The sequence below is a fragment of the Mesoplodon mirus genome (assembly GCF_964341445.2).
Source record: "Mesoplodon mirus genome assembly, chromosome: 15".
Lineage (NCBI taxonomy): Eukaryota > Metazoa > Chordata > Mammalia > Artiodactyla > Ziphiidae > Mesoplodon > Mesoplodon mirus.
The window spans coordinates 9,750,329-9,894,507 of record NC_138991.1 but is presented as its reverse complement, the minus strand read 5'-3'; the positions used below and the strand labels follow the sequence as shown (position 1 = coordinate 9,894,507).

General features: G+C 43.1%; 1 protein-coding gene and 1 pseudogene across 5 annotated transcripts; both read right to left on the bottom strand.

Moving 5' to 3' along the window:
- Nucleotides 1–25,008: 25,008 nt before the first annotated feature.
- On the bottom strand, nt 25,009–25,620 carry LOC309816894 (large ribosomal subunit protein uL30-like; annotated as a pseudogene). The gene has a single exon. The product of its transcript is annotated as a large ribosomal subunit protein uL30-like (transcript).
- A 28,057-nt stretch (nt 25,621–53,677) lies between these two features.
- Nucleotides 53,678–123,641, bottom strand: ZFP64 (ZFP64 zinc finger protein). Of its 4 annotated transcripts, XM_082600585.1 has the most exons (9): nt 123,443–123,641; nt 120,336–120,575; nt 106,332–106,493; nt 105,291–105,353; nt 102,034–102,285; nt 65,076–65,225; nt 64,842–64,904; nt 58,978–59,229; nt 53,678–55,668 (listed from the first exon to the last, which is right to left on the bottom strand). In XM_082600585.1, the coding sequence occupies exons 1-9, from the start codon at nt 123,486–123,488 to the stop codon at nt 54,959–54,961; spliced, it is 1,938 nt and encodes a 645-aa protein (XP_082456711.1). In that variant the 5' UTR covers nt 123,489–123,641; the 3' UTR covers nt 53,678–54,958. The 4 variants fall into 4 exon arrangements, with proteins under 4 accessions (XP_082456711.1, XP_082456710.1, XP_082456708.1 ...); XM_082600584.1 differs by lacking the exons at nt 53,678–55,668; nt 58,978–59,229; nt 64,842–64,904; nt 65,076–65,225; nt 123,443–123,641 and adding exons at nt 93,826–95,635; nt 121,827–122,097 and having other exon boundaries at nt 120,336–120,569; XM_082600582.1 differs by lacking the exons at nt 53,678–55,668; nt 58,978–59,229; nt 64,842–64,904; nt 65,076–65,225 and adding an exon at nt 93,827–95,635 and having other exon boundaries at nt 123,443–123,640.
- Nucleotides 123,642–144,179: the final 20,538 nt, after the last annotated feature.

Genomic DNA, 144,179 nt, shown 5'->3' with positions numbered 1-144,179 from the left:
CTCCATGCAATTTTATGTGGAATATTGCATAATAATTATCGGAGGCTTTCTCTCTCCACCCCCAACAATAGAAAACCAAATAAAGCTATTCCAACCCATCAAGTATGGATCACTTTTGTATGTTTGACAAAGAGAAAGGGTCGATATGTTTCAATCACTCAACAGTATTTGTTGAGTAACTTCTATGTTGTTAGTTGCTGGGATTTTACCATGAATGGGACAGACACACATAGAGTTCACAGTCTGGTGGGGAGTGTGGATCATAAACATGAGAATAAATCAATCAAGAAATAAATGACAGGGCCTCCCTGGTGGCACAGTGGTTGAGAGTCCGCCTGCTGATGCAGGGGATACGGGTTCGTGCCCCGGTCTGGGAGGATCCCATATGCCGCGGAGCGGCTGGGCCCGTGAGCCATGGCCGCTGGGCCTGCGCATCCGGAGCCTGTGCTCCGCAACGGGAGAGGCCACAACAGTGAGAGGCCCGCATACCGCAAAAAGAAAAAAAAAAAAAAAAGAAATAAATGACAGAACATTGTAAAGCAATTATACTCCAATAAAGATGGGGAAAAAAAAAAGAAATAAACGACAGGATGGTACCGACGGCAATGTCTATAATGAAGTAAAACTGGTACTTGGGTAGAAAATGATGGAGTGGGTGGATGACTAAGGAGGATCTTCAGCAATGGTAGCCCTGGAGGGCTCTCCCAGGATGGGACTTCTGAGTTGAAACCTGAATGATGAGATTATGCAAATGTGGGGGAAGGGCATTCAGGGAAGGGGGATTAGCACATACACAGCCCCTGCTGTGGGAACCTGCTTGGCGTGTTCCTGGGTAGCAAGGAGGGAGATGGGAGCAGAACCCGTGATCACGGCCACTCTATATCCTACAGAACTTAGTCTAAGTCCTTCGGGAAGCTGTGGGCAGGACATAATCCAAGGAACAAAACTCATGCTACAACACATTACTGGGTAGTGGAATCTGGTGGAAGACCCCAGAGAGTGAGGAACTTGGCATAAGAGCTGTTTGACTCCCAGGGTCTTGAAAAGAATCACTTTGCTTTCTCTCCTGCAAACCTCCTTCTGCAGGGCTCCCATGCAGGATGCCTAGACACAGCATCATAGCAGATGCTAGTGGCTTTGAACACTTGGCGCAAATTTAAATTCTGGAGCAAGGGCAGAAGCACTTGGTAATGCATTTATTACCTTATTCAGAACTCAGTTTTCAGCTTCTCTTGGCCAAAGGATACTACTTTAGGTTGAATAGGTCCTGCTAAAATTACCATCTCATATATTAGAAGAAACCCAGAAGAGGAAAACCTCAATTAGACGAATAAGAGCCTTTGGGGAGCATTTAAATATGGTATTGTACACAGGATGGTCTGCTCTTTTTTTTTTTTTTTTTTGCGGTACACGGGCCTCTCACTGTTGTGGCCTCTCCCGCTGCGGAGTGCAGGCTCCGGACGCGCAGGCTCAGCGGCCATGGCTCACGGGCCCAGCCGCTTCGCGGCATGTGGGATCTTCCCGGACCGGGACACGAACCCGTGTCCCCTGCATCGGCAGGCGGACTCTCAACCACTGCTCCACCAGGGAAACCCTGGCCTGCTCTTTGATAAAACCCCAGGCATAATATGGGCTCACCTGGAAACTGGCTCATTGGGAGGGAGAACTTTTTGCTGTAGACTCTGTTGTGTCTTTTCAATCTTGTAATATGAGACTATACCACCCCGTTAAAAAAACCCCACAAGTTATATAAATAAAATTTCTGATTATTTTTATCAAATAGGCTGAACTTTTAATTGGTACATTGTCTCCAATGTATCTTAAGCCGGTTAATTTTTTTAAGTTTTAAGAATGCTTTTCATTAATATAACACCATTGAATGCCTACTAAGTACAGATCCTTTGCTAAATTCTTTTGTAAAACAAAAGCTTTCTTAACCAAAAGCAGGATGAATGGCAAATAACACAAAAATTAAACCTTTAGCTGATTATACGCCATGTTTAATCTATTAGGTTCCTTAATGGGTGTTTTTGGTGTTATTTAGAGAGAATTATATGAAATCATCACTAAGCCTTCACTGACTTGGAGTGATTTATTTTGGGGGGGAAACCAGATGTTTGGGATGGCTGATAACGCATGAAAAGCTGCTTTCTTTGCTGTTTGTTTTCTCAGGGTAAGTTAGGCAAAGATGACAAATATTAAGGTACCACCTTACCCTATCCTACTGACAGGCCTGTGACTGATCTTTTTTATCAGTTAGCTGAAAACACACACAAAGAAAGAAAATTAAATAATAAGGCCTGGACGTATGCATAGTTCAAGAAGTTAATTTAAATTTAGATTGCTAACTTACCCTCTGTGCCTTTAAAATTTTTTAACAAAAACCCCACATGCCCACACTACACACACACACACACACACACACACACACTCACTCACTCACTCACTCACTCACTCATGCAATCTGTTGGAAATGTTTCTAAAGGGCTACCAGTGGCTCAAGGGGAAAAAAAACCCCAGCATGCTTTGGAGGTTTGGTTTGAATAAGTAGTACAATTGCTATTTGTATATTTTAAAAATTCCAAATCTTATTGAATTAGATAAGCGGGCTCCGAAGAAGGTGAGTGAAACAACTAAACCACTTGTGTGGCTAATTTCTGAAATTTAAAGAAAACACAAACTTGGGAATGTCACATTACATGGTTCTAAGGCACAAAGCAGAAGGGGGGTGGCCTTGGCCATTTGCTTGATTTCTCTCCTCTCACAGGACCATCCCACTGGATTCCATTTCAACGTGATGATTCCCCAGGACCTGAGCAAGAAGCTCCCTAAGTCCCAGAACTGGGGGGTTTCTTAGACAATGGACGAAGCCCCCCCCCAGGCCACCCCTGTGCTTGGAGATTGGGCGACCTAGCGCACAACGGAGCCACGATTCCCTTGACAGTTTCAGGTTTATTTCTGCCCCAGTGGCAGCCCCGGCCCCATGTGAGTTTTCAAAACATCTGCTCCTCACTGTCCAACGCCAGGCACCGTATCAACGAGAAGTGCAGGGGGCTCTCCGTCCCCCACTGATACCAACATCTGGGGATAACTTCTCCCATTTTACAGCGAACTAAAAATGAGACAAGCTTTCAGCATTCAGAGATAGAGGCTTCCAGGCCTTCCTGAGCTGCAGTTTATTCTTGATTCCTCGTATCAGAAATAGAACACGGAGGGCAGATCATCTGACCTGACCTAAGATCAGCTCTCTGGCTTCACATCTTCAGATGGAAGATTGTAATAAGAGAAAAAGGAGATATTTATATGCATAATGTGGCACCTCAGGTGGCATCATCAGTGAGCAAATTCTCTCTGGCAGAGCTCATCATTTTTTGGAATATGGTGAGCCTCGGCACACGCTGAGGACCATCCCCGGGGGTGGAAAGTTTTTCCTTTTTGCGTCTTTTAATGTGAACGGAGGCCACATGGCTGTGGGGTGAGGCCCCACTGAGCTCAAATGCAGGCACCAAGGCTGTGTCAACATGACTAAAAATAGTTGAAAGTTGAAAGATTCAGTTAGTCAACACGGAGGGGTTTGTGGAGGGAGGGGGATGCAATCAATGACTCCGCTTGAACAGGTTTCTCCCGCTAATTCATTTATTATTATTATTTAAACATCAACAACAAGGCAAACAGTTTCTATGTTGTGTCCAGTATGGTTCTAAATTGCTTTATAAATACTAACTGGCTTGGTTCTCATAGTAACTTTTCCTGTCCCCATTCTAATGATGAGGGAATTGTAAACTGGTGGTCTCTAGGCCACCTCTGACTCACGGATAGATTTTGTCTGACCTACAAAGAGTTTGAAAGGTTGGTAAAATTAATATAAAATTCGAGCTTCTGGCTTTACTTGAAAATTGGAAAGATTTGGTGACTTGGGGCCTGCATTTCCTCATGGAGAGCATTGGCAAGAGACAGAGACACACACAGACGGGCTGAGAGACACACATACACACAGACGCACCGCTGGATACGGACTGGCTTTCCGGGCCACTGGAGTTCCCACCTGGCCTGCTGCCCGCATTTCTGATCTGTGCCTGGGCTCTGAGGTCACTGAGTTGGTGATGCTGCTGTTTCAAGTTATCTGAGTTCACTGAAGGGGCTGGATCATTAATGGTGGTGATGGGGAGGGTTGGGGAAGTTGAGGAAGAAACAAAATATGTACTGAATGAATGAATGGGGTTTCTGGTCTTGAGCTGAGTTTTCTGGGTGGTGAGAGGGATAGAATGAGAATGTTTTCCTCAGGAGAAGGTACAAGAAACACCTTAAGGGACTTCCCTGGCAGTCCAGCGGTTAAGACCCGGCACTTTCACTGCAGGGGGCGCGGGTTAGATCCCTGGTCAGGGAACTAGGATCCCACATACCACGCTGCACCGCCGAAGAAAAAAAGAAAAAAAAAGGAAACTCCTTAATGCAGTGGTCTGCAGTGAGGGCTCTGGAGTTGGGCTGCCTGGATTCAAACTCCATCTTAATAAGCATTGCGGTCTCTGGCCTTCAGTGTCCCCATCTGTAAAATGGGGCTAATCAAACCGGCTGCCCCACCAGGGAGCTGTGTCGATGAAACAAGACAAAGTATTTGGTGCAATGCCTGGCACATAGTAAGTGTTCAACAAATGTCAGCTATGAAAAGCCCCTTTAAAATGCTCCTTTTATGAAGTTCAAATTAAAGTCTGGAGTTCAGCTAGGAGTCATGTACCAGTGTCAGTTTCTTTGCAGTTACCATGAGGTTTTTAGATAGTGGTCTCTCTCTCTCTCTCTCTCTCTCTCTCTCTCTCTATATATATATATATATATATATGATTGTTTTAAGGTGCTGATCTCTTCTTTTTTTTTTTTTTTTTTTTTGCAGTACGTGGGCCTCTCACTGTTGTGGCCTCTCCCGTTGCGGAGCACAGGCTCCGGATGCGCAGGCTCAGCGGCCATGGCTCACGGGCCCAGCCGCTCCGCGGCATGTGGGATCTTCCCGGACCGGGGCACGAACCCGTGTCCCCTGCATCGGCAGGCAGACTCTCAACCACTGCGCCACCAGGGAAGCCCTGATCTCTTAATTTCGAATGCACTTTTTTTTTTTTTTTGGCCATGCGGCATACAGGACCTTAGTTCCCTGACAAGGGATTGAACCCGTGCCCCCTGCCGTAGAAGTGCGGAGTCCTAACCAGTGGACCACCAGGTAAGTCCAGAAAGCATGATTTAAGAGAGGTTGAGATAGATGTGTTAGGCATGTGAAACCTAAGTTTCAAGTTTCCTTCAGTGGCCCTAGTAAGAGCATAGCATCTATTCACACGGTCACATGTTTCTGTAAAATTCGCACACATAAGATGTTTTTATAGTCTTTATTTATTTTTTTTAGTTTTAAAAAACTTATTTATTTTATTATTTTATTTTATTTATTTATTGTTTCTGGCTGCGTTGGGTCTCCACTGCCGCGTGCGGGGCTTTCTCTAGTTGCGGCGAGCGGGGGCTTCTCATTGCAGTGGCTTCTCCTGTTGTGGAGCACGGGCTCTAGGCGTGCGGGCTTCAGTAGTTGTGCATGCAAGCTCAGTAGTTGTAGCACATGGGCTTAGTTGCTCTGCGGCACGTGGGATCTTCCTGGACCAGGGCTTGAACCCGTGTCCCCTGCATTGGCAGGTGGATTCTTAACCACTGAGCCACCAGGGAAGCCCGCAGCTGTCTTCTTGTTCTTAATCATGGGGCTGAGATACTCATCAGGTCCTACCTCCAAGCTTGATTAGATTCCAAAAGACAATGCCCTCCTATGACAAAGCTGCTATCTCTTAAGAGGATGATCAAACAAAACTGCTTAAGAAAACAGTGGAATGTGAGCTAGGTGGGGGCAGGGAACCCCATTAGGTGCTCTAATTGGGTGAATATCCCAGGGACTGAAATAGACACTGAGTCAAGCCTGAGCCCACAAAGGTCCTGCTCTTTTGTCTCTCAGACGGAGACCACATGGCTTCCCTCATCCAGTTCTGGGTGGGAGTTGAAGGTAGAGGCAATGGATGCTATACTGTAGAGTTGACACAAGAACTGATTCAATTCCAGCTCTCTCTACCACCTGCCATCTGCATGACTCTGGGCAAATTCCTTAAAATCTCTGGGTCTCAGTTTCCTCATCTGTAAAATGAGGATACTAATCCCCACCTTTTATGAAGTTAAACATCTAAAGTCTTTAGCACAGTGCTTGGTACACAGTAAATGTTAGCTGTCAGTATCAGGCAGCAGTAAACGGCTTCTTCTTTCCTGTTTCTTGAATATTTGGTACAACTAACCCGTAAACCTGCTCTTGCCTGGTGTGTGTGCATACATGTGTATATGCATGTGTACATATGATATGCATGTGTACTGAACCGAGGAAGTCCCTTGGTTCAGTTTTGATAAGTGATGTTTCCCTAGGAAGTTAATTTTGCCAAGAGTTCACCTTTTTTTGGCATGAAATCTTTCACAGTATTCAACTGTAATTATCATTCTCTTCTGTATCTGTAGTTAAGCCCTCTTTCTATCCCTAATATTTTTATTTACATGTTTTTTATCTGCTTTAATTGGTCTAGTTAGATATTCTTCTTTTCAAAGAACCAGCTTTTGGCTTGGCTAGTTTTTTTCCTCTCAAAATCTTTGTTTTCTATTTTGTTATTTCAAAAATTATCTTTATTACCATCTTCCTTCTGCTTTCTTTGGATTATTCTATCTTTTTTCTTACTTAATAGTTTATATTTGTAAGAAGAATTAAGATGTGGCTGAACCAATGACTCTCACTTCACAGGGCTGCTATCAAAATTAAAGGAGATTATGCTTATGAAGTGCTTATCAAGATGACTGGTATAGGGCTTTCCTGGTGGTGCAGTGGTTGAGAGTCCGCCTGCCGATGCAGGGGACATGGGTTCGTGCCCCAGTCTGGGAAGATCCCACATGCCGTGGAGCAACTAAGCCTGTGTGCCACAACTACTGAGCCTGCATGCCTATAGCCCGTGCTCCGCAACAAGAGAAGCCACCTCAATGAGAAGCCTATGCACTGCAACGAAGAGTAGCCCCCACTCGCCGCAACTAGAGAAAGTCCGCGAGCAGCAACGAAGACCCAACGCAGCCAATAAATAAATAAAACAAAAACAAAAACAAAACCTTATTAAGAATTTCAAGGGCTTCCCTGGTGGCGCAGTGGTTGAGAGTCCGCCTGCCAATGCAGGGGACGCGGGTTCGTGCCCCGGTCTGGGAAGATCCCATATGCCGCGGAGCGGCTGGGCCCGTGAGCCATGGCCGCTGAGCCTCCGCGTCCAGAGCCTGTGCTCCGCAACAGGAGAGGCCGCGATAGTGAGAGGCCCGCGCACTGTGATGAGGAGTGGCCCCCACTTGCCGCAACTAGAGAAAGCCCTCGCACAGAAACGAGGAGCCAACACAGCCGTAAATAAATAAATAATTAATTAATTAAAAAAAAAAAAAAAGAAGAAGAAGAATTTCAAGATGGCAACAGCAGAGCCTTAAACCAAGCATTTAAGGGGACCTTCTGAGCATGAGAGCAGGTTGGACGTCCCTGAAGTTGGCCGGTCCTCTCCCAAGGTCGCCTGGGCAGAGAGCTGGTGTTTGGGTCTTGGAGGATGATCGCTATAAAGGCCTCTTCCCTCTGCCTTCACAAATGTGCATGTTCCAGCCTTCTAACTGATTCCAGGACCTAGGGATTCCGGCTGACCCCTAAGGCTGCTCCTAATGCAATCAGGGGGACACTAGATCCTCAGCCCCCAAATCAAAGGCCAGGACAAAATCTTGGATAAATTACAGCTGTTATAAAGAAGCCACCTTTCACCTTGTTCTCGTATCCCTTATGTTTATAGTCATAACTCAATGAAGCCCTCAACATTTGCCATTGATAAACCTGGTTGGGTAAGCAAGCCTGATGGGTTAACAATGACAACTAGAGCAACTTAAGAAAGCGACAAACGGGACGCCTAATCATTCTTTTAAACATACAAGGCTGCTTTTTATTTTATTTTTGTTTTTTTTTTGCCGTACGCGGGCTTCTCACTGTTGTGGCCTCTCCCGTTGCGGAGCACAGGCTCCAGACGCGCAGGCTCGGTGGCCTTGGCTCACGGGCCCAGCCGCTCCGCGGCATATGGGATCCTCCCAGACCGGGGCACGAACCCGTGTCCCCTGCATCGGCAGGCGGACTCTCAACCACTGCGCCACCAGGGAAGCCCAAAGGCTGCTTTTTAAAAGAATGTGTGGTGGTTGACAGAGATGCAGCTCAGAATAACATTCGTCTCTAAGAAATTGTTGAATGAATTTGCAAGATTAAGTCAGCTTGTGTGCTGCACGTGAGCAGGCAGTCCTCTCTGAAATGCTAGTACTTTCTCTGCTGCAAATACCGCTCCTGTCCTGCACGGAATAGGAACCAGGGCCTTCCTTCCGCATATCAGCGCCTTCACTGGCAGCCCGCATTCCTGGAGCACTAACCTTGGGCCAGGGCCCCTGCCAGGGAGGGGCTTTACACGGGTTATCTCCTTCAGTTCTCTCAACTACCCTACGGCTACCAAGTGACCCAAGTTCGCTTAGAAGTGTGTGAGTAGGTTTCCAACACGCCTATTTGACAAACATATGTTCTTAGCCAGCATCCACTAGAGTCATCCGGTCACATAAATGTTAGCAACAAAAAGAGAGATACAGGAATAATTAACATATATGTATATAACACCAATTGTGCCAAGGACCTTACACACGTTATTGCATTTGTATCTCATATTAGTTTTATGAGGGAGATAACGATGATTATTATCCCCAGGAGACAGGTGAGGAAACTAAGGCTCGGGGAAGTTGAGTGCTGAGGGCCACACAGCTTTATAGAAAGGCTGGATCAGCAGTTGTCTTAGCTCGAGCTGTTGTCACAAGATACCACAGGCTGGGTGGCATAAGCGACAAACATTGATTTCTCACAATTCTGGAGGCTGGGCTGTCCAAAACCAAGGTGCCACCAGATCTGGTGTCTGGTTTGCCGATGGTGGAGAACAGAGAGAGAGGAAGCAAACTCCCTGGTGTTTCCTCTTATTAGGGCACTAATTCTGTCCTGGGCGTTTCACCCTCATGACCTAATGATGTCCCAAAGGCCCTACCTCCAAATACCATCATACTGGGGCTTAGGGTTTCAGCATGCAACTTTGGGAAGGATACAGACATGGAGTCCATAACAGAAGTTATAGCTTCAGAAATCAGAGAAGAGGAATTTCTTTACTTTCTTTGCAGCAGTGGAGAATGGTGATGCCAACTCTTGAATTTCCACTTACTTATTTTTTTGCTCAATGTGGAACACGTTTGGCCTTCAATGCTCCAAACCATGAGAGGTACAGGGACATGTGAGGCCTCAAAATCCTGAAGCCAGGGCTTCCGTGGTGGCGCAGTGGTTGAGAGTCTGCCTACAGATGCAGGGGACACAGGTTTGTGCCCCGGTCCGGGAAGATCCCACATGCCGTGGAGTGGCTGGGCCCGTGAGCCATGGCTGCTGAGCCTGTGCGTCCGGAGCCTGTGCTCCGCAACAGGAGAGGCCACAACAGTGAGAGGCCCGTGTACCGCAAAAAAAAAAAAAAAAAAAAAAAATCCTGAAGCCACAGGGGGGAGAAAAAAAAATAGGTGGTTTGATGCTAGTGAAGAAAGAGTTAAAAATCCTCTTGATTGTCAGCCTCAGACACTGCAAAACCAGGCCAGCAACTTTTTTTTTTTTTCCCCCAGAAAAGGTTATAAGTAAACACAGTATGTAATAGATCCGTACTGCCTAATTCTAAGCCATGGTCAGTGCTGGAAGGTTACAGAAAATGCAGAGAGGACTGCATATGAGGACTGAAGGTGACAAAGGTTTCCTTTCTCTTCTCTTCTGATAGGTTTTTTTAAAATTTGGAGAATATTCAGATCAACTGAAAAGTACAGAGCATAGTAGAACAGACACTTATATTCCCACTGCCCCAAAATCAGCAAATAGAATCATTCTGTTGCAATCTCTGATATTTTTAAAATAAAAAATAAAACATTACTGATTAAGTCAAGCCTGCTGTACCTTTTCTGAAGGCCTCCCCCAAAAGTGACTGCTATCACGATATTGATGTTTCCTTCTAGACTATGTTACAATGATTTTAATATTCTACGTGTATACCTTTATCTATATATCTGTATCTTTAAATGTTATAAGTTAATTTCTATAAAGAGTTTCTTGTTCTTGAGATGTATCATGTTGATACATATGATCCTTTTCAACTGCAGGATCGTATTTCCTCTCAGGAACATATCACGTTCTATTTATCCTTTCTCAGATGGGTGGATATTCAGGCTGTTTGCAGTATTTTGCTTTTCCAGCAGCGCTGTGAACCTCCCTACGACCTTGTGACATTTGTTGGTGTGTGTTCCTAGGTTGTCTGGTGTGTACATATGCAGTGTTCCCAGAAGTTGATACCTTACTCTCCAAAGTATCACAATAAACTTAGTTCTACTCTATGCCCCTGCCTTCGATTTGGGGACTAACAAGTCACACTTAAGATACATCCGAGCATTCCGCACAGCCTGTGAGACCCAGCGGGACCTGGTTGGAGCCCATCCTTGCCTCTGCTCCCCACTGTGGTCACTCTCTCTGCTCCTGGAAGACAGCAAGCTCTCTCCAGCCCCCAGACCTTGCGCTGACTGGTCCTCCCCCGAGCTGCCCTTCTGAAGCTCTGATGTTCCTCCCCAAACCTGAGCTGGTCCACCTGATCGCCACGTGTCACGGGGGCCACACATGAAATGGGGCTGCTGTGTCTGAGGAACTGGATTTCTAACTTTACTTCATTTTAATTTAAAACTTCAAAACGGATACTTCATCCAATTATTAGAACACGTTTAAGTATCTTTAGTACAATTTGTGCATGTGAATCTACCTTTTCAATTGTAAACTTGGTGAAATTGAAATTCAGATCAAATCTTTCTCATGAAAATTTACTGTCCAAATTGAGATGTGTTGTCGGTAAAAAACCTGTACCAGACTGCAAAGACTTATTGTGGGGGAAAAAAAAAAAGTAAAAAAATCTCATTTGTTATTTTTTTCAAAACATTTTTGAAAAGATGTTTCGGATACACTGAGTTTAGTAAAAATAAAATATATTATTAAAATTAATCTCACTGGGCCTCCCTGGTGGCGCAGTGGTTGAGAGTCCGCCTGCCGATGCAGGGGATACGGGTTCGTGCCCCGGTCTGGGAGGATCCCATATGCCGCGGAGCGGCTGGGCCCGTGGGCCATGGCCGCTGGGCCTGCGCGTCCGGAGCCTGTGCTCCGCAACGGGAGAGGCCACAACAGTGAGAGGCCCGCATACCGCAAAAAGGAAAAAAAAAAAAAAAAATTAATCTCACTTGTTTCTTTTTTACCGTTTTTAATCTGGCTACTAGAAAATTTAACATTACATATGAGGTTAAATATAACAAAATGTATTATTAAATACATGTAAAAATAAATAAAATAATAAAAATAAATTTAAAATAGTTTAAAAAACTCAAATAAAATAAAATTGTATATAATACAAATGAAATAAAATATATCATTAAAGTAAAATATAACTTTTTAAATAAAAACATTTAAATAGTAATTAGTATAATTAATATTTTAAAAACATTAAAATAAAAATAACTTTAAATTATTTCTACCCATTTCTTTTTACCTCCTTAGAGCTGGCCACTAGAAAATTTAGCACTACATATGTGGCTTGTGTTATTATTTTTTTTTTGTGGTACACGGGCCTCTCACTGTTGTGGCCTCTCCCGTTGCGGAGCACAGGCTCCGGACACGCAGGCTCAGCAGCCATGGCTCACGGGCCCAGCCGCTCCGCGGCATGTGGGATCTTCCCGGACCGGGGCACGAACCGGTGCCCCCTGCATCGGCAGGCAGACCCTCAACCACTGTGCCACCAGGGAAACCCTTGTGTTATATTTTGAATGGAGAGCTCTGGCCTGTGTCTTCCTGAGGCTGGCTCCTTCTCACTCAGATCTTTGCTTTAACATCTTCTCAGTGAGGCTTTTCCTAACCATACAGACTTGAGAGTCATCCTTGTACGACACAATGGCCCCATTACACTGCCTTGTCTTGTTCTCATCTTAGCACTTATTACCACCTGCCATTTTGGGGTGTTTATTTCTTTGTTGCTTTTCTCAGCACACAACATAAATGAGCATCTTCTCGATAGGAGTCCTCCAGCTCTGGTTCAAGCAATCTGCTTGGTGCTAGAATGGTTGTCTGCCTCATGGGTTACGCTCATAAATATTTGTTGAGTCAACTCATTTCTGAGGAACATTTCCAAGAATTTACAAAACAAACTATTCATTTACACACACCACCCACCCAAGCTCTCAGGACTATGTAACTTGAAATCTAACGTTGAGAGGCGACATTTTTTATTTTGGATTCCAGGTGCAATTGGGTCTAATAACTTTTTCTCACCCAGCCTTCCTGAAAGGTGGAAGCATGGGATAGAGAGAGAGAAAGATAACAGTTTGGATTTATGCAGGAAGCATGTTTGCCTGCAGCTTGATAAAAGATCATGGCTGGAACCAAAAAAAAAAAAAATCAATCAATCATTCCTTTCTTGATGGCTATTTTAAATATTTAGCTGAAATTGTCCTCATCTGGGTGTCAGCTGTTTTCTCTGCAAACACCCGTAGCCCTTGTGCTCACACACAATGCGGGGAGGCTGGAGGCCCAGCTGCAGGACACCTTTTGTGTTTTCAATTTAAAGCTTCTGGGTTGATAGTTCACATTAACATGGAAAGAAATATACAACTTGTGAGTCGAGAAAGCAGTTTTTACTCATAAAATCCTTTGATAGTTTAGCCATCTGGTCAGAGTGAAGCCCCACATAAAAGAGGCCCAAATAAGGTTAAAGGGCACACTCTCTCAGGGTCAAGGGGGCCCACCAGAGTTTGCTCTAGCGGACTTCACTAAAAGGACGCCTGACAAATTATTGCGCATTCCATAGCTTTTTGCGTAAGTATTTGATTACAGTGGACAGGAATGTTGTTGATATTTTCAAACGTGAGGCAAGGCGGAGGAGAGGACGCAGTTCTGTTGGGGAACGCTTTTCACATCCCCCGATTCCCTGCTCCGGGGCAGAGGTGCTCTAAGCATTTTATTGAATGGCCCTGGGCAGCATCAGTGCATTCAGAAGCCTTTTTTTGGCTTTGGCAACGGTGTGAAAAGATACGCTCCTCCCCTTGGGGAGAAAAAAACAAGTACACTGTCTTACCCTGAATTGCCAAGAAAGCCCCTCTGCTATTTTTTTCTTGCTGTTTGGTAATAAAATAGGAAAGGAACCGCACTACTTGGAACTCTCTGCTCTTTCTGGTGTGAATGTCAACAAAACTAAACATATTTATGGCTTTATTTCTCGGAGGGGATCACAGACAGAAGGGAATTTGAGGTGATTGAGTGTCATTTTCTCCGGAGTCCTGGACAAAAGCAGAGGAAATCGCTTGATTTTATGGGGTCTTTGATAACACAAGTACAGTAAGTAAACGGCAGGTCTTTGAACAGTTGGAGTACACATCTTGGATTTCCAAAAAGTGCCAAGAAGCCATCCCCTCCCCTTGAAATGGGGAAGGATGAAGACATTGCCTGTGAACACACGTCCTGGTGCAGCTTCGGAAGGTGATCCTCGTTAGGCATTAGCAACAACAGCTCCATTCTGGTCAGAGACACAGCTTTGCAGATCATTCTACATAAGACATTTGTGGGGGTGTATTTGTAATGTTTCCAGCTTCCAGGACAGGAGGAGATGAAGAGGTGGGACAGGCAGATGGACCAGTCGGTCCAAGAGGAAGCGAGTCTGTGAGTAGGGCCCCAAGCCTCCATCAGAGGGAGGATTCACTGTGGTGGAAGGTCTGAGTTTGGGGAACCCTACCCCCTCTCCAAGTCTCCCTAAAATGGACCAGAAAGCCTCTTGGACTGCTTTATGTATTTTTTGGTGGTATAATACACATAACATAAAATTTACCACTTGATTTTAAAGTGTAAAATTCGGTGGCATTTAGTCCATTCACAATGTTGTGCAACCAGTAACATGATTTAGTTCCAGAACATTTTCATTAAATGAAAAGGAAACTCCCGTGCCCATTAAGCAGCCCCTCAGGCCTTTTTTTAAATAACAATTTTACTCCTGGTGGGGACAATGCAATAAGCCCATCAAAGATGGTGGGAAATTGCTGGATCTATTTATGGTTCTATTTCTCATGACAGGATATAAAGTCAGGCATGAAATAAATAAATACAGATGCATACGTATATATTTAGGTAGCTGTGTGTGTATGAGAGAGAGAGAGAGAGACAGAGAGAGAGAGAGAGAGAATAGATCAGGAGCTGGAGAAGGGAAGAACCATTTCACCACTGCCTGGTCACATGCAATTTTATGTTCCGCTGACAGTGAGGGCCACACATGTCATTCTGGCTATTTCACCACATGTCATATTAAAACATCACCTTGTAGGCCGCAGTTTCTCAAGGAACCAAAAGTTTATGAGAATGATTGTGACTTAGAACATGAATAAAAGTTAAAAAATAAAAATAAAAAAAGGAGAGAATTAATGGCAACTACTAACTATGTGTCAGGAATGGTACTAGGTGCTCTTGTACTTTATCTCTTTAACCCACCAGAAGAGTGAATTTGCAAAAATGATAAGAGTGGTCCATTATCCCATTTTACAGATTAGGATATTGAGGCTCCTAGAGGTGAAGGCACTGTTGAAGGTTATATAACTAATTAGTGCTGGAACCATTGGGTCTAAACTCTTAAATATGAAATTAAATATAAATTTAATATAAACCATATATTCAAATAACAAAAAAAATAGATACAAGTACTTAACAATACACATATAATTGTAATGTGAACTCAGATATATGTAACTGAACTCAGATATATAATCTGAGTTCTTGGAAAGTGTGGCAGACATTCTTGCTTGTCTCTTGGACAACCATTTTCCTCTCATTCCTTATAACAAGACCTTGATTTTGTGCAGACCAAATGGTGTCTATCTCTTGGATTCATCTAAATTAACAATTCTCAAATTGATTTATCTCAAGATACCAACTTAGAAATGAAAACTGAGAAAATTTAAAATATTTGTTTATTACAATCGGCCCTCTGCATGGGTGAGTCCTGCATCTGTGGATATTGAGGGCTGACCCTACTACACCATTTTACAATATATAAGGGACTTGAGCATCCATAGATTTTGGTGTCTGTGGGGGCCCTGGAACCAATCCCCAGAGGATACCGAGGTACAACTGTAATTCATTTAAAACAATAATAATCCCATTACATGGTAATAAAAAATTTATGAAATATATTTTTCAAAATTAAAAAAATTTACTGAGAAGAGTGGCCCTCAGTCTTTTACATTTTATGCAAATCTCTTCAATGACTGGCTTTAATAGAAGACAGCAGGATTCTCATATCTGCTTTTGTGCCATTTGTGCAAATGTCCACACAATGAAAACAGGCAAGTATCTTTTTAGTGTTATTATGAAAATCATTCTGACTTCACAGCTCCCCTGACTCAGAGGGTCTCAGAGACCGCAGGATTCTGTGGACTACACTCTGAAGACCAGCTGGTCTGTATCAATCAGAGCAATTCTGTCGCCTTTCCAGTGATTACTGTGGAGGAGGTCATGTGACCCAGTCTGGCCAAAGAGATAGACACCAGTTGGGGGGCCTCTGGAAAAGATTTCCCTCCCTGACAAAAAGAGGAAGGCACAGGAGGAACAAGCACTGTTGTGCCCACTCCCATTTCCCTTTGTTGTGTGAGAATATGATATTGGTTGTGGTGGCAGCCATCTTGGGACCATGAGGTAAGACGTCAGTAAAATGCTGAGAAAGGGGAAACAGACTGTAGGAAAAGCCTGTGTCCTGGATGACATCATTGAATCATTATGTCAAATGGAGATGCAAGACTTTTGTTTTCTGAGATAATTAAATGTCTTTGTCTAAACCAAACTGAGTGATCTTTGTATACAGAATCATCCTACATGATACATCACATTATAGAAATACCAGAGACTAGCAGTAGATTTTGGAAGGTACAAGGTTGGAAACTTAATTTAGCACTTTTACCAAATTAAACAAAGCTTGAGAAAATGCTTTGCTAAATGCAAACCCAGGAACGTAGGTACAAACTTTCCATTCATTTAGTCAAGAAATATTTATTGAGCCCTGAATGAGTTAGGATTAGGTCTGGCTGTGCAGGATAGAAAACCTAAAGTAACAGTAGTTTAAACAAAGAGACACGTTTACTTCTCTCAAGTACATACAGGCAGTAGAGTGCCAGTATGGTGATTTCATGATTGTCAGGAATTGAAGCTCATTCCATCTAGCTGTCCTACTATTCTCAAATTGTGATTCCCATTGTCCAATAAGGAAGCAAGAGCTCCAGGAACCATATCAACATTTACCTAATAGAAAAGAGGAAGGAGAGAGACCATGTTCCTTCTCTAAGGCCATTTCTGGGAAGTTCTCACATATCATTGGCCAGAGCATAGTCACATGACCACATCTAGCTGCAAGGGAGGCCGGGAAATGAGTCTTTATTCTGGACACCAATGTGTCCTACCATCAATCAGGGTTTCTGCTTTTATAGAAGAGAAGAATGACTACTTGAGGACAAGGGCAGTCTCTGCCACAGGTACCTACCATGTGCCATTTCTGAAACACAAATGTGCAGTTTACTAATGTGTCAGCTTGTATTAGGAAAAGTATATTTTTCATTCACTTAAATATTCATTTATTCAACAACAATTGCTTGAGGGCTATTTGTGCAACTTATGAGATATAAGACACTGGTGATAGAAAAACAATCAAAAGGAACTGTTATCCAGCAAGAAATAGCCTGGTTGGGGAGAGGAGTTATGTGGAAAAAGAAAGCTATCACGAATATTTTTTCTTAAAGAAATAATTAGGAGCATGTGCAAAGTTCTAGCTATAAGGAGGCTCACTGTACTTTTCTGTAAGCCCATGAAAAATGGAAAGCAACTAAATATCCAGCTATTGTTAAAATCAATCATGGTACATAATTAACAGCAATGCTATAAAACAATACTGTGGTTAGCATTTGCTTACCATTTACTTTATGCCAGACTGCACCAGCTCTTTACATGCATTAACTAAGGTAATCTTTAGCTAAGGTAACTAAATCCTGTGAGATAGATAACTAATGTTCCCCTATTTTACAAATGAGGAAACTGAGGCACAGAAAAGTAACTTGCTCCAGGTCACGCAGCTAAGTGGCAGAGCTGGGATTCAAACACAGAATCCAAGCTCTTAATCACTATTAATTTGTACGTCAGTGAATATTTCACTGAACTCTTATTAGGTATATAGCTGTTCATACAATAAATAGATATAACAATCAATTATATGCCTGAGGAAAAGCATATAGGCAGAGGGAACAGCCAGTGCAAAGGCCCTGGGGCAGGAGCACATCTGAGATGTTGGACAAAGCAAAGAGGCCAGCATGGCTGATGCACAGTGAGTCAGGGGGAAGAGTGGTAAAAGTGACCAGACTTTAAGAGGGTTGGGGGTGGGAGACTGGTGCCATCATCATGGCCTCCTAGTTCACTGTGAAGACTCTGAGTGAGGTGAGATCCCCTTGGGAATTTTGAGTAAAGGAGGGCTGCCATCCCCCTTAGATTTTAACTGAATCCCTCTGGCTGCAGCGTGAAAACTAGACCGCAGAGGCCAAGCGTGGCACCTGGGAGAACAGAGAGTAACACACAGAAAGATGTTCACATCAGAGTAGTAATTTTCTTAAAAAGCTACACAATAGTATGTACAGACATTGTACTATGGTCATGTGCGCCATGACCACTGGGGGAAGCTGGGTGAAAGGAACATGGGGCCTCTCTATGCTCTTTGCAATGTCCTAGGAGTTTACAATTATTTCCAAAAAAAAAAAAAAAAGTATATACAGAAAAATCCCATTTTGTTTAAAAAGTATCTGTGCAAAGAAATGACACTGAAATCTTTATCTTAAAAACTGAACACAATTTTTTCTTGTGTGTGTATTTTATAAGTTTTTTTCAATGTTCCCTTACTACTTTTGTAATTTCAAGAAAAAGCTTTTATAAAACCATCTAGACTCATCCAAACTTAAGGGATCACAGACAGTAAGGAAATGAAGTATGAGGGCAGTTCAGGAAAACAATTCTTTCTACAAAGGCTGACCCGGGGCCAAGAGTAAGTGGTTTGACAGATTTGGAGACTGACCTGACCCAATGATGGCACATTTGAACATCTTCCGATTTATGGCCACGGCTTTAACACACTGCATCCAACTCCCAGTCATCACATGCCATGCTTGCTTTGGAGGAGGCTGTCACCCCCCTGGTGGTTCCATTTGTCACCGGAAACTGACATGTTTGGATAACACACCAGCCCTCACCATGTTGTCTAGCGCTCCTGGGCACTCTGCCCCCCATGCCCCCCTCCCCCGCCCCGACAGCTCTGTAACGACCTGTCTCTGAGTCTGAGTTGCCCTCCAGCATGTGAGCTGCTTGAGGGCAGGACCAGGGACTTGCTGGGCCCAGAGTAGGAACTGTGATGCCACCTGTCAGAAGAATGACTCCAAACTTTGCTCGTACAGAAAGTGGCCACTCACTTTTGTCGATTCTGCTTGGTCTCTTAAAGCAGGAACCGCTTTCCAAAAATTCCCCTCAAGGGAATAAATAATAAATATATAAGCTAGCAAAATAGGAGACATAGCGCTTTACAGTGAACCTACCAGGTGTCCCTCCAAACCCCAAAAGGAGACTCAATGCATTATTTAGTATCTTTTCAAAAAACAAAGCTCTGGATATAAGTTTTTCCTCTCTCCCTCCCTCCCTTCCTCTGTCCGTTCTCTTTTATCTAACAAATATATACAGGTCATCTCCTGCGTTCTAGAACACATGCCAAGCAATGCAGTACAGTGAAGAATAAGAAAGACAGGGTTCTTGCTCTCAGGAAGCTTGCAGGGTAGGGGGCAGTCAGATGTTAAACAAAGATACAGATAAAACAATTTAACTACCGTGGCAATGAGCTCCAGGAAAGACACATTCTCAGCACAGAGACAGGGTTGAGGAGGATGGGGGGTGGGGGGCAGTGAAGGCTTCCCAGTGAGGTAACTTTTTGTCTTCTAGACAGAAATGTTAATATTTATTTCCATTTGGAAGTGCTTGGGATACTAGGCTAGGAGACATTTGAAATAAGTCTGACAATTATTCCAACCAATAATGGCCAAGTTTGGATTTAGGAGCCAATCAGAATAGGAAAAGAAAGAGCAAAGGGCATGCATGGGCATCATTACAACAAGAATGCATAGGTCAGGCTTATTTGTATCAGATAAGAGAAAATGGAAGTTGACCTTAATTAACACCATGATAACAGGCCAAGGCCAATTACAGATAAGCACAGAGGACAAAAGAGCAAGAGTGATGTTCTTACAGGTGAATATCTTACAGATGTTCCTACAGGTCCTACATGAATGCTCCACAACAGAAAGCTGGAGAGGGTAGTATCTCTTTGTGGTGTGGGGCCATCCCACATACTGAGGACATCTGTCATCCCTGGCCCCGTCCACTAAATGCCAGGGGAGAGTCCCTAGTTAGTGTAACAGCCACAAACACCCCACCAATGTCCAGTGCACCCTTGCTTCCTGCCTAATGTCCTTGGGTTAGCTTAAATGTCACTGCCTTGCCTCCTTAGGGGGCTCCTTCTGTAGACCAGGGCTGGGTAGTGGCCCAAGGATGGGGTCGGGCGGAGGAGCTTAGGGAGGAGAACGGATGAAATGGGGGTGCAAAGACTTGCTAAGGTGTGGGGCATTCTGAGGAGACAGCAAGCACATTTCACAGTGGGGAGGGGGTTCACAATGATCCCACAGGACAGCCTCCTCTTAGAATATGTGTGCCACACCCATCCTCCCTGGGACCCTGGGCTGTGAACCCCAAGCAGTGGACACTGGGTCTGCAGAGGGAGAACCTGAAGGGGGGGCCCACGATGGGTGAAGGGCACATGGTCGAAAAGACTGTAGTCAGGAGGTCAGTACAAGAAGGGAGGAGGTCCCCATCCAAAAGGGGCCACCGTTTCCTAGGGCAGGGTCCCTCAATCTTGGCACTATTGACATTTGGGGCTGGACTGTTCTCTGTGGTAGGAGCTGTCCTGAGCACTGTAGGATGTTGAGCAGTATCCCTGACTTCTACCCACTAGATGCTGTTAGCACGTCCCAGGTGTGACAATCAAAAATGTCTCCAGACATTGCCAAAGGCCCCTTGTGGGGCAAAACTGCCCCCAGTTGAGAACTGCAGTGAAGGCTTCCCAGTAGAGGTAACTTTTTGTTTTCTAGACAAAAATGTTAATATTTGGACCAAATAATGTTTTGGCTGAAAGATGAGTTTGTCTTCCCAGAGGCCAGTAGACTTGCTTATGGGCAACGGACTCCACAAAGTGATGTAATCACGCCCTCATCCTTCAGCTAGCGGATGTAGGACCCAAGCTGCTCCAGTGCCCCTTTCAGAGATCTCCAGGATTAAAAGGACACTGGGGTGAAGGCTGGGCTGGGGGAGGGTGTCAGAAAATGGATTTGTGGAGGTGAGCTGGGCCCAGGTCATTGGACTTTATTCAAGGGACGTGGTTAGGTTTTTTATTTTAAATAAATAAATTTATTTATTTATGGCTGCTTTGGGTCTTTGTTGCTGCGCGTGGGCTTTCTCTAGTTGCGGTGAGGGGGGTCTACTCTTTGTTGCTGTGCGAGGGCTTCTCTCGTTGCGGAGCACAGGCTCTAGGCATGCAGGCTTCAGTAGTTGTGGCTCACGGGCTCTAAAGCACAGGTTCGGTAGTTGTGGCGCATGGGCTTAGTTGCTCCGCAGCATGTGGGATCTTCCCGGACCGGGGATCAAACCCGTGTGCCCTGCACTGGCAGGCGGATTCTCAACCACTGCGCCACCAGGGGAGTCCCATGGTTAGGGTTTTATTTGTTTGTTTGTTTGTAATTCTGCTGTGATGGAAATCCTCTGATTTCATTTTAAAAGCTTGCTCTGGCTGTTGGGTAGAGAACACAATGTTTGAGTCAGAAATAGAAGCAGAGACCAGTGAGGATCGCCTGCTGGTTGCCAGGTGGGAGATGACGGGGACCGGGGCTTGGATTCAGCTGTGGTGGTAGAGGTGGAGAGAGGCAGATGGGTTTAGAGTCCAGGATGATGGCTGTGATGTTGGACCAGGTGGACTGGGTGAGGAGAAGAGAAGAATCACTTCTAGCAGCTTGGTTTTAGCCTCGATTGGTGATACCCTAACATGAGATGGGGAAGACTGAGAGGAACAGGGCTGGAGTGAGGGAGGCAATGTGGAAAGCAACAGGACCATTTTCTTTCATTTATTTTTTAAAATTTTGTTCTCAGCCAGAACCCTAATCTCTCTGAGCATCAGTTTCGTCAACTGTGAAATGAAAAGAAGAAAGCCTATCTCACAGGGATGCTGTGCCCATTAGGATCTTTTCAGCTACAAGTAACCATGGCTTAAATACTAAGGATATTTAATGATCTCACATAACAAGATGTCTTGGAGGTAGGTGGTTCCGGGTGAGTTTGGTGGCTCATCAAAGCCACCAGGATTCAGGGTCTCTCCATCCTTTTGCTGTCTCTCCTCTTGCACTGGTTTTCCATCTTCGGACTTGTTGCCACATGGTTGCCAGAAGCTGCCATAGCCATCACATTCTCACTCAGTCCCACACAAAGATAGGAACAAGTAAACAGGGAGGCTCTCTTCCAGTATTGAATGTCCCTGGCCACACTGACTGTATCAAAGGTGGGCCCATGACCCATCCCAGGCCATTCAGAAAAAGCAAAATGGAATTCTTATTTAGAACTCCTGATCTAACCCTGAGGATATACCCTCTTGGTGTTGGACTGGAAGCTGGGAGGATGTAAGCCTGGAGCTCCTTAGGATCCCGCACATAGAGCCTGCCTAAGAGGAAGGCAGGGCCTGTGGGACAGTATCTGAGCACCTGGATGCAGCCATGCCTGAAGCGAGCCCAGACAGCAACTGCCTTTTCAGTTACGTAATCCAGTATATTTCCTATTTTGTTTAAGCCAATGTGAGCTAGGTTTCTCTCACAGTTGAAGGAGACTTGACTGATGTAGCTTGCAATAAGAGTTTTTTCCTTCAATTCTAGGGTCTCTAGAGATAAACAAGTGTATGAAAGTCTTAGTCAATGCAGGCTACTACAACAAAAATACCATACACTGAGTGGCTTAAAAAATAAACATTTCTCACAGTTCTAGAGGCTGGAAATCTGAGATCCAGGTGCTGGCTGATGTGGTGTCTGGTGAGGGCCCACTTCCTGGTTTGCAGATGGCTGTCTGTCTTCTCACTGTATCCGCACATGCTCTCTTTGGACCACAGCGAGAGGAAGCAAGCTCTCTGGTGTCTCTTCTTACCAGGGATTGAACCCGCACCCTTGGCGGTGAAAGATCCTAACCACTGGACGGCCAGGGAATTCCCTGCCCTACCTCCTAATACCATCACATCGGGGGTGAGGATTTCAACATACAAATTTTGCAGGGGACACAAACATTCAGTCTGTAACAATGACTTATCTTAGTAAATACAAAGCTTTCCACAAAAGTTAGTTTAAAATAATAATAATAATAAATTCTAGAGCAGCTTTTTAATCTGGGGTGCAGTGTAGAGGAGTCTTTCTTAATTCAGATGGTGCGGGTGGTATTCAGGTAGTCGCTACATTATGCTTTTGTATTTACAAATAACTATTGTGGTATTGTTGTTATAGAAAAGAGTAGAACCATGTAAATGGCAGTAAGTAGGTCAATGGTTAAAAACATTAAGTACAGCTGCATACTGAAATACTAGGCAGCTATTTTTAAAAATGTGGTAGGTAGCTTTCTCTAATACTGATGATAGGGGTCGATGTCCAAGGTGCATATATAAGTGGAAAAAGCAGATAAAAATCAGTGTGTCTAATATGCTTCATTTGTAGCAACCAATAAAAAAGACAATGTGAAAACCTTTGCTTGTGAATGTATACAAATCTCCAGGAAGATAAACCAGAAACTCACGGTGGTGCCTGAGATGGGATGGGAATCGGTGCTTGCAGAAAAAGAGAAGCAGATGTTTTTATTGCACAGCCCTTTGTACCTTTTGAATATTCAATCCCGTGAATGGACTACCTCTTTTAAATAAATAAATCACATACATGCAAATGACAAAAACCGACAAGCAGAAATCGCAGACACCAAAACAACACAGGATTATCTAAGGTATTCTGACCCAACAAAATTGAAACATTGGCTTGGAATTTGGCTCAGACTTTAAGTCATGTTAGGGAATTAGGCCTTCCTAACAGAATCCACTTAAGGAATATAATGCCTTCCACGGATTTGGTGTTGGCCCCGATGTTCCAGAATCAATTCTGAGCTCTGCTCCGAGTTTCACCATCATAAAGGTGTGCAAAAGACACACATATCCCAATGTCTCTGTGGCTTTCCCTGTGTGTTGGTAGTCACAACGATTTGTTTTGTTCCTTTGAGCCTTTTAAAAAAAAATAACATTTTTGTGCTGCCTATTTGGTTATGAAGAGTGGGAAAAATGAACGTTGTTTAGAATTAATGTAATGACGAATAAATCCCCATAAGAAAACCCAGAAAAGGTCTGTAAACTCAACGAAAAAATAAAAAATAAAAAGAGACTTCCACCTGGCTCTTGAGACTGTAAGACGTCTTTTCTTTCTTAGAAATATTAAGCTCCCAAGAAGTAGATTAAAAACTTTACCCTCCATTAAATCCGAAAACAGTGAAAGTGAATGATCCATCTCCCCAGTGTCATATTTCCAGAAGGGACAATGGTTATGAATGTCTCTTGGACCTGTACGCTCCATTAAGTCCTGTTAGGAAGAATACTTTCCAGCTCCCAGACACAATTAATATCGTACTGGCAATGGCATTCTTGAATAGATGACTGGGATTTTAATTACACTCAAGCAGAAAGTAATACTTTCTAGGGCTGGGTAAAAACGCTCTTCGGAAGTAAAGTTGGGGGCCATAAAGACTGGGGATTACTTTAGCTAGTCATTTGTAACAGGTAAATGGTTGTATTTTAACTTCCTGGAGCTAGGGCTGGAGAAGCAGAAGAGGATATTTTAGGAGGAGGAAGGAGAGTCCAGCTGAGGGAGGTGAAGGTCTTTAAGAATTTTTCCATGGTTGAGAATTCATAAAAAACAATAGTATTGATTATAAAAAGGACAGGGCTTCCCTGGTGGCGCAGTGGTTGAGAGTCCGCCTGCCGATGCAGGGGACACGGGTTCGTGCCCCGGTCTGGGAAGATCCCACATGCCACGGAGTGGCTGGGCCCGTGAGCCATGGCCGCTGAGCCTGCGCGTCCAGAGCCTGTGCTCCGCAACGGGAGAGACCACAGCAGTGAGGGGCCCGCGTACCGCAAAAAAAAAAAAAAAAAAAAGAGCTTCAGGATTAACATTTCTACAAATCTGTAAGTTATCCATTCATGTTGCTTACCCAGTGCATTAATCATTACTATAGGAAATGCAAGCATCTCCCCAAAAGTTGGTGAGATGAAAAACTGGAAAACAGTCACCAAATCTTCAGATGACTTGCACAGTCTAGCACAGTGGTTCTTTTTTTTCTGGCCTCACCATGCAGCTTGCAAGATCTCAGTTCCCCGACCAGGGATTGAACCCACGCCCTCGGCAGTAAAAGCGTGGAGTCCTAACCACTGGACTGCCAGGGAATTCCCTAGCCCAGTGGTTCTTAAGCAGGGATGATCTTAAGCAGGGGATATCTCACACTGTCTGGAAATATTTTTGGTTATCACAGCTGGCGGGGTACCGCTGGCATTTAGTGGTCCAGGGATGCTGCTAAACCTATATGCTTTTTGTAATACTATGTACACCATTTTATTTTATTTACTTATTTCATTTTAATTTGAAAGCAGTCACTGTTTATTAACTGACCAGATTACAAAAATAATCATGGTAGATACCTTAGTTCATCCTTCTAATAAGCCTGTTGATCTGGTCTTCCCTGTTGGGAGCATCTCTACCTTCTACAAAATGGGTGGTCTTTTTCTTAATTCCACCTCATGGAGAAGACAATTTGAAGGGCCACAGGAAGTTGTTTGCTTCTTTGAAACGTTTTCCAACAGTACAGATCTCATGAATCAGATCCTCCACGCAGATAATACCGTATTTGCCAAGAGGTGGAGCAATCAACGCGTTATCTATTAGAGCAATTCGCTTCTGGCTGATTTTGCCATAATCACGCTTGTAGATCAGTTCATTTACTGACTTCAGGTTTGGGTGCTCCCACACAACGTACGGTTCCACAATTCTCAGCATGTTAACTGAAGCCTTGTTGAGCTTCACAAAGGTGCCACTGAAGATCTGATGGAGGCGAAGAAGCTGTAACACCTTTCGAACCTTTGGGCTCACACCACTGATACCTCTGATCCTGATGACAAATGCCAATTTGGGTTCAGTGGGTACGTAGAAGTTGCTGTCTTTTCTTGCCATCCTAGCCATTCAAATTTCAGTTCTTATGTACACCATTTTATACCTGGATTGGACTTATTTACTATATCTTCAAGTTTGTTCCATATCAGAATGGACCACACTATATTATTTAAGTATGTTATAAATACATACTTTGTATGTTACAATTATGCAAGAAAACCCACTTATTGTCTTCTCTTTTAATGTATCGATCTCACTAATTGCCTTATATAATTAAACTTCTTTCCGTAAAGCACCACCTTTTCCTTGAAAATCCATTTCTCAAACACCGGAAGCTACATTTGTTTTCCAGGTCACATGATACAAAAAGAAATCTTGGAAGAACTATACTTAATTAGTTCTCTGTTTTAAAAACGTGCACGCCTCCTTTCCTACCTCACTGGGGTTGGTAACGTATCTAGAAATGGCTGGATGGACCTGGCGAGACCCCCAGGTAAACTGAGTGTCCTAGAGGGCACATTGGCCTCCTCAAGTTACTGGTCACTGCTAATTAGTTTAGAGAGTATAAACCCTTCATATTCTCAAATTCCTTTTTCAAAGAAACAGGAGGCTTAAGTCGCCACAGATGTGAATGATGTCACGGAGAGGGACTTCAGGAGGTGCAGTCGAACCGTCTGAAGCTCGCAAGGCAACGCAAAGCCACCGGCGTGGCCCACCGCTAATAGAATTTAGCCAGGACAAGAGCCATCCAGCTTGTTCCACCAGGAGCTCAGTGCCTCTAATAGATTCTGAAAAAAAACATGCCTTTTGTTGTTTCAGTTCGGGCTTAAGAAAAAAGAAAGTGAAAAATAAAGTTGGAAATACATCTTTTGTTGGAAATTTGACCAGTATATTATCATAGGGTATTTTCCTTACTGTGTTAAAAGCGGTGATTTCGTAAAACTTATTTTGTGTAATTCCCTTCCTTGCTTTCCTGGTTACATATTTGCTATATACATTCATTCCACAAAAAATGTATGGAGGGTCTACTTTGTGCCTGGCATGCTTCCAGGACTGGTGATATAGGATGAAGAAGGCAAACAAACAAAAAATCAAGCGTTACAAAATACATTCCATGGAAAGGAAAGACCATGAGCCCACCCACTCCAGAGACCATGGGTTTCTCCAGCGTTTTTCCTTCCATGCCTATGCTAACGTATAATATTTTACAGTGATGGGGATTTCTTGTATGGATACGTATATACTTATACAGACATACAGATATTCACAGTAACATCTGTGAGGGGAATAAAAATCTCCCAAATAAGTGATTTTAAAAATATTCCTGTTTATCTTTAATCTGTACACAGATTAAAAGTGCTGATGACCTGAACCATATTCTACATTGAAAAGAATTCTCTGCCTTTGATTGTGGGTCAATGTTGTCACATTTATAGGCATAAAAATGACAGCGATTATAACCATCATCATAGAAGTGAAAATGCTCCATTACTGAGGTCTGGCTGCATGACAGATACACTATAAAGCATGTTTATAATGTACTGCATTTGGGCTGGCTCTGGAAATCACACAGCAGCCCTGGGAGGCTGGGTGAGATCCAGCCCCAGGTGGAGATGAGCACGGGAGGGGGGTGCCGGTGGGGAGGAGGAGGGGCTCAGAGCAAGTACTTAGCAGCTCCCAGCACAGATCTGCTTGGCTTCTAAGCGCCACATTTCCCACTCTCATACCATCTAAGCAAGCAAACAAGCATCCACAAAACCTGTAAATCGACACGTAGAAAACTAGGCTGTTGTTTGTCATTCTGATGGAGCAAGCGCAGTAGAGAAAAGCAGGATTTCTAAGTCTCTCGTTCTGTGCTGTCACTAGAGGGTGACTCTAGGTGAGTCGAGTCCCCTCACCTGGATACGAAATGAGATGAATATTCAAAACATGGATCCCAAAGGGGTCCTATCCTATGAGGATTAAGCCAGACAGTGCATGTTAAAAAATAGAAGAAAAAAAATCTGTAAATTGTAAAGTGCTTTCCAAATCTTAATTATCCTGTTGTTTTTTTTTGGTGAGATTGTCTCATTTTATTTTTTATTGACATGCAATTCACCTAACATGAAATTAACTGTTTTAAAGTGTATAATTAAGAGGCATAGCTCACTTGTGATGTTGTGCAACCATCAAACTATACTATCTTCATGAACATAAATATATACATATGTCGCACGTGACAATGTTGGGCATCATTCTTTAATCATTTAGTAATTTAGTGTCCCTCAACGACACTAGGCTCCTGAAAGAGTCTCCCAACCCCTAGGCCTCTAGCTCACACAGGGTTTCCTGCCTCTTCTCAATCCTGTCATTGAATTTCAAAGCCTTACAATTGCACCCAACAAATTGCTATGGGTATTTATTCATGGTCTTTGTGATATTTGCTGTTTTACAAAGCCAAGTGAATGTCTGGGTCTCTGATTGTCTACAAAGCCAAAAATAGATCCAGGTAACACGATAAAATTTTAATTATAACCATCCTTGGTTTTCAAGACACCCAAATACTGGGTAATTGTACACAAACGGAAAACAACACCCCTCCACTCCCAACCCTGTCTGGTTGCTGGAAAATTCTAGAAATAAAGGTAGGGCTCAACAACATTTAAGACCTTTGTACAGAAATACAGAAGCCAGTTCAAAGCCTTTTCCATATCTGATAACTGGAGCTATCATTTCTTTTTAAATGCAAATAAGTTACTTCGGGTATTATTAGAAAAAAATTAAACTAGATTATTTGCAGCATAGTGCAAGATTACTTTTAGCAGTGATGCATGTTTCCACAGGGATCAGTCCTGTTTTAATTTCTAGACTGGCAGTTCTATAGATTCACAAATAAAGAGAGGCCCTGGCAATTTCTATAAAGCCACAAACAAGCTCTATGTTTCTGTTTCTTCTGATGAAATGCTCTGGGTCAGGCAGTGTGTTTGTGATCACACCAAAGTAGCAGCATCCAGTTCAAAGTGGAGGAAAAACAATCTTAACAATGTAAGAATTTCCAAAAGTCCAAACATCCCTGGCCTCACCACTCCCACAAATGGAAATGGTGTCAGATCTGCATCATAATTGATCCTCCAGATTTCCATCCACAAAAGAAGGATGTGGTCAAATAGAACAAACAACACCAGGGACAACAGAGGAGCCTTCTTGCTAACGTTCCCCTCCCCTCCGCCCACTAAAGTTTAGCAACCGACATCAATTTCAGCCTAATGCTCAAGACACAATCACGGTAGAGGTTTATGGCACGTTAGGAAGAGCAGGGGACAAGCACATCTGCGCTATTTTCCTCCTTGAGATGTGAGCTGCTGATAAATATTCACTGTAGAGGTTTTTCCATAATTCTTTGATTCTTCAAAAGCAAAGCCATTTTGGGAGTCTAAGCTTTTTGCTCCTGACCCCACAAACACGAGGGGGAGGGGAAAAAGAGTGAAAATGAGGGAGAGTAAGAGAAAAAAGAACAAAAATTTTTGATACAGATAAAAGAAATTAAGCGAGCCATAAAGTCTGGGCTTTGTTTTAACTGGGTTGTAAGGTCCTGCTGTGCTGCCCATAATCCAGCTGGGAGAGGGGCCCCTGCTGGGTGGCTAATTAAAACAATTATAAATACAAAGAAGGTATCAATGGCATTCCGAGACTCAAACAAAGAGATAAAGCATTGAAGATTTAAATTGTCAATGGTCAATCTCTCTTCAGGGGATTCTGAAGAGGAGTCAGTGTCCCCAAGACCCCCCAACTCCTTTTTTATACTGACTTACGTCTGGTTACTGGGGACCCTTCCTTCTGTTGGGTTTACAGACATCAAAATATGTCAATGATGGAATTAAGGGAAAGTATAGGCACGAAAAGACTCCGCGATGTCTTAGCATGTCCGAACAGTGGATCTGAGTTTAAAAAATAAAATCCTATATGGGGAAAAAGGCCCCTGCCCCTCCTTTGGAATCGCTATTTTCAAAAACAAGAAAACAGAAAAGATCTTGAGACTTTTTGCCCCAATTCAAAGTGACAAAATGAAAGTCAACGTGAAATGTGATTAGAGGGTTTTTTTTTTTTTAAAGTACTGTGGGCAATTTTAGGAATGTTGAAAATGTAGCAAATGTGCTAGAATACTACTTCAATGTATTTTTTGAAAGTGAGTTACAGAATTAAACGTACTCCCCAGCAAAAGTGAAAATCTTTCTTAATTTCTTAGACCAAACATTTTTTTTTTCCTTTCTGGCTTTTATAGGTTGAACCCTAAAAGGAACACTCAGAAGTATAATAACCCAGAGTTGCATAAATTAGTTCTCTGATTATGGTAAAGATCCTTAAAAGGTGTGAAACTGAAAGCCACAGGCAAGAACTAATTTATGCAACTGTAGGAAAATGTCTGAGTAGTTACAACGCAGGACAAAATAAGCGTCAGATGTAGATTCAAATGTGGGATGAGCAACGTTCCTGATTCCTTTAAGGAATAGGATCCAGATACGGCTCTGCACGGGTCTGTAGTGCTGAGACAGTCTCTCACTGCACTTTCAGAACCTCTTGGGACTCAATCCCAGAGCAGAACAGGTCGCAAACATTTTCAGGGGCGTCCCTCGGGGAGGGTGGTCTGTTTGCTCTCATGAGTGGGGTCTGACCACTGACAGACCTTGGGGGTCAGTCAGCGGGGCTTCAGGAGAAAGACCCCAAAGCTCCGATTCGCTAAGGCTCACCCTTAAAAGGAGCAATACCTCTTTCCACCCTGAAAGAAAGTAACCGGTGTAGCTGGTGAAAGCGTTAAGGAGGAAGCAGTTAAGGTAGAGGCAGCTGATAAGGACCCAGTGGGGGTCGGAGCCCAGAGGCATCCTCTCTCACTCTCCCTTCCCAGCTCCTCCCCTACCATCCCTCTCCGTGTCCCCCTTCTCCGTCTGTCTTATTTTGCCTCCAGTGGCGAGGGGATTGAGTCTTTCTTTGGGGTTATCAATGCCCTCCCATCCTTTGACTTAGTGTTATTTCTTCCATCACTTAACTGGAAGATGTGTCTCTTTCCCGGTGTCAAAATAATATCAATAAAAAGGTCTGAGAGACTGAATGGAAACATTGGCCCAAAGCATTTGCAGCACATGATGATGATTAGTAAAAAGAAAGATAGGATTTGACCAAAATGACTTTTTTTCTGGGATAAGAATGTTGCCTCAAAAAAAAAATGTTGCCTCATAAAGCACTTTTGCTGCTTCAAGTATTTTGAAGTTATTATGTAACCAGGATATTAATACAAAGCACAGAAACTCCTCTAGTTATGTGTTCAACTCCGAGCTTTTCTGGATTTGAACACAACTCCACGCGGAAGCAAAAGTGTGACAACTCTGCTCAACGCCAACAGAGGGCGATAGGTACTGAGATCTGTCATGAGTTCTGGTCAAAATTTTTAGGCTAAGGCAATACTGAAACTCACATGCACTCAGGGGGCAGAGGAAAACAGACAGGCAGATCTGCCAACAACATTTGTGGGTCATGGCCCGCACACCGTATGCCAGGAGGCGTGCAAGTCATTAAACAAATCTCAAAACATTTAATCTTCCTGCTTTGACACGTATACATTCATAATGACAAAAGCAAAACATATGTGTCAAGTTATTGTTTATATATGATTCAAAGTCTGCAAACAACCACAGAGCAGAGAATTTACTTATTACTGCACATGTCTGGGTGTTCTGTTGATGGGCCTGTGATATTCATATGAGTAACAAACATAATTCATAAGTTATTATTTATCCCATTTCTTTTTGTTGTTTCCATTTCAGTAGACTCATAAAATGTATAGTTACAGTCAGGGTTTTACATAATTTATATTCTATTGACCAAAGACTAAAATATTTTTGTAAAGATTCAGATAATAAATGTTTTAGGTTTTGTGGTCTGCATATGGTCTCTCTCCTATATTCTTCCTGGTTTGTTGTACAAACCTTTAAAAATATCAAAACCATTCTTAGTTCATGGGGTAAATATAGCCCTTAGGCTGTTCGAAATAAAATCCTGTCATTTTTTGACCCCTGATTTTGTCAAAAATCATCTTAAAAAATGGAAAAAAAATCAAATACAATTATCAAAGTATAAAAAATGTGAATACTCATTTAAAAATTAGATGTTATAAATACTTCACAAATGTTTTAAAATATTTTTCTACCAAAACATTCAAAATTATTTAAGATAGGTAAAATACAAATGATAATTGAGATCAAGCTTTACATAAAAATTATTTAAACATAGCTGAAATATATATATATAGTTAAAAGAATTTGTTAAATCCCATTAAATATTTATTATAAAAATAAAACTACTTTCAATTTTAGCATTCAGTGTTCGTCTAGCTGCCAATGTTGAGAATCTAAGCCTGTTACATCAGGACCAAGATATAAGCAAATTGAAGAGTTATATGAATTAATATTACAAAATGTCCTCTGCTGCCATGTGTAACTGGTACAAATACTGTGCTCTTTGTAAGCACCTCTAGAATAATGAATTGGGACAATGAGAAACAAGAAAGGGGTTGCTCTGGTATTGCTATGGAGATGGGCTATACAAGTATCTGATGCATTTATGGCATGGGAGAAGGCTTCGACAGTTAATTCAGTCGTCTTTTCTCTTTCCTAAGTGCTTCCCGTGCTCAAATCCTCCATGCACCGTGAAGCAGTGTTGTCTGATGTTGGCGGCAGTATGACAACAAACCTTCAAGGCATTCAGAGGCAAGTGCCTTTTGCTTTGCAGAATAGGACCAGAGATGTGAAGTGTTTCCCGGGGTCTGAACGGTGTCAGTCACAAGCGTGCCTGTTTAATGCCATGGGTTGCACAATGCCATCGCTGAGTACCAGATGTGGAGGGGCAGACTTGCCCATGACTTTTAGCAAATATTTTTTGTGTGTGTTTTATATTCAGAGCCACAAAAGTGAGGAGTCCAGGGCAGAGGTTCCTCTTGCCCAAGTCTAAAGGGAGACTGCAGGCTAGATTAAACAAACAACGCCAAGTGGGAAGATGAAGGGCCGCTGACACTAAGGGGCAGAATCAGAGAGATGACAGGACATGGTGGAGACGCAGTGATCTGGGGAGCCCATGCCCTGTCTAAAGAGAACTGTCAACATTTGCCTTTACCAATTACTGACGTGTAGGAAAGTGGACCTGCTGTTGCTGGACGGTCTGATTTCTCAAGAGAATGCTAAATTCTGGGTTGTTTTTGTTTTTGTTTGTTTTTTTTTCAGTACGCGGGCCTCTCACTGCTGTGTTCTCTCCCGTTGCGGAGCACAGGCTCCGGACACGCAGGCTCAGCGGTCATGGCTCACGGGCCCAGCCGCTCCGCAGCATGTGGGATCCTCCCAGACCAGGGCACGAACCCGTGTCCCCTGCATCGGCAGGCGGACTCTCAACCACTGCGCCACCAGGGAAGCCCAATTCTGGGTTTTTATATGAAAAAAAAATCGATATTACAAATAATCCAAGTTAAAAAACTAAAAGGCACATTTGGAAGGATTAAATCTTTAGGCTAGATTGATTACTAAAGCCAGCATGATCAGCCTTCTGGTCTACCGCATTTTCCTATTTGTGCTTACTTTTGAAGGGTTTATGATCATTCATTCTTCATTTTTGATAAATACTAAAGCAATGACAGAGTTACATGTGGGGAAGAAGAGGTATGTGATTAGGTTAGAAAAGAAAGTGAAGGTTATAGTTACACCTTCACTTCACACCTTAACAAGGGTTACCTGTGTTCCATCACTTAGACTGCATAATATGGACTCAGCAACGTCCTGTTTACAAGTAGAGAAGCCTCCATACCTAGACATGTTACTTTGTTTCTGGTTCTGTCACTAAGTTCAGATAATTTTTGAGAGATCTTCACTGTACTTCATTTTTAGTAATAGGAGAGTGAGTGGCAAAAAAAATGCGAGATAAGAGAGTAAAAGGATGAAGTTAGAGATCTGCAGGGAATATTTCCAGATGTGAAGACTCAGGACATGGGGTTACATCCTGTGGTTCTGGAAGGGCAAACAGAAGATATCTGGCCTAGGAGTTGGGGAGGGAGAATGCAAAGGGAAGGTACCAAGTTCTGTGTCAGGCATTTTGGAACACAGGTGAGGTATCCACAGAGAGGTTAAGAGGTCAAACTGTCCCAAGTTCAAAACCCAGTTTTAATTGCTACAAGCTGGAAAAAGTTGCTTCTCCCTCTGAGCTTCTGTTTTATCATTTGTAAGAGGGTGATAATGATGACCTATCTCAAAGGGCTACTCTGGGCAATATATGAGCTAATCAAAGTCAAGGTCTAGTGCACATTCCTCAGTAAGTACTCAGTAAAGCTGGCCACTGTTAGGAGAATCATTGGGATTAGTGATGGGAACTTGGGAATCATCAGCAGAAAGGCAGGCAACCGAAATCTGAAGAGAACGGGGCAGGAGGCAGATGTATTGGGGAGCATAGGGATTTGGGGGAATATAGGAAGGAAGTGAAACCCTCAAAGGGATCAGAGGAGGAACAGTCAGGTAGCAGAAAGGCCAAGACAGGGTTTAGGGAAGGCCCCAGTGTGGAAATAAAATAGAGACTTTATTTTCTGAACAGTGTGAAGAGTGAAAGTGAGTTAGAATGGCATTTTATAAACTTTAGGGTACCGGGGAGAGGGGAGATGTTTAAAGCACAGATTCCCAGAAAGCCTGACTCAGTGGTTCTGAGCTGGGGCCCAGGAATCTACAGGGATTCCAACTGCAGGTAGAAAAACCACTCTTGGAAGAACACTGTGTTAAGACAGAATATGCAGCCAGGGAGGAGAGACAGAGAGTGGCCACCATTCCTTCAAGGTAGTTGGTTAGAGTACACATGTGTTTCACCCTCCACTATCCATGCATTGAAGAAAGCAAAAAGTTTTCAAGAGAAAACAGGTTGCTTTCAACAGGTTGCTTGATAAGTAAAGGAAGGGATGGTGGCTAGTGGTGTTTATTTCTATATATATACAATGGCCAAGGAGACTTAAACATCTGTGACCCTAGGCTTGGATGGGGGAATTAAATTGGTTGATTTTCAAGTGTTAAACCAACCTTGCATTCCTGAAATAATCCAACTCAGTCATGATGGATAGTGGGAAAGAGACACATTGATCAGACCTCAATCTCAGGTTCCAGGTTCCCTTTGCTGTCTCAGGGTTCAGGCAGGCATGAACTTCTATCCCATCAACACAACAGCTCCCTGAGACTTGGAAATAAACATCAGGTCTTCTAGAGCTGTGATCTTCAAACTGTTTTTCTCTCATACTCTATAAAATAATTTTTTAAAAGTATGTACTCCCTTACATGTTTTAAAGTTTATATCTAAATCTTCCTATGTTTAAACAGCTTAAAAGGATTCTGGCACTATAATTATTTGTTACAGAATTTCTTTAAATGTATTGAAAATAATCTAAATATCATGTATCCTTGACCTCCACTGTCACCCACTTAAATCATACATGAATAAGCTGTTCTTTAATAGCTGAAATTTTATGTCATTATTTAAGGAGTTTTCTCCTTAAATTTGCACTTCAATTCCACATCCTCATGGAATTTTATATTAATGTAATAAATATTTTTTGCTTAGAAGTCTTTTATTGATCACCTTATCAAAATTCTCAGCAAGGAAATTTATACATAAGTTTAAAAAATTTAACTTCCTTTGGTCAGAACTGAGTCACTATTACAATTATTAATTTTTGTGTAACTGATGAAAACAAGGTGACTATACTACAAAATCAGAGCAACAGAAGTTATATCATTGTTGAAGCTGGGTCATGGGTGCAGGGAGGATCATTATGATTCTCACTCTTCTGTATATGTTTGAAATTTTTCACAATAAAAAGTTAAAAAATATATTGAAGAAGTAAGTATGTTATAAATTCTGGTTAAACATTCCTAAACAAAAAATGTAAAATTTTATTGGCAGCAACATTTTAACAAGATGAATGTGACTTTGAACAAGATAGATGGTCCCTTTCTTTGGTGCAGATCAAGTAGCAACCACTATTACCAGGTTCTTGCATATCTTTCCAGAGATACTGGATGCATGTATGAAATAAATACATATACTCTTTTTTTTTTTTTTTTTTTTTGTGGTACGTGGGCCTCTCACTGCTGTGGCCTCTCCCGTTGCGGAGCACAGGCTCCAGACACGCAGGCTCAGCGGCCATGGCTCACGGGCCCAGCAGCTCCGCAGCATGTGGGATCTTCCCAGACCGGGGCACGAACCTGTGTCCCCTGCATCGGCAGGCAGACTCTCAACCACTGCGCCACCAGGGAAGCCCCATATACTCTTTTTGATATATAAATGATAGCATATTGTGTGCACATTCTGCACCCTATTCTTTTTTGTCAATGTATCTTTGTGTATGACTATGTCATTTAAATATATATGTATATATACAGACACTTGCTTTTTATTTTTAAAAATGTCTTCAGAGAATTCCATGAAATGGATGAACCATAAGTTATTTAGCCAGACTCTTCCCTACTTGGTGGCATTTACGTGGTTTCCAATCTTTTGCATTTATAATCGGTGCTGCAGTGAATAACCTTCACAAGTACTGCTTTGCTCATCTCTAATTTTATCTTTGAAAAAAATCACAAGTTTTAAAGACCAGTTTTAATAGAAAAATGCCTTTCAACAGCTTAAGAAATACTTTTCATAGATTTAGAAACTGACTAAATGTGATTCTTTTGGCTCAATTTCAGGTGGGGCACTCATCCCCTTCCTGCTTTTCTAATACAAAAGAGCCAACCTTGGTGACCGAATACAAATCTCACCTCTTGTTATTTATTTTCCAAATATTTAAGCACAGCTGATTGCTCTTTTTTTTTTTTTTTTTCTGAAGTGCCAGAGAAAGGAGAGCTAGCATTTATTGAGAATTTATGATGTGCATGTACCATACTAGGAGATATTATCTCATGGAGCCCTCACAACAACCCAATGACATGGACATTGTTTAAAAATAAGAAAACTAAAACTCTGAGAGGTTAAGTCACTTGCTTAAGGTCACACAGCTGGTAAGTGGTAGAGGTAAAGATTCATCCCAGGTCTGTTCGATTTCAGGAATTCACTCACTGCCTCAGGAGCCTACAAAATATATCCCTGCTATCCAAGCCAACACTGCCTTGTACACTTCTAAAACTACTTTTAGGTTTATGGAAGTATTTCAAAGATAGTACAGATATGCTTTATCTAGCTTCCCCTAGTTAACAAACTAAGAAATTAACAATGGTACAAAACTATTAACTAAACTAGACATTCTGTTTGTATTTAACCAATTTTCCCCACTCATGTTCTTTTTCGCTGCTTTGGGATCCAATCCAGAATACCACTTTGCTTTTAGGATTTTTCTGTTACTTTTAGTTCTTTCTTTCCTGTATTTATCAGCTCCCCCACCACTTCCTGAAAGCAGAAATATTACTGAACATGTGAGTCCATCCTAGTGGCCTAGGAACAGGTCTGGACCCACGACCATGGAGTCAGTGGTGACATGACATGATTTATCTGGCTTGGCCTGATTTATTAAAGTTCTGGCTGTAGAAGAAAACAGGTTTCCAGGGCTCTGGAATATCAGGTGTGCTAATGAATGCCCCGTAAAGCAGGAGGGACACATCAGCACATCGTCACCTTGTCTGCCAGGCTCCGGAGGAAGTGGGAGATTTGCTCATGACACCAGGTCATTTCCTCCCTCCCTGGCCTGACCTCCCAGCTCTTCCAGCAACAGCCAGTGGAAGCCACGGCCAAGTCACTTAGTGACATCTTAAGGTGAGGCAAAGAACTGACAGGGCACGCTGGTCCCACGCTTGGAGGGGACCTTCCAAATCCAGAGTTCCCCTCCTTGGATGGGTTGCCACATGAAAACATGAGAAGTCTAGACACTGAATGGACATCAGAACATACTTAATAAAAAGAAAATTTTGCTATGTAATTTTACCTGATCTCCATGATTATCTAGTATTTACTATCCACAGTAAGGTTTTTAAAATGTGTGAGATTCATCCAACAAATATTTACTTAATACCAACTATGTTCCAGGCACTTTTTAGGGGCTAGGTATAAGCAATAAATGCTAGAGTCCTAACCTCTGCCCTAAAAGAGCTTATATGGATATAGAAAACAGATCAACAATCAATCAACATAGTATATAATAAGGCAAGTGAAATGTTAGCCGTTCATGCTAAGTGTTACATTCATTTAGTATGTATCTGAGCACCTGTGTGTGCCAGGCACTGTTCTAAATCTTGGAGAGGTGACAAAGAACAAAACTAAGGTGCTAAGGTCCCTTAGCTTTGAGATAAGACAGATTCTACTAAAAGGGGAGGTGATTTTAAATAGAAGGGTCAGGCAGAAAAGAGTGGACATATTCCACTTATTTGCATAAGTGGCACACATTTCTCTCTCTCTTTCGTCAGATAGCTTATAGGAATTATTGGATGCAATATTTTTACCTGCTTAATAGCTATTATTAAGGTTCTGGGGCTTCACAGAGAACTCTATTCAATATTTATAATAAACTGTAATGGAAAAGAATCTGAAAAAGAATATATATATCTGAATCACTTTGCTGTACACCATAAACTAATACAAAATTGTAAATCAACTATACGTCAATTAAAAAATTAAGATTCTGGGGCTTTGAAAAAAATAAAAAATAAATAAATAGAAGGGTCAGGGAAGGCCTCTCCAAGAGAGTACCCTTTCATCTGAGATCTAACAGATAAAAAAGATCAAAAAGCTGGTGGAAAGAGCATTCCAAGCAAATGGGACAGCATGTGCAAAGGTCCTGAGGTGGAAAAGAGACTGGCAGTTTTGAAGAACTGAGAGAGAACATAGTGGAGTGTGTGCAGTGAGCAAGGGGAGAAAGCAGCCACGGTATGGAGGGAATTTCAGTCCATGGGAACATGAAAGCCACTGGGCTAATCTGTCTGTTGCCATTTTGACATTTCCCAGAATCCCCTTCCCCATGGGTTCCAGGTTCTGCCAGTCTTCATTGCTGTGCGTGGGCTTTCTCTAGTTGCAGCGAGCAGGGGCTATTCTTTGTTGCAGTGCGTGGGCTTCTCATTGCAGTGGCTTCTCTTGTTGCAGAGCACGGGCTCCAGGTGTGTGGGCTTCAGTAGTTGTGGCAGGCGGGCTCAGTAGTTGTGGCTCGTGGGCTCTAGAGCGCAGGCTCAGTAGTTGTGGCGCATGGGCTTAGTTGCTCCGTGGCATGGGGGATGCCCCTGGACCAGGGTTCGAATCCATGTCCCCTACACTGGCAGGTGGATTCTTAACCACTGTGCCACTAGGGAAGCCCTCTATGCCTGCTTTTGTGGTACAACAGCAGAGCTGAGTGGACTGCAAAACCTAAAACATTTTCTTTCTGGTCCTTTACAAAAGAAGTTTGCCAACCCTGTGCTAAGACATGGCGGGCCTTGAGCAAGGCTTCAATTCCCCCTGTGTCTGAAGACAGAGTGATTTCAGTTATTCTGACCTAATCTTGACACCCAGCAAAGGTTTTATGCAAGGAAATGATGGTGTCCAGCTAATGTTTGAAGATTCTATTTTTGCTACTGTTTGGAGGATGGCTTGGAGGAAGGCAAGACTGGAAGTAGGGGGATCCATAAAGAGGCAGTTATCCAGGTGAAATACGATGATGACTTGTACCAGGGGGATGGTGGTGGGGATGGAGAGAGGAGGGAAGATGCAAGCTAGATACAGTCTAGAGACACCCAGTGGCAATGGATACACTAGTATGCAGATCACGATTAAATACTATTCTCCAATAAAAAGAACCAGAGCTCCTTTGAGAAACAGTTAATCTCAGAGCTGGGGCAGGTAATACACAAGATGCACCTGGAACATCTTGTGATAGCAGAAAGGAAGGAAGTGCTTTAAAAACTATGGGGCCATGTTGAAAGGACCCAGGAGCCAACTTGAAGGACCTTCAAATGGCCAAATCTAGAGTGATTTGAACAAACTAAATAAGCAATGAGAATAATAAATGATATAAGTCAATAAACAAATGGGGGGAAAGGACAGAGCCTTCTTACAGAAATTCCAGGTAACAAATGTGAAAGGAATGATAGAATTTGAAAATCACCATTTAGCAAACACCACAGGGATAATTGTTACAGCCAAGAACGGTGGATGGATGCTAAAGTCAGTGAGCAAAAGAATGATGAGAAATGGAATATTTGCAGAGTCTCAAAGAATCTCCCCACCAGGGCTCTTATGAAGGACAAAGGGAAGAAGAGTCACTTCAGAATGAAGAAACCCTATGGACACCAACTTCACCAAGTGACCACGGTTACCATCATCAGTAATGAGACATATTGACTTCAGGTAAGTCCTGATATGACGCACTGAAAAAAGCCACGGGTGGCATTCCTGAAAAAAAAAAGTTGCATAACTGCAACCTAATCGTGGGAAACATCAAAGAATTTCCAATTCAGGAACATTCTACACAACACTGGTCAGTACTCTTTAAACGTGTCAAGGTCATGAAAGACAAAGGAAGACTGAGGATCTGTTAGAGGACAACTAAAGGAACGTGGGATGCAGAACGGGATCCTGGACCAGAAAAGGAACCTGAGTGGGACAACTGGCAGATGTTGAATAAGGTCCGGAGATCAGGCTGCCGCAGTATCGTAGCAAGGTTATTCTCCTCATTTCCATAGTTGTACTGGGCTCATGTAAGATGCTAACATTTGGGGAAGTTCAGTGAAGGGTATTTCTGGGAACTACTATTTCTGCAACTCTTGTCTAAATCTAAAATTATTTCAAAATAAAAACGTTTAAAGCTCCGGGGAAAAAAAGATCTGGTTTGGAGAAATGATGAACAGGATTGTTGATCAACAGGTATGTTGGGAGGAAGAAAAGGGAAAAAAATGTTACATTCTGCTTTGCATTGTTATCAAGTAAGATATAGATACAAGTAAAAATGCCTAATACTTAAGATGAACTGTATAATCATCCCTGAGCAATCTGTCTATACACCCATTTATTTGTACACAGTAAAAATCTATTTTATATGTCCAGTAGGAGTTGTATTATTGGGCATCACTTCACTCCTGAATTTCCAGAAGGGAGCAGGGGAAATTCCAGCAGGGGAGGCCATGTTTATGAATGTATACCAATGTATACATCTTGAATTGCATACAAGATATATAAATGTATATCTTGATTTCATTATTATATAAAATGAGAATCTCTAGTGAATATTTGAGGCAAAACACTAGAATTAGCTAGTATTTATTTTGTGCCTGTCCCAGAGTCTATTGTCACAGGTATTATACAATGTATGGGGGATCGAATACAAAGTTCCAATTATAGCTGTCATTAAGCGAGTACCTACCCTGTGTCAGGATCTGGGCCAGGGGCCAAATGCTTTATCTCACTTTATCCTCCCACTAACCCTGCGCCCATCATTTAGATGAGGATGTTGAGTTTCTGGGAAATTAATGAACCTGCTCAAGATCTTACAGTGTGAGGATGAAGTGAAGGTATTTGGGGGTCACTGCCCCCAGCCTCTCAGCCAGTAAGTGGCAGAGCTGGCCTGAGATGTGAGTCTAGGCTTCTAACCGCAGTTGCAGGGCCTCTGCTTTATACTCTGCTCTTTCCACAATTAGCAGAGGGCAGGACCAGGCATGGAGGGCTTACAGTTTTGTCCAAGTCAGTGTGTTTGCTTAAGGCAGCAACATACAAGTCGTATATTACAAGGACTGGCCCCTCAAGTCCCATATTTTATATTTTAGCCACTCTTACCAACACTTGGTATCACCAACTGTAAAGGTCTGCCGGTCTTACAGTTGGAGACTAGCTCACCTGTCCAAGTCCATTTTCTTGAGTCAGCCCCTTGCAAATGGTCTGACCACATGTCTGTGCTCTCCCACCATCTTTCTGTCCTTAGCCCTTGCCATATTCTCCTCTGTTGGATTGTCTTTTTCTTAGTGATTTGAAAGAGAGCTTTGTGCATGCTGGATGTTAGTAATTTGTCTAAAATAGGTGGCAAGCATCCTGCTTGCCTTTAAATTTGCTATTTGGTGCCTTATTGCTATTACTATTATCGGTGTTTTAAATTTGGAGCTGTCGAATCTCTTTTCTTTCAGGGTATTTGTGTCTTTTGAATAAACTAAAAATGTATTCCTCCGTATTTTCTTCCACAACTTTTTTGTTCAGGTTTTGTTAATCAAGGGGATTTATTTTTGTAACTACAGCAGGGAATCTAACTTTATTTCTTCTAGCTTGATAGTAAATTTCCCCAGCCACATTTATTGAATTGCCCTCCGTCTTTCTTTTTAAATTACATGTAAGATTTAAATCTATTTCAGATGATCATGTATTACTTTTATAATAGCAATAGTTGAAATACAATTACTTGAAAGGAATAAAGTCATATATTGATGTCCTTCTCTCGTGTCTCTCCATGGCTCACACAATGCCAGGAACATAGTATGTGTTCAGTAAATATTTCTGAACTGAAGGTGTCAACTTTTCTGTTTTCTCCTGACAGTATTATGGTATATAATCTGTGATATAATCTTCACGTTAGATATGGCATCATTACAGGCATTTGGCGGTAAGATCATATTATTAAAGATTTTGTTCTTTTAGTGCCAGTTTTTCAGTTAGATTTTACAGAATCCCATTCTACAGGTATAAAAACAGGAATGTGGGGTACCAGGATTTTCTGCTTTAAAAATGAAATCAACATAGCGAGTGGGAAGCAGCCACATAGCACAGGGAGATCAGCTCCGTGCTTTGTGACCACCTAGAGGGGTGGGAGGGAGACGCAAGAGGGAGGAGATATGTGGATATATGTATATGTATAGCTGATTCACTTTGTTATACAGCAGAAACTAACACACCATTGTAAAGCAATTATACTCCAATAAAGATGTTAAAAAAAATGAAATCAACAAATGGTATATAATCTTCATGCCCTCTTAAACCCTTAATCACTGAAGGATTATTCATATCACCCATTTTTGGCTATTCTTAAACTAAGCTACCTTGCAGCAATCCTGAATCTTTTCCCAAATAACTAAGTGATATAGCAGTGAGGGCACAAGGAGTAGCCCTTAAGAGACACTAGATAAGCATTTCTTTTTCCCTCCTTTTAAATATGTCCAATTTTAAGGAGTTGCTCCCCTCCACCTCCCCACCCCATCCCAAGGCTCCCATTCATTTTCTGACGTGGGCTTTTCAACTGCAGCATTTCCAGTTTTTAGGTTGTCCTCAGTTACTGAAAATCCGGCAAAGCTCTGCATTTATTTTTTTGTGGTGCCCGCCCCATCTCCTTCCTTGATCATGGCTATGTTCAGCTTTCAAGAGTTACATTTAAGTACAGGAACAGAAACAGTCTGTGAGGCTATTAGCAGTGAAAGATAATCCATTGGAAATGGTTCCCTGCCCGGCAGTTTTCAAGCAGACTCATCACCAAAAACTAATTATGCTGGGAGCTTTGGTCATCACAAACGTCATCGTCCAATTAGAAGTAACAGCATTTGCTGAGTCCTACGATTTATATACAACTGGTATTTCATATTGATTACACTAATCAAGGCACATGGTATAAATTCCTAACATCCCTGGGCAAACAGTCCAGATTTTTAATAATTCTCCTTTTTGCTGGTTACTGCACTAATTATGTGCTAAATAATGACATTATTATTATATATATTATTATTAGCGGTGAAATTTCAAGTGATTTTATGTCTATACAGGGCCTACTCTGATGTTGGATTAAGGGGTTGGTGGATTTTATACTTGCAAATTGATACCTGGTCATCAGGACACTTGTGATATTTTTTGCCATTTTAAAATTTAATACACATCACTTAACTAATGCAAAAATACGATCATGGATGGATTTTTAAAAAGTCCTCCACTAATGCGATAATGATAATCAGCTTATCTAAATTAGCATTGTACTTAACAAAATAACACACAGTTTTGGAGAAGGAGAAAGTCAACTTGGACTTTCAGCATTGCTGATGAGGGTAAACTGGTACAACCTTTGTGGAAAGCAATTTGGTAACATTTAGCAAGAGCCTTTATACTGTTCATGACTTCTGACCATGTAATTCAATTTCTGGGAATCTAGCTGAATAATGCTATATATGGAAAGAGCTTTATGCATTATGATAAAAGTAGCATTATTTTTAAGAATAAAAAAATGAAAAGAAACCCAAATGGCCACCAAGAGAGTAATGGTAAGTAACATTTATACGTAGTTTTGACAACGTGGAGAAATGCCATGTTAGGTTACAAAGAGGGGAAAATAAAAATTTCAAATTGTGCAGACATTAGCATGTATTACACAATGATGTAAAAACATACTAAGCAGAGCAAAAGACTAAGAAAATAGAGTACAATGTTAGCAACTGTTGCCTATGGATTTGGGACTAGATTATAGGTAATTTTCTGTATTAGTTTGTATTTTCCAAATTTTCTATAAGCATGAATTTAATATGATAAAAATGATTGACTGTATTGCAATAGTTTTAAATTAAAACATTAAGGTCAATATATTCTTTTGGAGTGAAATATCAATAGTGCATTGTATTGCCCCCAGCACAATATTCCCTGTTCTTCAGAGGTGTGGTCACATTCTCTGAGAATATTTTGTTAAAGGAAAGCACAGGAGTGCAAGGTGAGTTACAGATGAAATCAGGGAATAGATCTACTCTGTGATTGAATTTTTTGGGCAGAAACAAGGTCAGCTGCTGAAATGACTACTGCTCTAACTGGGTAAATTCCTATTTTATCCTGAAGTTAGAATGCCAGAAAATAACAAAGAAACCCATGAAGGTGATCAATTCTTCCATGCTCACATTTTGAAAGACGTTCTGTGCAATTCACAAACTGCATTTAAAGAACTCTTTTCAGTTGGTTACCCAAGTATTTTCCAGAAAATGAGGTTAAAAAGTGTCCAAAGGTGGGTAGGAAGCTAGAGGTGCAGAGGAAGAGTGTAGAAGAAGCAAAACACAAGAGATGAGATGTTCATAGAATGTTTAAATTCCAAAGGACTTTACACATTTAATGTATCTTTTTTTTTTTTTTTTTTTTGTGGTACGCGGGCCTCTCACTGTCGTGGCCTCTCCCATTGCGGAGCACAGGCTCCGGACGCGCAGGCTCAGCGGCCATGGCTCACGGGCCCAGACGCTCCCCGGCATGTGGGATCTTCCCAGACCGGGGCACGAACCCGTGTCCCCTGCATCGGCAGGCGGACTCTCAACCACTGCGTCACCAGGGAAGCCCTCACATTTAATGTATCATTTATATTTAGAACTGGGCATCAAAGTGAATAAACTGGCAAAGTGGATGAGAACCTCTAAGATAAATTTAAAAGTTATTTTTATTTGTAATACTTGCTTGTTGTAAAAAGCCTAACAGAATAGATTTTATTAAAGTAATAAAAGCTCTCCTCTCTTTCCCACGCCTGCTTCACTTACCAGAGACGCCACCATTAAAGTTATTTCATATCCTTTAAGAAATATTCATGTATATAACTTTTTTTAAAAAACACCAATGGAGATTAAACTGTACAGAGTACTCTGCAACTTAATTTTACTTAATAATTAAACTTCAACCACTTGTATCTCAACACACATGGGTCAACCACATTTTTTTTTTTTTTTTTTTTTTTTAGTGATGCGTGGTCAGGACTGCATGGCTGTATCATCATTTGACCAGCCCTATTCTCATGGACATTTGGTTGTATCTCGCTAACTGTTCTTGTGGACAATGCTGCTCTGAACATCCTTGAACATACTCATTTGCATACTTGAATTAATTCCACAGGAGAAATTCCTGTAAGAATAATTGCTGGGTCAAAGGGAACTCACATTTTAATATTTTGGTAGATATCACCAAATTGGTCCCCCTCAAAATCTCCCCCTAGCAAGGCATAAGAATACTGTTTCCCACTATCTGGCTGTAGAATTAAATTTTGTTTACAACGAATAGGTGATTTCTATTCCATTATGTTCACTTATTATGTCCATTTATTTTCAAAGTACAGGCATTTTTTTACTTGACCAAAGAGAAGAGGATAAACGGCAAGGTCTGTGTAGGTTTGTCCTGATTCAAGTAGGTGCATCAGAAATTACTATTAAGAAAGTAAATCCAATTCATAAAATATGTAATTAATTCCAAAGTCACACATACCAATTTGAGGATTAAGGAAACTCCTGGGTAATTGAGAATTGTTGGCAGTATTAACTACTCATTAAAAAATATAAATTATGATTAGCTAGTCCAATCTGGCGTTTAGCATGTTCCAGGCACTGTTCTAGCTCTTTACATAGATTAACTTATTTAACCTTCATGACAACTCTATGAAGTAGGTACTACGATTATTTTATAGATTTAAAAAAATGAGGCACAGACGGTCTTAATATGACGAAGGTCATGCAACTAATGAAATGACAGAGCCAGAATTCCAACCAGGTACTCCGAGTGCAGCCTCTGGGCTCTTAACTACCATGCTACATTAAAAGCTCATCTTCAGGAAATAAGGAGGCATTCAACAGTTCTCCACAAAGCTTTTCATCATAGCACTGACGACGGAAAACTTCCTTACCTGCCTTGGGTTGGAGGTGTCCCCAACGGCAAGATGCTGTGATGGCTAAAGTACAGGTTAATTTATTTTTTAAAATAAATTATTTATTTATTTATTTATTTATGGCTGTGTTGGGTCTTCATTGCTGTGTGCAGGCTTTCTCTAGTTGCGGCGAGCAGGGGCTACTCTTTGTTTTCAGTGCGCTGGCTTCTCACTGCAGTGGCTTCTCTTGTTGCGGAGCACGGGCTCTAGGTGCATGGGCTTCAGTAGTTGTGGCACGCGGGCTCAGTAGTTGTGGCTCGCGGGCTCTAGAGCACAGGCTCAGTAGTTGTGGTGCACTGGCTTAGTTGCTCTGTGGCGTGTGGGATCTTTCCGGACCAAGGCTTGAACCCATGTTCCCTGCATTGGCAGGCAGATTCTTAACCACTGCGCCACCAGGAAAGCCCCTACAGGTTAATTTTTAGTTTGCTTTTCTACATTTCCTCCAGTGACCACATGTTGCTTTTGTAATAAGAAGACAAAGTCACTTTACAATAGTGACAGTTCTTAAGAACTGAACGCTTTCAATACCGGAAGGTAGCTTATCTTTCTGATGTCTCATCCAACCTCCATACCAACAGCCACTCAGCATCAGAAGGGTTTTGTTTCATCAAAGCACAAAACCATGCAAACACCATGACCCACTTGTGTCCGATGACTCTTCCCTTCAAGAACTCAATCTGTAAAATGGGGCCAGCATCACCTACTCTGGAGAGTTGCTGTTTGGAGTCAAGGTGTTTGTGAGGTTCAGGCACCATTTGGCACTGGCAGCTACTATCATTATGATTTTGGGGAGCCAACCCCAAAAGACAGCCATGATGACAAATTTTAAACCAAAACGTTTATAGATATAGACACCGACTGCTAATGGTGACTGCCTGTTGAAAGGGAAAATGAGGGGCTGTGAAAGGAGAGAGACTTTTTTTTTTTTTTTATGGTACGCGGGCCTCTCACTGTTGTGGCCTCTCCTGTTGCGGAGCACAGGCTCCAGACACGCAGGCTCAGCGGCCATGGCTCACGGGCCCAGCCGCTCCGCGGCACGTGGGATCCTCCCAGACCGGGGCACGAACCCGCGTCCCCTGCATCGGCAGGCAGACTCTCAACCACTGCGCCACCAGGGAAGCCCAGGAGAGAGACTTTTCACTGCACATCCCCTGGTATTGCTTGATTTTTTTTTTAAAAAGTCAAGATTATTATTTTAAAAGAAAACATTTTAGGACTGAGGACTTCTTATAAATGACTTTCATATTTCAGAGAGAGGATATGCTGAGCTTTTTAGTTAAGTGAACATTTGACAAATGTAAATTTACTTAGTATCACTTAGATACTTAAGCCACACTAGAATCTTTAATTACAACAGCTACATGGCTAAGGCTTTTGTATTTGAACTGTAATATAAAACCAATATTTGGAGACAGCACACGTCAGAAAAAAATCCTATTCAAACATTCCATTCACGTCAAAAACGATCAAGAAATAGGAGAGCAGTTTAAAATTATGTATCATATTTTCATAAGCTGTTCTGGCTGGCAGGGGTAGTAAACTACAGCCTGGGGGCTAAATCTAGCCAACTACCTGTTGGTTTATTTTTCTAAGTGAAATTTCTATTGAGATAATTGTAGATCCACATGTAGTTATAAAAGTAACAGAGATCCCTTGTATACTTTGCCCTGTGTTTCTCATGTAACCTATCACCTGTTTTTGTATAATCCACGAGCTAAGGTTTTTTAGATTTTTAAACGGTTGAGAAAATTAAAAATATTTTGTGATGTGAAATTACATGAGATTCCAATTTCGGTGTCCGTAAAGATCTGCGGGAACACATGCACATTCTTTTACGTACCATTTCCAGCTGCTTTTGTGCTGTGAGGCCAGAGCTGAGCAGTTGCAAGTGACCGTACGACTTGCAAAGCCTAAAATATTTCCTACTAGCTTTACAGAAAAGTTTGCTGGCCTTTGGGCTGGAGACTGGGCTAGGGTCAGGAGAGAAATGAGTATCTGGAATAAAGATTTTTCTTTTAAAGACAATTTCTAAACGATGTCTGTACCATTGATTCCCTCAGATATTGATGTTAGAAATGTCTTCTTGCAATGAGGGACAAATGGACAATTAAATAAGAGGCAAATATGTCCAGTTTTTTCTCAAAATCTAGAGATGTCTATGTGTTTTGAAAGAATTACACACAGGATGTGAATTTCTCTTAAATATAAAGGGATCATTTATCAAAACTAAAAGTAATGAAGGTAGATTGTTTCAAATCCACAAGTAACCACCAATACAATTGAAATAACCATTTCCCTCCCAGGATGCTTAAAATGAACAAGAGCAGATAACCCTGCGCTGAATACTAGAATTATCTGCTGTTATTCATGTGTTACTCTCTCAGCGTTGGGTAAAAACCCTACCCTTAGCTTTAGGCTGAAGCCAGTCCGTTGTGACCTTTCCAGAAATAGGTGGTGCAGTGTGAGAGCACATGAGTATGTGTAATGCCTCGAGAATTTCAGAGTTGTTTGACAAACATACACTGTCTATTTTCTATAGACCAAAGTCCCTCAAACTAACAGGTGAGAATTGAGCCATCTTAAGAACAGTTTATCAGAGAAGGGCTGTACATAGGCATTACAAAGAGCCTTGTTCGGTGAATCCTTCCTAATGCAAGGTCTTTTGGGGGGTGGGTGAGGGGAGGCAGGGGTAAATATTTAAGTGCTGGCGCTACTAGATCTAGTTATGATGGAAAGAACTGCAAGTTCAGATTCTACCAAGAAAACCAGACCCCAGAAATTCCATTAGCATCAGAGGTCTTAACCTAGCAGCAAAGGGACCATGGATAGAATTTAGAGGGTCCAGGGATCTGGATGGGAAAGAAGAGGAATCTTATTTCGCTCGCCTCTAACTGAAATTGAGCATTTGTCAGTTTGGGATGCAGGTACCAAGCCACAGAAGCATTAACAGGACCAGTGATTCAGTCAGCAAAAGAAATCAGTTATTTTCATATAACATTCTGGTTGCTGTAGCTATCTTGAAATAACATTTATGTGCACCTCTCCTTCAGAATTAAGAGTATGGCTGACCCTTGAACAACACAGGTTTGAACTGCACTGGTCCACTTACACGCAGATTTTTTTTTTTTAAAGTAAATACTACAGTACTACATGTCATGGTTGGTTGGATCCACGAACATGGAGGAACTGCGGACATGGAAGGCCAAAGGCCGACTATAAATTAGACTAAGATTAAGCCCCGCACTGTTCAAGGGTCAACTATGGTTACTAACTAGGTCTGCTGCTACAGCCTTCATTTAACATAATGCTAATAAAAATGCCCATAATCCAAGAAATATTTTGATAACTATTTCAATATAACTGTTTTCCTTGGCAAACCTATACATTTTGTTTTGTTCTTTTAAACATCACTCAGAGAAGGGATTCAGAGATTCCACTGGACTGACAAAGGGGTCCATGACTCAAAAAGCAGTGAAGAAAATTGGCCTTAAGGCAGGTCTCCCAAGCAGGTGGCGCTGGGTATTCGAAGGACCTCCACTTGGAGGACGCAGACACTGGTTCTAATCCTGACCAACTGCTGGACCTGGGTTCTTTACCTTCACTTCCTTCTCTATTAAAACAGAAGCGTCTCAAGGTGGGGCATATACAAGATCCTATCCACGAGGCCCCTGAGAGTGGCTGAGCACAGGCTCAGGTGGCCGCTCATACTCTTGGGAGTTCAAGTGCGGTTATCACCAACGATCAGTATCGAAGCAAAATTTGCTCAACCATTTTGTAACCTGCCTGTTGGGGGAATGTAACATGGGTCATTCCAGCAATACTTGCCCCCAGCATGTGGGCAGACAGCCTAGGGACATTTTCCGATCATTCAACAACGCCCATATTCAAAATTTTTTCCAATCCAACTATCGACCTCACCATTCGTGCAAAAGACCTTGTCCTTTTCCTGCCTCGACACTTAGAACTCAAATTGCTCCGTCCCCGATTCCCCTACTTCTGCCAGTGGAAGACACCCTAGTCCAAGTGGAGAGTCAGGCTGCAAATAACACACAGGCACAGGAGTCCAGCACACATGGGTCTGACTTTCCTGTGTTAGCTGCACTGAGCAGGTTAACTTTTCTGAAGATTAGCTTTCTCTTGTAACAGCAAATATAAATGTTATTCATTGTAAGGTTTGAATGGAATCCGGCAGGGAAATGTTTGAACTTCATGGTTCACGGCGCTCCTTCCTCCCACCCAGAGCCCTCACTGGCCAGCCCCAGCCAGGAGTCTTGTTTTCAAAATTTGAGACCTTTTCTGTACCAGTGATGCACACAGGCTCCCTTCTTAGGCATGTTTTCTTTCCTCAGAGGACTGGCTGCGTAATTTGCAGGGCTTGATGCAAAATGCAAATGCAGGACCCCTTGTTCAAAAATTAAGAATTCCAAGACAGCAAAAGCAGAACATGCGCCCGAGTGTGAGGCCCTTCGTGACTGCATAGACGGCAAGCACCCATGAAGACAGCCCTGCTCCTACACTGGAGCAGCTCCTCCCACCTGGCTGCACAACAGAATCACCTTCAGAATTTTACAAAGTACTGATGCCCAGGACCTTCCCCACAGAGACAGAATCCAAATACCTGAGAGCTTTCCAGGTACTGCAGCCCAGAGCCACAGTTGAGACCCACCGGACTAGAGTGACAGAAAGCCTTGGAAGAATGCCATGGGCCAATATGCACAAAGAACAGACAGAGGGTGCCCCAACAAAGCCCTGATAAAACAGAAACGTTCATGCACAGAATACCCTGGGTGTTCAGGACCCATGCCAGGTGTTTCACAGCAAAGTCATCTCCAGCCTTCAAGAGCCTGCATTATTGCTCAGGGGCAGAGAATACTCATGACTCAGCATCTCCTTGCGGGTGTGTGTGTGGGGGTTAACTCGGCAAAGGCTACTCCAGAGTCACAATTTCCCAGCACCCTTTGCAACAGCCATGGCATATGACCAGCCATGTAGCCAGGAGAGGTGAGCATAAGTTTATGTGCAACCTTCCAGCAGTGCTAAGAAGAGGGAGGATGGCCTCCCCCTCCTATCTTGGCTGGAGCTTAAGTTGCCACCACCTTGGACCATGTGTTGAAGATGCGGGGCGGGGCTGAGAAGTAAGATAGAAACCACGATGCCCAGTGTCATAAGGTCACACAGTACTACTTCTTGGTTGTCCCCATCTGCTGGCCCCAAACAAAATAAACGAGAAAAAGACACACAGGTGAGCCAATTTCTGTTTTGGTGTTTTAAACCAGTCGACTTTATCATTAAGCCAAATGCCTGAAATGGCCCATTTTACAGACGAGCAAACTGAGAATCTGAGGTAAAATCTCTAGCTGGACGTCAGCCAGACAGTAGTGCCAGAGGCAGGGTTGTTCTTACCTCCTTCCTCCTCAACCCTGTTACCTTTTAACAAAAGAAGGCTCCTTTTGGATGGTTGTGTCATCACCTTACTCAGATCAACTTATTACTCTAACAAAATAACAGAAGTTTCTTCACCTTCGTATCTGAACAAGAGGCAGAGACCGGGGTGAGGTGGTTGAGGCAATCCCCTCTGATGCAAACAGAAAGTGGCACCAAAAATCTCACTGATCAAGGTGACTATTTTAATGCAATTTTCCTAAAAACCAAACATAACGCGGAAGAATCCACAACGAACAAAAACATCACACTCGGGCTTCCCTGGTGGCGCAGTGGTTGAGAGTCCGCCTGCCAATGCAGGGGACACAGGTTCGTGCCCCGGTCCGGGAGGATCCCACACGCCGCGGGGCGACTGGGCCCGTGAGCCATGGCCGCTGAGCCTGCGCGTCCGGAGCCTGTGCTCCGCAATGGGAGAGGCCACGGCAGTGAGAGGCCCGCGTACTGCAAAACAACAACAACAACAAAAAAAAAACAACAAAAAAATCACACTCTTAAAGATAGGCCCAAGTCTTCCCCTGCATGGTCCTGCCTTAATTCCCGGGCCAACTTCTAATAAAACTCCACTTACAAAAACAAAGCAGCTGACCTGTGGGCCACAGTTTGCCAGTTAAAAAAATATTGCTTCAAAACGACTGATTACTGAGTTTTGAGTGCCCTAGGCACGTGCCTCCCTTGTCTCACTCTAGTTCCAGCTCTGGATGGCACCTGGGAGAAGTAGGTGAGTTAACACAGGTCACGTTCTCAGCACAGTGTCTGGCTCAGAGTAAGGACTCACAACAACATAGCAACAGGAATTGAGGTGCATACTTTTTAAGAAATTAAACCCAGGAACAAACAAAAAATTCATGTTCTACAATGTTTAGAAGGCAGCAAGAAACCTTAATCAGAGGAGAGCAAGAGGGTAACATCTTGATTCCTGGACTCTTCCCTGGAGATTTTATAGCTACACTGACTAAGGATCAAAAGGACACAGCTTGTCCCCGTGCCTAAGCTGGAACTTGCCTATCTCTTGCATGAAGCTGTACCTTGCTTAAAGGGATCCCAGGAAACTTGGCATTCTCAGTATTTCTCCTGTGTTTTCACCCATCATCAATTACCCAGTTGCTTGCACTCAATAGCCCAGCTCAGGGGTCAGCAAAAGATGGCCCTCCAAATCATGGCCTGCTTTTGGTAAATAAAGTTTTATTGGCACACAGCTATATCCATTCACTTACCTGTTATCTACAGCTGCTTCGGTGACAATGGCAGAGCTGAGTGATTGTGCCACAGAGGTGAACAGAGTGGAGTAGTTTCAACAGAGACTAAGGCCAGCAAAGCCCCCCAAATTTACTATCTGATCTTTTACTGAAAAAGTTCGCCAACCCCTGGTCCAGGTGATGTCAAACTGCAAACATATTCATTAATCAGTTTCCCCTTTCAGATCCATATTGACCTTGCGAAACAGAGCTGGGTGCAGAAACCATGTCAGCGGCCTCTTACCTACTATGGCTGCTCCCCAGCTTTAGTTGGTGATTAGCTGTATATTTTAAGTCTCATCCTCATTTTATAAAGTTTTGTTGGAACACAGACATGTTCTTTTTCTTATAGTCTGGCTGCTTTTGTGCAGAGAGTTTAGTCACAAAGGCTCCATAATGCCTCAAATATTTACTATTTATATTAAATATTATCTGATCCCAAACTTCTTGCTGACCTCCGCTCTACTGGGCAACCAAATTTGCTAGGTGATACCAGCGTGGATCCAAGACCCTTGATGCCCATACAGCTATGAAAAAATGTCTTCTAAAGAGGCTGATATTTTTCCTGTGTATCTGAAGAGCTATAACACCAGAAGTACAAGCAACGTCTATACGATTTCGATCTATCGGTTCCCACTTGAAAGGTCAACAGCCCTTCTGTTACTAGAACAGAAACACAGATAAGACTCTTTGACAAACGGCAGAAAGGTGACAAAAGAATCTGTACAATGCACCAGCATTCAGTAACAAAACACTTCTGAACAACCAAAAATAGCTCTAAAGCAAAGAAATGATTAATTCTCTCTGCTATCATTTCCATCTCTTCTTCTCACAGAAAGACCAACAGTGCGTTATAACTCGCCTGAAGTCAGACTTAAACGGAATCAGATTCATTCAAACAAAATTTCTAAAATAAGTTCTGTACCTCTATTTCATAAGTGACATAGTCCCCTGCATACGATCTATAAAAAAAATGTTTTCACATCCTTGTTTCTAGTTTATCAAAAACAATGGATCTATTCAATGTTTTAAAAGCACAGATGTTTAGCTTGATGAGGGCACACAAGAATTTGTATTAAACAAAGACTGTATTTGAAGAAAAGAACAAAGCAACTTTGGATAAATTATATATCCACTGGCATTCCATGGCCTCCTAAGTTTCCGTCAAGTGAAACGTCCATTTACAAGAGGTTTGGGGTTTCTCGTTTGTTGGTTCAGCAAACACCAAGGGCTTACCGTGATGAAAGACACTAGTCTCAGGCTTTCCCACGCATCATATGTCCCAGAACCAAGCCCAGGACCCACTGGGCCCCTCATCTCTTTTTATGAACACAAGTAGGCCAAGGTTGAATTTCAGAACACACACAATTACAGGCTGAGCTAGCGTCAGCTTGATCTTTGGCGCCACCTACAGATCAAACTGCATTTCGCTTCACTACAGCACTAAGACACAGACCTCCTACGTGCATTTATAGAGAAATGACTACGGGGCCGGGGCAGCACCGCAGAACCCCACACCATAACCTGTCTATGGGAGACCATAAAAATGGAGTGGCCCTCTGACACCATTCTACAGAGGAGCTTGCCTTTTTATTATAAGACAACAGATAAAAGGAACCACACAAAAAACGCAGAAGGTGAATACTCATAAACCACCACCCAGGTTGAGAAATAGAACTTTTCCCGCCACCCCAGGCCCTCCAGGTACCCCGCCATCCCCTTCACCTTTCCCGCCCTACAGATGAGTGTAGTATTAGTTTTTCCATGTGGTCTAATTAGTTTCATAATTCCATCGGAGATGGATGGGTTTTAGAACTGGAATCCATCGCGAAGAAACTATCCCTATGGGAGGTGGCACTGCTCGATGGACGCCCACCACCTTGGAACCGAGACCACCTCTTGGACGATTCTTGGAGGGAAGACAGGGACACGGATTGGGGAGGGTCTCCACAGCGTTGCCTTGGTGCCTGCCTGCCCTCAGGCCACGGTGACTGGGGCCATGGCCTCTGCGGGCCTATTAAGCTGGAGCAGGTGTCCCCGCAGCTGGTGACTCAAGTCTGGCTCGACGGCCTGAGTGCAGAGGGCCGGGCAGGGGTGCGTGTCTGGCATTCCGGACGGCCGCCCACCCTCTCCGGTGTAACTAGAGGCACTGGCTGGGCTCCAGGGACGTCTCGAGCTGCCCCACGGAGACCAGGGTGCCCAGCTGCCCCGAGGCACTGCTCTCGGGTGGGAAAGTGACCAAGCCCGAGCTCTTGTTCTCACTGTGGTCACTGTGCTGCTTCTTGTGGCACCGCAGAGAGTCGCCCCTGACAAAGGAGGCGCCGCAGGTCTCGCAGCGGAAGGCCCGCTGGGTCACTATCTGGGCCACGTGCTGGCCACCGCTCTCTCGGGGCCCTTCCCTGCCCGGCGGGGCCCGGTTCTCGGTTTTGGCCTCGTCCCTGTGCACCTTGTCGATGTGCTTGGCCAGGCTGCTGGGCCGCTTGGTGTCAAAGCTGCAGAAGTCGCACTTGAAGGGGCGGTCCTTGCAGTGGACCCGGCTGTGCACGCGCAGGGCGGCGGCGCTGGAACAGGAGTAGCTGCACTCGGGGCACTTCTCGGGGTGGTCGGCCTGGTGGAGCCGGCTGTGCTCCAGGAGGTCGGCCCGGTCCCGGCCCTGGAAGGCGCAGTGCAGGCACTTGAAGGTGTGCTTGATGCGGATGTGCGACTTGAGGTTCGCCTTCATGGTGCAGCGGACGTCGCAGAACTCGCACTTGAAAGGCTTCTCCCCCGAGTGCACGATCATGTGCCTTTTCAAGTCCGAGCTGATTTTGAACTTGGCGCTACAGAGCCAGCACTGGAAGGGGGTGTCCCCTAGCAACGGAAGGTGTGTTTCCATTAGAGCAGGCAGGCAACACAGAATTCCCCCCAAACACACCTCAGAACACCTGGCCGCAGAGAGGTAGCTGGGTCTTTGAACTCCAATGACTTGTCACCTCGTCACACCACCACTTACCACGTATATTAACTTGCTTAATCCTCACGACAATCCTACGTGTGGGTACTACTAACCCCATTTTAATAGATGGGGTAACAGAGGCTCAGAGAGGTCAAGTTATTTGACCGTGGCCAAACAGCAGGGATTTGAATCCAGGCATCATGGCATCCAAGTCCACACTCTTCATGACACTTCTGTTTCAGATCTAAACTCACTTGACATCCCAAATTTGGACATGGAAGGAAGAGGTGTGGTTTATGTTACACACACCTGTTCCAAATCAAGCTAAGACTTATAAATGTGCTCACGTTAGTGTTTAACCTGTATTATTACATCAGTTAACTGGCTTGTATTATTAAAGTTTTGTAGTTTCACAATGGCAGAATGAACTTTATTTATAAAATTAACCCATGAATATGGCAGCAGGAGAAGACCAATCATGAAATGCCACAGCCTCCTCTGTACTCCCTGGAGGCACTGCTAAGAGTTTAGTTCTTTTGGAGGTTGTTACTTTAAATATCATTGTCAGTTGACTATCTGCAAAGATGAGATTCTTGCTTATCCTACATATCCATCCTTTCCCCAAACTTCTCCTGCATTGTTTGTTGTGATTTTGACTCTTCTAGCCTTACTTTCTAGAATGAGTAATAGCTTCAATTTTTTTTTTTTTTGCGTTACGCGGGCCTCTCACTGTTGTGGCCTCTCCCGTTGCGGAGCACAGGCTCCAGACGTGCAGGCCCAGCGGCCATGGCTCACGGGCCCAGCCGCTCCGCGGCATGAGGGATCTTCCCAGACCGGGGCACGAACCCGTGTCCCCTGCATCGACAGGCGGACTCCCAACCACTGCGCCACCAGGGAAGCCCTTTTTTTTTTTTTTTTTAATAGCTTCAATTTTTGGTCCATCAGCTTGCGAGGTTTAAGGATTCCTTTCTCTTTGTCACACTACCTTCTTCCTGCTTGAGAAAGAGCTTTATTTTTACATTTAAGTTCGGTTTGCATTCTGACTTAATTCCCATGCTTTAACTAGTTGCTTTAAACTTTAGACACAAACCACAGGTAATGTTTATTATGACTGGGTATGTGACATTCACCTGAGCCAAATTCTGCACTGGGATTACGTCCACTTCCACCTGGGCCAGTTGATCGTGTGGCTAGTTTCAAGTTCACTTCGATTCTCTTTTTACATTGAAGTATTTTGATTTACAATATTATCTTAGTTTCAAGTATACAGCATAGTGATTCAATATTTTTATAGATTATACTCCATTTAAAGTTATTACAAAATAATGGCTATATTTCCTCATGCTGGACAGTACATCCTTGTTGCTTATTTTATACATAGTAGTCTGTATCTCTTAATCCCATACCCCTATCTTGCCCTTCCCTTGATTCTCTTTTCTTACATGCTCACTTGGGGGTCACATTTTATCCTGCTTCTTGGCTTGTGCATTGAGGGAAAAAAGAATCTCACCATCATCTCAAAAGCCATCCAGTCTCTTAATTATGTAACATTTTACATGGAATTTCTTATGGATTTTGAGTTTCTGATTCGCTGAATTTCCTCTTAACCTTCTATATAAGAATCATCCTGATATTTCCCTTTATTACAACCCCGCTCAGCTTCATTCAGATCTTCACATATCAAATATCTCATGCCAAATTTTGTTTCCTCCCTTGTTTTGCTAGAGTTTATCTTCCAGTAACTTCCACTAGCCTGGTGGCTGTGAGTGAAGTCTCAAGTCCTTGCGCATTGTTGTCTAGTCTACGTTCACACTTGAGATAGTTTGACTGGGTATAGAAGTCTACATACCAAATCATTTCTCAATTTTGTGGGCACTGTTCCGCTATCTCCGAGAAGCCAATATTACTGAAAAGTCTTTCTAGGTATGGATCTCTCCAGCCATTCCCTTTGTCCTGTGTGGCATTTGTAAGCCCTTTCATCTCTCATGGCCCCTGAGAATTGAAAATTTTTTCTCATTTGATTTTCTCATTTCTCTTTTCTTCCTAGACCTAGTCAGAAACCAGACTTCTATCTTCTTATCATTAGTTCTCCAACTTTTTTCCTGGTCTCTGGAAAGTTTAACTTTATAGCCAGCAACCCTAGTTTCATTTCATACCTCTTTGTTCTGACTACCTTTGCTCATAAAACTCTTCTTGGATGCAACATTTCTGCCAGTGGGTAGATACCAAAGAAAACTGAAAAATTCTTGTAAGTTACCCAAGTACTCTGTTATCTCCAGAATTTGTTATTTGTTAGATTTGGCACATTTCATACCACTCATTTTCTGCAGATGATGAGAGTATCCATAGTTGACATTTTACAGTTAGGAAGAGTAGACTGGTTTAAGGATTAGACATAGGTGTCATGGGTTTTACCTGTTACTGGATAGTTTAGACCATTTTGCTAATAGGCTTCAGCTTCTCCTCTGAACTCTGACCTTTGCGGCCTACACACCAGTTCCAAGTCCAGAACGCTCAACGCAGACAGAAATTGGCTGGAAAGATTGGCTCCCAACACTATAGCTACCTCCCATTTGTCTGCTGGGACACAGTTTTCTTCGCTCAATTTTAGATGTCAGTATATGCCTGTCTGCTTGTCATTTTCCATGAATTCACTGGAAATTCTCATTTTATGACTCTCCTTATGAGCCTCCCAATCCCCATTTTTCTGTGCCATGTTGGGTTGGTTGGTTCTATCTTGTTATTTCAACAGGGTCTCACAAAGAAGGGAGGGAAAAGCTTTTCTGCAAAGTCTAACTTCTAGAACTAGAAGTTTGTGACTTGCAGTTACATTCAGGTGAGTTTGCTACATGTTTCTGAATTAAGCCACGCAATCAGAGTTTAAGTTAAATGACAGAAACACCTAGTTTATACATCAGACTTTTATTGAGATACATCCTTTGCTTCCTGACTGCTGAATTGGATTATCATCCCCAGTGGTATTCTAGGTAGTCAAGTTAGAGAACCCAGGCGTCAGACTTTCATGTTTTACTGAAAGCTGTTGTCCCGGTAGAAGAAACCACAAACTTCACAATCAACACAGAAGTTCCAAATTTCTTTGCTTATACCCTGAAGTCATTTAAGTTGCTTGTGCTTTTTTTTTAAGTGGCTTGTGCTTTAACTAAATGACCGCTAAGGACTTAGAGAACAGGGGAGACACCAAGGTTTCGAGGTGTGGGACGTACCTGTGTGGGACCGGAGGTGTACGGTGAGCTGGCTGGAGTTGCGGCTGGCGTAGGGGCAGAGCTGGCACTTGTACGGCCGCTCGTCGGAATGTATCCGCAGGTGCTTCTTGAGGCTGCTGCTGTCCACGGCAGCGTAGTCACACAGGTGGCACTTGTGGGGCTTCACGCTGGTGTGGCACCGCACGTGCATAGTCAGGTTGTCCTTCCGGCTGAAGCACTTGTCACAGAACTCACACCTGTGGGGTTTGTCTCCTTCAAACACATAAGGAAGAGTCAAGGTTTTAAGGGTTTTCTCTACCAAGATGACTGCAAAGGGATGTGACCAAGGTGGTAGCCTGAGCATAGCGTCTGCTTCTTCCTTCTCACCAAATGCCCAGAGATAGGAAGACACTGAGGTCTAGATTAGCACATTGGGAAACAAGTCGGTGTACTATTCATTCATGGCTCAGAACTTTTGAAGGCTCCTAAGGAACAGAGATAATATCAGACTGAAAGAAAATCATAGGCCAAACCTTGTTTGGGAAAACAAGAGTGGTCATAGAAGTATTCAAGATCAGAGGGGGCAGGTGGAAGGGTATTAGAACAGCTTTCTGGCTCACTAGTTGATAAACCACATGGAGAATGGTGAGGTTGACCCTTCCCTTACTTGTACTAAACCACAAGCAGCAATGGTATCTACTTCCCAGGCTGTTAGGAAGTGAGCGTGCTTAGGCTGGAGAAACAATGTTAAAGGCCCCAAGTACCTAGAGGTACCCTGGAGAGCAGAGAACCCCAAGCCCAGAACATTGCCACCACATAACCACTCCAGACTGATCACATCCAAATAAAAATCTACCCAATAACCAAATGCCTGGGGAAAGCCAGAACACAAAGACATGCCCAACTCAAGAACCTGAAGTTAGAGAAAATAATTATTTCAACACTAAAAACAGACATGGATTTTTTTCTTTAATTAAAAAAAATTTTTTTGGCCGTACCACCCAGCTTGCGGGATCTTAGTTCCCCAACCAGGGATCGAACCTGGGCCCCCAGCAGGGAAAGTGTCACATCCTAACCACTGTATCTCCAGGGAATTCCCCAGACATGTGTCTTAAGATGGCTTATGTAGAGCCATGGTGGTACAGTGTAGGAAGCCTAGGAATGACGAGATCTTAAAGCTTTCAGAAAAAAAAAATGCCCAGATGAGCACACAACTCCTCAGACAACACTGGATGGTAGCAATATGGGAACAGTATCTGCAAAGTTCCACAGAAATTATATCCTGTACTTGAAATAGCATTCCATGGAAGAAAAAATAAAGCCAGTTGACAGATGACGCAGGGTATCACACATGAACCGTGTACGTCAGAACAACAAAAAGGTAAGTGGATAAGATGTGGGATATAAGTAATGAAATGGAAAGTACTGCTTCCAAACCACCAAAGAGAACCAATCATAAAAAAAGGGATACAACAGAACACAAAATGAGGTAAAAATCAAACTAAACATCACTTAGTACAAGAAACAAATGGATTAAATTTCCTATTAAAAATGTCAATTACATTTTAAAAAAAAGTCAGCTTAATGCTCTTAAGATACCCAAATAAAAATGGCAGAGAAGTAGAAAACGATAGAAAAATTCTCTAGGAAAATGCTAAAAGACATCAGAAATATCAATATTAGGCAAAACAAATCATGGTGAAAGCCACTTAAAATTTTATACTGAGGAGACAGAACTCACTAAGTAGATGTGAATCAAACTTATGAATCTAACACGGTTTCACAAAAGGTTTTTCAAAGAAAAGCTTGCAAATTGTAGGACATGTTTTAAAACAACTTTTGCTCAAGAGTCAAAATCCAATTACAAACTCCCAAGAGATGAACAGGGGGAGCTCCATGTATCAAAGCCCAGAGCCAAGCCACTTTTCAGAAGAATGTCTGTGAACTTCAGTTCATTTTAAACAAAAGGCTGAAAGCAAGCGAACCATATGCAACTCAAGAAACTAGAAGAAATGAAGATGAACAGCACTTGATCAATAAAAACAAAAAATGGCTGTTAAAAAGGGAGGTTTGCTCAAAGAAAAGGTACCAATAGGCCAGGGTTTTCAATCTCGCCACTACAACCATTTGGGGCCAGGTGATTCTTTGCTGTGCCCTGTCCCGTGCACTAAGATGTTTAGCAGCATCCCTGACCCTTTCCACTAGATGCCAGTAGCACCTTCCTCCCCAGTTCTGAGAATCAAAAATGTCTTCAGACATTACCAAATGTCCTGGGGGGAGGGGGACAAAACTATATCTGGTTGAGAACCATTTTAAGACATTGGAAAGGAGAAAGGGGGCAACAAATAGACAAACTCAATCATGATTATTAAGTAGGACTTTACCCCAATCAGTTTAGAAGACTCAATAAAATGGTGATCGTCCAAGAGGATATAAAATTACAGTCTGAATCAAGAAAGAAAACGGAGCAATATCAATTTAGAAAAACTGCTATGTCAGAGATGTACCCCCAAGGTAAATTGTTCATTGTTCAAATAGTCACTGTCCTTTCCAGGAGAATTATGCTGTATGGTCCCATCACTGCAGGCTTGGACATGTGACTGGCTCTGCCCAATGGAAGAGGAGCAAAACTGATGAGTCACTGTTAGGCAAGTGATTTTAAGAGCCTTGGGAATTCCCTGGTGGTCCAATGGTTAGGACCCCTGTTTGATCCCTGGTACAGGAAGTAAGATCCTGCAGGCCACTCGGTGTGGCCAAAATAAAACAAAAACAAACAACAACAAAAAAGAGCCAGTGTCTGGTTGGCTACCCTCGCTTCTCTTGCCCAAGATGACCTGTAACATTTCAGATCGGGGTTGTTTGGTTTTTTTTTTTTTTGAAGTATAGTTGATGTACTATATATTTCAGGTGTACTACATAGTGATTCACAATTTTTTTTTTTTTTTGGCGGTACGCGGGCCTCTCACTGCCGTGGCCTCTCCCGCTGCGGAGCCTGTGCTCCGGACCGCAGGCCCAGCGACCATGGCTCACGGGCCCAGCCGCTCCGCGGCATGTGGGATCCTCCCGGACGAGGGCACGAACCCGTGTCCCCTGCATCGGCAGGCAGACTCCCAACCACTGCGCCACCAGGGAAGCCCTGATTCACAATTTTTTTTTTTTTTTTTTTTTGCTGTATGCGGGCCTCTCACTGTTGTGGCCTCTCCCGTTGCAGAGCACAGGCTCCGGACGCGCAGGCTCAACAGCCATGGCTCACGGGCCCAGCCGCTCCGCGTCATGTGGGATCTTCCTGGACCGGGGCACGAACCCGAGTCCCCTGCATCGGCAGGCGGACTCTCAACCACTGCGCCACCAGGGAAGCCCAATACTTTGGTTTTATGCAAGCTTTAGTTGCTTACTCACTATTCCATGAGTCACAAGGGATACTACTTCTGGGTCATGCCCAGAGGGAAAGATGCTGTGAGCCCCCCAGGCCCCACTCCTATCTTCCACTGGGTAAGAGATTCAGAGAAATAGAGCAATTGCCTTGGATCCAGAGAAGCAGCTCAAGTGTACACCTACCAGAGAAGCACGGGTCTGCCCTACATATGCATCCCTGACTCAGTGAACCCCACCAAGGACAGGGCCTTGCCTTATACGTTCTGTATCCCCGTCATGTTCTGTATCACCTCAATAAAACATTAATCCAGCCCCTGCCTAACTCTCTAGGTCCACCTGGTACTGTTGACATTGGGGCCTGACAGTTCTTTGTAGGGCCTGTCCTGTGCACTGCAGGATTTCGGCAGCACCTCTGGCCCCCAGCCACTAGATGGCAGTAGCAGCGCCCCAATGGAGGATGGCTCAGTTATCCTCAGGGCAGAGTCACCCACTTTGAAGTTGCCTAGCCAGGCCACCCTGCTGCGAAGGAAGCGGGGGTCATCTTTGTTCAAATGGCTCCCACAGTCTGCATGGTCTTACCGACATCATCCTGGCAGCCTTGTCTTTCAAGGCTTCACTAGGAGGCCTTTCATGATCCACCCTTCCCAGGCAAAGTTGACCCTTTGTTCTCTAGTTTCATAGCACGATGCCCATTTCCAGTAGAGACTGGTTGTCCAGAAAGCTGTCTTTTTTTTTTTTTTTGGTGGTACGCGGGCCTCTCCCCGTTGTGGCCTCTCCCGTTGCGGAGCACAGGCTCCGGACGCGCAGGCTCAGCGGCCATGGCTCACGGGCCCAGCCGCTCCGCGGCATGTGGGATCTTCCCGGACCGGGGCACGAACCCGTGTCCCCTGCATCGGCAGGCGGGCTCTCAACCACTGCGCCACCAGGGAAGCCCCAGAAAGCTGCCTTCTTAACGATGGAGCTTCAGGGCTTTATCTGGGCGTCTGGCAGCCCTTCTTCAAGCCATTTTCCAGCCCCCTTCATGCCTGATGTGGCCACGACTAAGTTCTGCTCATTATCCCCCTAAGTCACAGGGGATGCTGCTTCTGGGGCATGACCTGAGGGGAGGCATGCTGTGAGCCCTTCCTCCTGCTTCTTTCTTCCACTGGTTGAGAGACTGAGTTCTAGAGCAGCTGCCTTGGACCAGGAGACGAAGCTGTATGTTTAGGCCGCCAGCTATTCCACCAGCTGTGGACTATTTACTTCTTAAATTGTACTTGAGAAATAAATCTGATTGTGTTTCAGTCACTTAGTTTGGCTTCTGAGAGCAAAGCCATCAGTATCCCAACTCACACAGGCTACTACAGAGTCTACACTGGAGACCAGAGGTTGGCGAAGTTTTTGTAAAGAACCAGAGAGTGTAATACATCTTAGGCTTTGTGCAGTCTCCGTCTCCAGCAACTACTCAATAACCCCACTGTAGGGCCAGAAAAGTTATTTTTCATAAAATTGTTAATATGGGGCTTCCCTGGTGGCGCAGTGGTTGAAAGTCCGCCTGCCGATGCAGGGGACGCAGGTTCGTGCCCCGGTCCAGGAAGATCCCACATGCCGCAGAGCGGCTGGGCCCGTGAGCCATGGCCGCTGAGCCTGCGCATCCGGAGCCTGTGCTCCGCAACGGGAGAGCCACAACAGTGAGAGGCCCGCGTACCGCAAAAAAAAAAAAAAAAAAAAAAAATTGTTAATATGTAATGGACTTACTGTTACATTATTGGTAACAAAGCAGCCACAGATAACAGTTAGACAAGTGGGCATGACAACAGGCCGTACGCAGTGTGCAGAGCCTGGTTCGTGATCACGCGTTCCTTTGCTCCAGCACGTGTGGTTTCTCTGTATTCTTAGCAGCTGGTTGCTCCGAAGGCACCTTCGAGAAGCAACTTCACTGCTCTTATCTAGGGTTCCTATGGCCAAGGGGCCTCTGTGCCCCCCTCCCCTCCCTCTACCCGCCTCCCCAACTTCACCTCACACCCATCCTGCTTCTGCTCCCTCCAAGCCTTTGCACCGCGGTTCCCTCTGCCTGGAACCCTTGTTTCTCCTCATCTGGTTACTCAGCCATCTTTCTGTTTTTCTCTTTTTTCTTTTCGCCATGCAGCACGCAGGATCTAAGTCCTGGATCAGGGATCGAACCCATGCCCCCTGCAGTGGAAGCACAGAATCTTAACCACTGGACCGCCCGGCAAGTCCCTTAGCCACCTCTCATCATAGTTTAACCTGAGAGTCTCTTCCTCCAAAAAGCCCGTCATGACCAGCCTGGATCAAATCCCCTATGACAGTCCCGGTACTTTCCCCCTCGCCTGTTACCGTTATTGCCTTCATGAGTTTTTAGGTCCCAGACCCTCCCACTAGACTACGTTTCATGAGGCAGAGAGACTGTTTCTGTCCTGCTCGCCACTATACGCCCAGCACTTCGTTCATATCCACATCCTTGGGTTTTTTTCAACTTTCAAGTTTTGAACAAATGAATGGATACCTACCAGTGTGGATTCTTAGATGGCGGTCCAAATCTTTCATGCCATGAACGGTTTTGAAGTGGCAACCTAGAAAAGAAAAACAGGTTCCCTTCATATAGATAACCTCAAAGAGGAAAGCTACCAGGAATCTGAAATTCTGGCCAGTCATGTGCTGAGTCAGTGAGCGAACTGATGCTGAGCTCCTATGACCGAGCCCCGTACGGAGAAGGGGCTCAGCGCCTCGAGTTTACGCTTTACCTGGATAGCAGCAGTTGAAGGTCCTCTCCCCAAGGGTCGCTGTTTGCTCCTTTGACTCAGAGGGAAGAGCTGTGACAGGGGCTTTCTGGGTATCACTGCTGTCAGCGGAGGGACAGGTTGGTTTTGGCACATCATTATCTAGTTCTGAAGCTGAAATTGAGACAATAATAAGTGTTACTTAATTTCTCAAATATGAGCACCACGGTAAGTCTTAGAGCAGGTTTGGCCTTATTTCACCTACCACCCTCCCCACAAACAAACAAAAACAAAAACAAAAACCCAAACATCACAAGTTAGAAGCCACGCACACTCTGGTCTTAACAATCCTCTTCCTCTTTACCAATTTCCAGGAAGTACAGGGGACAAAGGAACATGGTATCGTGACAGGGACCCAACTGCCAAGATCCAGACTGCAAAACTTTGCAGCAGCGCTTCTCGAACAACATGGGGAAGACCTGGTACACAGAATGATTTCCGATCCGTCAGACCAGTATTTTTTATAAAATAAAGACAAATTATGAGAAAAGTGAAATAAGACAATAAAAGCCCAAACATTATTAGATATGACAGAAAGGTGGATATCAAGCTGTTTTTAAGTGCTTACTCTCCATTTCTGAATTTATGTTGATTCAACTCAGTAACAGGTCACAGACCACACTTCAGGTGCCACTGGTTTCCAGGACAAAATGCCACTGTTTCAACTTGAAAGATGGAGGAGGAGAAAGAAAAATCAGAGACTAAAAGATTTGAGATGGTCTGTAGTATCAGGACCTTTTTTTGATCCCGATTTAAACATACTGTAAAAGCCATTTAAGACCATGGGAAGTGCAAACCCTAACTGAAAGTTTGATAAGGGAATTTTTTTTTTTTAAAGGCGTGAAGATGAAATTAAAGTTTTAAAAATCATTCTAGTAGTTTACGGATGGCTATTTATCAATTGTATATGTCTGATGTGCTTCAAAATAATCCAGGGAGGGGAATGGCTGCACAGAAGAAATAAGATTGGCCACGTGTAACTAGTTGTTGAAACTGAGCATCTAGTCCACGAAGTTCATTGTATCATTCTCTCTGTTAGTAAGGCTAAGTTAGGTGAAACTGCTGTTTTTGTGGGCCAAAATGATCAGATAATTTCATAGGGTTCAATCTAATATGCAGGTTTAAAAATTTCTACAACAAAGCCTAAGTACTCCTAGAAGATTGTAAAGTGATTTCTCTCCAAATAGATTTAAGACCAAGGTAAAAAGAGGTGCTGTCAATATCTTAAGTCTTAAAAAATATATTAACTAGTTTATGAATTACAGGCCAGAGTCAGGGACCTTTGGCCCCAGTTATAGGAGGTGGATTCCATCTTTCTTGCTAGGTTTGTTAAGGTAAACCTTCTTACCATGAGAAGCTGTAGAACACGTTGACAAGGGCTTCAGTTCCAGGCATAGGGTTTGCTTAGCCACGTACTAGCTGTGTGACTATTGGCAACTTAAGTAAACTGAGGCTCAGAAAGGTTATCTGTAAAAAGGTACCACTGACCTGCCTCAGAGTTAAGAGATGAACAATGTAAATTCTTGATACAGCGCCCGGCCTCCACTGAGTCAATGCTATTACAGGGCTTCAGGTAAAGGACTGCAGTTATCACATCCAAGTAGCTGTGGTGCTTGAAGCCCCTTAACAGGGTCTGAACTGACCTAGTCCCGTAGCTTTCAACTGGGGGTCATTTTGCAATACCTGGGGATGTTTTTGATTGTCATGATCATGTGCACATGTGTGCGATAGTGGCACCTAGTGGGCAGAGGCCAGGGATGCTGCTAAACATCCTATGATGCACAGGACGGCCTCCACACCTACATCAGAATCACCTGAATTGCGGGTTAAATGTAGTTTCCAAAGCCTCATCCAGACTTAACTGGGGGTGGGCCCAGGAACCTGCATTTTTAAAGCACTCCAAGTGATATCCTCATACTACTCTTTAAGCCTTTGCTACTCAAAGGGTGGTCCTCAGAGCACTAACATCAGCATGACCTGAGAGCTTGTTAGAAATGCAGAACCTCAGGTCCCAGACCTACAGAATCTGCACTTTAACGAGATCCCCAGGTGATGCCTATGCTCATTAAAGTGGCAGAAGTATAACTCCAAGCCAGCACTACTCAAAAACCTGTGCATCACAATCACCTGGAGGGCTTGTTAAGGTACAGGTGGCTTGGGCTCCACCTCTGCAGTTCCTGACTCAGTAGGTCTGGAGTGGAGCCGGCAATTCTTCATTTCTAACAAGGTCCCAGCTGATGCTGTTGGTCTGGGGACCACATTTTGAGAATCTCTGCTCTTGGAGAAGAGATACTGGCTCGGAAGAGATGCCGCTCAAGGCCGCAGGGCTAGATGGTGTCAGCCAATTAGAACCCACACTTGCCAGATCTGAAGTCCATCACTCTGCCCCTCAGAGGAAGACACAAAACCTTGCCTTGTTTAGCAATTCACATGTTAAAGAAAGCCATTAAACTATTGAGGGTTTTTAATCCCACAGAAACCAAGGAAGACTGAAAAGCTGAAATCTAAGTGAGAGGCTGTAAAGCACAATGATTTAGCAAACTGACTGGGAAGCCAGGTGATAAGCTCCAAATTCCAATTCTACCCTTTACTAGCTGTGTGACCCTGAGTAAGTTACTCAACTTCCCTGTTCCTCAGTTTCCACATCTGTAAAATAAGGATTATGGCCCCCATCTCACAGGTTTAGACAAAGATTAAGTTCTTTAATGTATATACGTAAAAGAACCTTATACATAAGTCAGCACTATATAAATGTTACTGGTTTTATTCACTGATGTGTACACACGCGAGCCACCAGATTCTCAGAGAGTGGAAAACACACTGAGCAATCCAAGTTTGAAGACAGGTAGAAGGGAGATGAATGGGTTAAAGCTATCAGAAAACTGTGCCCAAGGCTATAAAGGGTCACTAAGGCAGACTATGGCAGAGGCATGCAGAGCCTCTAAAGGCGACTTCCTCCTTCAATTTTAAGCATCCAGGAAAGCAAGGAAGGTCAGAAGCCTACTCTCCTGAGAAAGGTACAGCTGGGGCAGAGGCCCTTCTAGTCTGAAAGATGGGGTTGGGGCCACATCTGACAGAACTCAGTTTAGCACAGCGGCCATTTTAACCCTCTGTTGATGTTCCTTTGGTAAGGTTGTTTTCCTGCCCCTCTTATGATTGAGGTGATTGAAGTCTACCAACTGACCTGCTCTGTTCTATCTCCTCCAAAAGCTAGGTGAGTTGCAAAGCCATGTGCAAATTAAGAGTGGCCCAACCTTAAAAAAAAAAAAAAAAAAAAAAAAGGCAGGCTTCTAGCTCAGCATCATAACAGACCTAAAACGCATGGAGGGGGAACATCAGTTGCAAGGCTGCTTTTCCCCCCAGCGGCGGCTGGTGTTGAGGTGCCCTGGCACCAGCTCTGTGCTGCACAACACAGAGCACCCTCCCCAACCCCTCCAAACACAAGGCAAGGCTCCAGGAGGTGCCCTCCAAGCGCTGTCTGCAGGAAGAAAAAGCAGCCCATGGCACTCACTTTGAACAGACCGGGTTTACTCAGTAATCGTCTTTTATAATCGCTTCCCCCAAAGACTCAACATCCCCAATACCTCCCCAATTCTTTTACAGAGGATCAGCAGAAGACTTGCTCCCACCCCAGGAACCCCACCCTAGGGTTAGGGTGGAACCCCACTCCGGTTCCACCTGCCTATCGCCACTCTAGACCTTGAGCACAAAGACAGGATATTTTGGTTATAGTAGTTCCATCCAGACAAGTTTTAGTTTTTTTTTTTTTTTAAGAAACTTTATTCATTGGAATAGGTAATATAGCGTTAATAGGTATAATCCAAAAGTTACTGTGAGAAGTCTCCAACCCCACTCCCCAGCTACCCAGTTCCCTCCAAAGGCCACGTTAAGCATTTCTTGAAACATTTTGTTTAATTAGCTATTTATCTAAAGGGTTGGTTTTCTTTTTAGGACTGTATTTAAAACTAAAGCGTGATGCCAAACTATTAGTTTAGGAGTGACTTTGTTAAGCTTCCGCTTTCCTCCACTACCTCCTTGGGAGCGTAGGGTCATCAAAGCCCACCAGACACACCTGCTGCTGGAAGTCTGGTCCTTCTGGCAGAAGAGACTAGATCCCCCTCTCCCTTTCCGAGTCAGGAAAATGCGCGGGAGGGAGAGAAGAGTTCTGCTAAAACTCCTCTCACTAGCCCCTTGCTAAGCAAAAGGCAGCAGCGACCCACGGGCGGGAGGGAAGGTGGAGGGCTGAGGGACCGTCAAGTGGGAACCTGCATTGTCTTACCTGAGTGCACGATAATCGGAAGGGGAAGCGCCTTAGAAATGCAGAGTCCCCCAAAGCGAAAGAGAAGCATGGACATATATACACTACCAAACGTAAGGTAGATAGCTAGTGGGAAGCAGCCGCATAGCACAGGGAGATCAGCTCGGTGCTTTGTGACCGCCTGGAGGGGTGGGATAGGGAGGGTGGGTGGGTGGGAGACGCAAGAGGGAGGAGATATGGGGATATGTGTATATGTATAACTGATTCACTTTGTTATAAAGCAGAAACTAACACACCATTGTTAAGCAATTATACTCCAATAAAGATGTAAAAAAAAAAAAAAAGAAAGAAATGCAGAGTCCCTGACTCCACCCCACCCCTGAGATTACAGCAGCGCAGGGGGTGGTGGGAGCCTGAGAACTTAGCTAGTTCTCGAAGCTCCCCACCTGCAGGCTCTTCAGAAGCAGAAGTTCCAAGGCCCACCGGGTGAGAAATACTGCCCCGCGGGCCTAGGGTAGTCCGGGGTCCCTAGGCTTCTCCCGGAACCCCTCTAGCCCGGCGGCAGCCGGGGTGAGCCTGTTAAATCCCACCGCGGCACTGCCCTGCTCACTCCCCGCCCCCAGCATGGCTCCACTTCGCTTACAGTAGAAGTCACAGTCCTTATAGGAGCCCGGGGCTCCCGTCACTTCTCAAAACCTCAGTCGGACGCGCCTCCAAGCTCCAGCCTCGCTGACGCCCGAGGCCTCTGTACTTGCTGTTCCCTCTGCCTGGAAGCTCTTCCCTCGGTCATCTCCACCGCTCGCTCACTTACAACCTCCAGAGTGTTCCTCGACGGTGCCCTCCACGGAGAGGCCTTCCCGGGACAACCCCCTCCCAGCTTGAGGTTTCCCCCGGCGCTCCGCGCGAACACACCTCACGCTCCGCCGCTTTATCTCATGTGCCATCTTTCTCGCCTCCACTGGGCCAGAAGCTCCAGGGGGGTCGGAATTCTATTCTCCTTGTTCGTTGCTGTGTCTCTCTCCAGCACCTAGCCCCAGGTCCCGGCAGAAGCTCAGACATTTTTCAGACATCCCCCCCCACCCATCCCTCAGGAAAACGCCCGGGGCGCGGGTCTCGGAGCGCCCACCTTCCAGGCGCTCAGCTCCAGCCCAGCGCCAAGGAGGTCGGGCACCCGGGTGCCGGCGCACCCCGAAGACAGTCTCCAAAGGGGTCTCAGAGCATCCTTCCAACGTGTTCGGGAGATGAACCGTCATTTCATAGCGCTTGGGGGGAGGGGAGTGGATGCAGGAATCCCCTCGGGGAGCGACGTAATTTACCCGAGGAGGGGGGGTATAATTTACAAAGGCGGGGTCAGCAAGGCCCGAGCCCCAGAACTCGGGTTGGAAGCTTCACCCACCCTTCCACGCCCGGTGGCCGGGACCTCGCACCCGCGCGGCTCTGGGGAACGTCCGAGAAACTGCCTCCAGCCCCCCAGGCCCGGGCCGGGCAGCACTACTCACCCGGCTCCCCCAGCACCTCCGGGGCCGCCTCGGCGAACTCCTGGCGCTCAGGCTGCGGCTCCTCGGAGCCTAGATGCTGGGGCCTGGCCTGCTTGCGCCGCGACATGGCGTGAAGACCAGGGCTCTGGCGAGTCCCTACGAGTGGCCAGCCTCACACAACCAATTCCCGGAGTTCGGAAATTACCACCCACCCACCCCTCGGCCGGAGCGCGCATGTCCCGGCAATTCTGCTCCTCAGCCGAGCAGGACGATTTATCAAGAGCCCTGACGGCTGATTGGCCCGGAGCCAAGACCTCGGGACTCCTGGGGAAGCGCGGTCCACACCCGGGAAGCCCGCACCACCTGGGAAGCTCGTTAGAAATGCAGACTCTCGGGCTCCACCCCAGACCCGCTGAATCAGAATCTGCATTTTAACAAGCTCCCCAGGTGATTCGCATGCACATTTAAGTTTGAGAAACCGTATCTGCATTTTAACGAGATCCCCAGGTGATTTCGTTTGCCCATTAAAATTTTAGAAGCACCGCTCTCCTCCAATTTAATGTGCGCGCGAATCACTAGGGATCTCGTTAAAATGCAGATTCTGACTCAGTGGGTCTGGGGTGGGGCCTGAGCGTCTGTATTTCTAACAAGCTCCCAGGTGATGTCCTTGCGGCTGCTGCCGCAGAGGCCGCGCTTTTAGATTCTGGCTTAATTGGTCTGGACTGAAACCTGGGCATTGGTGTATATATATTTTAAAAAGCTTCCCCAGGTTATTCTGAAGGACAGCCAAGGTTGCGAAGCACGACCTCCACTCGTGGCTGCATATTCGAATTTAAAATTTAAATGAGGCTCGTGCATCTCCAACAACAGGGTGAACTTACTGGTCCTGGAAGAGTTGGTTAAAAATGCAGATTCCGGAAGTTTTGGCTTCAGGCGGCGGAGCCCAGGCATCTGCATTTCCATGCAGCGTCTCTCCCCCGGCCCCCGGTCTGAGACCACACGGAGGAAAGAGGCCTGGGGCCGACAGGGGCGTGGGCCCCGCCCAGCAGGCGGCTGAGGCGTGGTCCTCGGGGGGTTGAGCTAATTGGCGTTCGTGCTCAGACTGGCTGGGCCCTTGATGAGACCCGAGGGGACCCCTCCTTGCACCAGGTAAACGACATCCAACAGGGAGCAAGAAAGCCACCTACAAGCCCCAGATATTTACTTTCTTCCATTGGGGAGTTACTTAAGGCGGGGCTGTGCCGCAAGCTTGCCCGAACCTGAGAGTCACGTGGGGGCCTTGGTTAAAAAAGACCCGTGTTCAGCTCTGAATCCGTGGGGCGGGGACTGGGAATCCGTATTTCTAACATCGCCGCGGTGAGCTTTTCTGCCGTGGCTTGCTCCGGCCCTGTGGGGTTTCGCAGCGTCCTGTAATTCACCTTCTGTGAGGTTACCCTTGACAAACCCTAGGGGACTGTCTGCAAGAAGAGCATTTTTATATTTCTTTAAAAAGGAGCAGTTTTCCTCAAACTTCCCGTTGATTTTCAAGTTGTGTGTGAATTGATTGTAGGGATGTTTGTGTAAAGCCAGGTGAAGTCACTCGAGGTTAAATTTTCGAGATAAATTTTTAAAAAGCAACTTTTAACGTTTTCTTTGGGATGTGTGTATATGTGTCTAGGTACACATATATGTAAAGCCATTTCAAAACATACGTGTGTGCTTCTGTTTATCGTGTGACCTTTTGGAATGTCTCAGAAGGATCTCTAGGGGCCAATGGTTGCCTCTGGGGAAGTTGAAGAAGGAAATGCACCCAGCCGGGAGGTTGGGAGGCATCTGATACTGCTTTTTACTACTTGAGGTGTGTACCTGGGTTTGTATTTGCTATGGATAGAAATAATTTCTTCAGCTCAGGTGCACACAACTGGATTAACCAATCTTTGGTACAAGACCCGTTGTCATCCCTGATCTGTCGCTGACCTGTATTTGTCTGGTTGGTTGGTTGTTGCTTGGCTTATTAAGATATGATTAATACCAGGGAACTCACTGACCCAAGCTAGGACCTTAACCATAACCTGCCTTTCTCATATATTCCCCTTCCTCCCCTCCCCGAATTTAATAGCCACCCACCTAAACCCTTCATTCTTCATTCCTTTGCTTTTTTTTCTTAGCAAGTCTTTTTTGCACCTACATGTATTCCTTAAATTTTAATTTTTAAAGAACTTCATGAAAAGGGTATGTAATCTTCCAGTAATTACTCCTCCCCCGCATTTATTATATTGCTAAGATCATCCAAATTATCAGTTGTTCAACCAGTTTGACTGATGTGTAATATTCCATGGTGTGAAAATATCACAGTTGGTTCATCTGCCATCCTGTTGATGGGCACTTGGGTTGTTTCCCAGTCTTTGCCACTTGAATAATGCAGCTATGATCTTTCTAAAAAGTGTCAGTTTCTTAAATGAATGTATACATTGGTTGGATTGTAAGTGACTATGTAAGAACTGATGCCACAGTGGAGGCACCAATCTACACTTCCCCCAGCAAGGTAAGAGGTACCGTGGAGTCACATCCTTTACCACACTCCGTATCGTCAGATGTCTTAATTTTTGCCAATCAAACTGACATACAATGATACTTCACTATGGTTTTGATTTGCATTTTCCTTGAATATATTTCAACAAAAGGCAAAGTAAATTATCAATATTTTCTACAAATATAATGACAGCAACAGATTAAAACTTGCTTCCTTTTTTGAAGGCACTGTTTTAGTATTCTACAATACATCCATTCAACGTTATGGTCCTAAATTAAGTTTATTACCATGTTTGGTTTTAATGGCTTGATTTCAAGGGTTATCACTGAAAAACTGAAGAGAAAAAAAAAACCTCACAGGATATATAGAAAAAAACAAAGTATCATTGGCTATGCTTAAATCATGGTTCTCCCTTTTTAATCCCATTCACCAGTTACACAAATTGACTATTTTCTTTGAAATCCAGCTCGTAAATTTTCATTTCCCCTGATAATCAACCTGGGGCTTCTACAAATTAACCTGAAGAGGTTAACCTAAACTATATCTTTAACAACTGGATTTCAAACCCACTGAAGCTCTTTATTTAGAAGATGTTTAAACAGATTAGGAAATTCTGTTGCCAAATTTAAACACGCAGATAGAGGTCTTTCCAGGTGACAACTTTTCATTATTTTCAGCAACAAAATCACCTAACGAGGGAATCATGGCCAAACATGCATTTCAAATACTCACTCCATAGCATGTTTCTCTTGGAAAGCATTTTCTCATTCTTTATATGTATATCACCTGTATCCTGATTTTTTTTTTTTAAATGGTTGTTAGGTAGTTCCCTTTCTTCAAAAAAAAAGTCAATAAATTTTCAACGCTTGTCCCTTTGTAAAAGAAAAACGGAGTATATTTGTAATTTTGATAACTTAAGTATTTTGTCAAGAGGTGAAGTGTACCTCTGAATTATAAGACGATTCTCCTGGTCATTCGACATCTTACAAAGCATTACAAAGATTCCAGAGGCAGTATCTTGTCCTTATGAAGCACATGGACTGGGGCCAGCCTGGGTGAGAATCCTGGCTCTTCTACCATGTGACCTTGAGAAAGCTGCCTTGTGCCCCAGTTTTCTCTTCAATAAAATGGCAATGCTAATACAGCCAGGGTGGTTGTGAGGATGAATGAATACATATATATAAAGTACATGGAACGATGTCTACTACAGAGGCAGCACTCTCTAAACGTTAAGTTATTTATAAGAGTAGGGTAAGAGTTACAGTTATCTGTAAAAATAGCTAATGCTCATCTAGAATTGGTGGTTCCAGGAATTCCCTGGTGGACCAGTGGTTAGGATTTGGCGCTTTCACTGCTGAGGGCCCAGGTTCGATCCCTGGTTGGGGAAACTAAGATCTCACAAGCTGTGTGGCGCAGCCAAAACAAAAAACAAAAAAACAGAAGAATTGGTGGTTCCAATGAACTTGGGACAGATATTCTGTTTTATGTGGGAATAAATTGGAAGCACACAAGCCTGTATTGACATTACTCAACCCTTCTGAGTTGCAGATTTCCATGCCTTTATACCAGTTTCTCTCTATATACTAAATGAGTACTACAATATTATTTAACATTGGTCAAGTAATTGCTTTCTTTTTCAAGAGAAATAGATAAAAACATAATTGTCTCTCTGATTGTCCTGGGCTTCCCGTGGGGCTGAGCACACTGCTTGGGTCGTGTTCTCCTAAAGCTACCTCACTCGACTTCTGTCGTTACTACCTAGTATTTTCTGCTGTGGATACAGGAATGAATCAAGAAATGTTTATCCAGGTAAAAGTGATGCCCCAGTGGGGCGTAAAGCTGGACAGGAGCAAATCTCATTTCTTCATCTGCCGAGAGTTCATGTATTTGTTCATCTGATGATAATTTGAGTCCAGACTGTTGCCTGACTCTGTTCCAGGTGCTGGGTATGGAGGGATAGGCAAGGCAAACAAGATCCAGCAGGGCAGTCAGAGAAGGAAGGAAAGACTGAGTGCGCAGGTCATTTCAGACAGGGGTGGGGGCCACGGTCAAGGTGAAACGGGGTGGCGAGATGAAGAATGGTAGTAGGGGCGGTACCTGAGTTTCACTAGAAGTGACCTTTGAGCTAAAACCTGAATATAATAGGCAGCCCTGGGAAGAACCAGGGAGAGAACGATCCAGGGAGAGAAAACCGTAACAGCAAAAGCCCCCAGGAGATCAGCTTTCGTGTGTTTGAAGCAAAGTAAGAAGATTCAGTGACTACCTGGTTTCCAGAGAAGAAAAATATGCCTGTAGAATTTGAAAAAAAAAGTCCAAGCTCACTTACGATTAAAGAAGTACAAGTTAAAAATACATTGAAGTATTGTTTTATATCCTGTCTGAATAGAAAAGGCAAACACAACCCCACACATATTAGTAAAAGTGAGCGTATGCTGTGATCCAGCTATTCCTCCTCAGACTGTGCATGGGCATCACTGGGGACCTTGTTAAAATGCAGATTCTGACTCCAGTGCTTCTCAAACTTTAATGTGCAGAAGAATGACCTGGGGATCATGTCAAATGCAGATTCTGGGCAACAAACTTGTAAGAGGCATTCAGCATCACTAACTATAAGGGAATGAATACTCACCATAAAGTCCTCCTTTTTTTCGCCTATCAGCTCAATAAAAATTAAGACTGCTGATAACATCTACTTTTACTAAGAGTGAAGGGAGATTAGTCTTCTAATGCATTGCTAGTGGGAGTGTGAATGGCTATAGCCACTTTGGAAGGCAATCTGGCAATCAATCTTTAGATATGCCCTCCCAATGGTTGATCTCTTCTTCTATAGAGAAATGCTTGCACGTGTGCACAAGGGGACGAGTCCAGGGATGTTTGTTGCAACACTACTGTCATCGCAAACAACTTGAGAAACAACCTAAGTGTACAACAATAGGGGAATGGTTAGATTCAACTGTGGTTTAGCCATACCAGGCAGCAAATAAAAGTAATCAGCCAGTTTTATGTTTATAGGGATAGCTAGAGCTCCAGCTATACTGCATTGAAGAGGAAAAGTAAGTTCTACGTAGATATAAACACATATTCAAGTCCACATATGTTTTCAGTGGTGAAAATGAAAATCCAGAGGACAAAAGTCCTGGCAGGATGCACACTGGCTATGAGTTAAGCAAGGTGGTGGCAGGGAGTAGATTCAGAGGGGAAGGATTGGAGAACCTAAAATTTCCACAGGTATGCGTAAGAGAACATTATCCTTAGTAACATTTTTTAAAAATAGGGAGTGTGTTCACCTACTGCTTTATGGTTAAAACTTAATAATTAAAATTACTAAATTATGGTTCTATCATAAAATAGAATAAATTCTTTATGACTCTAAAAAGAACAATGTATTTCTCTGTGCACTGATGGAATATTTTCAAGATGTATTAGGTGAAATATTCAAAGGACAGAAAAGAACACAAATAATGCTGTTGTGTGTATGTGTATATATGTATGTAAATACATATATGTAACAGTATCTCTCTCTATAAAATTTAACATATATACATATACACACATACACACATAAACTTGTGTCGTGTGAATGCAGAGGAGACCACATTGCTGGTAACATGAGTTATCTCTGGGGACAGGACAGCAGTATTTGTGATGCAGTTGTCTGAGTGACGGACATCTTGCCATATACCTTTTTATAGTCTTTTAAGTTTGAAAATTTAAAATTTGGCACACATACAAGAACGTATAAAACATAAACGTGCAATTTAAGGAATAACACCTGAGTAACCATCAGCACCGTAAGATACAGAACATTCCTAGTACTAAAGAAGCCCTTCACATATTCCTATCCATCAGCTTCTCCTTCCTTCTGCCACCTTCTTCCAGGATCGCTAATTTTGTGTAATAATTATTTAAAAATAGTTTTGTCCCCTAAATACGTTGCTTAGTGTTGCCACTTGTTGAACAGTATGACTAGTTTTCCTTCAGTTGCTCCTTTAAGCCTGTGAGAGTCAACACGTTGCTGCAGGCAGCTGTGGTTCATTCATTGTCGCCCTGTGAATATATCACACTTCATCTATACCTTCATTGCCAGTGGGTGGTCTCCAATTTGTAATTATGAGCAAGGTAGCTATGAACGTTCTTGCACAGCTTTCCTGATTCACATGTGTAAGTTTCTCTAAGCCTAGAATCTGCATTTTAACGAGATCCCTTAGTGATTCTCATGCATGGTAAGTTTGAGAAATGCAGTGTGGGAGGAATGCCTGGATCAGAGCATATGATTATGTTCAAATTTCCTAGGAAATGCCAAACTCTATCCCAATGTGGCCATATTAATTTATATTCCCATCAGCATATATAACTTTAAAAAAAAAAAGCTAGTTAAAAAGTCACTGGGGCACAGTCTTAGTTGAAAATGGAAATAACCATGATAGAGATCCTCAGTTCTTCCTTCTCTTTCCCTTCTCCTCCCCCACTGCAGCCCCTTCCCTTCATGGATTAGAATTTGATATGATGAGATGAAATACTGGAAGAGGATACTGTATAAGCAACAATGTGGATCAGGATCTTTATAGTGAAAACAGCCTCCAATTCACCTGCTAACACCTACAGGTTTGGAAGTTCCTGAACTGTAGAGGAATGTTATCCAAGAATAGGAATTCTAAGCTTCTAGATGTGCAGCTGGGTGTGGCAGGCCTGAGCTGGTCAGTTGTCTTACCTACTCTTGAGAAAAATGAGTTTCCAGTCCTTTTCTGGTGACACTGAAATCTCCCAGACCAACTGTCATTTTCAGGTTCTTTTCGTGTTCCATATCTTACAGCATACAGTCTCCCTGACTGACATATTCTACCAGGGCTTGTTCCAGAACCATTCACTTGTTTACAAACATTAACTGGGTTCTATCTGGGTGTGAGGTATGATACTAACATCTAGGAATGCAACAGTAAGCCTTTAAGGAAGTCACAGGGTAATCAAGAGGAAAAATAAGTAAACAGACAGTTACAATACAGTGTGATAAAGATTCACACATGCTGTATTAAAAAAGAAAAGAAAAAAAAAGACACAGTGGTCAGGCAAAGCTTCCTGCAAGAGGCAGATTCATAACCCCAGAGGTGTAGGAAGAGCAGGTCTTGGGCAGACAGAGAAATGAGGTGAAAAGGGTTCCAGGTAGAGGGAATAGCTTGTGCAAAGACCAGCTAGGGCACTTTTGAGGAACCTCGGTCTGGCTGGAGGTGGGTGGAGTGCTGGAGACAGGACATGGGTAGGCAGTAGATGCAAAGGCTTTGTATAGCAAGCAGGGTATAATTAAACCATTTCCTATTTCTCTTTCCCCTCTCTCCCTTTTAAACTTGGACATATCCAGAGGCAGATCCTAGGCCTGGCTTGGGAAGGTTACTCAACCTCTCCTAACCTGAGACGCAATAACAGTGGTGGTAGTGATGACTATGACGATGACAATGAGAAGAATATTCACAGAGGCTCATCATGTGCTAAGTAGCTTTTAGAACATATTTTACATATATTATCTCATCACCAGAGTCCAGCTCTTCAGAGATGTGTGATTTTGAACAAGTCTCTAAACCTCCTCAAGCCTCAGTTTCCTCATCTGTAAGATGAGGATAATAATTCTACCTACCTCAAATGGTTTTTCTGAGTATTAAAATGGAAATATATGTAAAGGGATTGACAAATAGTAAAGAATCAAGTTTATTAGTTATTATTATTTATTATTGGCAGCCATCTACCTACTACCCTTACACTATAATAACTTTAAAAACTATTAAAAAATGTAATAACCATTATTCTATATTTTATTGAATACCTACATTGTGCCTGACTGGTTTGGGTGATAGATATACCCGTCCTTTGGACCAGGATTTGGCAAACTATGGCCTGTGGACCAAATCTGGCCCACTTGCCTATTTCTGTAAATAAGGCTTTATTGGAACAGAGCATCATGCATTTATATGTTATCTATGGCTACTTTTGTGCTAGAACTACAGAACTGAGTAGCTACGACAGAGATGATAAATATTTACTATCAATTATTTCTGTTGAAACCAGCAACTCTTTCTGTTGCTTTATAGAATAAACTTGCTAACCCTTGCTTTTGGACTTATAACTTTGACCAAGGTCACGGGGTACTGTGATTGGCCAAGCATGGGATACGTGCCCTCCCCTCATGAAGGGGGTGTGTTAGCCCCATTTGAAGCATATAGGCTGAAAGAGGGGGTGGAGTGGATCCCCAAGGAAAATCTGGAAAATGTGCAGAGAAGGAGGTAGTTAGCAGAGGGACCCGAGGCTCAGGGCCTTGGCAATGAATATTCATGGTTTTGTCTAACCATGCTACCCTCCTTTCTTTGGGGAACTAGTTCTGGTAGGGGTGCCACTTATGGAAAGCCACTGATGGCCAGATGAGTGGGCCACTGACCAGGATGGGCTCAGCCTAACCCACTGTATCTTCCTGACCACAGATGTGCTCTGGCACTGGGCACACCATTCCTGGCGTGTTTATGTACAAAAGCAGATACAGAAGGACTGCCCTCTGGATTTGCTGCATTGGGCTGATGTTAAGTTGGGGTTGCCAACTGTGACCATAACTTTCTAGCAAGTTTACAAAACCCACTTTAGGAGGAAAGAATAAGAACAAGCAAAGGCCAGCAGTGAAGAGCATGATCATGAAAAAAGAGGCTACACACGACCATCTCCCTGGTTTAGGTTTCAAGGTCTGGGGAGCAGCCCTGAACCCTGTGCTTCTTTCTTCGATTTTGGAAACTACCTAGTATCTGTCCAGGAAGTCTTCTTACTTCTGCTAGTTTTAGTGTGTTTTCTGTTCCTTGTAACCAACAGAGTGCTGGAAATATGTGGTCAAGATATAGAGAAAGGCCAGAGAGGAACTCCCCTCACCTAAAGTCAGGAGGAAGCAAAAACCCTACGGAAGTAGAAACCATGAGGTGTGTAAAAGATACAGAATAGAGGGCAAGGTGCCGAACAAAAGAAAGAAACCAACCAACCAACCAAATGTGGAATAGCTGAGTTTCATTTATAGCAGAGAAAATACCCAAGAATTCTCATAACTAATACATTTTAGTTCCAACTCTGATCTCCTGCACACCTGGTGGTCAAACGTTTATTGTTACATCATAATTTTTTTTTTTTTTTGGCCTTGCCATGCAGCATGCGGGATCTTAGTTCCCCGACCAGGAATTGAACCCATGCCCCCTGCAGTAGAAGCACAGAGTCCTAACCACTGGCCCACCAGGGATTCCAAATGTTTACTGTTTTGTGTTGCAGATGCCTTCATACATTTGTTATTACCTGGGTCTTATAGGCATTTAAGCCCTGGTTTAAAAGTCCCTTTAGGAATGAGCTAGTTTTGGACTTTCCTGGTGGCGCAGTGGTTAAGAGTCCACCTGCCAATGCAGGGGATATGGGTTCAAGCCCTGGTCCGGGAAGATCCCACATGCCATGGAGCAACTAAGCCTGTGCGCCACAACTACTGAGCCTGCACTCTAGAGCCCACGAGCCACAACTGCTGAGCCTGCGAGCCACAACTACTGAAGCCTGTGCACCTAGAGCCTGTGCTCCGCAGCAAGAGAAGCCACTGCAATGAGAAGCCCATGCACCGCAAGGAAGAGTAGCCCCCCGCTCACCACAACTAGAGAAAGCCCGCGTGCAGCAACGAAGACCCAACGCAGCCAAAATTAAATAAATAAATTTATTTTTTAAAAAATCGAGTTTTGGACTTCCCTGGTGGTGCAGCACAGTGGTTAAGAATTCGCCTGCCAATGCAGGGGACACAGGTTCGAGCTCTGGTCTGGGAAGATCCCACATGCCGCCAAACAACTAAGCCCGTGCGCCACAACTACTGAGCCTGCGCTCTAGAGCCCACGAGCCACAACTACTGAGCCCATGTGCCACAACTACTGAAGCCCGTGCACATAGAGCCTGTGCTCCACAACAAGAGAAGCCTGCACACGGCAACGAAAAGTAGCCCCTGCTCGCCAAAACTAGAGAAAGCCCTTCCGCAGCAACGAAGACCCAATGCAGCCAAAAAAAAAAAAAAGAACTAGTTTCACATGAGGTGACATGGGATGATTTCTGAATTTTTGGCCCTGTGGGAGGAGAGCAGAACTACTCCACCCATTCAGGGTGCCTGGTTTATGGAAAAAGTGCCTGGTACAGAGTAGGTGCTTAATAAGCTTTATGAATGAATCCTGAATGAAAGATATATTGTTAAATGAAAGAAAAAAGAAAGAAAGGCAAATGACAAGTCGGTAAGTTGAGTAAGGGGCCGTTAAAAGGAAATCAGGAAAAAGAAGAAACAAAAACTATACATATAAGCATATGTAAACACGTGATTGCTTTTGGGGAAATTAGTTGGGGATCTGATGTGGAAAGGAGAATAATTTTTCATCATATACCATGTTGGAATGTTTGAATTTTTTCACTCTTTGCATGTATTAGTTTTTCAATTAAAAATATCGTAATGAGATATATGATAAAGCAAAAAGAGTAACATGTTAATGACAGAGTCTTTGTGGAAAGAATGTGGGTGATCACCAAACATTTTTTTTTCAACTTTGCTGTATGTTTGAAATGTTTTGTGCAAGAAAAAATTGTTGGACATTTTTCCTGTAAGAAGTTCCCCTTCTATAATGAAGTCAAAGGCCAGCTCTGAAGCATTGGTACCCATCAGGCTCTCAGAAGGAAGGAGAATTCCCGTGGTGGTGGTAGGGGTATCTTTCTGCTTAAAGGTGCCAAGCGTTGCACTGTTAGACTGAAAACATCTGAGCTGGCTTTTTGTTTTTTGTTTTTGTTTTTTTTTGCGGTACGCGGGCCTCTCCCGTTGCGGAGCACAGGCTCCGGACGCGCAGGCTCAGCGGCCCTGGCTCACGGGCCCAGCCGCTCTGCGGCATGTGGGATCTTCCCAGACCGGGGCACGAACCCGTGTCCCCTGCATCGGCAGGCAGACTCTCAACCACTGCGCCACCAGGGAAGCCCCTGAGCTGGCTTTTTAGCTAAGTGCAAAGGCTGAGTCTAAAGCAATGACTTCTACGCTGATATGGCTCCCAATTCTGCCCAGTTGGAGTCCTCACTATTGGTCAGTGACAACAGAGCCCATCAGAGCTTCCCTCTTTGGGAGTGTATCAATCAGAGTTCATTGATTACAAGCAACAGAAACTGCTGGCCAGTTGAACCAGAACAGGAATTGATTGATTGGCAGCTTGTGAGGGACCTGAGAGCCCAGCTCTGGGCAGGAAGTGAGGCAGGCCAGAAAAAGGTGCCCTGCAAGGACGTCTGTTGGGGATGCTGCAGGGGAACATCTCTGATGCTGATGCTGGAAACCCCTAAGCTGGGCCCCACTGCTCGCAGAAACCGCTGCTGCTGTCATCACGCACTGTTTAAACCTCTGCTGAAAGGCTGCTATTGTGGATGAATTTTAATACCTCCCTATGGTTTGTGCTGCTTGCTTGGTCTTAGGCAGGAATACCTGACTGGCCAAGCCCAGGGCTTGTGCTTGTCCTCAGGCTGCAAGGAAGTGGTGGGAGTAGCTGATGCTCACCAGCTTGTACAGCGGTGGGTAGGCGACTGCCTTCCACCTGGATGAGCACAATGACAGATGTCTTCTACACAGGAAGCCGGTGGATCCCGAGCAGCCCTCATGATGACAAAGGTGAGCTATTGACGGCTTAACCAAAGATACAGAAAAACTGAGAAAGCAGATCGTTAGCGCTGCTACCTATATGGCTACATTAATTGACTGCCTACTATGTGCTATGTACTTAACCTGTATTATTATTTTTGTTTTTCTTTTTAAATTGAAGGATGGTTGATTTACAATATTGTGTTAGTTTCAGGTGTACAGTATAGTGATTCAGTGTTTTTGCAGATATATTCCATTATAGGTTATTACAATAGAATGGGTACAGTTCCCTGTGCTATACAGTATATCTGTGTTGCTTCTCTATTTTATTTTGTATCTGTTAATCCTACACCCCTAATTTGTCCCTCCTCCCTTTCTTTTCCCCTTTGGTATCACAAGTTTGTTTTCTATATCTTAACATGTATTATTTTATTTAACGTGTTATTTTATTTAATCCTTCTTTACAAAACTATAAGGTAGGAACTGTTATTATCCCCATTATGCAGAAGAAGAAACTGAGGTTCAGAGAGGTTGGGTCACTTGTCTGGGTCATATCTCTGGGAAAATATGGAGCTGGGATTTGAACCCACCTTCTTCTGACTCCAGAGCCCTTGTTCTTAACCACTACCATCCACTGTTGCACTTCTCCATGGGCCTGCTGTACAACCCAGGCTTGCAAGGTCTTTGAATGACAGTACTTACTCACCTGCTTACAGGTAATCTGGGTGTATCTATGCTGTCTACACTGGATTAGGTGGAAAGAAGCTCTGTAAAGATGACTGCTGATTTGCTAACTTGCAAGAACTTTAATACTGAAAAAAAATTTAAGTTCTCATTGAGCCTTCAGCATACCGATCTTTCAAATTAATCTGACCTCTGCGAATCTTTCTGAAGACACATGGTAACTTAGAGTTAGCTCAAAATGAATGGAATCCTCTTTAAGAAAAGGTGTAAAGTCTCTTAAAAGCTGAGGCATCTCCAGCACTTTATTCCTCTCATGTATGTTCTCTTGGAAGGCACTGAGTCTCAGAGCCAGTGAGGAAAATGTTGCCTTATGTTTTGACCTCTTAGACCAAGCACAGCAGAATAATGTGGGACACAAAACTGAAATATTTTGGTGTGTATAAGAAGCTCAGAGCAGAGATAGTAACTCTGAACTTCCCAAATTACAGTGGTAAACTGACGTGCAACAAAACAGGCCTGTAACTCACATCTGGGGGTGGGCGTGGCAGGCACCCCAGCAAGGCCTGCCCAGTCCCACTTACCACTCCAGGGAGATCCAGGGGTGGGTGGGAGTAGAGGGGAAATGAATTCCTGCAAAGAAGCCCAGATTTAGCAAGTTGGGTGAAGGTCATGACTAGAGAAAACATGCTGATTAGAACGAGGGCAGGTGATCTGAGTGTTGGCTCTTGGTTTAAACATCACCTAATCGCTGTGTGACCCCGGGTGGATCTCTTACCTTTTCTGAGCCACTGGTTCTTTACTGTGGTATTTCCCATATTGTCTGGATCAGAAAAATAGCCAGAGGTCCTAGATTTAAAATACAGATTCTCAGGTGTCCCACCCAGATGTGCTGTATTGGGATTTCTAAAGCTGGGCTGTAGCTGTGGGCATTTTTAACAAGTTTTTCAGGTGATTCTTAAACCAGGAAAGTTGGGAAACATCTTTTCTGCACAATGTGGGTAATAATAGTAATCCTCCCTCATGGGATGTTGGAAGGATTACATGAGATTATTAGGTAGAGCATTTAGCATTGTGTTGGCATATCCTGAGTCAATAAATGTTAGCTTTTTATCATTGAAAATCATTAGTACTATTTACTTAATAAATATTTGTTATGTACCTATTATGTGCAGGGTCCAGGGCAAGGGTTGGCAAACTATGGTCCAACGCACTTGTTTTTATGTGGTCTGTGAGCCAAGAATGGTTTTCACATTTTTTTAAATGGTTGGAAAAAAACAGAAGAAAAATAATAGTTTGTGCCACTTGAAAATTTTGTGAAGTTCAGATGTCAATGTCCATAAATAAGGTTTTATCAGAACACAGCTACACCCACTCCTTTACTATTGTCTCTGGCTACTTTCATGCTACAATAGCAGAGGTGAAGAGCTGCAATAAAGACCATGTGGCCCACAGAGCTGAAAAGTATTGAATATTTTCTACCTGGTCCTTTTTTAAAATAAATAAATTTATTTATTTATTTTTTCTTTATTTTTGGCTGTGTTGGGTCTCCACTGCTGTGCACGGGCTTTCTCTAGTTGCGGCGGGTGGAGGCTACTCTTCGTTGCAGTGCGTGGGCTTCTCATTGCAGTGGCTTCTCTTGTGGCAGAGCACGGGCCCTAGGTGCGCGGGCTTCAGTAGTTGTGGCACGCGGGCTCAGTAGTTGTGGCACATGGGCTCTAGAGCGCAGGCTCAGTAGTTGTGGCACACGGGCTTAGTTGCTCCGCGGCATCTACCTGGTCCTTTACCGAAGAAGTTTGCTGAACCCTGCTCCAGGGCAAGGGCCTTCAACTGGGGTTCTTGTATTTGGGGAATATACAAAGATTTCTCAAGAGGTGTATGGGTATGATTGAGGAAATCAATTCTCAGATCCTCAACTTTGATGTGTACTTTTCCCTAAAACTGATCATCTAAGAGTACACCCAGAAGGCGACTCATGGTGCCGAGGTTGAGAAAGTAATTGCTCCATGACTGGGAAAGAAATCCCAGGTGGTTTTGAGTTCTTTGCTTTTAACGAAATTGACCCAAATAATTATGATTGATCATTGTATGATTTTCTGGCATTTAACTCAGAAGGAATTAAAATATTTGAGAAGCATTGCTGTAACAATACACTTTCTATGTCCCTATCCTTATTTATGCGAATGAGACTTCTCAGCATTTACATCAATAAAAAAAGAAAATTGGGACTATAACTGAAAGAGATCTGTATCTCATTCTAGCAGTTGGTAAAAAAAATTTTTTTTAAGTAATATTCATCACAGATATATAAGCTGATTAAAAACTAGGCCTATCAATCTCATTAAGATATAATTTTGCTTATTTTAATTATTTATCAAAATGTGTAATATATTTATGTAGTTTACAACATAACAACAACAAAAAGTTGTTTTGAATGATAATTTGATGTAAAATAAATGTTTAAAGCTTGGAGCCCTACAGTCAAAGGGAATAAAAAATGTGTTTCAATTTATAGAACTATAATTTTGTTGCTGAGTAGTGGGATGAAATGAACAACAAAAATTTTTCAAGATTAGTAATGTTTCCCATTTTCAGTCCCCTCCCTCTGTTCTGGAAATTTCAGAGATTGGTTCTCTCAACCTGACTGGCTGAGGTGAGAGACCTCCCAACTTTTTTTCCTGGCAACACTACCATTTTGTCTCAACTTTGCTGGTCGCTGGATTTAGGGCATTCAAGAATTTGGATCAGATCAGTATCAAACTTCTCATCTCCATGAGAACAGAATTTAAAGATTACTGAAAAGAAAAGAATCCGCTGTGCAAAGGTATCATTCATCTGCTGGGACAAAAGAAATACCAGCCTATGTGCCCTTTCTAAGGAATATACTCAAGAAATTAACGGAATAAGGATAAACTCAGAGTAAAGATGTGAAATACGGGAAGAAGAGTATAAGAAATTATGGTGAACAATGAATGTTGTAATCTTTGGTTAAATCGCAGTTGATGTGGTGATTTGGGAATTAGAACATACGAGACATACTGTAGGGCAAAACTTAACAAAAGCCTGGAAGTAAACTCACAAGCTACCTCAGCAACACCCAGGATTTGGAGAGAGGGGTTGTAGAAAGAGATGTGGCCCAACGGCCTCCTCTTGTGAGGAGGAGACTTCTTAATGAAAGGTTTGGGCCTAGTTGATATTTATATCTGATATAGCAATAGAGGAATCGATTTAAAAATAATCGCTAGAGTTTAGAAAGTAACTATTAGCAGAATGGAAACATATAAGAACTTTCAAGAACAAAGTGAAAAGTTAGAAAAGAAAAAGGAGAAAATTACAAAGTTTAATAAATAGTAAATATTAAATAAGACAAATGAATAATACCAAGTATACGTTACTATGAGAAATGCAGTTTGACTTCTCCAACCAAAGACAAAGACACGCTATTAAAGGAATGTATTAAACCACTGATGGTTCCTTGATGTAATAAAATATAAAATAAGACTTAGAATACTGTTATTAAATAAAGTGTAATTTAAGGCCCAAAGCTATTAAATAGAAAGATCAGGCATATACTAAAGGGTAAAATGTAAAATTGACGACAAACATATAATAGCCGCAAACTTACCTGCATCAAACAACATATGACAAAATATAATAAAACAAAACACAGTAATACAAGAAAAGCATGACAAAAAACACAGCCATAGTAAGAGGCTTAAAAATACTTCTTTCAAAGTTTATCAAGCAGACAAAAACTAAGAGAATCTGAATAACAAAGTCAACATGCTTGATTCATAGATCTCCTCAAACATTTACAAAAATTGGTCATGTACATGGCCATAAAGAAAACTAATAAATTACAAAAAGCGCATATTTTACAGGTCATATTCTCAGATCAAAACTCATTAATATCAGAAACCAAAAATGAAAATATAGTTTCACAAACTGTAACTACTTGAAAAATAAGAAATAAAACTTTATATAACTCTTGGGTTTTATCCCCCTGACTTACTGAACAAACCAACCAACCCTAAAACTGAAATAATGAAGTATCTAGAAATTTATGAAAGGACACTTCATATAAAAATCTATAGGGATATGGATGTCATGAAAATTTCTGAAAGACTTGGAAATAGGCAAAAAAGATTACTGGTTGTCCCGTCATATCCCCGCTCTGGGTTATCTAATTCTATAGCGGTCAATGCCTTTTAGTGTTTTTGAGCTATTTTACAACTTTGTGAGTTACAGAAACATATAATAATGCAAAAATCATATAAGAATGTAAACACACTTTGTGGGTGGAATGCAACTGATGGTTGCCCTGTAGACCCTAACCAGTTTTGCATCTGTCTGTAAATTTGTTTCAGCATTCCTGATTGCCTGTGTAAGCATTCATTGAATTCTCCTTCAAACCTGTTGTAACAACTTACTGATTTCCTCATTAATTAATGAAGTAAATAAAATTGCTAACACATGCTCACTTTATATTTGTATGGCAGTCATGATTTAACTTTGAAAAAAATGATCTTTTAACATAGGTGAAGTCATACTGGAAAATATACAGCTTTAAATGCTTTCCCATTATTAAAGACTGAAAATAGGTGAACTTAATACAGGAAATTAGACTAACAAAATAAACTGAAAGAAAAGCAGGGGAAAGAATTAATAAAGATAATGCTGAAATAAAGATAAATGCTGAAATGAATAAAATGGAAGAGTAGAGAGAGAATAAATAAAAGCAAAAGCTTTACTTTTACATAAATGACAAAACAGATAAACTCCTGGCAAACTACCTAAGAAAACTGAAAATACAAACAAAACACAACCCACCCCAAGCCCCCTAAACTCCCCCAAAACCACCCCCCCCAAAAAAGTAACAAGAGCACTGTTAGATCAAAAAAAAAAAAAAAGCCAAAGATTCTAAAATAATTTTAAGAGAATGTTAAGTGGAATTAGAGCAAAATGAATGATTTTTTCTTTTGCAAAGTATGTATTACCAAAATTTATCAGGTTGAGACATAAAGTCCAAATAGACCATTAATTACAGAAAAAAATGGAAAGTTTGTTAAGAATGTACAATGAAAAAGGGTATCAGCCCAGAAAATAAACAGATAATTACTGAAATAACAAACTATTGCTGGTCACTGAAAAAGGAGGAAAGAGCCTCAATTTATTTTCAGAGAAACATAACCTAAAACAAACAAACAAGCAAAGTCAGAGAACAAAGAAGAAAACCAGCATTCAACTGCACTTACACATATGGTTATAAAAATTTCAAGGAAAATATTAGTAAATGAAATCTAGGAATGTATTAGAAGAATAATCCAACATGACCTAGACGGTTTGTTTCAGGAATGCAAGAGGCTTCAGTACCAGGCTATGTCCTACACTAATTCACATATCAACATATGTAAGTACAAAACCCAAATATTTATGTCAAGAGATAGTTAAGAGATATTTGACAATAATCAGCAACCCACCTTGATAAAAACTCTGAAAATGGGAGAAGAAAATGACTAAGTACTATAAAAACTGTCACCCAAGGAATAGCATATATTATATTAAATTGGGAAATTCTAAAGCCATTCAAGTTAAAATTAGAGATGCAACAGGGATGCCAGCTGTTTCAACATTGTTTGGAGGTTCTGACTAATACAATAGGACAAGACTGCAAAATAAGTAGTATAAGTATTGCAAGGGACGAGAAAAAAACACCTGGGAATGAGGTGACTATACCACAACCATCATGTCATATTTATCAGCGACCAAGAGTTTCTAATAAATACTGTCAATTAATAAAAATTTTTTTCTAAGGTAGTACAATATAGACAAATATACCAAATATAGCTATTCTCTATGCTTGCAACAAATAATTATTTTAACATAAAAAAATCCTATTTACAGTTACAATAGAATTCAAAACAACAATACAGGCCCTATTTAATAAGAATAGACTGTATATGAAGAAAACTATATATTACAACAGGGTTTAAATAAAAGTTTTTGGGTGGAAGATTTAACATTTATTTTTTATTTTTTTTGGCTGTGCCGTGTGGCACGTGGGATCTTAGTTCCCCAGCCAGGGATCGACCCCGTGCCCCCTGCAGTGGAAGCACGGAGTCTTAACCACTGGACCGCCAGGGAAGTCCCAGATTTAACAGTTTTTAAAGTCATTCTTTTCATGAGTTCATGTAACCATACAGATACAATTCTAATACAAATCCTCAAAAGGTTTACTTTTTATGGGGGGACGGGTAATGGACAAAATGAAGTTTGTTTAGAAATATGAATATTTAAGAATTGCTAAGAAAATTTTGGAAAATAATAGCTATGGGGAGGCTTTGCAAGTCTAAAAGATACTAAGGCTTACCTTAATGCTAATATAATCAAATATGTAATGTTGGCAACCCAGAGAAGATATAAAGATCAGTGAGACAAAACAGAGATTCTAGAGATAGAGCCAAGTATATTTGGGAACTTCATCTAAAGGTGAAATTAAGTTTTCAGTTCCAAGGAAAATAACATTTTGTTTAACACATGGTCCTGGTATAATTGGGCAGCTAAACTCCTATATCATACACACATAAATATGAATTCTGTCTGCAGAAACTGAAAACAAATAATGAAAATATTAAAGAAAAAAATCTCAAGGGAAGGGAGGACTTTCTTAGAAACTACAGGAGCCACAAATAGAGCACTAGAAGAATCTGACTGCATACAAAATGATTATTTTTATATGGAAATAGCACCATGAGGAAAGTCAAAAGACAAAGGATAGGAGGGGAGAAAACTCAGCACCATTTGACAGACATGGGGTTCACATCCCCAGGTGCCCAGCAACCCAAGGAGAAAATAAGAGTATGAGTTTAAAGTTCATAGATAAGAAAAATGCAGATAATCAACAAGTCTATGCAGAGATGTCACAGAGATGCAGATCAAAACACCAGCTCAGGAAATGCACAAAGACCAGATTACCATTTTCACACATCAGACCTACAAAACTTCAAAAGATTGATAACAAGATTCGTGATAGCTGGAGCCCGCACCACCACCACCACCGAGACGATCACCGAGACTATCGTTTTGAAAAAATCATCTGAATCTATGCAAGTACAAACTACAGAAACTCATTGAAACTCACTCTGGGGACTCTAACCTACAGAAAGAAAAGAAAGCACAACTAAATAAGATGAACTATGTAGGATGTTTACTGTGGCAGTTTGTAATGGCAAACAAACCCCCAAACAACCAAAATACCCATGAATATGGAGATGGGTGAATAAAGCATGGTGCTTATAACATGGTAAGTCATAGTCTACCATTTGCTTAAAAAAAAAGTTAGGCATAGCTGTACTGACACACAGTACTGTTAATAAACGGAATAATAAGACCAAGGTAGAGAGAAATGTACATAGTGTGATACAATTACTATAAAAATAAGGGAAAGCCTTTTCTAGGTTATCTTTTAAGTTGGTATGAACACAGAGACCTTGGGTCTCTTACTTACCTTGGGTGGGGTGAGAATAGGCTGGAGATTATTGGATTGGTTTTTGTACAATTCTCTATATAGTTTATCACAAGGAACAAGTTTTGCTGTTGTAGTTTGTTAAAAAATCCAAATATGCATGTGTGTGTATGTGCATTATATGTATATATGGAGGGCAGAACTTCCGTGGAGATATAATGATATAAAGAGAAATATAGTATATAAAAAGAAAATAGTATGCTCAATTCAACCCCAACTCTGTAACTGGAGTAGAAAAGATACATACGGGACTCCCCTGGTGGTCCAGTGGTAAAGAATTCGCCTTCCAATGCAGGGGACGCAGGTTCAATCCCTGGTGGGAGAACTAAGATCCCACACGCCGTGGGGTAACTGAGCCCGCGTGCCACGACTACTGGGCTCGCACGCCTCAATGAGAGAGCCCGCGTGCCACAAACGACAGAGCCCGTGTGCCACAACTAGAGAGAGAAAACCTGCACGCCCCAACTAGAGAGAAGCCTGCATGCCACAACTAGAAGGAAGCCCACGCGCCACAACAAAGAGCCCGCAGCACAATGAAAGATCCCACATGCCGCAACTAAGACCTGATGAAGCCATAAATAAATAAATAAATTTAAAAAATAGAAAACATACACAACCATAGAAAAAAAAGATTAGAAGGAAGTCCATTAAAATGGTCACAATTTTTACATCTGGATAGTAAAATTATTAGTGACTTTTAAATTTTTCTTAATAATATACATACAGATGGCCCCCAACTTACAATGGCTCAACTTAACAATTTTTTGACTTTACGATGGTACAAAAGCAATACACATTCAATAGAATCATACTTTGAATTTTGATCTTTTCCTGGGCTAGCACTATGTGGTCTGATTCTTTCTCCCGATGCTGAGCAGTGGCAGTAAGTCGGCCATGGGATCACAAAGGTGAACAACTGATACACTTACAACCATTCTGTACCCCTCCAATCTGTGTTTTTCACTTTCCGTATTCATTAAATTACATGACCTATTCAATATTCTCTTCTAAAATAGGCTGATTTTGCCCAACTGTTGGCTAATGTAAATGTTCTGAGCACATTTAAGGTAGGTGAGGCTAAGCTATGATGCTTGGTAGGTTAGCTGTTTTAAATGCATTTTCAACTTAACGATATTTTCAGTTTACAATGGGTTTATCAGGACATAACCCGTTCGTACGTCGAGGAAGATCTATAACGTGTTTCCCATATTTTGTATCTTGAATACACATTACATTTATAATCAGGAAAAAAATCATTTAAAAGTTGAAACTAGGGGCACACTGGGAAAAAAGATGTAGAACACAGGTTCATGACAATAGAAGTTTCCCAGGTAAAATCCAATGGCTGAATAGTTTCCTAAAGAACTGCAAGCAATAATTCTAAAGTGATAAAATTACTAAAATACTAACAGAGTAAGCTGCAAGCTTTTTTGATTTCTTACCAAACCATAGTTATGATGCATTATCATCACTGCTGATATGAAAATAATTTCTGGCAAAGAAGAAGGATCAAAAATAAAAAGAAAGAAGACAAAGCCCAGCTTGAGGATATATATGTATGTATGTGTTTTCTTTCTTTTCTTGGCCACGCTGCGCAGCAATGTGGGATCTTAGTTCCCCAACCAGGGATGGAACCCGCATCCCCTGCATTGGGAGCACCGCATCTTAACCACTGGACCACTGGGGAAGTCCCTGTATGTGTATCCTAAGGGATGCTGACTTTCTATTTCCAAAAGGCAATTCTCAAGGTTTTCAGCATCACCATTTTCCATATTTCCTTAGTTTGTTATTACAAAAAAAAAGGGAAGGGAATAATATCTTTATGTAAAAGTGAATTGATATGCATGAGAATTTTAATAAGTTTGTGTGTTAGGGAATAAAATTAAAATGTTGATTACCCTGGTAAAAATGTATCTAAAGTGTTCTCACATTTTAAATATGCTTTTCTCACAAGAGTAACCTCCCCTCCTCACCAATCCTTGCTCATGCTGTGACAGCATGTTTCACTTATGCAGTGTTTATTTAAGAGCCCACCCTGAGTTGAAGATAATTCTAGAAGCTGGAAATCAGAGATGAAGACCCAAATTCAGGTCTTTGGAGCCAAGCACGGGTAACTTGAGATCGCTGTCTGGCGCCACCTACTGATCACACAGCATTTCAATTCAAAACAGACTGAAATTTGAAATTTCCCTCTCCTCAATACAGCCCATGCTTTGGACCTAGGTGCTTTTCCAATCCCTCTCATCTGATCCCTGGGACTGCACGTATATTACTGTCTAAAACAATGCCATCCTAGAAAACTGTCCTAAAGGTTAATATTATAATTAACCTAACCTAAAGGTTAATTATATTAGCATCTAAACAGAAACGTCAGGTTTGTCACTCTGAAGTTTCAAAATAAAAATGATAGTTGGGTCACTTTAGGCACCACACATATTTGACTGTGAAGAAGGTAAGGCATTTATATACTATTTATGAGAGAGGACTAAGAAGCTTTGCTTCTTCAAGTTCTCTTTAATTATATAATTCAAACCCCAATAACCCAAATCATACTGTGACTCTAAAGAATCACTAACACTTGTTACGTTTTAATGATGTATCAATTTATTAGGAAACCATTCCTTTTTTTCCCTCATTTACGCTAAACTTTTTTTTTTTTGGATCAAAAATCCATGTAACATTATGTAGAAAATGGTCCTTCATGCCGATAGATTTGTATCCATGTACTAAAACACTATTACCCCAAACATTGGGGGTATTTCAGAATGGGGACTTAAGAGAGGCTGAGAAGCACCATCTACTACACAAATTTAATGAGATGGAAAAAACCTTTATTAGAGTTGGCAAATCAAGTTGGAAGCAAACAAATGTATTCACTACTCAATTCATTTCATTCCAACCCGTAATCGGGATCCTCTTGGTAGTATTTAAGATTCTACAGCACTTAGAACACCGCGATTCAGAGGTCTCACAATTATCGCAGCATAAAAAAATTTCAGTAAGCAGTATAAAATTACAATTTATTATGGGGGCGGGGTGTTTTCACAACAATCCTTAAAAACATTAAGGGCAAACCTCTTACAGAATTCCATTTCTGCCTTCTCTTTTGGTCACTCCTTTTCCCCCCTTTCTTTTGTTTTATAAGCACTAGTCTGGTATGGAATCCGCCGGACAGAGCAAAGCTGGGTGGGCGCCTCCTTGGATGATGGAGTAAGTCTGCTTGGGTAATTCTTGCTGAGAGGTGGTGGAGAATATGGGCGGAGCCGTGGTGGCCACGGCGATGTTCTGGCCTCCGTCGCTGACCACAGTCACTTCAGCGGTCCCCTCCTGAATCAGAGCGTTCAGGCCTTCGAAGTCAGTGCAAGTAATGCCCGAGCTGGTGATGAAAGTCTGGTTGCCAGAGCCTTCCTGGGAGCCGCCCGGGGCCGTGGGGATGAGGGTCTGGTGCAAAGTGCCTCCGTCCGTCTGGTCGTGAGTGGTCAGCAGGACAGCCGGCTGGGGCATCGCCGCCGCCTCGCTCGGACACCCCGAGGAATGAGGAGGGGCGATCAGATTGACCTGGCGTAAGATCTGCAGCCGGCTGTTCCCGGGCAGTTCCTCTGGGTTCTGCGCCACCAAGGCGGGCTGTACGATGTTCACTGCGGCCGCCGCAGCCTGGACGATGGTGTTTGCCTGGGGCACCTGATGGCCAACGATGATTTTGACCCTGCCCTCGCTGAACTGGGGCACTTGGCTGGGCTGGAGGGGCACCTGGAGGTGCCCCACAGTGAGGGGCGCGGCGGGCTGCTTGCTGGGGTCGATCTGAAACTGCAGGACGGTCACATCCGAGCTCTTATTCTCATTATACTCACTGTGCTGCCGCTTGTGGCTGCGGAGCGAGTCCTCGCGCATGAAGGAGGCATCGCACCGATCACAGTGGAAAGTTTTCTTGGCGTCCAGCTTGGCCACCTGGCGGCTGCTCTGCCGGCCCGTGTCTTTCCTCTCCGAGGCCTCGGTCTTGACCACGTCGCCGTGGAACTTCTTCACGTGCTTGCTCAGGTTGCTGGGCTGCTTGGTGTCGAAGCTGCAGTAGTTGCACTTGAAGGGGCGGTCGGTGCAGTGGATGCGCTCGTGGATGCGCAGGGCGGCCTTGCTGGAACAGGAGTAGCTGCACTCGGAACATTTCTCGGGGTGCTCGGACTGGTGCACCCGGCTGTGCTTGCGGAGCGTGGCCTTGCTGTCCCCCAGGAAGTCGCAATGCGGACACTTGAAGTTGTTCCCGCTGTGCTTGATGCGGATGTGCGACTTGAGGTTCCCCTTCATGGTGCAGCGGACATTGCAGAACTCGCACTTGAAAGGCTTCTCCCCCGAGTGCACGCGCATGTGCCTTTTCAAGTCCGAGCTGATTTTGAACTTGGCGCTACAGAGCCAGCACTGGAAGGGGGCGTCCCCTGTCAACACAAGGTGAGTTTCGATAAGAACAGGCAGGCAACAACCATAGCGGATCCCCCCGAAGCACACACCAGAAAATCGCTTATACCAAGGCAGGCGGGTGGAGACCTTCTAACTGCAGCTCCTAGCAGCCCCTGGGAGAAAAAAAAAGAGGGGTCGGGGGCTTCTCTCCTTTTCCCAAACTTAAACCACCACCACCATTATAACACCCAGAAGAAGAACGGAGACTGAAAATCAAGCTATTTAACTGTCCCCAGTAAAAAACATAAGATTTGCGAATACACTTAGTATATCCTTGAAAACAATCAAGCTATCGTTCCTATGGTTATTGTGTTCGCTCTGCTAGGGAACCATTCACAGTTGCATAATTTTGCATAATCCGTTGATTTTGGTTGAGTTACATGTTGTAACAGATTCAAGGGCACATTTTCAAATCAGTCAGCTCCATGCTCACTCATCAGAATATTCTTTTTACAATGATTGAAACGCCCAGCTTACACTTCATGCAGATTTTTATTAATAAAGACGTGTTTATTGCGCACAACTTATTTATCCCACATTGCCAGCTGCGTTCTTTACTCGTGAAGTTACAAAATCCAGCTGCTTGATTTTTTTTTTTTAATTCATGTTCGGTGAAAGATGAACAGGAAAAGCGGAATTGCAACATCTGAAAGGACATGATACTCCAAATGTATTTCCTCAGTGAATGCCAAGTCCCAATCATCTGATAATTCAAGCGAATTGGTGACCCCGCCCATTGCAATATTGTTTAAGCAAGCAAAACAACAGCAGCTAAGGTTCTTCGGTGGCTTCCCGGATGGCAGGCGCCCTGCTGGGCATTCCACAAGGTCTCATTTGATGATCCCGACATTCCCATGAGGTGGGTACTATTATCAATCTTATTATCAACACTACTGTACAAGTGAGGAGGCTGAGGCCTGGAGCGACTCTATCACTTGCTTCCAGTCACTCGGTAGTACATGGCAGAGCTTGGATTCCAACCCAGGCTGATTCCAAAGCGGGTATTCTTTTTTTTTTTTTTTTTCTTTTTAATTAAAAGACTTCACTTTTTAGAGCAGTTTTAGGTTTGGGGAGATTATACAGAAAGTACAGAGTTTCCCATATGCTCGCTTCTTCTCTCCCCTGCACGTCGTTTCCCTATTATTAACATTTTGCATTAATGCAGTACATTTGTTACAACTGATGAACCAATATTAATAGATTATTATTAACTACACTCCATAGTTGACATTTGGATTTACTCTTTGTTTTGTATATTTCTATGGGTTTCAACAAATGTATACTATTCCATATCTACCATTACAGTAGCAGACAGGATACTGCCACTTCTCTCAAGATGCCCTGTGCTACACCTACTCACCCCTAACCCCACTCCCGGCACCCTGACATCTCTGATAGTTTTAATTGTCTCTATAGTTCTACCCTTTCCAGAATGTCATATACTGGTTAACATCTTAGAGTATGTAGCCAAAGCTGGTATTCTTGGATGCTAAGTGATTATCTGTACATATGACCAATGTTTGCTTTCTTACCATAAGCTCAAAAGAGTGGGACTGTGTTCTGGCTTTTTGGTATAAGACCTATAACATCACAATGAGCTGTTTAATAAATGCAATTAATGATGGAGCAAATTAAACAAGCTTCGAGAAAAGGAAGAAGCCCCAAACTAAACAATGCTTTGCAGGACTAAATGCCACTGAGATCATTCACGTGAAACTCTAGAACAAGGAATGCTAAGCTATACAGACTGTGAGCCAAATCTAGCCCACAGCCTGTTTTTGTAAATAAAGTTTTATTGTAACACAGCCGTGTCCATTTGTTGTGTGTTGTTTCTGGTTGCTTTCATGCTACAACTGGCAGAGGTGAGTAAATTGTGATGGACACTGTATGGCCCGCTAAGCCTTAAGTATATTTACTACCTGGCTCTTTATAGAAAAAGTTTGCTGACTTCTGCCTTAGAATGTTGCTCTCAACCTTTTTTGTGCCACGGACCCCTTTCTGGAGGTTTAATGAAACCCATGTACGCTTTCTCGGGGTAATGTTTAAATGCACAAAGTAAACTAAAATAAAAATCAAAAGGAATACAAAAGAAACTAATTATATTGAAAATTATTAAATAATTTTTTAAAATTTGTGATTTGGCAATGTGTGTGCATTAAGTAACAAGCTCTAGCGGTGGGTCTAGTGACTACACCGATTTCTAAATAGAGAAGAGTGTAAACGATGTTTTGATCTATCAAAAACACGTTATAAAAAGATCTGTGATTTCTGCTGGCGACAAGTTCACATGCACTGTAATCAGACTAGATGCCTATTTTCATAACTGAAGGACACATCACATTTCAGTAAGATGAGTGAAAATGAAGATGTAATTTTTTTCCTCATCCAAGTTCAGGGTCCTCCTAAATTCTACTCATGGATCCCTGGGTGGAGGTGTCTATGGACTCAGAGGAAGAATCACTGCTCTAGAATGTTCTGCTAGGTCTTCCAGTTACATCACTGCCCAAATTAGTGACGATCTGTTTGCCTTTTTTTTTTTTTTTTTAAGCAATTTAGCAGAGGTCAAATCCAGAAAAACCAGATAACCAAATCTCACAGCTGAGTCGCAGAGCTTAACAACACTTTTTGACGTGAAGGCAAAGGGTTTAAATCTTTTCATCATCATTATCTTCTTTCCTTCTTCTTTTTCCTTTTCACCATAGATCTATTTCTTAAATGAGGCAGACTGGTCAGTACCAGTGCCACTGGACCATAAGCTCCCCAAAGCTAATGACTCCGTTCATTCCTGCCCACTACCTGACCCTCGCAGTGTCTGGTGCCTGGTGAGGACTTAATGAATGTTGCTCCGTGAACAAGCAACTGATATATTTAAGCTGACAGATCTTTCTTGAGTTTAGGTTGCTACCGAGACAATATAGTCGATCAAAGTGATGGAAGGGTAAAGACAAAATCCTATTAATTTTACAATTTGTAAAATTTTACAAGTGCCACAGATTTATAAAAGGGAAATGAACATTCCATGGAGATACTGCATAAATGGCATACATTTAGATTTTTAGAAAATACACTTTTTCTAGACCAACTTAAAGATGCTATTATAAATGAAATGGTTAAGTTTACCCTCCTAAGTCAAGATGATTCTGAACAACTTCCCTAAATGAATCCTTCAGTGCCTCTAACTTAGGCTGAGGAGATTTCTGAAGAAAGTCAGATGGGCGCCAGTTATGCCAATGTCTTAACTTGCTGTAGTAGATTAATGTCCCCAGACCTCCCCACCTCCTATCGCTCCCTGTAGCCATGGCCTCTGCCATGTATGTAATTATGTATGCTCTCCCGACAGGGGCAGGATGACTTGCCATGACCCCTAATAAAATAGGCTCTATCACATCATTGGATTTGGCTGATGGTATGTTAACTAGACTTGATACAAGTAATGGCTTCAATGGGCTTGTGAATCGGGGTTTGCTCACTTGTACCTCTGTCATCCATCGCCAGGAGAAGGTCAATCCTGTCCTAGCCCGCTGATCCCAGGAGGAGGACGACAGACGTGGAGCACAGCTGGATTGTTGCAGCCAAGGCCAGTGGACAGCCAGCCCACAGCCAGCAGATTCTGAGATTTGTAAGTGAGCCCAGCAAAGACCAGCAGAGTTGCCCAGATGACACCCAGCTGATCCCCAAACATGAACAGAGAAAGCACGTTGTTGTATCCACTGAGGTTCTGTGGGGTTTTTTGTTACACTGCATTATTGTGACAACAGATAACTGATATACATACTGGCATCGAGAAACAGAGTACTGCCGTAACAGAAAACTAAAATATGTAGCTTTGGGTTTGAGGGTGCAGGTAAAGGCTGGAAAAGGGGCAGTGCACACATTTTATGACAAGCATTTGGGAAAACTGTCACCTGTCGTAACTTAGAAGATAGAAAATGTACCCACTGAATTCTGGACTTGAGCAAAGAGATTCATTAGTTCTAAGCAGAACAGTGAAGGTGTCTTACAAGCTGCATACGATAAGGTCCCACAAGAAAGAGACAAATTCAAAAAAGAACTGGCCATTTTCAAAATGGAATTTAACGAGAATACAGAAAATCAAAGATGTGCTGGGTTAGATGAAGTTTCCCATCTTCAACCAGCAAAAGATTTTCAAAGTAAGACAAAATCCTGGGGACAGAGATCATATCCAGGGAACTGATCGCAGAGGGAAGAACGAATGAGCAATGAAGGGTGTAAGCATAAGGTTCTTTGTCAAAATCTCCAAAAGAATAAAGTTGGTGCCAAGTAAGTCCTCTCAGCTGGACAAGGATTCCTAAAAGTCTCACCGGCTTCAACCTACAGAACGTTATTTGCCGAAAGTGCCTATAATTGAGTTTAGAGGAAAGGCAAGTCTCCAAAAGAATTATGGGTGTGGCTTGTGGCACACAGATACACAGGAAACTCACAACGTTTTTAAGATAGCTCTATCAGCAAAGCTGTCAGTCTAGACTAAACTAAAATCTAAAAAGATCCCAACTTTTGGTAGGCAGGAAGCAGGCTGAGAAAGCTTCTCAAAAGCACGTTTTCCACTCCTTTTCAGAGGCGGTTAAGGGAGGTGATGAAAGGCTGCTCCAGGGAGCAGAGTCAAAACGCAGGCAGCCTTGGGCTTCCCTGGTGGCGCGGTGGCTGGGGGTCCGCCTGCCGGTGCGGGGGACACGGGTTCGTGCCCCGGTCCGGGAGGGTCCCACATGCCGTGGAGCGGCTGGGCCCGTGAGCCATGGCCGCTGGGCCTGTGCGTCCAGAGCCTGTGCTCCCCGGCTGGAGAGGCCACAGCAGCAGGAGGCCCGTGTACCACAAAAAAAAAAAAAAAAAAAAGCAGGCAGCCGGGTCAACGCCTAACCAAGAAACACTCCCTGTTCCCAGAGTGGGGGGACCTAGAAACATCTGCCCAGAGGGATTTCAGAAATCTGTGCACCAGTGACTGCCAAGCGCCTCCTGTTCTTCCCCTTTGGAACAGCAGGAATATTGTAAGTATCCTGGCTGCGTTTCACCGCTGCATGCTGGGAGCGTGGGGACAGACAGCTTGTCTTTTTATTGCAGAAGGCTCTAGGTCAAGAGAAGCCATATCTATACCTGATGGAGACTGCAAGCTCCTGATCCTATGATTGGCTAGACTTGTGTGGGTCTTGGGAGGCCATGAATGCATCTGCATGTCAGAGAGATGAGAATGATGGTGGGGTGAACTGGTGAATGAAGGTTGGTGCAAAATGGCCTTTGCGGGCTTCCCTGGTGGCACAGTGATTGAGAGTCCGCCTGCCGACGCAGGGGACACGGGTTCGTGCCCCGGTCCGGGAAGATCCCACATGCCGTGGAGCGGCTGGGCCCGTGAGCCGTGGCCGCTGAGCCTGCGCGTCCAGAGCCTGTACTCCGCAACGGGAGAGGCCGCAACAGTGAGAGGCCCGCGTACCGCAAACAACAACAACAAAAAAACAACAACAAAAATGGCCTTTACCATGTAACCCTGGGATGACCTTCCACTGTGGGTGAGCTCAGCCCCACCCCTTGACACCAGGCCCAACCATTTGACTTTAGCCAAGGGGATGCAAGCAGAGGCTTGAAATGAGCTTACACATTGGGGCATACTTGTTTTGTCTTCCATGCAGAGGTCTGCCCTTGTCATGAGAAGGACAAGCCTGGAGTAGCCCACTGGTCCCAGAGGGAGGCTATGAGACATGTGGGCAGAGCCAGACTGCCCCAGCCAAGGCAAGGAGACAGCCAGCAGATCCCCAGCCAAGGTCAGTGGACACCCAGCCTTTCCCACACATGTGATTAAGCCCAGCCAAGATCAATGGAATGTCTAGCCAACTCCCTGCTGACCTGAAGTATGTGAGCAATAAATGCTTTTATAATATGCTGCTGAGATTTTGTGGTGGTTACACAGTACCACTGTATCAAAAGCTAAGAGACACACTTGCTAAAAGGAAAACATACATCATTTGTTAAGTTACCTACTCAGCTGAGTTTTTTCATCAAGCTGTCCCATGCTGAACTGATCAGAGTAGTCTTCAAAAGACTGAAATGCCTAACCATACGTTATGCAGACATCGATTAAAAATGCATTGCTTATATCTATATTTCATTTAGCGCACCTCCTCAATTAAATACTAGTGAATAGGGTCTAAAGCTACATAAAGATGTGTATAAAGTTATAACCTTGATGTTCTTCCCTATTTTACAGAGAAAGCAACTTCTGAGCAGATGAAAAGCAAAACTGCAAACCACGGGATGAACTAACATGCCCAAGTCCTTTACTTAGGTTGTGACTCAGTGCTTGAAGGTGCTGGTGATTTAGGCAACAGGCAGTTGGGAGCGCAGCGTAAGGACCACATGAAGGACGTACCTGTGTGGGACCGGAGGTGTACGGTGAGCTGGCTGGAGTTGCGGCTGGCGTAGGGGCAGATCTGGCATTTGAAGGGCCGCTCGTCGGAATGTATCCGCAGGTGCTTGTTGAGGCTGCTGCTGTCCGCGGCAGCGTAGTCACACGTCTTGCACTTATAGGGCTTCACGCCCGTGTGGCACCGCATGTGGGTCTTCAGCTTATCCTTCCGGCTGAAGCACTTGCTGCAGACTTCACACTTGTGGGGTTTGTCTCCTTCAAACGTGCACAGATGGCATCAGGAAACAAGATGAAAAGGGAAAAAGGCTTATTTCCCACTGCCTTTGAAAAGCGTAAGACACAGTCACCCAAGGATATTTAGAACTCCCCCCAAAACTACACGGATGACGGGCAAAGAGCTAACATCTTGGGAGAGGAGGAATTGCTTCTTCTATGTTGTTTATTAGTATTTTCTAATTTTTCCTACATTGAAGATGAATTCTTTAACAATTTAAAATAGAAGGCAACTCATAATTTAAAGTACAGCTAAGTAAAATAAGAAACATTGTCTCATACCCATTAGTTCTTTTTTCTTTTTCATAACAGACACACCCTAAAACTCAGAATCTCTAAGTTTTAGTAGAGCTCACGTCTGACCAGCCAAAGAATACATTTCTCGGCCTCACTTGCAGCCAGGGGTGATTCTGTGATGAAGTCCTCATTAATCAAATGGCAGAGAAGGTAAATGTGTCCCTTTCGTAAAAGGAAGTGGCTTGCCTTTTACTTTTTCTCTTTCCACCTGTCTTGCCAGCTGTTACCAAGACATGAGGGTGAACAAGCAGGTGAGGACAGCATACCTGCGGATGGTGGATACGTAACCTAATGTACTGTAATACATAGAGAGAACTTAAATCCCTGGATGATGGGGACAGAGCTGCCTACCTGCCTAGACCACCTGCTTACCTCTGGACAGCTACGTGAGACAGACATAAACCCCTACCTTGTGTGAGCTGGTGCTGGGCTGTTTTGCTACAGCAGCTTAATCTGTACTCACTAACGCACATTGTCAACTTGCCACCCGTGAACAACTGCTAATTTTTTGATGTATACTTTTCCAATTATCTTGTATGTGTGTGTGCACATTTTGGGGTTCAAAAACCTTCTTGGCCAACATCAATTTAAACACTTATTTTTTGGAAGGTACTGTGCCTCTGAATGATTTTACTTAATTCTCTCAACAACTGGGATTAGAACCCAGGACAGTCTTGCTTTCTTAGCCAAATGCAACACTGCCTCTCCACTGACTACTTTCTTGCACTTAAAATAATTTCAATTATTTTCACATCATTAAATTTCTACAACATGATTTTTAAGGCTGAAGTATTTCACTATATGGATGTACTATAAATTATTGAACCAATTTCCTACTTGGCCATCGAAAAGAATGAAGTAGATACATGCATACGGACACGGAAAGACATCCAGCATTAAAGGAGAAACAGAAAGTTGCAGATAGTGTATATATTATTAACTTAATAAGAGATGGAAAAAGTAAATTGTGTGTTTTTAAGCCTGGTATAGACATGCCAAAATTTAAGAATGAGACACACTGGACTATTAAGACTGGTGACTTTTGGGCATGTGTCAGATAAGAAGGATGTGGGCTGTGAGTCAGGATTTTCACTCTTTACATATCAAACATGTATTTTGGCCAAATCCTAAATACCTAAGTGCTAAAATCAATTGTCAGCCAAAGTTGATCACTATCCTCATAGAACAAATATCTGGGATTTAAGAATACATCTAGAAGTATATTAAAGATTGTAATTTTATTATTAAAAATAATAATAGTCACAGTCAAATTAAAAAATCCAGGAACAATAATTTCTCATTACTGTCAGCTGCTAAACAGCTTCTGGGGGCGCCATCCTGTGTACGTGCAACACCGAGCAGATGCCGGATGTCGGTGGAGCTGGATGGTTTTTGGCCAGCTCTGCTGGTAAAGAGCCCCACTCTTGTTGCTCCTGGCCATGACCTCTTCTCCGAAAGTAACTAAGGTAAGGTAACTTCTGACTTGAAGATGTTGACAGAGATGCTGCAGTTATGCAGAAATCATCCTACAAACCCAAGCTTGGCTAACTGTGAGTAGAGGATGCTTCCTGAAGATTTGCAGCGATGGACTCCAGGTTGCTGTCCTCACTTATATTTTTATAATGCTTCCCCAATTATCATGCATAATGACAGCACTTTACTCTTACAATGATGAATATGCTACGTGTGACTGTTGGAACTTCAACACAGGGCACCCACCAGGAGAGATTCATCGCTTGTTCCATTGAGAATGCTTCCCAACACCTAAAACTTAGTAACTTCAGGTTCTGATAACTAGAAGAAATCCAAATGACATGACGCTGTGAGGCTGATTAGAAATGATGGTGATCCCAGTGCAACAAGGCAATTGTTGGCCGTGGCCAAGGAATATCAGAGATAACTGCTGGATATTTTATCTTCTTTATTTTATCTCACGGATATTTTATCTGAAGCTAAGTAGCAGAATTTGGGCAATTAGGGATGCCCATGCCAAATTTCAGTGTCCCTCCCTTATACACATTGACACTCACTGAATTTATATATGACTGTATCATCTGAATTATGAGCATCTAATACTTCATGAAAAATAGTCTAAAAGCAATTCCTTCTCCATGCAGAAGGTCTGGGAGACATAAAAATAATACATTAGAGAAAATTAAAATTACCAGAAACAATCACAGTTTTCTTTTTCCATGCAATCCTTTTCTCTCCTTTAAAAAAAGTATTTATTAAATTCCCCTTTCAAAATTGCAAAACACACTCAGGTATCCAATGATGCAGTGTAAAGATACATGAATGAAAAGTCACTATTCTCCCCCTTCTTCGTCTGTTTACCAGTCATTACACACACCACACACACACACACACACACACTTACTTACAGGATCATCTCCTCCAAATGAGAAGAATATGTGCATTTAAATTTTAATTAATTCTGGCAGATCAATTTCCAAAATGTCTGTACCGGTTCAAATTTCCACTTCTAAGTTTTCTCGTATCTGTTCCAGCACTGGATTTTATTGCTCTAAACATTTTCTGCCAAAATCATGTGTAGAAACAGCATCTCGTTTTTATTTCATTTGTGTTTGTATTCCCATGATGACCAGTGAGGTTCTGCAACATATCATGTGTCTGACTTGTCTGGATCCCCAGCTCCCAGCACAGAGAAGGGATGTGTGTGAACCACTTACCCGTGTGGATTTTTAAATGACGCTCCATATCCTTCATGCCATAGGCAGTCTTGAATTGGCAACCTTAAGAAGGCAAGGAAAAATCAATGACAGAGGGAAACACAGTCACTTTAGAATGGAGAAGCCTGGCAGAAACTTCCTTAACCAAGTGATGAAAGTTAATCCCACAGTAACGGGACCAACAGGTATCAGTGTGCTCCTGATACCAGGTACCAAGTACATAATATCTCATCTGTGCTTCCTGCTCAAATTGCTTCACCTAAATCTGATCATAAGGAAACATCAGACAAACCCAGAGTGACGAACATTTTATTCAATATGAAATAACTGGCCCGTGCTTTGCAAAACTGTCAAGGTCATGAAAGACAAAAGCTTAGGATTAAAGGAAACTAAAGACACATGAAAACTAAATGCAATGTGTGATTATGAACTGGATCCTGGACCAGTTTTTCTTTTGATACAGAGGACATTAGTGAGACAATTGGTAAAATCTTTTTTTTTTTTTTTCGGTACGCGGGCCCCTCACCGCTGCGGCCTCTCCCGCTGCGGAGCACAGGCTCCGGACATGCAGGCTCAGCGGCCATGGCTCACGGGCCCGGCTGCTCCGCGGCATATGGGATCCTCCCGGACCGGGGCACGAGCCCGTGTCCCCTGCATCGGCAGGCAGACTCTCAACCACTGCACCACGAGGGAAGCCCCCTAAAGGTTTTGTTTTTTTTTTTTAAAGTAAGGAAGGAATAATTTTTCTGGATGTCTTCCTAAGTTACAGCACAGAAAGAAAAATTCACAGTAATCTGAAATTTTCACTAGTCCCATTCAAAGAAAGGCCCATGGCTATTAAAGTCTTAGAGCCCAGTGCATGGTGACCAGAGACAGTGAGAGACAGGTCGTATGTGATGATGTAAATGCTGTGGGTTGATTTTTTTAAGCCAAGCAGTTTGGAGCACATCTACGTCCAGTTGTCAGGAATTCACGAGTTTGAGTCCTGGACCTGTTAAATGTCACATTCTCTACAAAAGTAGGACAAGATGCTGCCTTTACCTGGATAGCAACAGTTAAGCCTCTTCTGAGCAGTTGGGGCCGTGGGCTTTTTGGCTCGTGACTTGGCAGGGAGAGAGATGACAGTGGCTGTCTGGTTTTCATTGCTTTCCGTGGGCAGATATGTTTGATAGCCATGTTCAAAAACAAATTCTGGAGCTGAAACTAAAAGATATGATGATTATTAATTTTCATAATATGAATACCCAATAGATATTCCCTTTGCCCACCTTCCTTTGTAGAGAATGAACATGTTAAGATTGCTTTCCCAGTCTCCCTTGCTGCTTAGGAGTGATCATGTGACCCCGTTCTAGCCCATGAGACACTAGAGAACATCTGCTGCAGGGCTTTGGGAAAAGATTTTCTCCCTGACTTGAAGAAAAGGTGGGGGCAGAAAGAGAGGTAGTTGAGGAAAGCTCATTCTTGCTGCCCTAGTTGCCCCACTTTCTGTCTTTGGACATGCTGGAGTGAGGATGTGATGTCTGGATCTGTGGCAGCCATTCTGTAACCATAAAGGGAGAGCAAGAAAACCAGATGTTAAGCCAGAGCCCTGAAAACCATTCAAATCTAGACTTACTAAATAAAAAAGAAATGTCCCTACCATTTACCAGGTAGGTTTTCTGTTAACTTCAGCCAAAAGCATTAGTTACTTTCATAAGCTTTATCACAAAATCCTAACAAACAACTGGAAAGGAACTGATTGAAGGAATTCTGGGCAAAACTACAAATACTCTCTAAACATAAATACTTTTTAACACAAGTACTCCTAAAACAAACAAACCAACCTTGTATTCTTACTGAAATTTTGAGGAAAAAAGAATAAAAAGGAGACCAAACATCTTTATCATCTTTGTCTTTAAACTTGTCATTATAACAGGTAAAATAGGCAGTCTCAAATTTCTTTTTTCTTTTTTTCAATTATAATTTTTTTGACTACTTTGTTAATTAAATTTATGGTTTGGGAATATGTATTTTCTTTCTTCCTTTATTACATATAATTGTCACATGGAGATTTGGCTTCAAATAGGAGTAAATACAACCATGGGGGCTTGTTCATTAGATGAACTTGTCAGGCTGAGAGGCCCTAATGATGGCTTTGAGAGCCAATGTCATATTCTGTTTCCAAACTTCAGTCACTGAGGCACCACCTTTGACGTTTCTGCCATTGTACTTACAGAGTACTCTTCTTTAAATCAACATGGGCCTGACATTACTCCCTATTTTGGCTTTGCCTGAAGCAGTAATACTCCCTCCACAGGTTTGAGGTGTTAGTTACAGTTTCTCTTAAAACAAACATCATCTTTCTTTGAATCTAAAATGTTACAGACTGTACGATGCAGCATTATTTTGTACACAATAAATTTTTAAAAGTTGCCTATTCAACACATTATAATGCAATGTTTTCATATTCCTTAGGTATTTATATATGTATAGATATTCCTTAGACATTTTATAGTATTCATTGAATGAATTCTTTTAGATTTCTTTGGATACTTGATAGGAAACTCAGGTTCCTGACCTGTACTCCTTGGGCACCTCTGGCAATGACAACTTCATTCCAATGCATGTCAAAGAATAGCTGGGTTCTATCAGCATTTGGTATTTGAGCAAAATCATGGTTTCCATTTTCCTCAATTGAAATATGTCAGGGGAAGTGGCTTTTGTTTAAAGCTGGCCGAAAGAGTCTGACAAACTGATGTTCCATCTTCATACCAAGTCTCTTTGATGCATTAACCAACCACACCTGCCTCTTGTTGAGATGTTTCATCTACTCTGCAGGATTAGCTATTGCTCCGCTTCCTCTGCTCTGCTTGGCTCTCAAAGCATTGTCCCCAGCCAGCAGCACTGGACTTACCTAGGAACTTGCTACAAAAGCAATTCTCGGGCCCCACCCCCACCTACTGAATGAGAAACTCTCAGGTGGACCCAGCAATCTGTTCTAACAAGCTGCCCACGTGATTCTGATAGATGCTCAAGTCTGAGAACCAATGGTGTAAGGGATCCTTTTCCACGCATCTCAGCAGCAAACCTTAACCCAGCTTTGTCTAACTGAGGGACTCCATCTTTCTTGGTTGTTGCTTTGCAAAAACTACAGTTTTTCCTCCAACAATAAATATTTGCTTCATTAATATCAAATTGACCCCCTGCTACTGTTTCCAGATATTTCTGGGCACGGTTACTTTTCATCTTCTATTTGAATCATCCTGCAATATCGCAGAAGACATTTCAAACAGCAATTAAACACAACAAATGTAGCGCCAAAAAATGCACACAACTCTGCCAAAGTGACAAAAAAAGTGATCAATGACAGTGCAGTCAAGGTTGTTTACCAGCGCGCAAAGACAACTTTTTGGTGACTGCCTCTTGGCTGGCAGCGATCTCATTGATTCCAAGGTGCACCCCCATTTCAGATGTTACAATGTATCTTTGAACGGATAAAAGTCTAGGTTCAGCTACTTCCTAGGTGTGGGACCTCAGGCCAGTCACGTGACTTCTTTGAGCCTCAGTTTCCTCGCCTGTAAGTGGGGATAATCACTGTGCCCACTTCATAAGGTTATCGCAAAGTTTCATGAGAGCATCAGTAGCGCAGGATATGTCCACAGCTGAGTCTTAATAAATGTTAGTTACTACACTTGAGCAGAACTGGACACCAAACTCTCAACAGGAATGATCAAGACTCAGGGAGACCAACTGCCTTCGTTTGCCTGGGACTGAGGGTTCCCCGGGATACAGGACCTTCAGTGCTAAATAAAACTAGGATGGCTGTTCACGCTACCATGACTTCCCAACTTTCTGCTCTACCACTTTTTGAACAAAAAAGGCTGGAAGACGCTGGGGTGGGGAGGGGTTGTGACAGTGGCCAGGCCCTCCCTGTGGCTCAGCTCAGCTGTGAAGTCCGTAACCCTCCTGGGAGGTAAGTGCTGGGTCCTGAATGATCCTGAGCCTGGAATTCCCGCCCTCCAGGGAGATTGATGGGGCTTCGTCCCCTAACTGTCCACCTGCCCCTCCACCGTAAGCCTTAGCATCCCTTTCGTGGTGAGTCACAGCAAAGGGGAAACACGAGAGTATTCTGGATAGTAACCCCTTCTCAGATATATGGTTTGCAAATATATTCTCCCATCCAGTAGGTTGCCTTTACATTCTGCTGGTTGTTTCCTTAGATGCACGTGTCCATTTTTGCCTTTGTTGCCTGTGCTTTTGGTGTCTTGGGGGAGGTGGCAGGAAGCATAGGGAGTCAGGTACCCAAATGCAGGGGTCATTTGGTGGGGGGGGGTCCCTTGTCTGTCTTCAGATTTGGCATAAATAGTGCCAGTGGCCTTGGGGAATTTGAGTGTCCAGCAGAAGTGAAGGCAGCAGGGACAACCCCAAGCACCCAGATCTGCTGAGGGGGGAACTGCTTCCAGCAGAGGCATGACCTATCCCCAGGGAAGAATGTTCTCAATGGCTCTTATAATCAAGCCCAGTGCTTAGTGAGATCAGCCCCCCCCAGCCCTCCCCCAACAACCCCCAGCAGCTCACAGCCTCACGCCTGCCTTTGGTTTTGTTTTTGCCGCCGGGGATCTCCCTGGCTTGCCTGTGTGCCCAGGTGTGCATCTGAAATGCGCGGTTTGTTATACGCAGTCCCGGTCTGTAGCAGGAGCACCTTGGGTGTTCAGTTATTCACTCATGTTGTTGTTTAAAAAGTAAGAATGTCACAGGGAACCAAAATCTCTCTCTGTGGTTAGGACCCACTGGGGTCTTAGACCCGCTGGGCTCACATGGGCCAACTGTAGCTCCTCCCACAAAACTGTTCTTCAAATAGCTGAAGGTTTCATGTCTCTGAAGCCACTTTGCTTCTCGCTTCTCCGACTTAAAAACTCCACTTTTTAAAACCTTTTCTTTTTTAAAATTAAAAATGTATTATTTTTTCAAAACAAAAGTAAACACCAATTGTAGAAAATCTAGGGAGTACAGAAAAGTGTAGAGAAGAAAAGAAAACCTGCCCAGTGCTGTCCCCATATGGCAGTATACTCCCTTGTGATATGCTCATTAAATACTGTACTTTTTCCCCAAACTACTTATCTCTACTGTAATTAAATAGTTATTTGGGAAAGTATTTAATGACCATCCTCTCTTCCTTTGGTTGGATGAGCCAGGTGAGGACAATACCTGTTTCTCTCCATCACTGTTTCCCAGAACCTCACACAGACGCTGGCAGTGCAGGGGCTCAGAGAACATTGGTTGAATTAATGATGGACCAAATGGCTAACGTAGCCTTTGTATATAGATTTTAAAAGTGTAAAACTGGGGTCGTGGCTTAAATCGTTTTGTATTCTTTTCTTTTTTATTAAACAATTAAGCAATTTTATTAAACAATTTTGCTATGTGAAAGCATTCTGCCACGTTTTCATTCACCCAAAACACAATTTCTTATGGCTACATAATATGCCATCATGTTGGTTGTCACAGTTAAATTGACCATTCCCCCTTTTTGGACAATGAGTTGGTTTCTAGGTGTTTACCTTTATAAATAATACCTATCCAAAAATTTTAACTTATCTCTAGTTTCTCTGGATACCTTCCTGTAAGCTGAAGAACCGGGTCAAAATGGAATGGTCATTTTATTGCTTGGTGATTCATAATTATGAGATCCTTCCAGAAAATCTAAATCAATGTACATTCTCCCCTTCACCTTGGCTATCACACAGACTATTTGACAGGACAAAATGAGATCATTTTAGTTTAATTTGCGTTTCATTAATAATTGGTGAAGATGAATCTCTTTTCCACCATATTTTATTCATTCATATACCATCTTTTTTTTTTTTTTTTTGCGGTACGCAGGCCTTTCACTGTTGTGGCCTCTCCCATTGCGGAGCACAGGCTCCGGACGCGCAGGCTCAGCGGCCATGGCTCACGGGCCCAGCCGCTCCGTGGCATGCGGGATCCTCCCGAACCGGGGCACGAACCCACATCCCCTGCATCAGCAGGCGGACTCCCAACCACTGCGCCACCAGGGAAGCCCCATATACCTTCTTTATGAACTGCTTATTCTTGCTGTTAGCTCTTTCTTTTTCTATTGAATTTTTACGTTTTTCTCATTGACTTGTAAATGATCTTTAAAGATTTGTTTATTTATTTACTTATTTATTTATGGCTGCGTTGGGTCTTCACTGCTGCGCGCGGGCTTCCTCTAGTTGCGGTGAGCGGGGGCTACTCTTTGTTGTGGTGTGCGGGCTTCTCATTGTGGTGGCTTCTCTTGTTGCGGAGCACAGGCTCTAGGTATGCAGGCTTCAGTAGTTGTAGCTCGTGGGCTCAGTAATTGCAGCACGTGGGCTCTGGAGGGCAGGCTCAGTAGTTGTGGTGTGCAGGCTCAGTAGTTGTGGCTCTCGGGCTCTAGAGCACAGGCTCAGTAGTTGTGGCACCCGGCTTAGTCGCTCCGCGGCACGTGGGATCTTCCTGGACCAGGGATCAAACCCGTGTCCCCTGCATTGGCAGGCAGATTCTTATCCACTGCATCACCGGGGAAGACCCGATCTTTACAGATTAAGGAAATTGCTTCATTGTCATATCGTCAAATCTATCGTTTGTTTGTTCCTGTTTCTTCCAATATAGGCCATGCTTAGGACTCACACTTAAGGGTCTTGATTCAAATGCAAACTCAGAATTCACCTGCTGGGAGAAAAATCCACCTCTCTCTGTAAGGAAAAGTCTCATGTTCTTCCAAAGGGTTTTCCCGAATGTGGTCCACACCTGCCCCAGCACATCAGCCTATCTGTCCCCCGTCCCAAGGGTGACCCTCACGCCCTCTCTCTGCCGCAGCTGAATGGTCTGGAAGCAGACACCTGCACAAAAGCTGGACCAATCAGACCCCCTTGCCCTGGAATTAGGAATTGGGGCGAAGATATGTGGCTTGACGTGGACTTTCATTCTGAAAAAAGCAGCACCCATGTGCCTGACACTGCCACTGAAAGATTTCCATCCTTTCTTGTCTTTCTCCTCCTGGTCCAGTGCTTCTCAAAATTGATCATGTACCAAAGATTCTGATGCTGAGATCTAGGTATAGTCTGGGTATATTTATAGCTGATTTTTAACAAGTTTTCCATGTAATTCTTCTGCATAACAGCTTTGAGAACTCCTGCTCTAGACTATTCTAACAAGGTAGTGGCAGGAGTGTGGCTGTCCAGAGGGGCCTTGGGATTGGATTCCACTGCCAAGCCCCTCCTCCTTGTCCCTTGCTGGCCTAGCTTCTTCCAAGACAGTGGAATGGGGCATCTTGGCCAACGGGATCTAGAATTTCTGGAGAAGCATTTCCTCTCTGGTAAAGGGAAGCCGCCCCTTTCCCCATCCATGGGCAGGGCTGAGTGAAGACTTGAGGCTGAAACCAGCAGCAGCAGCAGCCACCTTGTGGCCATGAGGAGGACTACTGCCGAGGACAGCAAGAAGATGCAAAGACCCCGGGTCTGCCCTGCCGTTCTTGTCCTGAGATAAGGAATGTTTTACAATCCAGCCCTCTTGTAGTTTAGTGCTGTTAAGAGCAACTGAAAGCACCTGAACTGACCCAAGCCCTCACTGGCTGGTCCAGATTCCCAGGACCCTGCTCAGACCCACCCAGATGGTACGCTTAAGGGAGGGGGCTGGGTGTCTGCATTTTTCACCAAAGCTCCATGTGGTTCTTTTGAGAAACACTGCAATGAGGACTCTACTAAGGGGTGATGGGGTGCAGTCAAGTGCAGACTCCTCGGCCAGGTAGCCTGGCTTTCAGGCCCCGTTCTGCCCCTTTCTGGCTCTGTCACCTTGGTCAAGTTATTTAATTCCTCTGTGCTTCAGTTCATTATGGGTAAAATGGGGATAATAATTCTTAGTACCTAATTTATGTTGTGAAAATTTAATTTTTAAAAGGAAATGTTAAATTTAAATTCATAACAATTTAAGTCGTGAAAAACTACTTCATATAGAGTACTTAAAAAGTACATGGCCGGGGCTTCCCTGGTGGCGCAGTGGTTAAGGATCCGCCTGCCAATGCAGGGGACAGAGGTTGAAGCCCTGGTCCGGGAAGTTCCCACATGCTGCAGAGCAACGAAGCCTGTGGGCCACAACTACTGAGCCTGTGCTCTAGAGCCTGCGAGCCACAACTACTGAAGCCCACGAGCCTAGAGACCGTGCTCGGCAACAAGAGAACCCACCACGATGAGAAGCCTGTGCACCGCAACAAAGAGTAGCCCCCGTTCGTTGCAACTAGAGAAAGCCCGTGCGCAGCAATGAAGACCCAACGTGGCTAAATATAAAAATAAATAAATTTTAAAAAAAAGTACATGGCACATAATGAGCAGTACATGAGAATTAGCTATTATTATTGCCAGATTCTCCCGGCAAATCATTACATCGTTTGCCTTACTAAATCACTCCCACGCTCGGCAACCTTCAATGGCTCCCCAGCTTCTTCACAATAAAGACCAGATCAAAGCACGGCTGCTACCCCATACTCCCTGTGTCATCTCCTGCCACTGTTATCAGATCTCGCCTTCAGAAGCAAGATCAGCTTCTCCACCTCCAGACCACCAGGAGGAAATCCCCGCCCCCCCGCCCCCCATCTTCTTCCCCAAGGCAGGTGAGATTTTCAAGGCCTATTATACATTTGATCTCACTCATCATTTCTTCCCTTGGCTTTCCCCGTTGGGACCAATCTACTCCATGAACTCCCTGCACAAGGCTGTACTTGTCACAGATGGCTGGGTTTGTATGTCTTACAACTAAATTCTCCTCCCCTCCCTGATGAGCTTGGAATTCTCCGAGGGAAGCATCTCCATTATCTCGGCTCCAGCATCTGGCACACGACAGTCCCAGAGCTGCCCTCACTGGGCCCTGATGATGGAGCAGGCGCCCGCCATGAACTTCCTGCACATGAATGAAGTTAATCCTTATAGCTGCCCTTTCCTGCATTCGCTTGGTAACTGTTTGATTGAGTGCCTAGGATGGGCCAGGCCTGGTGCTGGGTGGCAGGAAAACAAGACTGATTAGTTCCTGCTCCAGGGAGATTTACAGTCTAGTAAACTAGATATTAAACTACTAGTTGGGGGCCCACAGGCCAAACTGAGCCTTCAGAATTTTTTTTTAAGGCTTTCAAAATCAACAAGGTGGGCTGGGTCTTCCCTAGGTCAATGACCTCTGGCCAAAGACCACCAAGGACACACCTGTAGTTGGATAGGTTGATTAGTCATTATAATGAAGGAAACCTCATACCACGGGAGCCGTGGAGGGTCTCAGTAAGAGGGTGCTAGAAAGGACTTAAAGAGTATTAGAGGTTTGGGGCTCATGTTAGATGATTTTGGGGGGGCAGTTCAAGGAAGCCTGCATTGGAGGCTGTCAGGAAGTGGGGACAAGTCTATGATTTGATATCTTAGCAACCATTACCGAGAAGCAGAGAAGGCTAAAGCTGTGATAGGTAAAGCAGCAGTGTCACTCAGATCAGTGGGGGAGGAGGGGATGTCTGGTATTCTGTGGCTCAGGTATGATGACAGAGGGGTTTTGTTTTCATCCTGTCCCACCACAATCAGAGTGGCCCTGTCTCATGCAGACATTCTGTGAACCTGTTTGCGTTCAACAGGAGAACAGCACGGCCCACCAGCAGAGTCAGCCCAGCTCCCAGCAACACCAAGGCCCAGCTGATGCTGCTTCCTGGCTCTCAGGGGCTGCTTTCCTCCTCCTCCGCTTATTGTCCAAAGGCCAGCCCACTCTCCGTCACAGTGGATCTGCTGTTGCATTTGCTGCCACTGCCTGATCCCCAGGAGCACCTGAATTCACTTTTCTGGCTAAAGACTGCTTGTTACGAAATAACAAATTAATTGCAACTGTGATACGTGCTAGGTGAGGAAGCAGTGAAGAACCTAACCTTAGGGGTGAGGGGGTGGGGGGGGAGGGAGAAATCATAGCTAGCTTCTAGGTGGAGGTGACTTTTAACCTGGGACCTAAAAAGTGGGAATTAAGCAGAAGAGGTGGGAAAGATCATTCTAGGTCCAGTGATAATTCAACTCATATTGGCTGGGGGCTTGCCATGAGCCAGGCCCTGTGCAAAATTTTCCGTGTGCTGTTTCATTTAATTTTCACAGCCCCTGATTCGGTAAGTAATGAGAGCTAACCTTGACAGCTCTAAGTGTCTTCCATGTAGGTGCCCATGGCAGCCCAGCTAAGACCCTCTGAGGTGAGAACCATCATTACTTCCATTTTACAGCTGGGGAAACGAAGACACTGAAACCCTGTCACCTGCCCAAGGTTACCTGGTTAGCAAGTGATGTAGCTGGGATTTGAACCCAAGCAGTCTGGCTCAGGACCTTAGACTCTTCACTACCAAATTCTGTGGCCTTTCTATTTATTCTTGTCCCCACTTTAAAAATGAGACACCAAGAGCTATTATAACTTGCATCGGTCACACAGCTCCTAAGGCCCTGTGCAGCCAAGACCAAACTTGGGGACCTGACTCCAAAGCCCCATGATTTTAAGCCGTAAACTTAGAAAATGCATGTAGGATGTTATTTTATTTTTATTTTTTTTGCCAGCATCAATATCTAATTTTACTGCTTTTATAGAAAAGTTCTTAAATTAACTGCCAAACAGTAGGCAACTTTCAAAGCTAGCAGACAGAGAATAAATTTTACTTTACATCCAACTACTATTGGGCTGAGACAAGACATATGAGCTGAGTGAGGAAGGGTTTGGTTTAATCAAGGACTGAAGAAGGACAAACTGCCCTGGACAGTAACTGGGTGTGGGTATCTGGAGGAATCTGCCAGGGTGAGGGGTCAGACTGTGGCTTTGGGCAGTGAGCGACTCTCCAACTGGGTCGAGGCCCAGAATCCCCCAGGAGCTTGTTAAAAATGCAGATGCCTAAGCCTCGGCGATTCGGGTTCAGAGGTGCAGCCCAGGCACCAGTATCTTTAACAAGCTCCCCGGGGATCCTGGTTCACAGGTAGGTCTGGAAACTGCGGCTAGCGCAACATTGAAGCCCAAACCTGGGGGAAGTTGGGCCCAGAAAACCAAACTAAATAGTGTTAAAGAAAGGGAAAAAAAGCAAGATTCTGCTTGTTTTGTGGCAGAAATGCAGGCGCAATCAGGGAGAGCAGCTGGATCAGGCAGAGACCCGGCATCCTGCAAATCTCATCCCATGCGTTAATCTCTGCATTAATAAAAGCGGTTGTTTATTGAGATGACTGTCCCAGGTCCTTTATGTGGATTATTGCAGAGTCCTCACAATAACCCAATGACATTAGGTATTAGGAAACTAATTCTACTACCTAATAGTATTAAGTACCATTATAACCCCTTTCTACAGATGAGGAATATTAAGCAGAGTAAGCGACTTGTCCACAGGCCAGGATGGCAGACTGGGATAAATGTCCAGCAGTCCGCCTCTGGAGCTTGGAGCTCCTGTCAACTCTGTGCAGTAGGTACCACCATGAGCTGGGCACAAAGAGGGCTCCAGGCCTGGCCTGAGTGTAGAGGGCAGTTGGCAAAACTGAGGCATGGCCAGAGTGAATGGCGGCAGGGTAGTGGAAATGCTAAGAGGAGGGTGAACATCCCTGAGCAGAGAACTAGGACAAAAGAAGGGGCAGTTGGGCTTCCCTGGTGGCGCAGTGGTTGAGAGTCCGCCTGCCGATGCAGGGGACACGGGCTCGTGCCCTGGTCCGGGAAGATCCCACGTACCGCGGAGCGGCTGGGCCCGTGAGCCATGGCCGCTAAGCCTGCGCGTCTGGAGCCTGTGCTCTGCAACGGGAGAGGCCACAACAGTGAGAGGCCCGCGTACCGCAAAAAAAAAAAAAAAAAAAAAAAAAGAGAAGGGGCAGTTATTTGGTGTGGGGTCAGCTTCACTGATGGATGTGAGATTGGGGCAACTGTGCATTCACTCCACAAAGAATAAGTGCCTAGACTATGGTGCCGGGGGATCCACGGTGAACACGAGGGGTGCAGCTCCTGACTTCATGGTGCTTAAGGTTCAGCAATGGGACAGACCTTGAAGTTTGTTCTGCAAATAATCATTTAAGTACTGGGACTTGACCTGGTCTGGGAGAACCGTGCGCATGCACGTGTGTTGTCAAAGAGGGGCTCTTTGAGGAAATGCCTTTAAGCCCAGCTCTGACACACGCATAAGAACTGAGTCAGTTCCAGGCAGAGGGAACAACACATACAAAGGCTCCCAGGCTTGAGGAAATGTGGCACATTTGGAAAACAGAAAGGACATCAGCAAGGCTATTGCAATTCAGAGGGGAGGGGAATGTCCTGAGATGAAGCCTGATCCTCTGTGGGCAGTCCGTCATGAACCTTAAAGTTTTGAGGTTGAGTTGGTGTCAGCCAGGCAGGAAAGGTATTTTAGGCAGAGGAAACAGCATAAGCAAAGGCTCGGAACCAGAAACATGCAATGGCCACCAATAAAGTGTAGGCCTTGAGGTCTCCTCACGCTGGGGCCTTGTGTCCCAGGCTTTACACCCAGTGTGTGGGGTTACTGGGAGTTTGTGTTTGAGGACAGGGAACCCAACACAGAGTCTTTAGGGAGAAGACCATGAGGTTAAGGGCCAAAGCACTTAAGTCCCAGGACCGTCTTGAACCTGTGATGGGACCTTGGCCGTGCCTCATCCCCACTTGCAGCATTACTTTGTCCAGCTGTAAAATGAGAAGGTTGTACCAGGCTCATCTCTAAGGTGGTTTTCAGTTTTAACATTTTCTTGGTGACTTCCTTTAAAATGAGAATTAAAATAAATTTGGGAGAAAGTGGGAAGACCTCAAGGTAATCTTATCAAAGTTTGTGAGGTGATCAATTATATTTCAATGCTTAAGGAATTCAGCAGAAACATTATTTTGGAGGCATTAAGGAAACAACCACAAAACTTTGCTTGTTGCTGAAAAATTCAGACTCCACACCAATGTACAACTGATAGGGCTAAAGTTAGTACCCCCACTTCAGATGTTCTCCACACCTCGGCACCAGACTAACTGCTTGCAAAACACTGAGAACAAGCCAGAAGCTGCTGGTGTGCTCAATCAGGCTCACAGATGTATTCTGTTTGGCCAATAAAGTTTTAAAATTTCAGAAGTTTTACATTTTTCAGTTTCTCAGAAAAACCCAAATATCTGACTGGATCCAAAGAGCAGCTTTCTCTACTTTACCACAGTCCTCACCATTCCCTAATGCCTTATGCACAGCTTACTTCTCTCATTAACATTACTCGCTTCATTCCTGTTCTAGCAGCTTTCCGTGAATATAATACTATGTATGTATGCATATATATGCTTTTTTACACTTACCTTGAGAATCTATGTCTGTACAGAGATCTAGCTTCTCTTTTCAATGCTAAGTCACATTCCACTGTCTGAATTTATTCATCTAATAAATTACTAGATTATTATTCACTATTTATCTCTGGTATTTATTCATCTAATTTCCTCTTGACATATACATACAAAGGTTCCATTTTCTTTACAGTATATAAGCTAAGCAAATACCCATGTACATTTGTTTATCAAGTTTTATAGGATAAATACCTAGAAGTGCACTTACTGGGTAAACGTGTTTCTGTACATTTTAAAATTTGGAAGATTTTAATGTAAGATTTAAAAATTGAAAGATATCACAAAATTGCCCAGTTTATATGAATTTACATCTCCAGAAAGTAAAGGAAAGCAGTATTTGATTTTCATTTCTTTAACTACTAAGGCAATGGAGCATCCTTTTATGTTTAGTGGCTCTTGAATATCATCTGCTGCCCTTTGCTGACTTTTCCGCTTGGTTCTTTTATTGATTTTTAGGAGTTCTTTATATATGAGGGACATTAGGCCTTAGTCACACACGCGCTGCTATTCTTTCCCCAGTTGTCTTTAGACTTTTCATTGTTTTTCCTTTGGAAAAATGGTAGCTTTATTTGCAACCTCATCACATGATTCTTTTTCTTTTGGGGGAGGGATCCCACAACCTGTCTTCCTTGGCAGGCACAGTATTAATAAATATATTTTTTAATTTAAAAATTGGAATGCCTTTAGCTAACAAATACATTCTCCATTTCCCCACCAGATCCAGCAGTGTGTCTACCAACTATCTCAAAAATGGCTTACTTCCTATTTTTAAAGTAATCTGTCTGGTCCCGTAAGGCAGATTATATAGGTATAAGTATAGGTGTGTGTGTGTGTGTGCACGCGTGTAAGTGTTTGGGTCTCTGTGTGTATAATTTTTACTCTAGAACTTTTGTGGTTTCATGCTGCACATTTAAATTTTAGATCCATTTGCAATTTATTTTGGACACAACCAAGAACTAGGATGAACTTTTCTGTTTTCCTGGTTGGTAGCACAAGGGAGGGGAGGCATCAACGCCTGTTTATAGATTTAAAAACTAAAAAAAAAAACATTTAAAGGTTTTTTTTTGTCCCTTTAGACAAATAATGCAAATTCAGGAATCACACACATACTCCCACCACCCCAAATTACCACCTTTTCCTTTTTACCATTTCCTGCGAGTATTTTTTTCGTAGTATGTAGGTTTTTGTTTTAGAAACCTGGTTTTTGTCTGTTTGTTTTGTTTACCACATGACAACAATTTATAACTGCTACCACTTAATGTTTTAACCTAGCGGTTCCCAAACCTGGCTGGGCAGCTGGCTTCCCAATGGAGCTTGTTAAAAATAATGAATCAGCAACCCTAGGGGGCTGGCCCTGAGTATCTATCTATCTATCTATCTATCTATCTATCTATCTATCTATATTTTGCTATACGCGGGCCTCTCACTGTTGTGGCCTCTCCCGTTGTGGAGCACAGGCTCCGGACACGCAGGCCCAGCGGCCATGGCTCACGGGCGCAGCCGCTCCATGGCATGTGGGATCCTCCCGGACCGGGGCACGAACCCGTGTCCCCTGCATCGGCAGGCGGACTCTCAACCACTGCGCCACCAGGGAAGCCCAGTATCTATATTTTTAACAAGTTCTGTGGAGGCGTTTGGGACATAGCCAGGCCAACTCTAAGTGACTCCCCCATCCCCCAGCCATACCTGTGATCGTCTGGGTCTCAGAGGTGATGGTTCGTGTGGTGGTCTGAGTCTGGGTGGCAGGCACCGTTTCCTCTGATACAAACTGTACTGTGCTGGGCGCCGAACCAGACGTGCCAGTCAGCTGGCAGCCGCTCTGCTTGTGAGCTACAAAGGCGTCCAGGTTGTTAAACTGCTGCTTGCAGATGCCGCAGATGTGGATGTCGGGAGTCAGCTCAACCAGCACTGTTGTGCCACCTGGAACTCCATGGGACATAGGGGAAGTCACAGATTAATTCCAAACAGCTTGAAATTACAACACAAACCAGATTCATGGTAAAAAAAAAAAAAAAGGCATGGTGGCAGACATAGCTAGTTGCTGGCCCAATATCTATTCCACTCCCCTCTTCTTGCAAACAGAATCCCAGTTCTGCCCTAGCAGCAATGTACCCAGACCCAAGTGATGCTCCTGATCATTGCCTACAGGGGCACTAGTGGTATTTTATGTGAGAAGGTTCTCCAATGTGCAGGGCTACCCTACACGTCAAAGGACCAGCAGCCGTCTCCTATCCCAACTAAAAGGTAGCTGTACTTCCCAGTCACTATGAAAACTAATGTCCCCACTATTCCAACCCCCTACCCCATTATGAGAACCACTAGTCTAAATAATCTTGGTCCACTACATACTTGGGAACCCCTCCAGCACAACGCTGGAGGAGCTTCTGGGAAAAGTGTGGCTTTCATGATAAAAAGGGATCTGACATGGTTAACACTGTCCACCTCTTCTTCTGGCCTTGAATGCGGATGTGATGCCAGGGCCTTCTGCAGCCACACTGTAACCATGAGATAAATGCTAAGATCTCTACAAAAGCTTACTTCACGGATCTCCTGAATCAACCCTGGAATCAACCAATTCTAGACTTCTCATTAGGCCAGTGTAGTTCAGTTTTGTTACTTGTAACCAAAATTCATTCCTAACTGACAGAGGCGTTATTTCACAATAGTAATAATACAAAGAGTTAAGACTGTATTAACATTTGCAAAGCACTTACCACAGTCCTGGCACTATATTAGAAAGTGCTATATAAATGTTTTTTAGATAAAGAAATACAATTAATAAGTCTCTAACTAATATGACTACCTTAATTTTTATTTTTAAAAATTTCTTTGCCTTATTACAAGGAAACTCATGTTTATAACAGAAAATTTGGAAGAGGAGAAGCAAGGAGGGCAATCACTCACAATTTTTCCACCCATGTGTACCATGAACATTACAAAATATTTTCTTCCATTCATTTTCAGTTAAAAATTGTTTAAGATCCTAGTGCATTGTACATTAATCTTTTTCCCACATGCTATCGCACAAGCATTGTGCTATATCACTAAAATCTCTATAAAATAATTATTTAATGACAACACATTATTCCATGTTTTCCAAGCCTCATAATTTCTCAGTAGCTGTAAGGTTTGTATATTATTCCCAATTTTCCCCAGTCTACACAGTATGAGAACTACCTTTGTACACATATGATTGGCATCCATGCATCATAATCTTTTTTGGAAAATTTATAAAATATTTGCTTTACGTCCAATTTCCCCCTTCCAACCAAGATAAGACATCTCTGTGCAGAAATACAACTTGGTTGACTTGCTATGAAGAGATCCTCTGGGCTGAGCATGGTAATGTTTTATAAGCCATCTTGCAAACACCGAAATCAATGGATGGAAGGAATGGACACTTTTCTTCTCCTCTGGAACACTGCCTTCCTGTAGCTACTAAGGTGCCCAAGCTAAGAGGAAGACAAGGAATCAAGAGATGTAGTGATTGCATCGCTGGGGATTCCTTAATGATCAAATAGGACTGATACCCAGGAAGAAATGGGGAGAAGTTTCTGCTTCATACGATGGTTATGAGGATTAAATGAGATGGTGCTTGTAACAGGCCAGCACAGGATCCCCTCCCCCAGCATGTCACCTGGTGGGGTTATTACTGAGGTGCCCTATTTGAATTTGAAAGTATTCCCTCCGAAACTTTGTATTGAGACCCAGTAACAAACAATGGGCACAATTTGTGCGTATCATCAACAAAAAGAATTCCTTTATCTTTGCAAAGTTCTCCAAACCTGTCTCCGCAACAGAATAAGGGGGCGGGCCGGGGGTGGGGGGTTGTTTAAATATGGCCACGTCTGAGCGCCACTTCGTAGATACTGAGTCATAATGGTGGTGGGCTGAATGCGGGCTGAGGTTTAGGGAAATCTGCGCTTTTCACAAGTTATGCATGGAATACACAGCCAAGTTTGGAAACCAATGTCTCCAAAATTGTAAACAGTAACAGCTAACAAGCTAAGCGCTTACTAGGTGCCACGGGTTCTCAAACTTTAGGTGCATCAGAATCGCCCAGGATAAGGCCGCCCTCCTCCCCTCAAGCCCACCCCGCCACCTGATGGGTGGGGCGCAAAGAGCTTTTTTTTTTTTTTTTTTTCTTCCTTTTTTCTTTTTTTAAGTAAGCGCTCGAGCTCCCAGGTGGCTGGTTTGCGCTTAGTCCCTGGTCCACACTTTGGGAAACAATGCTCCGGGCGAAACCATGGACTTGAAAAAGGCTGTCTTCAACAAGAAAATTAAAATGAACCCCAAACTCAAAACGACCACGGCCCTGTTCCCCATTCAGATCTCCACCTTTAATGTGGAAAAGGCTTTGCAGTAAGCCGGCAGACCTCGTGAAAGTCCCCGAGCCCCAGACTTCCAGAATTTGGGGCCGCCGAGACAGAAGTTTTCCCATCGGCGTTGCCGCGGTTACCCCAAATCTACCTTCAAACTCCGCCGGGGGGCGGGGAATGCCCCAAGGGGGTGACGACTGTCTGAACGGCACGCCCTCCCCCACCATTCCCTTCCAAGTGATCTCCGGAGGCTGGAGAGCGGCCCCCCCTCGCGCCGGCTTGGGCCCCCCCCGCAGCCCTCTCCGGCGCCTCCCGCACGGCGCGCCCGCCGCGGTCCCCGAGACGCCGGCTCCGGGCCGTCACCCTGATTTCGGGGCCCCGGGCCTGCTAGCTGCGTCGCAGACGTGCTTGGGCCCGGGCCCCGGAGCGCGCACTGGGCCCCGGAGCGCGCGCTGCGCCCGGAAAAGCACTTACTTTGCACCGAGCCCGGGAAGCTCTCGCCCTCGCTGCTCGCGTTCATGGCCGCAGACTGGGAGGTCCCCGGCCGGCCGGGGTGCCAGGGTAGGGGGGCGCGGGTCTACATGGTGCAAGGACTTTTCCTTTTATTTTTCCACACCTCCCAGCCTTCCTTCTCCCAACTCTGCGAGGCGGGGAGGACGGATGTAAAGCAAGCTCCACTTCCGCTGCCTAGAGGGCGCTGGCCGGGCTCGGCCGCCCCAACCTGCCTTTGCATCAGCGGCTCCCGGGGGAAGCAGCGGTCCAATCCCGATGCCCGGGCCGCGAGGCCCTGCACCGCGCCCCCGGGAGCCGGATGGCGCACACGCGTCTCCGCGGGTTGGGCGACCACGGGCGGCGAGGGATGCGCACCCCGGGCTGCGGCAGCCGGCGCCCAGCTCACACCCCTGCGGTCTGGGTCGGCGCGTTTGGCCTCCCCGGCTCTGGCGCCTTTGCACCTGCAGCCCTGGGCGTCTGGTCCCCACTGTGGCCGGGCAGCCGTGTCGCCCCCGGGTCGCCCGGGTGGTTTGCAGAGATGACCGAGTCGGGCTGCAGTTGGGTGGGTGCGTGGGGCGCCGCGGGCTTGGGGTGAACCCTGGCTGAGCGTCAGCGCCCGGCAAATCAGCAGAGCGCTGGGCGGGTCCCCTGCCCAGCTAATGAAATAAAGAGGACCGTGATCACGTGCCTGAGTAACAACTGGGATCAATCGCTGTAAGCCCCCTGCTCCGGGGGTCTGCCAACTTTTTTGTGCATCACAGTCACCTGGAGAGCTTGTTAGGACGGAGACTGCTGGGCCCACCCCAGAGTTTCTGACTCAGTGCGTCTAGGGTGAGGGCCGAGGATGAGCATTTCTAAGTTATAAGGTGAAGTTCCTGCTATTGGTGGACGCTGCTTTCCCTGATCTGACCGGTTGCCTGACTTCATCTCTTTACTACTCTCTCCTTCCCTCAGGCGGCAGCCCCAAGCACTCTCCAGCCTCAAGGCTTTTGTGCTTACTCTTCCCTCTGTATCCACCTGCCACCTTCCATATCCCCTTCAGGTCCTGATTTCAAATTCCCATCCTTAGAGAGGCCCTCCTTGGCTAGACCATTCTAATCCTGCAGTCCCTCCTCCACCACCCAATGGCTCCCCGTTTCCTTCCGGTCTGCTTTATCTTCTTAGAACTTATCAAACCTAACATTGTATAATCTGGAATATCTCTATCTGTATCTATCTATCAATCCATCAGTCTATCTGTATATCTGTCTATAGAGATAGATGACAATTTACTTATTACCTGTTTTCCCTTGCCCCTTACATTCAATAAATCCTAATGAACGTGGGATTAAAAATAAAAATCTCTTTGCCTCAGTGGGCATTCCAATCTGGACTTGAAATATCACATGGTAGCGCTTGGCTAGGTCTGAGAAGCTGCTCCTTTGGATGAAGCCTGACTTCTCCAGTTTACCCCAGTCTCTACTCCTCCTTATTACTTCTTGATATCAAGACTGAGTATCAGTTCCCCTAGATCACTGTCCTTGTGCTGCATGTATTTGAATTTTTACATTCATATAAAATGTATTTATACAAAATTTCCAACATGTTTCTGATAGAAAAAGGGATTTACCCCCACTATGGTTTAAATATTCCTTTTGACTAAAAATCTCCACCAAGGAATTACCTGTATTACCTGTGCTATGTCATATAATCCTCAGAACAACACAGAGATAGACACTATCATACTAGTTTATAGATGTAGAAACTGAGCCTCTTAAAGGTTAAATAAATTTCCTCCAGTCAAAAGGCCAATAAAGGACCAGCTCAGTTAAGAATCCTTGAGGGCAAGTATCAAAACTGTAGAAGAATAGAGATTTGCATATGCTTCAAAGTCAATCAATTAGAATTATATCCTTCATTAAATGATTCCTGGCAGGAGATTTCCAGATACTTTCTTCAATTATTAAGAAAATACACAATATTTTTAAAATTCTGGTAATATTAATCATAACAAGAAAAATGAGGCCATAGTCACTGGGTAATTGTCATAAGTTTTGTGAGCAAAGATATCCTTCTCTTAACAAAATCATTTATAATTTCAAGTGATCAAAAATTTTTTGACAGTAGACATTTTAACAAATTTAGTTTCCTATGGCAACATGCACAATTGACTAAAATTTAAGTTCTCGAGGCAGAAACTTTTATTTTCTTCCTTGTTGTATACCAGCGTCTATAAAAGTGCCTGGTATCTAAAAAGTGATGGATGGATGGGTGGTTAGTATCATGGTTACTTTGGAAGATAACTATTAAAGCAAATCTTTGACTATTACAGAAAAGCATTTTTCCCTTTTCAGTAAACATACAGACAAAAGTGTGGTACAATAACAGAATCTAGAAAAATTATAGATTCCATTTAAGTTGTGTGGTAACTGGTATGCAAATACCTTTTTAGTCTCCTTTATTTTCCTAGACAAAGGCTAACATGAATGGCTAGCTTTGCATTTTTCAGAAGTACTTGCGTCAGCAACCTCTCCACTCAGTTTCCTCAAAAGTACTACCAGAAAATTCTGGCCTGAAGTTTCACCTATAAATTTTACCGAGGCTGAGCTGACCCTGAGTCTGTTGCCCTTTGATCCGTTCCTTGCCACCCTGCTCAGCTCTGCATGTCAGGGGAGCTGACCCCTGTCTGTAATTTCCAGGCTCCTGGGGCTTCTAGCTTCCTGTTGGGTTTGCCTAATGGATGGAAGGGAGAAACCAGAGTATTTCTCCACCACTCTCCCTATCTGGGTGGCAGTGGCTGTGTCTCTGCTATGGCCCCGGATCCCAGAAGGGCCCAGTGTGGCCTCAGCTTCTGGCAGGTGACTGGTTCCTGGTGTCTGAAAACATGTCCTCCTCCCTTGGTCCCCAGCCTTCTCCCTGGGGAGCAGGGGTAGTGACTTCCAGCCGTTACTAATCTCTGGTTGCCTAACCATTCCCATTTAGCCTTTCAGCTCTTTCATCACCTGTGAATCAATTCCTGACATCAACTTTACTTAAATCCTCAGAGTTGCTTTCACTTTCTGGTTGGGCTCTGGTTTAAGGTTTGGATTAAGGTTTGCGGGGCTTATAATTTTCTTCTTGCTTTTCTGGACGCGGCAGGTGATTCTTAACTGGAGAGTGCCTTAGAGTCTCCAAGGGAACTTGCTAAGAACACACATGCTCAGGCACCACCCAGATGCATTGGAATAGAATCTTGGGGCATGGGCTCCAGGCACGTAGCATGGAGGGACGTCGTGGATGACACTAGCAAGCCCCTCCTGACCTTTTCACTGAAACCTGATCTGAAATCTTGGAGCAGACCAGGGGAAAATTTTTTATATTCCAAAATTGATTCACTAACAATATTTAACAACTGCATGCAGTCCTCACATAAAAATGAAGGTCAATAAAGAAACACTTGAAAGTTAAATAAGTGCTAAAACCTACTGTAATAGGATATAATCAAGACTCAACCTGTCGGGCATTAAGTGGTGATTATACAACCAATTATTTTGATGAGAGCTGGCTTTGAGTCTTGCCTGGCATCTGAGGGTGGCACACCTGTGTTTTAATAGTATATTCACTTAGATAATTTCATACGAGCAAGCATACACATGCTTGATTTTTTCACTCTTTTATGTTAATATCTTAACATGAAGACAAACAGTATAAAAAGGTATACAGTGAGAAGTGGGCGCCCCTTCAACCTCTCACAGCCCCCCAGTTTCCTTTCCAGGAAATAGTCACTATTACCAGTTTCTGGGGTGTTCTTCAGAAAGGTATATGTATATCCATCCATTTCTTTTTCTTCCAAATAATACCATAATGCAAACAACACTCTACGGCCTGCTTTTTTTTTGCATAACAATGTATTTTGGAAAATATTGCTTACAAGTGGATCTAGATTTGCCTCATTGCTTTAGGAAGATTTCAGGTTTCCATTGTGTATATACATATACTAAAATTTACTTTAACATTCCCTGTTAGTGAACATTTGTTTTTTTGTTACCACAGACAAAGCTGCAATGAATATATATCTGTATCTATGCCTGTACAGAAGAGAGTATATCTGTAGGATATGTTCCTAAAATAGAATTGCTAGGTCAATGGGTATATGCATTTAAAGTTTTGATGCTTTCCAATGGCACTTAGAACTCCCATCAATAACTTGTTAGGACACCTCTTTCCTACATCCTAACTCACACAGTGTTATCAAGTTTCTGATCTTTGTCAATCTGGTGGGTAAAAAAAAAAATGCTATGTTGTAAATTTAACTTGCATTTCTCTAATTATGATACAGTTCTGAATTTAAGCAACAAAACAAAACAAACTCCTAACACCTATCTCCAACAAAACAGAACAATGTAGTTACAAAATGTGTAGTTACTGATTCAGAAGAGGTTCAAATATAATGCATAGATGGCTAAGAAGACACTTTGTTCCAAAGTCTGAATGTCAAAGAGCTAATGTGACAGTTCATGTGAACTTGTGGGGGGTCCCCAATGTGTTAAAAGTTAGCATCTAATGCTTTGGCCTGTGTGTCTTCAAATAGTTTTAATATGTTAAAGACAAAATTCAAATCAGATATCTTCTGAGCTTTTGAAACACCCTCAGTGACCTTATGGTTTGAAAACCACTGCTGTAATTCTCATTTTACAAAATGGGAAACTGAGGTCCTTCCCTTGTGGGAATCCAAAACTACCGGTGGAAACTTGAAAATATATATATTTTTTACCTTTTTGAATACTTTTTTTTTTTTTTTTTGCGGTACGCAGGCCTCCCACTGTTATGGCCTCTCCCGCTGCGGAGCACAGGCTCCAGACGCACAGGCTCAGCGGCCATGGCTCACGGGCCCAGCCGCTCCGCGGCATGTGGGATCTTCCCGGACCGCGGCACGAACCCGTGTCCCCTGCATCAGCAGGCGGACTCTCAACCACTGCGCCACCACGGAAGCCCCTTGAATACTTTTTAATATCTTTTTATTTTGGAATAGTTTAAGACTCACAAGAAGTTGCAAAAACAGTACAGAGTTCTCACATTACCTTCCCCCCCCCCCGTGATAACATCATAATCTTTTTGTGTTGCCAAAAAACTCTTGAAACGTTCGTTACTTTTACATGCTTTTGACCCATCCAAGTTCACAGCCAATTCAGAAGGTAGTCATATCACAATTGTATTGATAATCCAGATTTTCATTACAGTGTCCCAGTAAGTATTTTAGTTAGGCCACACTTGCTAACAAAATCAATAGTCCCCAAAATACAAAGGCTCAAAGTCACAGAAACTAATTTCTCATTCTCCATTCTAAGATGGGTGTTGCTGTCAGTGGAAGGAGGTCTCCTTGAAGGAGATGTGGACCTTCTAGAGTGGGAGTGGGGCAAGTTTTGATGGGTGGATAGCTGTCTGCCACAGAAAAGGTTCTCTACTTTTTCTCAGATGATGTATCACCCAGGACATCTGTAGACCTAGGTTTTAATTCAGTGTATTATTATTTAGCTAACTCTATTGGACTTTTTTGTTTGGTCTTCCGAGTATCCCTTTCTTACTTCTGATAACAGGATTGCTTCTTTCCATGACTTCCTTTGAGAAAGGTTCCTCTTACTCCACATAATGTTAATCGCGCCCCCCAGCCCAAAGGTCACAAAGGCTGTCATGTGACGCAGACCAAGCCAGCAACTCCTACCATACTGAATTATCTGAAGCTCATCCAAGTTTCTGTACCATATACGTTCTATTCTGTTTCCCAACTGAAATTCTGTTTCTCACTTTATCTACCAGGATCATATCTCCTTATTTAATCTGAGCTCAAGGTCCCCTTCTACGGAACCTCTTTCAGGATCTCCTAGGTAGATTTAGGAGCCTCTCCCTAGATCCTTCTGTGTGGCCATATTCTAGCACTTACCACAGTGTTTTGTAACCACTGGTTGACTTGTTGGCCTGTTTCAGTTAGGATGCCTTTGGCTGCCAACATCATAGAGTTTTCCTCAGTTATGCCTCAAGGCATAGATAACGTCAATCCTCTCAGTAGATGGACAGGAGTGGGTTTACTGGAGCTGCTGGACTGGTTACATTGGTCAGGACTAGCTTTTATCTTGGGCTGTGTCCAGCCTCCTTCTAAGCTATACATGAAAATACTCATTTCCTTTCACTAGTGATTAGTCCACCAGTGGACATGTATGATGTTGTGATTTATAATGAGAAATAGGTGTTTGGTTTTCCACCTTCCTTGGCATGGAGCTCCTAAACCCCCTTGGAATTTCCTAAGAGATGAGAGCAGATGAAAGTGTTTGTTTTTTTTATTTTATTTATTTATTTATGGCTGTGTTGGGTCTTCGTTGCTGCACGCGGGCTTTTCTCTAGCTGCGGTGAGCAGGGGCTACTCTTCCATGCGGGCTTCTCATTGTTGTGGCTTCTCTTGTTGCAGAGCACGGGCTCTAGGTGTGCGGGCTTCAGTAGTTGTGGCACGTGGGCTCAGTAGTTGTGGCTCATGGGCTCTAGAGTGCAGGCTTAGTAGTTGTGGTGCATGGGCTTAGTTGCTCTGTGGCACGTGGGATCTTCCCGGACCAGGGATCTAACCCGTGTCCCCTGCATTGGCAGGTGGATTCTTAACCACTGCGCCACCAGAGAAGTCCAAAAGTGTCTTCTGTTATGTTAATGAGGTGACTTTTGGAAAGTCCCTAAGTAACCTAAGGATGGGGACTGGTTGCCAGGGGAACCAACCCTGTGATTAGAGGGTTGGAACTTTCAGTCTCACCTCCCCCTTTAATCACCAGTGGCCAATGATTTAATCAACCCTGCCTGTGTAACAGAGCCTCTGTGAAAACCCCAAAGAACAGGCTTCAGATAGCGTACAGGTTGGTGAACACTTGGCCATTCAGGGAGAGCAAGGAAGCTCTGGGCCACTTCCCACATACTTGCCCTATGCCTCTCTTCCGTCTGGCTGTCCCTGAGTTGTGTCCTTTTATAATAAACTGGTAACAAGTAAGTAAAATATTTCTTTGAGTTCTGTGAGTCACTCTAGCAAATTAATTGACCTCAAGGAGGGGGGTCTTGGGAACCTCTGATAGATCTATAGCTATTGTCAGAAGCACAGGTGACAACGTGGACTTGTGATTGGCTTCTGGAGTGGGAGGCCATCTTGCAGGACTGAGCCCTTTAGCCTGTGGGATCTGACACTATGTACCTGTAGAATTGAGTAGGACACCCAGCTAGTGTTGGAGAATTATTTGGTGTCAAAACACACACACAGACACACACACACACAGACACACACACACACACACACACACACACACACATTGGAACATGTGACCAAGTTCTGCTCAATAAGATGTAGGGGAAATCTCCTGGAACCTTCTGAGAAAAAATTTTCCTCCTGAAAAGAAAGAGGCATGTGAGAAGAAAGCCCTTTCCTCCCTCATTCCCAGCTTGATCCTCTTTGCTCTGGGGATTGTCATGAGTGGACCTGGGTTTTAGAGCTGCAGCAGCCGTCCTGTGGACACCAGGTGGCAGGCTTGGGGGTGGAAGCCGGGATGCTGAGGCAGGTGGAGAGCAAAACTAAAAAGAGCCTGGGTTCTTGCTGATATTCCTGAGCCATCGAACCTACTCTGAGACTGCCTACCTCCTGACTTTTCATTAATTGTAATAATAATAGATGTCCTTATGATTTCAGCCAGTTCTCTCCAAGATTTTTTTCACATTAGGGTACATGATTAAAATGGGGTCAAATGGCAGAAATTTGGAGGCATTGATATGGAGGCTGGAAAAAGAAAATTAATCATATTTCTTTATGTTATTTCCTTAAAATATAAAAACTAAAATAGAAAATTTTAGAAAGCAATTAAGTATTACAATTTTACAAAACTTGTTATAACATATCAGATTTTTACATGAGAAACTTGAATTTGCATCCATAAAGTCTGTGTATCAGATTTTATGCTTATAGTGGCTCCATGCAATTCCTGTTCGGGTCTTTTTAATGATGATCACGTTACATATATGATAGGTACCATCAATGCAAAATTTTGTTAGCACAAGGAAGCTATATAAAAACATACGCTATGTTTTTTTGTTTTCTTAAATAAATTTATCTATCTATCTATTTATTTTTGGCTGCACTGGGTCTTTGTTGCTGTGTGTGCGCTTCCTCTAGTTGCAGTGAGCAGGGGCTACTCTTCGTTGCAGTGCACAGGCTTCTCATTGTGGTGGCTTCTCTTGTTGTCAAGCATGGGCTCTAGGCACGTGGGCTTCAGTACTTGTGGCACATGGGCTCAGTGGTTGTGGCTTGCGGGCTCTAGAGCACAGGCTCAGTAGTTGTGGCACACGGGCTTAGTTGCTCCACCACATGTGGTATCTATCTGGACCTAGGGCTCGGACCCGTAACCCCTACATTGGTAGGCGGATTCTTAGCTATTGCGCCACCAGGGAAGCCCAAAACATACACTATTTTTATAACAAACTTTCAGAAATTTCCAATACTAAGGTTTTATTTAAAGGCTCCAACAGCAAGCATATCCTTTCCTGTCACTGGTAAATGTTGGAATTTCTTGTGATAGTGCAAATGGCTTTCAAGTCCAATCAGACTTAAAGGTGAAATATATTGTATATTTTACAATAATGACGAACTACCACCAGCAGAACACAGAGGTGTGGTTCAAGCAATCACTTGCTGGTAGCCTGCATCCACTAAACAGGCACAACTGAGGATGCAGTGAAGTAACCAACTTATATAAGGGCAGAGATCAGGACCACTACGTATCTGGAAATGGACCAGCTAGCAGATCTGGCCAGACCCCCAACCAACCCCATGCAGTCGGCTTGGGTACCATGTTCCTTGGGCGTCTGGAACACAAGCTCCTCCAGCAGCTCCAGGATGCCTTGGCCACTGTTCGTAGCAGAGAGCTCTGCAGCTTATGTGGACGTCCAGCTGGTGGAGCATCTTCCGGACCACATTCGGCACATCCTGCACCGTCCCAGCTGCTCAGTGGAGGACCACAGTGAAGACCTGGTGCTTCCTGGTGTGGAGGGTCCATAGCTTTAGTATTTGTCAGTTTTCTTTTGTTAATGAAACCCAAATTTGAACTGGCTTTAGACAAAGAAGGGAATTAATGACTTCCGCTTCAAGGATGGTATTATCAGGAATGGCTTTCTCTCTCTCTCTCTCTCTCTCTCTCTCTCTCGGGCCTTACGTAGAAAAAAAATATTTCATCAAGTTAAATTTTTAAGTTTAGTTTTAATTTTTATCTATGTTATAAAGGCATGTATTTTAAAGAGTTAAATAATTCTGCAAGGCTTGTTATGAACGAGAGTGATCTCCCCATCCTTATTTCCCAGGCCCCAAAGGAATTACAGTGTAATTATGTTTAGACAAATATTCAGTGGTCATAGTTGCACCACAGGGTATTCTGATTACTTTTCCTGTTCTGCACACCTTTTTGTTTTCATTAGAGTTAATAATTTTCCTTTTCTGCTTGTCTGCTTACTTTTCTGTGTATTAATTCATCTGAATTAGTCACCACCAGTTGTGTAAATCTCTTCTCAGTGTATTCAAACACTTTACAACTTCTATCAATTTCATCTTCTGAAGAAGTTTCTTCAATGTGGATTGGAGCAGCTGAAGAGCTATTGTCTTAAGACGTTGTCTTCACCATCATCCTGGGGATTTCTTATGTTTCTTCCTTATGGCAGATCTCCTGGTTTTATAGATCTTGTGTCTTCACCTCTTGGTTTATTCCCTAACTTCTCCTTTTTGTGTGTGTGTGTGTGTAGTAGATTCCTGTGACAAAGTATAAGGAAGGTACATTTTAAGATCTGTGTATCTTCACACTTTATTGATTTGAGTTTAAAATTCTAGGCTACGTAGACTATTACTCAGCAGTGAAAAGGAACAAATGGTAGCTACTTGTAAAACCTTGGGTGAATCCCAAAACATTAGGTTGAATGAGGGAAGCCAGTCTCAAAAGGTTCCTTACTGTAGCATTTCATTTATATGACACTCTGTAAAAGACAAAATGATAGAGTGATGGAGAACAGATCAATCATTGCCAGGGTTTAAGGGTGAGGGGAAGCTCTGAGTACAAATGGGCCACACCAGGGTAATTTTGGGGGTGATGGAAATATGCAGCATCCTGGTTGTGGTGGTGGTGACCCAAATCTATACATGTGTTAAAATTCATAGAACTGTACACTGACAGAAAAAAGTCATTACCTGTATTATAAAACAAAAACTAAAGAAACATCCTAGGTTACAATTCTAATTGATTCTTGGTGTTGAGTTAGTTGTGTCCTGCAGTCACCATGACTACCAAATTAGCGAAAACCAAACCGCTGCTTCTGGAGGAGATACAGAGTTGGGTTCCTTTGAGTCCCTGGTCATGACGTTTTCATCAACACATCAATACATAACTTTATTTTATGTGTGTTTCTGTTGAAAGACAGCTTATTTAATATATATTGTTTATTCATCAGCATTGAACTCTCTGCCAACAGAGCTCATAGTCATGCCTGAGCAAAGCTTACCTACCACACTGATGTTCTCCGCAAGGCTCATGGCAGGCTTCTTGTACTTAGAGCACTAGACAGCAGTTCAGCACTAGGCTTGTGGGCTGTTTTAAACAGTTTGAAATCTCTAACAAAAAGCACACACAAAATATGGCCCTAAATAGACTGTGAAGAGGCCACTTGCTTAGTTAGGTATGAGATCTGAAACAAGAAGGTAGGGCATTGCCTTGGTTGGCCTCAGCTGGAAATGCATGCTTCATGTGACTCAATTTTTTTTGCTGCTCTGCACGTCTTTGAATGACCCCAAAAGCTTCTCAAGTATTGATTTTGGTGATAAAAATAAATTGTAATGAGTTGATAAATTCCAAATACTGAATCCGCTAATAATGAGGATCAACTATAATTGTCCCTCGGAAATTTGAAGGCCTTGCTCCACTGTCCTTGAGTTTACCATGTTGTTGATGATATGTCTGATGCCATTCTGATTGTTGTACTTTTAGATGCAAACTTCGTATTTTTTCCACTAGCTTCTACCTTTCCTTGTCCCTTTGTAATCTGAATTTTAATGATGATATTTATTGGTTGGGTCTATTTCCACCCATTGCATGGATCCCTGCTGTCTAATAACTCATGTCTTCTGGTTCTGGGAATTTTATTGGATTTTTTTTTCATCCCTCTGTTTCCTCTGTTCTCTTCCTAGAACTCCCAGTATTCGGCATTGGAACTCCTGCACTGGTCCTCTCCTTTCCTTAATTATCATTTCTCTCCAAGTTCCACATCTTATTATTATTTTTTTGCTCTACTTTCTGGAATATTTCTTCAACTGTGTCATCCAAGCTTTCTACTTAGTTTTTCATTTCTGTGCTCATATTTTTAATTTCCCAGAACTCTTCCTTGTTATCTGAATTAAAAAAAATGAACTCTGATTTTTATTTTGTGGCTGCAGTATTTTCTCTTATCGATGATGTTAATGCTTTAGGGAGAGAGAGTTTTGGTTTCCTCCGTGCAGGCTGCCTTTGGCTGTTTGGTTCTTTTAGCCTGTGTCTTTCAGTTTTCCTCAAAGGTCTCGTACTCCTTGGCTGTCCAATTGTCTTCTAGAAAGAGGCAGCCTGAGCATCGCTGTGGAGTGACCTGGCGGGGCTGTGTCATTGCCGGTCACCCACTTCGCTACACTCACATATCAGTATCTTTAGGTTTTCTTCTTTATGGGCAAAATTTCCAGAGAATTCTTGTCCACTCACCTGCCTGGAGGAGTTCAGCCTTCTTGCCTGGTCTTGGAAAGAGTGGGGAGGAAGGCCGGGGTCTCAGCAATCAGAATGTCACCTTTCCCCTGTCCCCTCTATTTTCAGTTTAGTCCCTGTCCAGAGACCTTCTTCCTCTTTTATCCTCTCAAAAGCACAAAGTCCAGTCACTTAACCAGGTTTGAAGGGAGTCGGATGCCCAGCATGTGGCATGGGGGAGGGGAGAAGGGGGATCGGACTCTTTCTTAGATTTTCGCGCACTCTTCCTATTTTTGGTCACACTTTCACCTCCAGCTTGCAGAGGTATCTGGTGCCTCTAATTCCTGAGCATCTCCAGGGCTCCGCAGGATACATGGACTCCTTTCTGGCCTTTCCCACTGCCGGCTCAGGATCTGGCTTTCCTGGGTCTGCCGATTCAGTTACCACTTGTTCACTGCATTCTCAGTGTTGCAAGAGAATTCTCAGAAAAGCTAAAATCGTGACTCTCATACTGGTAGAAAAGTGAACACACTTTAAAGATTTTAAGATTTTAAAGGGTGGGGGGAAAGTGTGACTACCAAGGGGCAGCGTGAGGGTCTGTTTTGGACAGTGATGCAACTGTTCTGTGTCCTGATTGTGGTGGTGCTGACACAAATCTATACATGGGTTAAAATATATAGATCTGTGCATTTAAAGGAAAAAGATCAAGTTATCTGTATTGTAAACTAAAACAAATTTTAAATGTATCGATTAATGAAAAAATTAAGGGAAGGCTTTACCCTTGGAAAGGTATATAATCAGAACCCCTAGAACTGGGCTCTGTGGAGGTGAGATGTGAGCTCAGCGAGGGAGTGTGTGTGTTGATGGAGTTCTACGCGCCCCTCCTTTGCTGACACCGTATCAGGGGCGAGTTGGTTTCAAACTTCCTGTCTCTCCTCCTGTGTAGTCAGAGTAATGCTCTCTCTCCCCTTCCCGAGATGTTCAAGTCCTTATTCCTGGAAACCATGGACCGGTTACCTTACTTGGCAAAAAGGACTTTGCAGACGTGATTAAATGAAGGATCTTGAGTTGGGGAGATGACCCTGGATTGTCTGGGTGGGTCCAGTGTAACCACAAGGGTCTGTATAAAAAGGAGGCAGGGGGAGATGTGGTGATAGAAGAAGAGGTCAGAGAAAGAGAGAGATTTGGAGATGCTACACTGCTGGATTTGAAGATGGAGACAGGGGCCACGAGCCCAGGAAAGCAGGTAGCCTCTAGAAGCCGGAAAAGACCAGGAAATGGATTCTCCCATTGAGCCTTCAGAAGGAATGCAGCCCTGCTGACACCTTGGTTCTTGGACTTCTGACCTCCAGAACTGTAAGCTAATAAGCCACTTAGTGTTTTAAAGTCACTAAATTGTGTTGATTTGTTATAGCAGCATTAGGAAACCAATACACCTCTTTTCACCCATTCATTCAATATCCCTGGTCTGTGAACGTGTTTGTTCTTTGGATCCTCCTTTGAACTGGTTCTAACACCTCCACAAGGAACCAGACCTGCTAACACCTTGAATTTAGCCCAGTGAGACTGAGTTTGGACTTCTGCCTCCATGACTGTAAGATAGTACATTTGTGTTGTTTCAAGCCACTAAGTTTGTGGTAATTTAGTACAACAGCAAGAGGAAACTTCTCTCTGCTTTGGGACACAAAGGGAATTTTATTGCCTGTGCCTCAGATGAAAAGGTTGGTGTGGAAAAGTGCTTGAAAAACTCACTAACATAGTAACTCAAAATGAAGCCTGCAGCCTGAATTAAAGTAAGCTTTTATTATATCAGGATCACTTATGTGGTTTTCAAAATGCATTCAAATCCCCAAGTTCCTATTAATGTAACAGAAATTCAACTAAAAGTATGAGAAACAAAGATTGTGTTGGGTCAGCATTTCTGTTTGACCATAGTACATAAAAGGTGCTTGAGACCTCCTGTAGTTGTAGGAAATAAAGTTGGTGTTAATGAGGCCACGTCCAGGAGGTGTCAGAGACAGAAGAAAGTTATATAGTGATAGTTACTGACTTTAATCTCTTTTACCACATTGCAAAGAGGACTCGATGGTTGAAACATCACAACTGACTTCCTTTTTGATTTTTACCAGAGATTTCATTGTCTGCTTTGTTTTTTTGTTGGCAGGGATGTGACATTTTTTTCCCAAAAAACGTATTCAGCACTTCAAGGTGTCATTACTCTTTAGTCTTGTGTCCTAGCATATTTGGCTCAAGTTAAAAAAAAGAAAAGGATGACTTTGGTGTGTACACCTGGCTGACCAGGCCTAGAGTAAAAAGGAGAAAGAAAAGTGAGCAGAATTGATCAAGAAGATTTCAATAGGGTCTCATAACAGCCCATTTCTGGCACAAGTTGAACATTTTTTTTTTTCTTCAAGGCTTCCCACCTGGGAAATGCTTAAAGAGACACACAAATAACTTAGTTTAGGGCTCAGCTTCTGTTGTAGGTTGAATTGTGTACCCTCCAAAATTTATGTTGGTTGAATCCCCCAGGGAGCTCTGGGGACAGTGTTGCTCATACTCAGCTGTTGTCTTGGTCAGCTTGGGCTGCTATAACAAAAATGCCATAGACTGGGGGGCTTCAGCAACACAAATTTGTCTCTTACACTTTTAGAGTTTGGGAAGTTCAAGATCAAGATGCCGGCCAATTCAGTTTCTGGTGAGAGCTCTCTTCCTGGTTTGCAAATAGCTGCCTTCTTACTGTATTCTCACATGGCAGAGAGAGAGAGACAGAGAGAGAAACGGGAAGACACAAACATTCAGTCCATAGCATCTGTCTAGATCTGTTCTGTTCAATATGGCAGACCCCTAGCCACATGTGGCCGCTAAGCCCTAGAAATATGGCTAGTCCAAATTGAAATGTACTGTAAGTGTGAAATACACACTAGATTTTGAACACTCAGTACCAAAAAAAGAATGTGAAATACCTCATTAGTAATTTTTAATATTGATTACATGTTGAAATGATATATTTGTACTGTAATGGGTTAAATGAAATGCACAATTAAAATTATTTCCACCTCGGGGCTTGCCTGGTGGCGCAGTGGTTAAGAATCCGCCTGCCAATGCAGGGGACACGGGTTCGAGCCCTAGTCTGGGAAGATCCCACATGCAGCGGAGCAACTCAGCCCTTGCGCCACAGCTACTGAGCCTGCGCTCTAGAGCCCACGAGCCACAACTACTGAAGCCTGCGTGCCTAGAGCCCGTGCTCCACAACAAGAGAAGCCACCGCAATGAGAAGCCTGTGCACCCCAACAAAGAGTAGCCCCTGCTAGCCGCACCTAGAGAAAGCCCGTGCGCAGCAACAAAGACCCAAGGCAGCCAAAAACAAACAAACAAATAAATGAAAATTATTTCTACCTGTTTATTTGTGCTTTTGTGAAAAGTAGTTACTAGAAAATTTTGAATGACACAGGTGGATGGCATTATGTATTGGATGAAGCTGGTTTATACCCTTGCACCTATTGGTCATTAGTTAAAGGCTTGGTTAAGGCATTTCTAGCTCTGCCTGATCCCAGGCAGAACTGCCTTTGGCAGCTTGAAGTGGACAAAAAACCCAAGTGCAGGGCTATGGCAAGTAGGTACGAGTTGAGAGTCTGTGTGCAGGAAAACGGGAAAGGGGTGCTCAGAGACATTATATACTCACATCATCTGTTCTAGTCTGTGTAGTACTTATACAATGACTTAGTTTTATTTTCATTTATAAGAACTTTTTTTTTTTTTTTTTGCGGTACGCGGGCATCTCACTGTTGTGGCCTCTCCCGTTGCGGAGCACAGGCTCCGGACGCGCAGGCTCAGCGGCCTTGGTTCACAGGCCCAGCCGCTCTGCGGCATGTGTGATCTTCCCGGACTGGGGCACGAACCCGTGTCCCCTGCATCGGCAGGCAGACTCTCAACCACTGCGCCACCAGGGAAGCCCAAGAACTTTTTTTTTTATAAGAACTTCTTTTAAAACAAAAGTTCATCATAAGCAATACTACTGTGGCATCTCAGGCTTGGCACATTAGTCATATTTCTAAGATAAATTAAAATAAACACAGAACAATTAAAATAGAATCATATTTATCTCCTGTCCCACTGATGGTGCAAATTTTGGAACATTCTGGCAAAAACCAAGTTTTTTAATCTTCAGCAAAGGAATTCTGTAGAAAGAATAGTCAATCATTCTCTGATATGTGTAATTATGACTTTCCTACTCTTCGATTTTATGAAGCCATTTGAATTCCTCCAATGTGTTACTTTGACACAATGCAACGTTTATGCAACAATCATAAAAGTTAATTGTCTTCCTTCTCAAAACTATTTAAAATCCTCATCCTTGGTCTGCCTTATTGACATGTGCACATTAAAGTATGATTATGTGACAATAATAATTTTACAACAATGAATAAATGTCAAATTAATTATGTTAAAACAGTAATTTGTCTGCTTCCTTCCTAATATGTATAATTATTAATTTGGGGGAAGTGTTCAGAAAATATTAAGGATATTGTCAGAGCTGAGGTTCAACCTCTGAGGTGATGTTTACTTTTTCTTCTGAAATGTATTATTTGGGAGTTTCCTTTTGGTCCATATCTGTTACTTGGTGGTCAATAAGTTTTAGGGAAATTCCAGACTATGTCTTAGATTGCAAACCAGTGGCTAGGAGGTGTCAATGGCCACATCACCAGAACTTTCTGTTCATGAAAACTTATTTTTTTGGTGGGAGAGGGGGCAGGGTTTTTGTTTGTCACGATAAGGATTGTACCGTCTTTTAATTTAGTTTGTTTGCCAGGATATCTATGCAGCTAAAAATGGAAAGCACATGTGCTTCTTTTCATTCTTTAAATATTACCTTAAATGTATATCCTCCAAGAATCCTTCCTAATTTAGGCTTCACAATTTTGGTAGTGTTCTTTGCCATCCTCTAAGATGATACAAAGAGATGAACTGAATCTCTCTCTCTTTTTGTAATTATACTTAGTTTATAATTTTTCATGTGTCTATTGACATAGTACTCAGTTGGAGATGGATTTGGTGAAAAGCATCGTGGATGTAAACGGGGGCTCTGGCAGACTGACCTTTAGCTCCCACCCTCCTCTCTACTGTGATACGGTATCGATAGTACTGCAAGATTTCTTACTAGAAATTACCAGAGCCCAGAGACCTCAGCCTGTTCTCAGGGCGCCTCCCTAGTCCTTGGATGGTTTGAAGCCTGCCTCCCTTTTGGGGGGGCCGGCTCACCTCCAAGCTTCTGGGTGTGTTGTGGGCAAGCCCCTCCTCTCTCTCTCACACCAGGACCTGCCTCTGAGTACTGAGCCCTCTTTTCCTCACTGTCTTCATCCTCATTTTCCCTCTCCTCCACTCACATTCCCCTTTCTAACAGCCGGGGCTGGGGCTAGGGTGAGTGAGTCTTGCAAGTAGAGGGATACACCCTGTCCTTATTTAATTTTTAAATATTTGTTCATCATGGGTTTTTTTGATTAATTTAAAAAAATATTGCATTAAAATGTTATTTATCTTGATTACTGAGCTTTTTGGGGCCTCCTTAAAGTTTTTACCTGAGGTGAGTGCCTCACTTGCCTCACTCTAAACTTGGCCCTGCTCCTGAGCTCTTTCCTGATAAATTGAAGTAAATGCAGCACAGTCTTAACAATTCTTGATAATCCTTGAATTTGGATAATGAGTATATGGGGCGTCATACTACTGTGTATGTTTGAATTTTTTCAATACAAAATACAACGTTACGAATATAATACAAATAGATGTGTAATAGAGAAAGCTTTGTTGTATTGCTTTACATATATATTATATATATATGTATTAATTATAATTAAAAATTCTACATTTGTATTGTAAAAATTTGGAAAGTATTTTTGCAAGTATAATGAAAAAGATTAAATCCCACCTCTCAGAGGACCACTGATAATGTTTTTATGTATTGTTCTCCCATCTTTTGCCTTTGTGTGTGTGTGTCTGTATGCATGCGTGGGTGTGTGTGTTTGTGTGTATGTATAAGATATCAACCAGAGGCAGATGAAGACATCAATTAGAAAGGCCCACTGGCATGGGGATTTGGGGCTTCAACATTTGGGATCATATTTTATAATATGTGCAATTGGTATCTTGTGTTTTTGCTTACTATGTCACTAAACATTCATAAAATGATTAAAAATAACTTCTTTTATGTCTAATTCTGATCATAAAAGGGATATATGTTAATTTTAGAAAACCCTATGTTTGTATGTGAATGTGCACTTCCAAAGTATCATCATACTATACACACTGTTGAATTATCTCTTTTTATGGAACGAGACATCATGAACATTTTTCCAGGTCAGTAACATCCCATGATATTTAATGGCTCCCTTGTACTTCATCAGATGAAGATAGAGTAATGTGTGGGTTAAGAACACAGGTTTTGGCATCTTGTCCGTCTGTTCTGATCCCGCCTCTACTCCTCACTAGCTGCGGACCTTGGGCAAGTTATGGAACAACTCATGTCTGTTTTTTTCCCCTATAGAAGTAGAAAGAAACAGTGTGTATCTCATATGATTGTTACAAGAGTACATGGCAGAAGGTCCATTAAACCCTTGGAACAATGCCTAGCATATTTCAATGCCTAGTATATTATGATCAATAAAGGTAAGATAATAATAACAATAAAATCATCTAATCCTCTCTGACCAGATATATAGGTTGTTTCCTGCTCTTTGCTTTTTAAAGTAGTGCTGTTAGCATCAACCCTTTGCTTAGGCTAAATTTTTAGAAATTAAAACACTGGATTCAAGAGCACAAATGTTTGTGAAGTTCATGCTATATAATGCTGAGGTGCCTTCTATAAATTTGTGCCAACTTCTGTTTCTCCCGTCCGGTGAAATACTTTAAATACCCTTTTTGCCAAGTTAGATATTATTATTATATTAGTTTACATTTCTTTCATTAGATATTCATACTTTTTCCTTCCCTAGTCCCTGTTACTCACACTTATTTTAATATTATCCCCTTATACCTCACATAAATGACATTTTTTTCATCCTTTGCTGAACCAGGGTATGGACAAAATGAGTATTGTTTAAAGCAATATGGGGTCTTTTGTTTAAAAAGAGTAATATGGACACACGTGAAGAGTGAATGTGTTTCTCTCACATCCTGCTCACTACAATAACTATTAACAGGTTTTTTGGTATCCTCTGGACCCTTTAAATAATCATTTGAAAAATAATACAGTGAGCAAAGAATATATTTTTGTTATAATAATACAAGCAATGTTCAAATATATCTATGAATGCTTATTTTAAAATGACATCTTACTATTCTTACTGAATGCAGAATGCTTTTTGTCTTCAACTCTGTGTCACGGATAAGCTTCCACACTAGTATAAGCAGATCTGCTCAATTTTTCAAAGTGTCTGCAAAGCATTCTATATCTCAATTATATGACTAATTAAAATTTATTAGTCATTCCCTGTTGATGGACAGTTGTCTCCAATTTGTTAATATTATATTTTGGTTCATTCAACGTCTTTGTACCTATATTTTTGCTTATTTGATTATGGATAAATATCTCAATGTTCAATTGTTGCGGTGATTTTTAAAAAATGCTAATGCAGTCAGCAAGCAAAGATAGATAAGCTAGATCTGAGAAAATACAGTTGTAATCCCTCTTTCCCCCACCAGCGGTTGTCTGAGGTATTCCAACATAAATAATACATGTGCTTAATTAAAACAGAACAAAACAAAACAAGTCATTTCCACCCAAATTTCAGTTTTAAATTCTTATTTCCAAACATTAATTTTGTTTTGTTTTTTCCAGCCTTTACTGTGAAGTTTAATTTTTAACTGTAACCTAAACCATCTTTAAAACAAATCATTTATTCCAAAGGTTTGCAATGCCATAATTGCCTGGTTATTTGGACGATGGATGTGTCATATCTGAAAACAAACTAGTTATCGTGTGAAATTTATTTCAACATGCATTATCTAAACCACCAAAGATGAGAACACTGCATGGATAAATATGATAAAAAATATGATGGATTCAGAAGCACAATGGTCAGGTTTAGTATTTAGTCATCTTTATTATACTGTTGGGTCAAAAATGTAAAAGAAGACCAGCAGAGGGACTGTTAATGCATCTTAGAATTTCTGCCTGTTCTCTTGCCTGGGAAGGAGGTAATTCTAGCCTATAAGCTCTTGAATGCTTTACAAGTAATAGAAACCAAGTGGGAAAAGCATGTTCTATGTTTTAGTGCTGACATCCTCATAGGAAAAAAAATTAAAGATTCAGAACACTTGGCTGTGATTCAGTACGTAAACACTTCCTAGTGTTTTTCAGAATTCCCTGGAGACCCATAAATGCTTCTGTGCTGGAGGTACCCACTATCGCTGCACACTTAGGCCAGTTTATCAAACTAACGAGCTCAAGAGTGATGCTATTTCCAGGTTCAACTCCATGAGGGAGGGACAGAGAGAAAACAAAACCAAAACTCAGACAGAAGAGTAATCCTAAGGGCCAGACTGACAAGAAATTTATTAACTCATACACACCAAAATCTTACCCAGTGTAATATTCTTGGTGGAGATTTTACTCTACAAATCTTATGCTAGTTCCTCCAGTCCAAGCATTATAGATAAAGCACTGTGGTTTTTACCCTGGGTGATGTTTGTTGATATAGACTTGAAAAACAGTACTCTACAGCTTTTTCCACTAGCATAATATTTTCACATAACTGTGAAATGTATAGAATGTATTTTTCTCTTGTTAGGTGCCTAATGCCTTGAAAAAAAATTAACAGAAGGGGAAGGAGGTCCTAAAATTCATTTAGAGGAACTTTTTCTTTGACTTGGAATTTGAATGATGGGTAAAATTGGGGGAAAATAGTGAGATTCTGTGTAATTTGTGTCATCAGAACAACCACTGTATTAGAACATGAGATACAGTATCAATAGATAATAGAAAATGGAACTTATACGAATGTGTACTT

Bases quoted from the DNA above. Each gene is read 5' to 3' on its own strand.
- ZFP64 (XM_082600582.1), bottom strand. From the start codon at position 123,488: ATGAACGCGAGCAGCGAGGGCGAGAGCTTCCCGGGCTCGGTGCAAA. The intron at 120,576-123,442 runs GTAAGTGCTTTT...TGTCCCATGGAG, and splicing joins CTTCCCGGGCTCGGTGCAAA to TTCCAGGTGGCACAACAGTG. The intron at 105,354-106,331 runs GTAAAGGCAGCA...TGCCTTCTTAAG, and splicing joins GCTTAACTGTTGCTATCCAG to GTTGCCAATTCAAGACTGCC.